The following is a 144,179-nucleotide window of genomic DNA, read 5'->3' as shown; positions in this document are numbered from 1 at the left end:
AGCTCTTTTAAATTTTGATTCTAACACTAGATCTAACTCTTATAAATCGACTCCCTTCTTCTATCACATCAGACAAATCTTCCTCCTGATAGAGGCTTTCAGTGTATTCTTTCCACCTACCCACTCTCTCCTCTGCATTTAGCAGTGGAATTCCCATTGCACTCTTAATGTTACCACCCTTGCTTTTTATGTGACCGAAGGTTGTCTTGACTTTCCTGTATGCTGAGTCTGTCAGTCATTTGTTTTCCGATGTCTTCACATTTTTCCTGCAGCCATTACGTCTAAGTTTTCCTGAATTTCCTATTTATTTCATTCCACGGTGACTTGTATTTCTGTATTCTTGAGTTTCCCGGGACATTTTTGTACCTTCTCCTGTCATCAGTCAACCGAAGTATTTCTTGTATTACCCATGGTTTCTTCGCAGTTAACTTCTCTGTACCTATGTTTTCCTTCCCAAAAAATGGCTCTGAGCACTATGGGACTTAACATCTATGGTCATCAGTCCCCTAGAACTTAGAACAACTTAAACCTAACTAACCTAAGGACAGCACACAACACCCAGTCATCGCGAGGCAGAGAAAATCCCTGACCCCGCCGGGAATCGAACTCGGGAACGGGAAGCGAGAACGCTACCGCACGACCACGAGCTGCGGACTTTCCTTCCCAACTTCTGTGATGGCCCTTTTTAGAGATGTCCATTCTTGTTCATCTGTACTGCCTACTGTATTCCTAATTGCTGTATCTATAGCCTTACAGAACTACAATCGTATCTCGTCATTCCTCAGTACTTCCGCATCCCATTCCTTTCCGCATTGATTCTTCCTGACTATTTTCTTAAACTTCAGCCTTCTGTTCATCACTACTATATTGTGATCTGAGTCTATGAATGCTCCTGGGTACGCCTAGCAATCCAGTATCCGATTTTGGAATATCTGTCTGACCATGGAGTAATCTAACTGAAATCTTCTCGTATCACCCTGCCTTTTCCAAATATAACTCCTCCTTTTGTGATTCTTGAACAGGGTATTCGCTATTATTAACTGAAACTTGTTACAGAACTCAATTGGTCTTTCTCCTCTCTCATTCCTTGTCCCAAGCCCATATTCTCCTGTAACCTTTACTGTTACTCCTTACCCTACGACTGCATTCCAGTCCCCCGTGACTATTAGTTCTATTCGTAGAACGATATTCTTCCGTTGACTATTCAATCTTTTTCTCACGGTAGCCTCCCACTTGGCAGTCCCCTCCCGGAGGTCCGAATGGGGGACTATTCCGAATTCTTTTGTCAATGGAGAGATCATCAAGACAGTTCTTCAATTATAGGCCACATGTCTTGTGGATACACGTTACGTGCATCTACATCTACATCTACACCTACGTGATTACTCTGCTATTCACAATAAAGTGCCTGGCAGAGGGTTCAATATACCACCTTCATGCTGTCTCTCTTCCGTTCCACTCTCGAAAGGCACGCGGAAAAAACGAGCACTTAAATTTTCCGTGCGAGCCCTGATTTCTCTTATTTGATTGTGGTGATCATTTCTCCGTATGTAGATGTGTGCCAACAGAATATTTTCGCAATCGGAGGAGAAAACTGGTGATCGAAATTTCATGAGAAGATCCCGTCGTAACGAAAAACGCCTCTGTTTTAATGATTGCCACTCGAATTCACGTATAATGTCTGTGACACTATCTCCCCTATTTCGCGATAATACAAAACGACCTGCCCTTCTTTGTACTTTTTCGCTGTCATCCGTCAGTCCCACCTGATGCGGATTTCACACCGCACAGCAGTACTCCAGAATAGGGCGGACAAGCGTAGTGTAAGCAGTCTCTTTGGTAGACCTTTTTGAACCTTCTAAGTGTTCTGCCAATGAATCGCAGTCTTTGGTTTGCTCTACCCACAATATTTTCTATGTGATCGTTCCAATTTAGGTTATTTGTAATTGTAAACCCTAAGTATTTAGTTGAATTTACAGCCTTCAGATTTCTGTAACTTATCACGTAATCGAAATTTAGCTGATTTCTTTTAGTACTCATGTGAATAACTTCACACTTATCGCACCATACAGATATGTAATCAAAATCATTTTGCAAGTCGTTTTGATCATCTGATGACTTTAAAAGACGGTAAATGACAGCATCATCTGCAAACAATATAAGACGGCTACTCAGATTGTCTCCTATGTCGTTAATATAGATCAGGAACAATAGAGGGCCTGTAACACTTTCTTGGAGAACGCCGGATTATACTTCTGTTTTTCTCGATGAGTTTCCGTCTATTACTACGAACCATGACCTTTCTGACAGGAAATAACGATTCCAGTCGCACAACTGAGACGATACTCCGTAGGCACGCAGTTTGGTTAGAAGACGCTTGTGAAGAACGGTGTCGAGAGCCTTCTGGAAATCTAAAAATATGGAATCAATTTGACATCCCCTGTCGATAGCAATTATTACTTCATGAGTATAAAGAGCTAGTTGTTTTTCAGAAGAACGATATTTTCTGAATACGTGCTTACTATTTGTCAATAAATCGTTTTCTTCGAGGTATTTCATAATGTTCGAATAGAGTATATGTTCTAAAACCCTACTGCAAATCGACGTTAGTGAAATAGGCCTCTAATTCAGCGGAATACTATTATTTCCCTTTTTGGGTATTGGTGTGACTTGAGCAATTTTCCAGTCTTCAGGTACGTATCTATCAGTGAGCGAGTGGTTGCATATAACTGGTAAATATGGAGCTATTTTATCAGCATACTCTGAGAGGAACCTGACTGGTATACAATCTGGACCGGAGGCGTTGCCTTTATTAAGTGATTTAAGCTGCTTTGTTACACCGAGGATATCTACTTGTATGTTTCTCATCTTTTCAGTTGTTCTTGATTGTAATTCAGGAATATTTACTTCGTCTTCTTTGGTGAAGGAGCTTCGGAAAACCGTGTTTAATAACTCTGCTTTAGTGGCACTGTCATCGGTGACTTCACCGTTGTTATCGCGTACTGACGGTAATGATTGTGTCTTTATGTATGACCAGAATCTCTTTGCAGGCGTTTCCATTGCTTTCTGCATCCTTATGCCGTTGATCAGAAAGTGAAAATAAATTTGAGTATTGCTCGAGTCTTTGGGATCCGTGCTAGGTCGTACTGAGGAAAGACACCGAAGCAATTTAAAAGAGGGCGGCTACATTTGTTACCAGTAGGTCGGAACAACACGAAACCGTTACGGAGATGCTTCTAAAACTCAGATGAGATTCCTGGAGGGAAAGTGACGTTCTCTTCGAGGAACAATATTGAGGGTATTTAGAGAACCGGCATTTGCAGCTGACGACAAAACTACTCTACTGCTGCCGACCTACGTTACACGTAAGGGCGACGATGATAAGATATGAGAAACTAGGGCTCATAAGGAGGCATACAGATAGTCGTTTTTCCCTCGCTCTATTTCAGAGTGGAACAGGAAAGAAAATGACAAGTAGTGGTACAGGGAACCTTCTGCCATACACAGTACGGTGGCTTGGAGGGTATCTATGTAGATCTAGATCTAGGTGTAGAATAAGCAAAAAAAAAAAAAAATAATAAATGAAACGACCAGATGACATTTTAGTTTTTGAGACCCCGTTCGTAGTAATTCGGCCGCCTGATGGAACTTTTTCTATTTCAATCCTCTTGCATGACTCACACGTCAATGAAGGTGAGGTGAAATGATGAGAACATTACAAACACCGAGACCCCAAGCGATGAAAATCTCAGACCCCGCGGGGATCGAGCCCGGGACCCCGAGATCTACATGCAGCGAAGCCAAGAAGCTTTTTTCTTTTGTTTGCTTTCTTTCGATCCGCTTCCTCATCATCTTTTTCGTCAGTGTATCTGTTGTTTATGATGTTTATGACATCTAACACATTCATATTCCATCGACGATGACGATAACTGCCCCCCCCCCCCCCGGACACCACACACACACACACACACACAAACCTCTCGGCCACCACAGCCGGCAATTGGCTTTAGGAAAAGGTTGGAAGTATTCCTGAAACGGCTGAGTTTGTAAACTACTCGCTTGCGTTGTGGTTGTTGTGGTTAATGCAAATCATCTGCATGAAAATGGCGCTACCCATAACCGACCTGTGTGTTGTTTGAGCAACTGAACCGACCAGATGAACGAATGGGGCACGAACAGTGTTTCCTAAACGACTGTTCAGTGAACGTTGTTGCATATGGAATCTGCAGCAGGCTCTTGGTTCATGAACCCTTGCAGACTGCTGCACATGGGTGACCAAGGCTGGAATTTTCTCGATGTTACCGCAGTTGGACGTCCAATGAGTTGCGACAGGTGGCATATTCAGATTAAATCACGTTTATGCTCCATTGGGCAGACGGCCGTTAGCGTGTACAGCATAGAATGTCTGAAAACAGACGCCCATCAATGGTAATTAATTACGCTGTAACCCAATTCAAAGGTGGCGCTTTTCAGATTTTAGAGATCTTGACTCAAACGCGAATATGCTGATACCGGTTGCACAAAACCCACACACGAAAACTACACTTACGTAAGAGATTATTTTGTTTCAATACCAAAAGACAACTAATTCGTGTCCGGGTGATTAAATTAACTCCACACAGAATTTATTACATATAGCCACGATACGTTAGAAAATCCGGTAATTATTCATTAGGTATTCTACAAGTCGATGGGTTCCAGTAAATTACAAGTCACAAGCAAGGTTTAACAGTACGCGGCGCCTACCTACCTTCATGGTGGTGGTGGTGGTGGTGGTTAGTGTTTAACGTCCCGTCGACAACGAGGTCATTAGAGACGGAGCGCAAGCTCGGGTTAGGGAAGGATTGGAAAGGAAATCGGCCGTGCCCTTTCAAAGGAACCATCCCGGCATTTGCCTGAAACGATTTAGGGAAATCACGGAAAACCAAAATCAGGATGGCTGGAGACGGGATTGAACCGTCGTCCTCCCGAATGCGAGTCCAGTGTGCTAACCACTGCGACCTACCTTCATATGCGGAAGTGATACTCCCCACACGAGATAAGGTTTGCTCATTATCTACTTGCCTCAGCAATTTGTCACCAGCAGAAACATACTTAAGGCACAGTCGCGAAGTTCATTAAAATGAATAAAATGGATCCAACTGTTATTTGACTATTTTTCTAGCCTATTTTCATAAAACATTTGACACAGAATCGAACAAAACGTAATTTTTTGAAGCTGTAGTAAACTGATAGAGTCAACAACTGCACTTTATTCCTTGTACAAATATTTATGTTGGTTTAAACATAATTAGTAGTTTAGTTGGATGTGCGACAGTGTGAGTGATTATTATGTATATTATGACTATCAGTTACTGTATCATCCAAATCGACATAAGCCGGCCGTGGTGGCCGTTCGGTTCTAGGCGCTTCATTCCGGAACCGCGAGACTGCTACGGTCGCAGGTTCGAATCCTGCCTCGGGAATGGATGCGTGTGATGTCCTTAGGTTATTAGGTTTAAGTAGTTCTACGTTCTAGGGGACTGATGACCTCAGATGTCAAGTCCCATAGTGCTCAGAGCCATTTTTGAACCATTGCATCGCTTATAATTTTAATTTAGGTTTAAGGAACTATGTTGAAATATATGATCGCAAATGTTTGTGGCTACGTGAAGTGTCAATAAATGCATCTGTAATCCCTAAAGGAGATGCTTTCGCTATTCTAAGAGAAAAAAATTAGTTAAACATGAGAAATGTCTTGACGTAATTTATGAAATTAATTATGGATGAATAACCTAAGGAAAGTTAGTATGCTCTTTCCTAACAAATCACTAACTTCTTTATGCATGAAATATATAACTATTCTATCAAATTTTGTGTGTGTTTACATATGAATATACGAAGTGCTGTGTGACAAACGCTGCACTTAAAAGAAGCCCACCACAATAACTATACTATACGCCTTACCAGCTGAACCAGTGACGAAACGATAGAGATAAATTGTCAGTTATGAACTTCAAGCTTGCTGGAGTTATCTGTAAGTACTGTGATTGCAAATTACAAATTTTGTTGACATCTTCGGAAATGTCATTTTCCACTTTGTTATGTTGATTTGAAAATGAGTCTCGGCCCGAAACTAGTCGTCGAATTAAAAATAAAATATTTGCAACTGGGACTGGTTTTTCATTCTATTAATTAGTCATTGTTTCAATTTTCCGGACAGGAAACTGGCAGTACTGGGGTCTCAGATAATTTTGATCAAAGTTTTCTTCATCGCACCGCTGGAATTTAAGCCTTCAGCTGGAAATTGTTAATGCCTTAAAACGCTGCGCAAATTATATTAACTCAGACTCAAGACATACTCATATACGGTTGTAGTGGGTAGCAAATGTTGCGTTGTCAACTGGCTGAAGTGTATAGTCCCATCTGTTCTAAAGCAGACGGTTAGACATAATGGGATTGGGAATTGGTAAACTGATGTATCTTGATTACGCAATAGCTTATTACAACTTAATGTATTACAAATAACGAGCTTTTGTAAACACGTCTTCGTGCTCGCGAACATCTACCAGGGCCAGCAAGGTCTTAGGGTGTCTCACCAACTGAGAACGTTTGGAGAATCACGGGTAGAGCCGTCCAACCTGGTCAGGATTTTGACGATCTGACGCCCCAGTTGGACAGACTTTCTCAGGGTATCGCTTAGGAGGACATCCAGTAACGCTGCCAGTCAGAGCGAAGACGAATAACTGCTTGCTAAGAGCCAGAGGTGAACCAAGCGTTACTGATTTGCACTATTTGTGAAGCTCTTTCTCTTCAATACATGAGCCAATTTTTCCGAAATTTTACTCATCTATTTTTTGTCTCATTTGGGTAATACTTTCATGCTGGGTCGGTTTCTTTCTCTTAGGGTGTATTTGTGTGTCAAACGTTTTTTCTTTGTTGCTTTTGAGTAGTTAGATTAACCTTTGGACATCGGTAAAAATCTGTAAAAATCTACGTATTTATTATTAACATGCTTACGTCTGGTTGTGGAATAATGCAGCTTGATGTAATTGTTGTAACAACTTCAGTAAATGTAACGATTATGATGAACTGTCGTACGAGAGTGAGAGAATGGGTGATGTATCGATAGTCAGAGAGTCGAGCAGTGAGTGTGCTGGTGAGAGCTCGCCTCAAAGCAGACATGGTAGCTAATCAGTGTCTTGTCGGAATGTAATGGATGCCAAATACTTACAAAGACTTCGTTTTAGAATAGTATATGGCATTAATAGTGCCATGAATACTGTGTGAAGAAATTAATAGACAAATTTAAATTTTGTGAGCCTGATGAAGTGCTGCAAGAAATATTAACAATGAGCCTGATGAAATGCTGCAGTAAATGTTAACAATTTATATGTGTGTAACCTGTGATTGTTGCTTTGTTGCAGAATTCGCTGTAGTGACGTAAGTGGCAAAAAAACGGTGTACTTTTCATCCTTTATTTGCTAGTTAAGCGGCTCTGCGTGCGTTAGGACACCAAATGTTGATATAAATACAGATGAACAGTTTCCTTTACGAGAACGTTAACCGACACACTGTGAATTTACGGTTGGGACAGGGGAGGCATACAAGGGAAGAACTGTATTTTCACATCACGCGATGTGACGTGACTTTTGAAGCTTCAAAATTAGTCAAACTCACCGTAGTTATTGTATTATGGGGCACAAATGATATCTTAGTGTACATACCACACCATGAAAAAGCGATCTCTGATAGCTCTCAGCACTGTTGCCAGCTCTGAACTGCGAAGCGCAAATGGCTTCAGGCGAAAACAGTTGTCGACTATAGAGATGCGACAACAGTGAGACGGTGTTGCAGAGCCATTTATGCTGGTATTGCACTATCATTTTTTGACAAAGTTCTTTTCTCAATTAAAATTTGATAGTACAATAAGGAACTATGTTAAAGTTAGACGTCGGTCAAATTTTCTTTGATCAAATTTTCTGTTCAGTGCATGGAGATAACCGCTTGGAGCGCTAGCATCACTGCAACTGCTTGACATCTAATGTACGCTACTGGGCATTAAAATTGCTACACTACGAGGATGACGTGCTACAGACGCGAAATTTAACCGACATGAAGAAGATGCTGTGATATGCAAATGATTAGCTTTTCAGAACATTCACACAAGGTTGGCGCCGGTGGTGACATCTACAGTGTGCTTACATAAGGAAAGTTTTCAACCGATTTCTCGTACACAAACAGCAATTGACCAGAGTTGCCCGGTGAAACGTTGTTGTGATGCGTCGTGTAAGGAGGAGAAATGCGTACCATCACATTTCCGACTTTGGTAAAGGTCGGGTTGTAGCCTATCGCGATTGCGCTTTATCGTATCGCGACATTGCTGCTCGCGTTGGTCGAGATCCAATGACTGGATCCCAACGGCCTCGTATCACTAGCAGTCGAGAAGACAGGCATCTTATCCGCATGACTGCTACGGATCGTGCAGTCACGTCTCGATCCCTGAGTCAACAGATGGGGACGTTTGCAAGACAACAACCATCTGCACGAACAGTTCGACGACGTTTGCAGCAGCATTGACAATCAGTTCGGAGACCATGGCTGCGGCTACCCTTGACGCTGCATGACAGACAGGAGCGCCTGCGATGGTGTACTCAACCACGAATTTGGGTGCACGAATGGCAAAACGTCATTTTTTCGTATGAATCCAGGTTCTGTTTACAGCATCATGATGGTCGCCTCCGTGTTTGGCAACATCGTGGTGAACGCACAGTGGAAACATGTATTCGTCATCGCCATACTGGCGTATCACCCGGCGTAATGGTATGGAGTGCCATTGGTGTCACGTCTCGGTCACCTCTTGTTCGCATTGACGGCACTTTGAGCAGTGGACGTTACATTTCAGATGCGTTACGATCCGTGGCTCTACCCTTCATTCGATCCATGCGAAACCCTTCATTCGAGCAGGATAATGCACGACCGCATGTTGCATATCCTGTACGGGCCTTTCTGGGTACAGAAAATATTCGACTGCTGCCCTGGCCAACACATTCTCCAGATCTCTCACCAATCGAAAACGTCTGGTCAATGGTGGCCGAGCAACTGGCTCGTCACAATATGCCAGTCACTACTCTTGATGAACTGTGGTATCGTATTGAAGCTGCATGGGCAGCTGTACCTGTACACGCCATCCAAGCTCTGTTTGACTCAATGCCCAGGCGTATCAAGGCCGTTATTACGGCCAGAGGTGGTTGTTCTGGGTATGCACCCAAATTGCGTGAAAACGTAATCAAATGTCAGTTGCAGTATAATATATTTGTCCAATGAATACCCGTTTATCATCTGCATTTCTTCTTGGTGTAGCAATTTTAATGACCAGTAGTGTATATCAACATGGCTTCGAAATTAACACGAAGACTGTCAGCTACAACGAAATTGATAGAAATGTATGACACAGGTGAAGGAAACATTTTATAGCATGCGGCACCCCGAATATAGAAATAGAATAAGAAGCGAGAGGCCATTAGCTGTGAAGTAGGGCCAGAGTGTACCGCCGAGTATACAAAAGAGAAAATCAGCAATTCTTGTAGAAATGAAAATATTTCTCCGTATGTCACGATAGTCGACGGAGGAATATTATCTACCCTCAATGGATTATGTACAAGGCAAGAGGACTAAACGCCATATTCTAACATAAACGGATCTGTTGTTGCCCCAGCTGCTACCTTGCTGCTAACGGCATCGGCTCAGATTTCCCATTGCCCATACATTAAGAAACTTATGACTTCGCTTAACCATAACACTCTTCCTCTGCAAACGGTTCAAATAATTTATATCTTGATTTAATATTCGCTGACTTAATCAAATGTTTTTTCAGTTAATGCAGATCTATAGTTATTAAATTCAAGTACTTTTTCTCATTGTTAGCCATACCATTTCCTTACTACTACCGTTGGTGACTTCGCGTCTTTGTTTTGCCATTTGATGTCTCTTTGCGGATTTTTATGTGATGTACTCTGGTATATGTGTCTTCAGTAGTGTTAGAAAATTCTGCATATTTGTATGTTAGGTAATGCAAAATTTGCATGTCCTTTCTCGCAGTGATCCATAGAAGTAAAGTAGGCTATTTCGAATTGTCGCATGGTCTCTATAAAGTGGGAATTTTAAAACTCTTTTGACAGCGAATAATGTTTACATTCTGAACGTGTAGTGTTGCAGCATTCTGAATGTCTTGATTGAACTTCCTTACTTTTTAGACTGCCTTTGGGCAATATTACCATCTGCTTGTCTCCTTTTACCAAATTGTTCACAGGATTTTCGTATTTATATTTTTTTGGGATTTGCTGTGTAGCAACAAATATGACTGCTACAGTAATTCTGGTATCGAAACAATTATTTCCAACAATCAGGCGGTTAAATGTCCCTTCAAATTTCGACAGTCCAATCTCATAGGAGCAAGTTTCGCTACAAAGCTGGACAAATAGAAAATTCCTCAAACTTTAGCCTTATACCATGCAACCTCAACAAGCATTGGAACCATAAATTACTCCATCGACCTGTGACTGGAGCGGATATGGGATTCTACACCACTGATGGGCGCTCTTATTAATGCAACCTTAAAGAAAAATGGGTAGTTTTGAAGATGACTGCTGTATATTCCCATGTTGAGCCAACGACTTCGTCGATTTCGATTACAGTGGACATGGAATCATCGAGATTGGATCTTGGATCAATGGAAATGTGATCACAGTCGGATGAATCACGTTTCTTCTTACACTAGGCAGCCAATCGTGTTCGCATAGGCTGTCATCCAGACTTCTCGAAACATACAAGAAGCAACAGACGCAGAGCAATAGAGCAATGGAGGCAGTATTATACTATAGGAGACCCTCACCTGGTATTCCATGAGGCTAGTGGTAGTAATCGAAAGTACCAAGGTGGTCACGGACCATGTAAACATTAATCTGGACCAAGTTCATATTCCACACATAATGACTTCTCCATAGACATGCAACTTTCCGACAAGATAATTGTCTACGATACAAAGCCATAATGGTGTAACAGCGATTTGAAGAGCATGCTAATGAACTAACGTTGATGTGATTGTCACCAAATTCGTCAGGTATGAAACAGATGGGATAGATCTGTTATGATCTCGAAAGCCAGCTTTGAACCCACAGATCACCACCTCGTAATTTACGGGAATTACGCCATCTGATAATTGACATTTTTTGCCATATACCTCTGAAAACCTACCGAGTACTTGCATAGTCCATGCCATGCAGAATCGCCTCATGTATAACGTTAGAAAATAGATCGAACAACCTATTAGGCAGGTGATTACAATGCTTTTGGCTCATCAATGTACGCATCCATCGTTCACTCGTGCCAATTAGTAACGATGGGAATGCTCACTCTGGAGATAAATCTTCGCCTAGCAATAGCCTCTTGAAAACATTAAAAAGGGAACAAACGTTAGCAATAGTGCATAGCACTTGCCATATTCCTTCAATGCCAGCTATGACTAAACGTATGAATAAAGTCATCTCCCATATCAGTGTCGTAGATACTTTTTCAGTCTCACCATCTGGAACACCCAGAACAGATGGATGTCAGTTAGACCGTCAGCGAGAGCGCATCGCTAGCTCCTGCTACTACTAAGGCGAGTACACCGTTTGCTTCTTACATATTTTACAAACAGCAGCGACTTATTTTCAGTTATCTGTGTAATTACTAGTTTATTTTTGTAATTTCTTGCGTGTTCGAGTGCTTACTAGGTAGAACCTTTTATTTCAATAACAGTGTTTTTGTACTTATTTGCTGCGCTTAGCTTTTAAATAGTTTTTCTGGGAAAACCTAGCGTAGTTTTCGCGTCTCGTATTTCAGTGAGTGTTTCTTGATTATCAGAGTAGCTCATCAGAAGATTATCTTGGGAATTTGTCACCGTATAGAGTAGGGTAAACATAGTCATGTGTAGGGACTGTGGTTGTTGTGAGCGGACGCAAGGAGAATTGGCCACTCTTCGGGGACAGGTGGAGGCTTTGTCTGTTAGGCTCATCGAGCTCGAGGCGCAGGCGTCGGCTCGTAGTGGCGTTGGGGCAACTGTGGTGAGACCTATGCCTACTTCGGTGGCCTTGGAATCACATGGAACCCCTGATGTCGCTGCGTCTTCCGGCAGTGAGCATCTTACCGGTCAGCCATCACTCCAGGGTGAATGGCGGACAGTGGTGGGCTCGCGCGTGCCTGGCCGAAAGGCGAAGGTGGGATCTGGCCGCGTGGCGGCTGCCTTACCCCTTTCCAACAGGTACGGGGTGCTTCCTAGTGGTGATGACATCGTTTCCGAGCCACCACAGGATGCCTCGCCTGTTGGGCCAGTGGCCGATTCTCCGGCAAGGTCCCGACAGTCACAGAGGGCGGGCCTATTAGTTATAGGGAGCTCCAACGTTAGGCGGGTTATGGAGCCCCTCAGGAAAATAGCGGGTAGGTCGGGGAAGAATGCCAGTGTGCACTCGGTGTGCTTGCCGGGGGGTCTCGTCCGTAATGTGGAGGAGGCCCTTCCGGCAGCTATTGAACGCACTGGGTGTGACCGGCTGCAGATAGTAGCACATGTCGGAACGAATGACGCCTGCCGCTTGGGTTCTGAGGCCATCCTTGGTTCCTTCCGGCGGCTGGCTGATTTGGTGAAGACAACCAGCATCGCACGCGGAGTGCAAGCTGAGCTTAATATCTGCAGCATAGTGCCCAGAGTCGATCGCGGTCCTCTGGTTTGGAGCCGTGTGGAGGGTCTAAACCAGAGGCTCAGACGACTCTGCGACTATAATGGTTGCAAATTCATCGACCTCCGTTATTGGGTGGAGAACTGTAGGGCCCCCCTAGACAGGTCAGGCGTGCACTACACACCGGAAGCAGCTACTAGGGTAGCAGAGTACGTGTGGCGTGCACACGGGGGTTTTTTAGGTTAGAGGGACCCCCCCTTGGGCGAAACGATAAAATACCTGACGGCTTACCAGAGAGAACATTATCATCGTTGATAAAGAACGTCCGTCCTCAGAGACCAAAAACAGGAAAAGTTAACGTAATATTGGTAAACTGCAGGAGTATCCAGGGCAAGGTTCCTGAATTAGTATCTCTTATTGAAGGAAATAGTGCGCATATAGTATTAGGAACGGAAAGTTGGTTAAAACCGGAAGTGAACAGTAACGAAATCCTAGACACAGAATGGAATATATACCGCAAGGATAGGATAAACGCCAATGGTGGAGGAGTATTTATAGCAGTAAAGAATTCAATAATATCCAGTGAAGTTATTAGCGAATGCGAATGTGAAATAATCTGGGTTAAGTATCAAAGGTGGGTCAGATATGATAGTCGGATGCTTCTATAGGCCACCTGCATCAGCAACCGTAGTAGTTGAGCGCCTCAGAGAGAACCTGCAGAACGTCGTGAAGAAGTTTCGTGATCATACTATTGTAATAGGGGGAGACTTCAATCTACCAGGTATAGAATGGGATAGTCACACAATCAGAACTGGAGCCAGGGACAGAGACTCTTGTGACATTATCCTGACTGCCTTGTCCGAGAATTACTTCGAGCAGATAGTTAGAGAACCAACTCGTGAAGCTAACGTTTTAGACCTCATAGCAACAAATAGACCGGAACTTTTCGACTCCGTGAATGTAGAAGAGGGTATCAGTGATCATAAGTCAGTGGTTGCATCAATGACTACAAGTGTAATAAGAAATGCCAAGAAAGGAAGGAAAATCTATTTGCTTAACAAGAGTGATAGGGCACAAATCGCAGAATATCTGAGTGACCACCATCAAACGTTCATTTCTGAGGAAGAGGATGTGGAACAAAAATGGAAAAAATTCAGAAACATCGTCCAGTACGCCTTAGATAAGTTCGTACCGACTAAGGTCCAAAGCGAGGGGAAAGATCCACCGTGGTATAACAATCATGTACGAAAGGTACTACGGAAACAAAGAAAGCTTCACCATAGGTTTAAGAGTAGTCGAATCATAGCTGATAAGGAAAAGCTGAACGAAGCGAAAAAGAGCGTAAAGAGAGCAATGAGAGAAGCATTCAACGAATTCGAACATAAAACATTGGCAAACAATCTAAACAAGAACCCTAAGAAGTTTTGGTCATATGTAAAATCGGTAAGCGGATCTAAATCCCCTATTCAGTCACTCGTTGACCACGATGGCACCGAAACAGAGGACGACCGAAGAAAGGCAGAAATACTGAATTCAGTGTTCCGAAACTGTTTCACTGCGGAAAATCGTAACACGGTCCCTGACTTCAGCCGTCGCACGGACGCCAAAATGGAAAATATTGAAATAAACGATATCGGAATTGAAAAACAACTGCTATCACTTAGTAGCGGAAAAGCATCCGGACCAGACGAGATACCCTTAAGATTCTACAGTGATTATGCTAAAGAACTTGCCCCCTTTCTATCAGCAATTTATCGTAGATCTCTGGAAGAACGTAAAGTACCTAGCGACTGGAAGAAAGCACAGGTCGTTCCCATTTTCAAGAAGGGTCATAAATCAGATGCGAATAATTATAGGCCTATTTCACTTACGTCAATCTGTTGTAGAATAATGGAACATGTTTTGTGTTCTCGTATTATGACGTTCTTAGATAATACAAATCTCCTTCATCATAACCAACATGGATTCCGCAAACAGAGATCATGTGAAACCCAGCTCGCCCTATTTGCCCAAGAAATTCACAGTGCCGTAGACACTGGCGAGCAGATTGATGCCGTATTCCTGGACTTCAGGAAGGCATTTGATACGGTTCCGCACTTACGTTTAGTGAAAAAAATACGTGCTTACGGAATATCGGACCAGGTTTGTGATTGGATTCAGGATTTCCTAGAAGAAAGAACACAACATGTCATTCTTAACGGTTCAAAATCTGCAGATGTAGAGGTAATTTCGGGAGTACCGCAAGGAAGCGTGATAGGACCTTTATTGTTTACAATATACATAAATGACTTAGTTGACAACATCGGTAGCTCCGTGAGGCTATTTGCAGATGACACGGTTGTCTACAAGAAAGTAGCAACATCAGAAGACTCGTACGTACTCCAGGAAGACCTGCAGAGGATTAATGAATGGTGCGACAGCTGGCAGCTTTCCCTAAACGTAGATAAATGTAATATAATGCGCATACATAGGGGCAGAAATCCATTCCAGTACGATTATGCCATAGGTGGTAAATCATTGGAAGCGGTAACGACCGTAAAATACTTAGGAGTTACTATCCGGAGCGATCTGAAGTGGAATGATCACATAAAACAAATAGTGGGAAAAGCAGGCGCCAGGTTGAGATTCATAGGAAGAATTCTAAGAAAATGTGACTCATCGACGAAAGAAGTAGCTTACAAAACGCTTGTTCGTCCGATTCTTGAGTATTGCTCATCAGTATGGGACCCTTACCAGGTTGGATTAATAGAAGAGATAGACATGATCCAGCGAAAAGCAGCGCGATTCGTCATGGGGACATTTAGTCAGCGCGAGAGCGTTACGGAGATGCTGAACAAGCTCCAGTGGCGGACACTTCAAGAAAGGCGTTACGCAATACGGAGAGGTTTATTATCGAAATTACGAGAGAGCACATTCCGGGAAGAGATGGGCAACATATTACTACCGCCCACATATATCTCGCGTAATGATCACAACGAAAAGATCCGAGAAATTAGAGCAAATACGGAGACTTACAAGCAGTCGTTCTTCCCACGCACAATTCGTGAATGGAACAGGGAAGGGGGGATCAGATAGTGGTACAATAAGTACCCTCCGCCACACACCGTAAGGTGGCTCGCGGAGTATAGATGTAGATGTAGATGTAGATATCGTAGCATGACGCCGTTGACTGGCACGTTAGATGGTGTGCTTTCTGTTGAAATTCCAGTAAGTCCCTACCCCACGTTCGTTAGTTCTACATTACTTATCCTAGGTTCCAGGCACGTAGACAGGACGAGTTTCTCCTTAATCGTGTTCGTATAGGCCACAGACCTACCACGCACGACCATTGGGAAGAGGACCCTCCGATTTTGTGTTTGTGGCGTGCACATCACTGTGAGCAACGTTTTATGAGAGTATGTTTTCTTTTCCGACCAGAGGGCAGTGGCAGATGTGCCCTGTCTTTAAAGAAACATTCAAACGAATGTGGTGATAGATTTAAGGTTCTGTGGTTTGTCCAACTAGGGTGACTGATTCTTTCATGTTTCTGCTAAGTGGTATGCTAGTCACATTTCCCTGTGTCTTTGTTTTACCTCGTCTGTGGTTTTACTTCTGTTTTAATCCCAGCTAGAGAACGTTTCACTCTTCTCCGTCATATTAAGGCTTGTAAGAGAGAGTGCTTGTGTTGGTCAACGTGAGTGAGGTGGAGTTTGTTAATTAGTGTCATTTTATATTTTTCTTCCTCGCTACGAGAAAATTTTAGTCATTTTATCCAAATCAGTTTCTTTTAATATGCGTAACGGTCGTAATAACCTTGGAGTTTGGCACCCTTAAGATTCAAGCAATCGAACGTGCGTGCACACACACACACACACACATTACTCACTAATAATACAAAGTGGAAGTACAGAAGGATGTCAAAAAGTGAAGACTTAATTTCGCTTATTGCATTCGCGGCAGTACTTGTCATTCACGTTTATGTCCTCACCCAGCAGAGCCTTCTGATTATTCTCGGCCCTGTAATTTCGCTTATTGCATTTGCAACAGTACTTGTCATTCAAGTTTATGTTCTCACCTTGCAGAACCCTCTGCTTATTCTCGGGCTCGTAATTGGAAAGGTTGATTTTATATGCAGAAATAATTCTCTCTAAGGAAATATGATCGAAGATGAAGATAATGTATGAATTAAGTCGCACAAATTACTTAAATGGTGTTATAGAACACGCAAACTGCTTCCTCTGTCAAAAAAGTGATATTAGTCGTACTGGACCTGACTTGAAGGTACCATGAAGCATAGCTTCGCCTTGAGAACAAGATTAACTAGCTCTGTGGGGCAATTAGTCTGAATGTGGGCGTGCCGTACGAGCAAGACTTCAAGTTTTCATATCATTTCTCCAACGATATATGTAACTTGGATTATTACTGGACTGGCACCAATGGAGAGAGAAATAAGATGTGAGACGTCCTGGGCTAAGCCATCGTGTCGTGGAAGGTGGAGGCCTGCATTCTGTTCGACCATCTGGCTCTTAATCAATGTGTTCATGATAGCTAACATCAGCTACATTCAGGACGATTGGAACTACTGTGAATGGGAACTCGCTATGGTAGCATATATGTTTCAGAAGTGGATGGGAAGGGTAAGTCTCCTGCTTACGTATGGGATATGCACCACAACTTGTTTACGCCATCTCCAATCTTTCATCACAGCATTGAGTTTCACTGATAAGTGGTTAAGAGGAAATGACAGGGAAAATTGGAAGAAGACGTTGGGCACTATCATCCTTGTGATCTACTGTGTAGTGACGACTAGCATACTCATGGTAGCGCTGAAAGGTTTTCACGACATTTATTCTAGGTCATTTCTTGTAGTCGTCTTCTTTCTCAAGACCATGGTATCGCTGCAGTTCGTCTTTCTAGTTCTGGAGTTGAGGGACAGGTTCTGGAGCGTCAACGCCATTCTACGGGACATGCTGCCACCACCGTGTGCGCCTGAGCTCTGTGCAGTGTTTGGGGATGGGTCGAGGAATGCCTCTTCTCTGTTCTTTCCTGGGCGGCTGCGCCAGCTGAGGGAGACGTACGTGGTGCTGGTCCATGCGGCGGAGACACTGCAGAGACACTTCGGCCTGCCTCTGGCCCTGAACATCGCCAGCAGCTTGGGTGGCACCGTATTCTATGCCCACGCGATGCTCAGATCGGAGGAGTCACGGTGGTCGGCCTTCCGGTGGGGACTGATGTCGGCACTGTGGCTGGTCCACCACTCGCTTCGCCTGGTCACAATGTCGCTGGCGTGTGCGGCCACTGCGGACGCGGCAGGTGACACTGGAACTCTGCTGCTCAGGGCGTCCACCATCTGCGACTGGCACGGTCCAGAGCTGGATGCCTTCGTGAGGCTCACACTGCAAGGGCCGCGGCTTTGCTTCTCTGCCGCCGGACTGGTCGTCGTGGACAGGCGCTTACTGGTCTCTGTACTCGCTGTGGTCGTCACCTACCTGCTCGTCCTCGGGCAGCAGTGAGGTCTGTGCTCTTGTGGTACTGTGCCACTGTCGACCTGGCAGCCGACACTGGGACTCTACTGCTCGGGGCGTCCACTGTCTACGACTGGCATGGTCTAGAGCTGGATGCCTTCGTGAGGCTGACACTGCAAGGGCCGTGGCTGTTCTTCACCGCCGCTGGACCGATCATCATTGACAGGTCCCTCCTGGCCTCCTAGCTCACTGTGGTCATCACCGATATGGTCGTCCTTGGTCATCAGTGAAGAGAGGCCTATGCTATTTTGGTACCAAGCGACTGCAGACACTGCAGGCTACTATGGGACTCTGCCTCTGAGGGCATCTACCGTCTGCGACTGGCGCAGTCCAGGGCTGGATGCATTTGTGAGGCTCACCCTGCTTCACTGCCGCTGAACTGTTCGTCGTGGAAAGGCGCCTACTGGTCCACATGCCCGCCGTGATCGTCACCTACCTGCTCGTCCTTGGGCAGCAGTGAGGAGACGCCTACACTCTTCTGGTACCAAGCTGAGCGCTGATGTGGATGCAATACTGAGCAACCCTAGCTTGTTTAGACACCTCACAAGGGAAACTCCCCATCACACCTCCCTCAGAGGGCCCAGTGGACAGCCTGTCAAAAACTGAACACAGATCAAGCATGAAAACAGGAAGATGGTGTACTCAAAAAAAGAAAAGCCAAATAGAATCACTGCATAGTCCAAGATTAACAAGTCCAACATTGCATGAAGCAGAGAAGTGATGGCGTCGTGGTTAAGTGGTCACGGTGTTGGACTGCCAAGCGGGCCAGACGAGTTCTGAACTGCCTTGTGCCTCTTTTTTCTATTTAATTAATTGTCTCTGTTCACTGTATTCAAATTTGTGTCTGTGTCATGGTGTGACGTCCGGTTGCATCAGCGAGGCGTAAGGAAGGGACCTACAATGAAAGTTGATTCTGCACAACTACTCTATTAGCAGCCAAAACGGAGAGGATTTAGAATGGGTAGCTCAAACCTCTGATGACAAGTCAGATCAACCCTCCACCTGAAAACACGTCTGGTGTGTCACACATGGCATTAGTGGCAGTAAGTGTGTCGTATAATTTGTACGCCTGGTGAGCAAGTGATATATGCCTCTTTGCCCACTTAGGTGTTCATGATCACTCCCAAGGAATTGATGAGAATGTATTAGTCTGCACATAAGCTTGCAACAAATGAACGCAACAGTTTCACAACATGCAGTTTTTTTGTGCTCTGTCAGAACATATGTTTTTAACGTTTTTGAAGTTCTGTTCCGTTTTGAAAATTTTGACAATTGAATTCCTTCGTTTTAACATATTTCACATCTGTTTATTTGTTGTTTTCATTCCTGTGAGACGTCTATGTGGTATCTCACCTGCTGTCAGCTGTTCATCACATTTACTTGTGACAGTAATGTATTGTTACCACATGACTTATATTGTATAACCAATGTGTTGTATTACAACTGCCAAGACTAAAGAAAGAGAACAAACATTACAGTGACTGGACAGTTCATAAAGTTGGGTAAGGAAATAAATAAAAGTCCGCTGCTCGTGGTAGTGCGGTAGCGTTCTCTCTTCCCACGCCCAGGTTCCCGGGTTCGATTCCCGGCGGGGTCAGGGATTTTCTCTGCCTCGCGATGACTGGGTGTTGTGTGAGGTCCTTAGGTTAGTTAGGTTTAAGTAGTTCTAAGTTCTAGGGGACTGATGACGATAGATGCTAAGTCCCATAAAGAAAAAAAATAAATAAAGAAATAAAGAAAAATAAATGGCGCGGCAGGGTTTAGTGGCCAATTCCCCCTCTTGTCAGTCTAACATCGTGACCACCTAACCACGACACCGTAGTTATTTTGTTTTACTCACTGTTGCACTTCTTACACATGGACCGTTTACCGTTTCTATTTTGCTTTTATTTCATAGTTCAGTACACCGTCTTCCTGTTTTCATGCTCGATGCGTGTTTAGTTTTTGACGGTCTATCCACTGAGCCATCTTACCATTAAATTTGACGGGGGTGCGACGAGAAGGTTCGCTTCTCAGTAGCAACAATGGATGAGGAGAAGAAAGCCTTCTCGTCCACTGCGTTATATTATGAGCTGTAAATTACTCTTGGCTGCAGTTTACACCCGTTTTAGTTTGAACACTCCACTGTAATTTTAAGTTTAGTGTGTGTTGCAATACAGAACAAATAAAGCTTTCACAGTACTTTATGTGATTTCACCCATGTGGTAAAGCACTATGGCAAGACAGCAGTGGATGATGTCACATATCCGTATATGGACAAGCACTGCCGAAAAAAACGCAGCACCAAAAAATAATTAACGTAGAATAATGAAATTTCGGGAATACATTTGTCTAGGTAACATATTTAAGTGATTAATATTGCCAGATTACAGTTTAATGTATGCACGAGATAAGTCACTGCAGATGTGAAATGCTGGCGCATTAATAACCGGTGTGGCCTCCAGAATGTTGAATGCAAGCATGTCTATTGTTGCACAGGTGTCACTTGTCAGTTTCTGCGATGGAGTTCCGTAGCTGTTGTACTTGGCTGTTTGTGATTACGCAGGAGTTGTTATATGATTATGTCCCATATGTGTTCAGTTGGAGACACAGCCGAGTGATCGAGCTGGCCACCACAACATGTCAACACACTGTAGAGCATGTAGGGTTATAGCAGTGGTATGTGGACGAGCGATATCCTGTTGGAAGACACACCCATGGAAAGCTGTTCATGAATGGCACCATAACAGGTTGAATCACCAGACTGACTCACAAGTTAGGGGGGTTTGCAGTTAGGGGGCGTGGGATAACCTCGAAAGAGCTCCTGATGTCATACGAAATCGCACCCAAGACCAACGCAGACAGGTTTGTTGCAGGCCCTCAATTGCCTTCCTTCTAACCAATACACGGCCATCACTGGCACCGGCGCAGAACCAGCCTTCATCAGAAAACCCTACAGGCCTTTTGCCCATCAATAAGCCCTCTCTTGACACCACTTGAGTCGCAAATGGTGGTGGTTTGGGGTCAGTGGAATGCACGCTACAGGGAGTCTGACTCAGAAATATCCTTGATTTAACCGATTTGTAACAGTTCGTTGTGTCACTTTGGTGCCAATTGATGCTCAGATTGCTGCTGCGGATGCGGTACGATGCACCAGAATCCTACGCCAGACACTACTGTCTTCCCCATAGCCCTATTGCACGACCTCGTTCAAACTCAGTGAGGTGCTGATAATGGTGTATTTGTCGCCTTAAACACATTCTTGCCCAACGTCAGCTCAACACGTCCATTCGCAAATGAAAATAACGCTGACAACCGTTACAGCTTATAATAAAGCAAACCTGATATTCATTCTCATAGTGGCGCTACTAGTGACACTGTTACGCGACTAGCGCTAAATGTGAAGAGACATCATTGTTCATATGTAGGAATACGCCTCCCAACTTTTCTTTACTTTTTACAACTCCTTCTCGATACTGCGATTGTTTTTCCGTCAGTGTATTTCACTCTATCGAGACTAATGCGATTGGTGTCCCATATATATCTGGTGATGGAGTTTTCCTTTCTTCAACCATTCTCATAACGTTTATACAAAATATATTTAAGATAATTCACATTTATTGTTCCAGCTTAGTTGTACGCGCTGAATGATTTTCAGATCTACACTCCTGGAAATTGAAATAAGAACACCGTGAATTCATTGTCCCAGGAAGGGGACACTTTACTGACGCATTCCTGGGGTCAGATACATCACATGATCACACTGACAGAACCACAGGCACATAGACACAGGCAACAGAGCATGCACAATGTCGGCACTAGTACAGTGTATATCCACCTTTCGCAGCAATGCAGGCTGCTATTCTCCCATGGAGACGATCGCAGAGATGCTGGATGTAGTCCTGTGGAACGGCTTGCCATGCCATTTCCACCTGGCGCCTCAGTTGGACCAGCGTTCGTGCTGGACGTGCAGACCGCGTGAGACGACGCTTCATCCAGTCCCAAACATGCTCAATGGGGGACAGATCCGGAGATCTTGCTGGCCAGGGTAGTTGACTTACACCTTCTAGAGCACGTTGGGTGGCACGGGATACATGCGGACGTGCATTGTCCTGTTGGAACAGCAAGTTCCCTTGCCGGTCTAGGAATGGTAGAACGATGGGTTCGATGACGGTTTGGATGTACCGTGCACTATTCAGTGTCCCCTCGACGATCACCAGTGGTGTACGGCCAGTGTAGGAGATCGCTCCCCACACCATGATGCCGGGTGTTGGCCCTGTGTGCCTCGGTCGTATGCAGTCCTGATTGTGGCGCTCACCTGCACGGCGCCAAACACGCATACGACCATCATTGGCACCAAGGCAGAAGCGACTCTCATCGCTGAAGACGACACGTCTCCATTCGTCCCTCCATTCACGCCTGTCGCGACACCACTGGAGGCGGGCTGCACGTTGTTGGGGCGTGAGCGGAAGACGGCCTAACGGTGTGCGGGACCGTAGCCCAGCTTCATGGAGACGGTTGCGAATGGTCCTCGCCGATACCCCAGGAGCAACAGTGTCCCTAATTTGCTGGGAAGTGGCGGTGCGGTCCCCTACGGCACTGCGTAGGATCCTACGGTCTTGGCGTGCATCCGTGCGTCGCTGCGGTCCGGTCCCAGGTCGACGGGCACGTGCACCTTCCGCCGACCACTGGCGACAACATCGATGTACTGTGGAGACCTCACGCCCCACGTGTTGAGCAATTCGGCGGTACGTCCACCCGGCCTCCCGCATGCCCTAGCTCAAAGTCCGTCAACTGCACATACGGTTCACGTCCACGCTGTCGCGGCATGCTACCAGTGTTAAAGACTGCGATGGAGCTCCGTATGCCACGGCAAACTGGCTGACACTGACGGCGGCGGTGCACAAATGCTGCGCAGCTAGCGCCATTCGACGGCCAACACCGCGGTTCCTGGTGTGTCCGCTGTGTCGTGCGTGTGATCATTGCTTGTACAGCCCTCTCGCAGTGTCCGGAGCAAGTATGGTGGGTCTGACACACCGGTGTCAATGTGTTCTTTTTTCCATTTCCAGGAGTGTATGTAATTGTATCAGCAGCTCGTTTTGTCTACTCAGAACAATATAGCAGAGTACTGTACTCTAATGTGTTGTTCTCATTTGACAAAACGGGCATCGTACTTTGATATGTTGTTCTGAGTAGACAAAACGGTTTTTTTTTTTTTTTTTTTTAATGGCTCTGAGCACTATGGGACTCAACTGCTGAGGTCATAAGTCCCCTAGAACTTAGAACTGCTTAAACCTAACTAACCTAAGGACATCACACACATCCATACCCGAGGCAGGATTCGAACCTGCGACCGTAGCGGTCGCGCGGTTCCAGACTGTAGCGCCAGAACCGCTCGGCCAAAAAACGGGTTGCTGCTGCACTTTATAAATTATACGTTGTCGTGTTGGGAATCAGACCTGGAAGCTGGAGACATCTGTAGAGATTGAATACCAGTCCCTAACCGCTCTTTCCTCCAACCAGTCGTCTTCTAAAGTTGTGTCCTGAGCGCATAAGAATGCTCGTCGGTCGTGCGATCTTCTTCGGCGGAGGCTGCTATGCCGTCATCTGTAACTTGAACCTGTGTTTTGGTTTTTTTGTGGAATTCCACTTGCCCAGGTTAGTCTCTGTATCTACAGAGGGCAAGATCTGTAGTACTGATAATGATGGTAGGTTACACCTCTCATTAATGTATCCTTTTTGTTTATATTTTTAAATATCACTTACACTGTCTTTTACAACACTCGACATAGCTTTCATAATAGTACAGTAAATTATATGACAACTTCCGATATAGAGTACGACATGTCCGTCCGAAGCAGAGGTACACGTCCGGCTCTGAAGAACACCTGAGACAGACTGACTAGCGCAGGCGAAGTACTTCGTCTCCCAGGCGCGGCAAAGCCACCCGAAGGTGTGCGAAGCACTCCCGGTGTAATATCATTATTCTTATGTTTCTCAACACTAGTGCAACTAAATAATCAAAACCGGTAGACTCTTATGGTAGCCATGAGAGATTTTCATACTGAAAACTGGATTAAATACAATGAAATATATAAATAATTAATAAAAGAAGTTACGCGTTTTGGCGCCTAACACCCAAAATGTGCCGACTAGTTGGCGGACTCTCCTATGGGAATAGTACATACTGTACCATCTGTTGCTTGTACCTCACTCCACTTTTGTACCATATGCTACTTCATGTGTATCAAGCTGCATCAAGGCGACCTTCTAGGAAGATAAATTACTGGCGGCCACAGTCAGCAATATCACAGCTTACTTAGATATGAAGATGATTTAGAGTGACTGAAACATGTAATCGAATTAAAAAATGTGTGCAACTTTGACGTAACAATAAATTACAATTATCTTAAATATGTACTTGTATAGATTTTCTGAATCCTCTCAAGACGATTATGCCAATTACAGTGTTTCTACAAAAATTAACATCTATCGTCCGTTTTATCATTAAAGTATATGCTCTCAGCTTCTCCCTCTTATGATACTTTCTCTTTCCATCTACTGCTCACTTCACGGTCCTTGTCCTATTTCGGCACTAATTGGGTTTAATCGAGATCTTCTCTTGTCCTTTACTGCTATCCCTCTTTGCTCACATCTACCACCCTGTAATTTGTTGCTATTGTGTATTTCCGTGCATAATTGTAAACTGTGTTCTCTTTCTGTACTATAGTAATTTCGAAATGTTATTTAATGTTGTGTATTAAGTATAACTTGTAAAATACTTATCGTAGTGTATGTAATGCAGAATATACGAATGTACGCTAATAGAGTGTTTGGTGGCATACGTCTAGCCATAGTTAATAAATCTATAAATAAAGAAATAAACATAATCTAGTCACTTCATTTCATTTACTTTTATGTGGAAGTTATGTGAACGAAAAGAACTAGGAAAAGCGACCGCTTACACATGGCACAGCTCCGTTGAATAAAAAAAAAGTACTGAGCTGCAGGAGTCTATAAATTTAAAGAATTCTTCACAGATTTTAGCTCTCTCATGACACATAACACGTTACACGAGTTGCGATTAATGTGGTACTGTTACAACTGGCACAAGTGTAAGAGTTTAGTTCACTTATTACCGGTGATGAATCAGTGTGCTATCCACTGACAGGTTAGTTCATGTAACAGTAAAAAATTGTACTGTTGTATAGACAAAAGATACTTTTTGTCAAAAACTGAACTGGAATTGTGTTGTATCACCAAAGTAGTGGCTCAACTCTCGTAACATCACATGCAAGAAATCTGTAGATATGATTTACTAGTACAAATAAACAAATCATTTCATTTTCAAATTAATTGGGTGATTTATTCAAGATAAGAAGCTTCACAAACTGAGCAACTCAATAACACTTTCATCCACATCTGGTCCTTAGAGTATTCGGCACTGATTATACAGTTGTTGAATGTCCTCCTGAGGGATATCGAGTCAAATTCCATCCAACTGGCCCGTTATATCGTCAAAATCGCGAGCTGGTTTGAGCGCCCTGCCCATAACGAAAAATGGTTCAATTGGTCTGAGCACTATGGGACTTAACATCTGAGGTCATCAGTCCCCTAGAACTTAGAACTACTTAAACATAACTAACCTAAGGACATCACACACATCCATGCCCGAGGCAGCATTCGAACCTGCACCCGTAGCGGTCGCGCGGTTCCAGACTGCAGCGCCTAGAACCGCTCGGCCACCAGCGGCCCGCTGCCCATAACGTTCGAAACCTCACTTGGGGAGATTCGGCGACCTTGCTGACGAAGATATGGTTCGGTAATCACGAAGACAAACAGTAGAAACCATCGCCACGTGCTAGTAAGTATTGTCTTGCGGAAATTTAAGCTCAGATGGCTTGAAATGAAGGGCAGTAAAATGATGAGCAGAAAAACATCGACGTACCGTTTTGCTGTAAGGGTGCAGCGGATGACAACCAAAGGGGTCCTGCTATGTAATGAAATCGCCGCTGAAACCTCAAGATGCAGGATGGGATAGGAAAAGAATCACAAGGAATGGTGGGTCCACAATATTAACATCATTTGTCTTTTGAATGATCACATTTGTTTACAACGCACGTGACAGCACCAAAGGAAATACAGTAATCACCAAATATCTCGGAACATTATAGGTTGTTAAATGAAAATAAGCCTTTTTAAATTTCAATCACTAATTGACACGACTAAACTTTCAACTCTTGCTACCGTAAAGAAGAAAAAAGTCTCAATAAAACCTCTCTTAAACAATAATTAAGTAGAAGAAAACTCTTACACACTCTTCTTAAACAGTTACATTTATTAATGTAAGTATTCGTAATTTAGAATAAACACCTAAGCATGGAAGATCTGACAAATTTTCTAACATCCTTAGAATGGATACAATGACAAATTCAGTCAGGCAGTCAGAACGGAAATTACACTAAAATTTTCCTGAGCGCACCAAGTATACAAGCATGTACGTATTTGAACAGGCAAAGAAACTACCTCAAAATTTAATTACAACATCTCTTACATATGCACCTCTAGGCAGAATATCTAAGAGTTAAAGCAAGAACACGAGAACCTTAAACAAGGAAAGAGGAAACTTAAGTGAAGGAAGGCATGCCGCGAAGGTGACCAGTTCCACTGCAGCAACAGCGGACGCGCCATAGAGCACAGCCGAGGAGCACGTGCAGGGGTTCAGAGTTCCGCGTTCGGCAACTGTCGAAATGTCGGGCTCATTTTTCACAAGGCTAAGAGGCGCAGCTAACAAACACCACACAGGTCAGATGTAGGCTACAGGAATACAAATTACATGAACCAACAATAGCCACCTTCGTAAGAGACAACGACTCCATGGAGTGCTGTGTGCAGAATGGCAATACACGTGAAATTACAAGGAAGGTCAGTGTTGGCCGTAATAATGTTATTTTATTGATAGCAAAATCGATTTTCAATCACATAGTGATTACCTTCAGTGCTGTGGTGTACAAATTAAACTCATAGGCACTCGTATCAAGTTACTATCAGTAACCAAAGCTAAGACGCTTTTGTTACTGATAATAACTCGATACCAGTGCCTATTTTATTATCAGTAACCAAAGCTTAGAAGCTTGATACCAGTGCCTATGAGTCTAATTTCTACAACACAGCACTGAAGATGATCACTATGTGACTGAAAAACGATTTTACTATCAATAAACCATCAATGTTACGGCCAACGCTGACCTTCCTTCTAATAAAATAAGGTAGCAAATAGTAGTCCCCAAAAAACTATCTAAAGGAAATAGATCTTAAATCACTGTAATGGGGTATGAAAATATAACAATTAACGTCCCCTCCAGACAGGTTATGAAACCTTTACACTAAAATTGCACGTACATGTTCCTACTTGAACCTAACACATAGAACAAATAAATGATTGAGCTTACCCTTCCAAGGGAATTCTTAGTGAATAGGAATTACAAACAGGTTTCCTTCACTCAGTCATCAGGTTTGACAACGATCTAAAATCTAGTTCAAAAACAAATATATTAATAAAGGGAATTCCCCTTAAAATAATTAATAATTAAAATTACAACCCTTACAAATGATAAAAAATGTCAAACTCAGTGAACAGGAATTATGGCACATGGTTCATGACCTTGACATTGTGTAAAGAACACTAAGGTTCAAACAGACAGTTGGCATACAAATGAGGCGAAAATTAAGGTTCACTATGTGCCATCCCAGGGACAAATATGTCGTAAAGACATTAAAAAAAAAAAACTTGTAACGAGAAGCATTCTACGACGAAATAAATATACACGAACCTTACGTGTTTCATTGATCGCATAGGCGGCGGAAAATATCCACGTTTTATAGTAAATATTAAATTTTAAGCTTTGTATCAAGGAGAAAACTATTTATGTAATAAATTCTATGATATTAATAAGGAGAAGAACGCTCCTAGACTGTTCTTCATGTGGGGCGGCTGGTTGGAAAATACTGTTGTATAAAAGTTTGAATGTAGAGACACTGCATTTCCTATTATTTAGAATGTTATTTATGCTGTCTTTCGCCGTTCTCAACACTGGCTCTCTAACTACAATATTGGCAACCAGAAAGTGATTAGAAAACGTGCAGCCTGCAATTAGAATTCCTAGTGCCCACTTCGTCTGAGAATACACTTATAGTTACAGCTTATAGCTCTGAGGAATTAGGAAATTGTCCGGGATTTATAATCAAAAACGGTCTTGAAAAAACGTTCTGTATTCTGAAAGTCACAGATGAAAACAAAAGAATCCACACCATCTAACTAACAGAGCAGTTCAGTCTAATGCGCTGATGCAACTATAAATGTCCAAATTAAATGTTTAAATGAATGCTCGCCATAATTTGATGTTAAGGTTCATCAAACGCCACGCTAAATAATTGGTAGAATGTCTGTCCCGCGGCGGCACGTGAAAATACGACATACGCAATCTGAAGATCGATAATTAAAATCATCCCAGAATTGACACTTCACTCGAAAATGATTTCATGGTTACACGTATCCCGAGTAACTTAATACGGCATCCGAGGCTGTTTGTAGCAATGATACCGACGCGACGCGACTCCCGACACAGATGGCGTGCTATTCAACGTTTGGAGAGAACTAGGGCCTTTCTTCCTCTCGCAGCGTTCTTATATATAAAGCCGCGGTGCGGACGGCTAAGGGAACGCCTGATCAAATCGGCTCTCCCGACTAGCCGCTGGGCTAGTAATGCACCACATTAAGTTATTGAATATATCATAGCTTCTTTTGCTGATGGCCGATGAAGCTCTCAATTTAAATGTGCATTCAACACACAGGTAAGTAATCACAATAAAATTTTAATGTGGCTAAGTTAAATATTTTGGGCGAGAGAATTAATTTAATTACACTGCACGCAGTAGACGAGCTCTGAACTGGCCCTTTGGAGATACGCTATGGCTATAGTTTTATAGGTATTCAAATGAATCTTCTCACATCCTTATGGTGATAGCGGATCTCCATTCCACTTAAATACACTCCTGGAAATGGAAAAAAGAACACATTGACACCGGTGTGTCAGACCCACCATACTTGCTCTGGACACTGCGAGAGGGCTGTACAAGCAATGATCACACGCACGGCACAGCGGACACACCAGGAACCGCGGTGTTGGCCGTCGAATGGCGCTAGCTGCGCAGCATTTGTACACCGCCGCCGTCAGTGTCAGCCAGTTTGCCGTGGCATACGGAGCTCCATCGCAGTCTTTAACACTGGTAGCATGCCGCGACAGCGTAGACGTGAACCGTATGTGCAGTTGACGGACTTTGAGCGAGGGCGTATAGTGGGCATGCGGGAGGCCGGGTGGACGTACCGCCGAATTGCTCAACACGTGGGGCATGAGGTCTCCACAGTACATCGATGTTGTCGCCAGTGGTCGGCGGAAGGTGCACGTGCCCGTCGACCTGGGACCGGACCGCAGCGACGCACGGATGCACGCCAAGACCGTAGGATCCTACGCAGTGCCGTAGGGGACTGCACCGCCACTTCCCAGCAAATTAGGGACACTATTGCTCCTGGGGTATCGGCGAGGACCATTCGCAACCGTCTCCATGAAGCTGGGCTACGGTCCCGCACACCGTTAGGCCGTCTTCCGCTCACGCCCCAACATCGTGCAGCCCGCCTCCAGTGGTGTCGCGACAGGCGTGAATGGAGGGACGAATGGAGACGTGTCGTCTTCAGCGATGAGAGTCGCTTCTGCCTTGGTGCCAATGATGGTCGTATGCGTGTTTGACGCCGTGCAGGTGAGCGCCACAATCAGGACTGCATACGACCGAGGTACACAGGGCCAACACCCGGCATCATGGTGTGGGGAGCGATCTCCTACGCTGGCCGTACACCACCGGTGATCGTCGAGGGGACACTGAATAGTGCACGGTACATCCAAACCGTCATCGAACCCATCGTTCTACCATTCCTAGACCGGCAAGGGAACTTGCTGTTCCAACAGGACAATGCACGTCCGCATGTATCCCGTGCCACCCAACATGCTCTAGAAGGTGTAAGTCAACTACCCTGGCCAGCAAGATCTCCGGATCTGTCCCCCATTGAGCATGTTTGGGACTGGATGAAGCGTCGTCTCACGCGGTCTGCAAGTCCAGCACGAACGCTGGTCCAACTGAGGCGCCAGGTGGGAAGGGCATGGCAAGCCGTTCCACAGGACTACATCCAGCATCTCTGCGATCGTCTCCATGGGAGAATAGCAGCCTGCATTGCTGCGAAAGGTGGATATACACTGTACTAGTGCCGACATTGTGCATGCTCTGTTGCCTGTGTCTATGTGCCTGTGGTTCTGTCAGTGTGATCATGTGATGTATCTGACCCCAGGAATGTGTCAATAAAGTTTCCCCTTCCTGGGACAATGAATTCACGGTGTTCTTATTTCAATTTCCAGGAGTGTATAAACATCCTAGCCTTATTTATTAGCCTACTTAATCTACCTTGCTTCCTTACGTTTTGAGACGAAAACCAGAAAATCTTAATTTGTGAGATCCAGAAGACTGTTTTTATTAAATAATTATGAAAAATGAATCTAATTATAAATTTTTAACTCTCTAGCTCTTTTCTGTTGCGCCAATGATTTTTACAGAAAAACTTCCAAATTTCGAAAATGGCTAAAGTTATCGAACTGATATTCAACACACATTAATTTAGTATTACTCCTGACATGCTAGAAATGTTTTAGGTTATTTGCTTGATTTTTAATGTATTGCGCAACATTTATGACGTCAGAGCTAGTTACAGCGGACTGGCTGGCACACAATGGAAAGACTGATGTGAATTTACTACAGCGTGAGTAGGCTGCTTCCCTACATTCTCTTCCTCTTTCTTCGCTTGTTTCTGGTGTGAAGAAGCAGACATCTTGTAGCACGAAAGTAATGTAAGCATTTATGCTGTTAACCTTGTTAATGTAGTACGTTAAAGTTTATATGTCTATTATTTCGATGTACAGTGAGCCGTCTGTCATGTTCCTTGCATTGAATTAATTTTCATGAGACGTTTACATCTTAACAATTTTAGCGGCCGCTGCTTCAACGGCCACCATTACGCGTCGATCTAAAAAACGAAACCATAGCGGAAGCGCAGAGATCGCCCGCTTCAACGATTAACAAAAACTTTTTCACAACAGTGAGGTGCAGTGGAGAGTAACAATAGTTTTAAGATTTTACTTTTCAGCTTACTCCGAGAGCCAAGATTCGACTACCACGGCCTGAATATAATGGTAAGAGGATTATTCTTCGAGTGTTGTGTGGGACCACAACAACTTCAATATTTGAGTCCATGCTCTTCAAATTACAATTACGCCGAGGCTAATTATCATACTGTAATATTTTCATTCTCACGTAATATTCTTGGAAGTAAAACTCAGTTAACAATTTTTTCATTTTAGACCACACAATTACATTTGTGCGTGTTTTTAAAGACACCAAATAAATAAATAAATAAATAAATATACTACTCCTCTAGAACAGCCACTTCATGTAGTAAACCACTGAATTTGGAAGAGCTGCACGGCTTATGGCAAAATTAATGAAAATGTGTAAAAAACTTGAGTAAGCACTAAAGTGTAAACAGCAAACTGCCATACACAGGAGGCGAAAGTTAAGTTTCTATAGTAAACCAGTGAATTTGAAAACGCTACACGGTTTACGGCTTGGTAATCCACAGCAAGTAAAGGTACACTTTACCAGCAATGCAGGGTCAGTCACAAATTTACACCGAAAGTTTCCACTAATTAAATAAACGAAAAGGTAAAACACGGTTGTGGCCAAGAGTACTCAAAATAAATTAATACATTCCAGCGATCCATAAGACACCAAAGCAGAGGTACAGGTATCAGGCAGCTAGCAATACTGACCACAAAATTTTCTAGTTGTGGTGCTTTCATACGCCAAAACGAAGAGGACAAAGCTACAAGCATCCAGGTCCGCACAGCTTGAATAAACCCGGAAGTGTTAATCAAAACATGGTTCAAATGGCTCTGAGCACTATGGGACTTAACATCTGTGGTCATCAGTCCCCTAGAACTTAGAACTACCTAAACCTAACTAACCTAAGGACATCACACACATCCATGTCCGAGGCAGGATTCGAACCTACGACCGTAGCGGTCACGCGGTCCCAAACTGAAGCTCCTAGAACCGCACTGCCACACCGACCGGCAGGTGTCAATCCACTGATGGCCGTAAGTGGATACCGTCGATACAGCAATGTGATCACCACTACCCAAAGGAGTGACAAGTGGATCTCGCCACAAACAGAAGTAACAGCCGAAAGAACCGCTGCTCACGAAAACCCACGGATGATACCCTGGCGCTCCACCCCTCTTGTCTGTTCTCACCACACAACCCACTGCCGGCCTATTTCAAAGTCCCTGAGCCAGCGATCATCTACGAAAACTGCAAGTTACATTTATGGATGTCCACTCTATTGTATGGACGATGGACTGCAGCTGGTGACATATAAGAGGAAAAGTAGCACCACAACTGTAACTTGAGAACGTCTTTATCGTCTCACACGACTAGTTTCAGTGGCACATTACCACCATACTCAGGCCCCACCATTGCCAAAAGAATATTAGATTTCTTAGGCGCGTTTATTGTGGAGACCTTGGTACTAGTACACGTGGGCTGGCTTTCCTACGGAGTCTCTACTGAAACCATCCGTCTGCTTAGCTGAGTGGGAACGTTTGTGCCTCTCTTGCAGCAGGCCTGGGTTCGATTGCCAGCTGGGTTGGAGATTTTTCTCCGCTCTTGGACTGGGTGTTGTGTTGTCCTCACCATCTCATCATCACCGACACGGAGGTTGCCCAGTGTGGCGTCATCTGATATAAGGTTTGCAGTCCAACTTCTTCGATGGGGCCACCCGGCCAACAATGCCACAAGATCATTTGATTTTTTCTGCACAATACCGTGTTGTCTCCACCATTGTTGGAGTCAACCCGGTGTCGAGTAGAGACTCCTGAGAAAAGCTAGCCCACATGTACTAGTAACAAGCTCTCCACAGTAAATGCGCCAAGGAAATCTAATACTCTTTTGGCAGTCGAGGGGCCTCAGGATGGCGTGTATTGTGACGCCGAAACTAGTCGTGTGAGACATTAAAGACAGTCTTAAGTTACAGCTGTGATATTATTTTTTCTCATATACTGCAAGATAAATTCGCGGCTCCTATCGGGGCGCCAGTGAAAGATGGCAATGGTAAGGCAGAGATGAAATGAACTGGGGCTGCCACGGCTCAGCACCCAACACAATCACTCCTGGTCTTAGGGCTGTGTGACAGGTTGATATCCTATCACTTATCGAGTGCCTCCTGACACGTCGCCGGCATAGAACATCGTTGACTGGAGTAGAATTGTCTACAGTGACGAGACGCGCTTCGAACTGAGGTCTGGCGACGTGTGTAGTGATGCCCTGGACAGCAATAGGATCCCAACCTGACTGTCGGCCCGACAACGATGGGTGGTGACCTGGGATGCCATTTTTTTTCGTAGCGCAATCATTTCGGTTGTCATCAGCGGCACCGTTACAGCACACCGATATGTCGACGCAATTATATGACCTGTGTTGGCGCCCTCCACGGCACTCCATCGTGGGCTAACTTTTCAGCAAGATAATGCCCGCCCTCACATGGCGACAGTTTTTACTGCTTGTCTTCGTACTTGCAAAACTCTGCCTTGGGCAGCGAGGTAGCCGGATCTGTCACCGATAGAGAACGTTTGAAATATTATAGGTAGGACCCTCCATCCATCTCGGGCTTTTCACTACCTAGCTCTCCAGTTGCATCCATTTTGGCACGATATCTCTCAGGAGGACATCCAACAACTGTGTCAATCAGTGACAAACCGAATAACTGCTTGTATAAGGGCAAGAGGAGGACCAACGTGTTATTAACCTGCTCAATTTGTGAGACCCTTTCTCTCGAATAAATCATTCAATTCTTCTGAAACTGCAATCATTTGTTTGTCTGTACATGTGTATCCTATGTAGCTATTTATGGCCCATTCGGATAATTTCTTCGTGGTGCGTCTTTGTATTTCTTTAATTTTTTTGTCTTCCACTTACTTATTCAAAAACTGTGAGGTGGATGGCAGATGGTACCTTTCTTTGTACTGTACATGAAATTATTGGCATATGAGGTTAAAAATAAATGTCATATTGTATTTACGAATTCGTTCATTATTCAGTGCAACGTGGTTTTTACGTGCAGACCGGTGACAAGTGAAACAATAAGTGCAGAGGACTCGCAAAATACAACTAATTTATTACTGATCAACAGTTTAACCCAAAGGGCACAGTATTTAGCCAAAATTTTGTACAAGTGTCTCTTATTCAAAAGTCAGAAAAATACATTACACAATACCTTCCTAATTGAATTAGGTGCAAACAAGAACTTCTTATAACTTCTCTACTAACCGTAAGCGCTTCAATAATAAAAGGTGAAATCTGTTTCATTTAACAAGGGCACTTGAATAATAAAGGTGAAATAAGTTTCTTTTGAACAGGATACACAAGTCAAAAAAATACATTACACGAAACCTTTCTGATTGAATTACTTGCAAACAAGAACTTCTTATAACTTCTATACTAACTGTAACCACTTCAATAATAAAAGGTAAAATCAGTTTCATTTAACAAAGGGCACTTGAATAATAAAGGTGAAATAAGTTTCTTTTAAATAGGTCGCCTGGACAAGCGCAATAGGACAATTCACATAATTTCCAATTTCCGCTACCCATCAGGTATTTCTCTTTAACATGTAATTCAGAACACTAGTCTCCTTCCTTTATGATTTTGAAGGTAAATATATAAGCAGTATAGCAAACGGAACAGACGCCTTGTCGTCCCAATGCAGAGGAAACTTAACTTAATGCAAGATCCCCACTGCAAGAACTCAGTGGCCGCCGTATCGATTGACATTTTGCCCGCTTTCAAAAGAGCCTCCGTTCCCTCTGGTACTGGCCGGCCAAGGCGTCGTACTCCGGACATCGATTTAGACATGGACTAGGTGCCCGCTGCAGTGCTGCAACAGAAAGCGAAAATACACAGCCACGGCCAAAAGAAACAATGTTAACAGCCCCAGAATATAGTAAGATAAAATTCTGCAAAGATAGATTAAATCAAGACGAAGGCAAATTAAAAATGGTTAAAAGCATTAATTGTAGACTTCAAATTTCAAAATATGTGAAACTGACCCAGCACAAACAGACTAGCTTTAAAAGGGCAACGATAATACAAAGTATAATATTATTACACCAGTACGTCGCAGTTCCAATACAATATTGACACTCATAAGAAAAGGTAGAAGCTAGTGGTAACACAGGTAGTCCCGATTGCAAAACTAGAAAGCTTGAATGTCTACTTCTTCAATAGACAGCTGCGTGGCACATAGTTCAATTCCACTTGCCAAAATGAATAACACATTCCTCAGCGTCCTGTGTAGAAGACTATGGCCCAGTCACGCCTCAAGAACTTGCAATAACAGGCCCGCTCCCGCACTCCGAGCCACATACACGGGTCAAATCTAGCTAACTCCACGCAGACACAAGTTTCACTCTCCGAGCAGCGACACGTACCGGGCGTCCCGAAGCCAAAATCCAATCTGCCCGCCAATCCACCTGCACCACGACCAGCCAACGAGGCAAAGATAACCGACGCCAGAGGGAATCAATCGATCCGGGTGAATCTAACTGAGAAAGGAACTGGCGCGGCGCGGCGCCTCCCCACGTATCATTGAGTATTACACAAATGTTGATATAAGTTAAGTCCTTGCATTCAGATGCACAATATGCTGTATAATTAAGACTCTACAATCATACACGCCGTTTAGAAACACAGACAAACATATGCTCACAAACACACACACACACACACACACACACACACACACACACATACAGACACACACATACGCGCGCGCGCGCGGGGGGGGATTACATATGCACTCGGTGGTCATCGATTACTGCTGCTAACAGAAAACCTTCTTGGTTATAGAAGAAAACCATCAAATCGATTTATGCTCATCTCCATCTCAAACTGCAACACCTGTAGGGCTTACTCACCTGTCTCGCATATATACTATTGAACGAATAAAAGGATCACGCAGTGCCAGTTTCAGGCTGCGTATCTAACGGATTGTAATTATTACAAAAATTTGGTTTTCAGTATTTCATAGAATGATTAACCAAATTTAAAAATTTAAAATGTTAGAATAATATGCTTTTGATGAGGCACAATCTTAAGTTGAAAGTTTAACACAATAAGAGATGTATTTTAGTTAGAAACTGTGTGTATGCCTTGAAGCAACGAAACTCATAGCGCGTAAATTACGCAGACGATATTCATCCAGCATTTATGTACACACAATTTCAAACTGTATAACGTATTTTCACATTACTAACGCAGTTTTACATCAGCGGCATAGCTTACTATAAACACAACAAAATTTGTGTCTGAGCGGGACTCGACACCCCCTTATCACCAGCGTCCACGTTAATTACTTCGGCTATCTGCTCATGCCTCTAGGGCCGACTCAAAGTTCCATGTGTCGCAGTCTATAGTAAACCATAAAATTGACGTAATATCGTATTCACAATTCGCGAATACATTTCATGACGTAACATGACTGTAAATCGTCAACAGTGTTTGTTCCTTCAGACATGAATGCATGTGTGATGTAGATTTGCATCGAACTATAAATATACTGACAAAGACAGACGCTGCATTAACTGCAAAACTTGGAATCCCTTCAGAGTTTTTCTCTCGCTGACGCCCCCAAGAAAATAATGAAAGGAAGAAGTGTATTCCTTACCACGCGTCCGCTGCTCATGCAGTATAACTTCAGCATCAAGCATGACGTTTGAATTTATAACTTCTTTAACTACTACATTCGCAACGCATTTTGCGGTAAGTAATCACATACACCACTGAATGTATGAGGGCGTGCTGAATAGTAATAATTCTAATTTTTTTAAGTGAAAACTCTTAAAGCTATCTGAATAAAACGTTGTTAACATTGTACATCTTTCTTCTTAATCTCTACTTATTTGAAACCCTCTGCCGCCAAATTGTCGCGTGTGACATGGTGGTGTGTAACGCAAATACAATGAAGCGCCAAAGAATCTGGTATAAGCATGCGTATTCAAATACAGAGATATGTATGTATGCAGAATACGGAGCTGCAGTCGGCAATGCCTATATAAGACAACAAGTGTCCAGTGCAGTTGTTACATCGGTTACTGCTGCTACAGTGGCACGTTATCAAGATGTGAGCTAGCTTGAATATTACAGTCGGCGCATGAGCGACGGGAAGCAGCATCTCAGAGGTAGCGATGAAGTGGGTATCTTCCCGGACGACCATTTCACAAGGGTACTGTGAATCTCCGACATTGCTGCGGCCGGAAAAAGACCCAGCAAGAACGGGACCAACGACGACTGAAGAGAATCGTTCAACGTGACAGAAGTACAACCCTTCCGCAAATTGCTGCTGATTTCAATGCTGGACCATCAACAAGTGTCAGCGTGCGAACCATTCAACGTAATATCATCTATAAGGGCTTTCAGAGCCAAAGGCCCACTCGTTTACCCTTGATGACTGCACGAGATGAAGAGTTACGCCTCAACTTGGCCCATCAAAACCGACATTGAACTGTTGATGACGGGAAACATGTTGCCTGGTCAGACGACTCTCGTTTCAAATTGTATTGAACGCATGGACGTGTGTGGGTATGGAGACAACCTCATGAATCCATGGATCCTGCATGTCAGTGGGGGACTGTTCAAGTTGGTGGAGACTCTGTAATGGTGTTCGGCGTGTGTAGTTGGAATGATATGGGACCCATGATACGTCTAGATGCGACTCTGACAGGTGACACGTACGTAAGCATCCTCTCTGGTGACCTGCATCCATTCATGTTTATTGTGCATTCTGACGGACTTGGGCAGTTTCAGCAGGACAATGCGACACTTCACACGTCAAGAATTGCTACAGAGTGGCTCCAGGAACAATCTTCTGAGTTTAAAAGCTTCCGCTGGCCACCAAACCCCCCCAGAAACACTCTTTATTGAGCATATCTTGGATGCCTTGCAACGTGTTGTTCAGAAGAGACCTCCACCCCCTCGCACTCTTACGGATTTTTGGACATCCCTCCAGGATCATAGTATCAATTCCCTCCAGCACTATTTCAGACATTAGTCGGGTCCATGCCTCATTGTGTTGCCTTACTTATGCGTGCTCGCTGGGACCCTACATGATATTAGGCAGGTGTAAAAGTTTCTTTGGCTATTCAGTGTATGTCGGAGCGTGAGAATCATCGTGCTGTAATCGGGTTCAGAATCCGAAGAGTCTGTCCACACTTGGAGCGCCATCTCCTTCAGTATGGAAATGTCAGACAACACACGAGTGTTACACCTGCAACAATCAGACGCCTTGGATTCACTGTCATCGATCATTCTTTACACAGTCCCGACTTGGCCTCATCCAATTTTCATCTGTTTCCAGAACTTAAAGTAGACCTCCGAAGTCTTCACTTTGATAGTGCTAAAGTAGTCTAAGTAGAGGTGAGGTTGGGGCTATGTGAAAAAAATTAAAAACTGTATAGTGTCATCATACTGGTGTCTCATTGGGAGAAATGTGTTCGTCGCAAGGGTGAATGAACATGTTGAGGAACAACTTTGTAGACATGGGGAATGGAGATGTACATTTTAATACAGTGTTTTTTATTTGAAAAGCTTTAACATCGATAATTCTGAGGCGTTACTTCCAGCACGCCCTCGAACCTGCAACACTATGTCAATGCATGATACATGGTCTTCTGAATGCTTTGATGAAGCCCTCCACATATTCACCTCCTGTGCCAACCATTTCATCTCGGAGTAGCCCTTGCAACCTGACTTATTTGTTAATCGTATTCCAATCTCTGTATCCCTCTGCAGTTTTTACCCTCTACAGCTTCCTCTAGCACCCTCGAAGTTATTTTCTAGTTTTTTAAGAAATTTCCTACCGTCCTGTCCCGTCTTCTTGTCAGTGTTTTCCATATGTTAAGTTCCTAGCCGATACTGCGGAGAACCTGTCAAGTTCTTATCAGTCCAGGAGATATGACGTCATCATTACGATGAGTGAAAAACTAGCTTAACCCATTATTTCGTTTGTGAAGTAATCAGACGTTTGAAGCTGTTTTGTACATGGAAGATCGCTTGTTTATAGAATCTCACCGGGTGGTTGGTTAATAGTGTTTTCCTACCTCATTTTCACGCTCCTGTAATATTTGCAGTTGAACTAAAAAAAAAAGAAACACTTCCTGATGTTCCGCAAAATTATATTTATTTGGATACGAACCGGCTTTCGCCTTCTCAGGCCATCTTCAGGTAACAACTGAACGTCGCAAATAGAGATAAATATGATGTGCGACTCAACACAGCTACTATTTGTACAGAAGATACAAAAATGAGAGAGTGTTTCTGTACTACAACGTAACATTTTTATCACATATAAATAACTGCACAAACTAAGAAAGTGGGAGGCGACATATCTATGTGGATATACCTTTAACAACTGATGACAAATAAGATGAATTTACGGTTTTAATCTAATATTTGCGACAACTTAATTTAAGAAAGAGGAAAATGGAAATTGTGTCTCATCATTTAATACTAAGTTGCCATTCTGTGAGATGCGTTCGCTGATTTTTATTATTTTCAGCGCCGTCATCTTTATGCTTTTCTTGAGAGAATGTAACACTTCACACTCTGCATCATATGAATGGTTTTCTGCAAAAGATGATCAGAAAAGGTTGCATTTTTCTTCCTTAATGACCAGCTCCTCTCATGTTCACGTAGCTTAATTGCCACAGCTTTGCCCGACTGACAAATACACACTTTTTCTCATTGTTTATAAATGATCTTATATACACCACTCATTGCTAAGGGTTGCTCTCTGTCTTTTAATAGTGAATAAAATGTTTGTTATGCTATTGGTTTTGTTAAGCCAACGGCCTTGACGAACTGTTAACACCAGTTCCCGTCCTGTCACTGAAGGTAAGCGCCGTCAGGCTCGGCTAGAGCTTGGATGGGTCATTGTCCAGGTCTGTAGAGTGCTGTTGGCAAGCATGGTTCACTCAGCCTTTGTGAATCCAATTGAGGAGCTACTTGATTGAGAAGTAGAGACACCGGTCACGAAAACTGACAACACCCGGGAGAGGGTGTGCTGACCACATGCCCCTCCGTATCTGCATACAGTGACACCTAAGGGTTCAGGATGTGCGAGTTAAAATCCCAAAGATGTTCGAGCTCATATACGGTTACTTGGCTCAAACTCGTCTATGGGCTGAACCGCACGTGCCGCATTACACGTCCTAAATTAGACACTTGTAACCCTTTGGTTAAATTACCTGGCTGATGGCAAGTATGTGATATACAAGGTTAATATAACAAATAATAACAGTAATAATAATATCGGGAGGTAAATTAACGACCCATTAATGATGTAGGATACACAGTTGAGATTTGGTTTGAATAATGTTTAGTGGCCGGCCAGTGTGGCCGAGCGGTTCTAGGCCCTACAGTCTGGAACCGCGCCACCGCTACGGTCGCAGATTCGAATCCTGCCTCGGACATGGATGTGTGAGATGTCCTTAGGTTAGTTAGGTTTAAGTAGTTTTAGTTCTAGCGGACTGATGACCTCAGAAGTTAAGTCCCATACTGCTCAGAGCCATTTGAACTATTTAATGTTTAGTCAGAAAGCAAACTAACAGCGAAATCAGTCGTATGTAGAGATACTGTTACATTCGAGCGCATATCCATTTGACACAGTTCGATCATACACATCTTATCGTGAAACTCCGTTAGCTACGTGAAAAGTTGGAGTTCACACCAGGCGCGTGGCTGTTTACCACTGAGAGACCGTCCTGCGATACCACACAACGCGAAATTTTCTAAGTCATTCACTTCCTTTCGTGTCTCCACCAGCACTGTCAACTTTCGTGTTTTCAGCCGAACTGTCCCTCTGCCCGTCTCCGACCACGTCTCCCGTGTGCTGAACATCGTCGCTCAACTGACTAGGGCAGTTCCCTACCCTGAAGCCATCCATCTGATTGGCTACACCTTATTGTACATTATTTTACATTTTAACATATTTAAATATTCGAAGCTTGACCACTTTCACGTTCTAATTAAAGTAACAATAATATTCATTACATAATAACTGTTAGATTGTTTTACATAAACGAATACAGTTTCCTTTCTTAACTTTGAATGTCACGGACAGTAGCCTTGCACCAAAGTGCTTTCTGATAAATAAATAAAGAACAAAAGTAACTATTATGCACTAAATTTTACAACAAATATTCTGTTACCTAATGATTCAATAAGGTTTCATGCTGTCATTGTTCAATGTGTTTTGTGTGGAGGGAATGACGATCTGATGCTTAACAGAAAATACTGATAATTTAAAAAGTTACAGAGTTGATATTTAGTACATTTCTCATTTTAATGATTCGCTTTTATATGAAATGACTATCGTAAAGATCTACAAAAGCGTTCAGATTTTAACGTTCAGGTCTTTGTTAGGAAACTTGTTAATTTCACTTTAACAGTAAATCCTAAACTATTATAGATATGATCAATATTCAAGTTTTATTGGGATCACCATGAAAATTTAAGAAAGATGGTAGTCAAAATTACTGTGGCTTCATTCCCTGAATTACTACAGAATTTAACAGTTTTCAGAAACGTTTCCCTTTGTGGCCAACCTTAGGTCCCCCATAGTTAACCCTACTACGCCTCCCTGGGCACGAATAGCTACTACGGGGTTTGCCTATGATGTAGGTTCTCGTCTGTCTCACACACTATAGCGCTTTGGCCTTATCAGCCTGGCCCCATTCAGCACAATAGACGCGGTGAATTTTCCCATCTCGTGACGAAACTGCGCTCTTTGTGGCAAACGGTCCTGGACGACAGGATTCGCGTCACAATTCCTGGAAGGCTGTCTCTTTAGGCCATATACTTAAATGAGAGCATAATGCTCATTAACTCACAGATGAAATGACGACTGGTCGGTACTGTTGGGCCTTCAAGTCCTGTTCAGATGGTAGTTCTTTTTTTACTCGGTGTTATAAAACGCAGGTCTGTAGTTGCAAGAATATAACTTTTTTGCAAGGTTGTCTGAGACGTTGACACTACGAAGAATTTCGCTCTAGGAATTGTAAATACCGAGTGACTGCTGTTCATCAGTGTACAGAAGTGATGTAATTTTAGTATTGTATCAGTTAGGGCAGAGCTATAGCCATTTATGGAAGCGATCTGTTTGATGGTTGATAGTTCTGTTTGAAAAGTTTACTCAGACAATATAACTGATATGAGGCAATCCACCACTGAACCGTGAGCTGCATGTTTATGGCTCTGTGTATGTTGCGAGCCAGCATAGATTACCATATCAGTATCATTTTCTTATATTGTGAGTTCGTGTGCTGTAGTGATGTATCTAGTTGTATAGTGGTACCACTCCACAAATGCAGTGCATCAATTACTACACGATTTTGCATTTCAGTGGCTCTTTCTGAAAGAAATTTTATTCGAAATTAACCATAAAAATTTCAGATAGTATATGACTGAGAGGTGAACTCATAGCTAGGTCATGAGACTATACTTCAAAAAAGTTTTCTTTTAACTGATTTTGTTTTATAGGATTTGTCCGACTTTTTGTGCTTCATTATTATTAATTTTATTTGTTGAGTATGTAAGTAACAGTGTCTAGAAACAACTTATGTCCGTGATATGGAATGATTTATGGTATTATAAGTTGAAAATTTTGGTGCAGGTGGACGGTGATAGTGGAATGTTGCTGGGTATTGTGTGGGTGTAGACTTGTAACTAACTACAATTGAGTGCTGTTAAATATAATGCACGATGTAATTAATCAGAGCATGAGAAGCATAAACCAGGGACCATTGCTCAGTTAATCAAATATGCTTGATACCTAGTACAATAAAATAGTATTCTACCATGATCCATTGAAAATAATCAACTTTACAGAAGGGACTCAAACAAACGTACAGAATACTTTTACCAAATGCATGGCATCACTAATCAATATTTCGGTCCTCTCAGATCGAAATGTTACAATAAATGGGGTGTACATTATAACAAAAAGTAGCAACATATATATTAACAGAAGACAAGGACAACCAGTCTGATCATAAAATGTACCCAACTAAAGCCAACACCTTAAGCAAACACCAGACAGTCAACACAAACGGACAAACGTATTCTACAGTAACACGTTAATCAAATGATCTTCCTATAGCAAGGTTTAAAAATTGTTCTAAGCACTATGGCACTTAATATCTTGGGTCGTAATTCCCCTACACTTAGAACTACTTAAACCCAACTAACCTAAGGACAGCACACACATCCGTACCGGATGCAAGATTCGAACCTGCGACCGTAGCAGCAGCGTGGTTCCAGAGTGAAGTGGCTAGAACCGCTTGGCCACAGGATGCAGTGATTATTGTACTGCTGTGGTGTAATGGTTAGCATTTCTGCCTATCGAACAAGAAGACCCGGGTTCGAGTACCGGCCGCAGCATGAATTTTAATCAATTTCTTCTGCTTCGATCATTACCGTAGATTTTGCTGGGAGTTGCTAGTATTGGATTCCTCACCAGATAGAAGTGTGTCCAGGGAGCTCGGCAGTTGTGTATAGGCATCTATACGCCGCAGGGCGAAAAATCGGTCGTACACCCCCCACCCCCCTCCCTCGACCAAGGCAATCTGCCTCTGTGTGGATGATTTTATAGTGGTTGGGCCTGTGGTCCATGGATGTCAATTTGACAGCGAACCGCTACCTGCCAGCCCTGACCGTTCGTTACCTGGCAGCCCACACTCCCTCAGTGCAGCAGGCAGGTGGGGTCCGCTAAGGAATCGCAGTATTCCACGCTGTCAGACAGGTCTGCAAGCGAGTCATTGCACCAGTCAGGCTGTGAATGGGTGGCTTAAGCTCGACACAAGGCTTTTCATAGTGTCATAGTATCAGGGAAACAGTGCTTCTTGCATGATAGCCAGTTTTCGCGGAAATGGTCCTGTTTCATGAAATGCTTATTGTGGACAGTTGCTGGCGCTAGTCTCCTTATGATGGGCATTGACGTCGCTGGTTGTCACAGGTTACCCCTGAGGGTGCTTGAGGGGGTGAAATATATCTTTCTGCCTGTACATCAAACAGGGGTCCACTTACTGGCGTTTCCCTGGCCGAGGGGGGGGAGGGGGATGAGAAAGGTCGTTACTCCCACAACCAGACCCGGTATGGTTGGTGCTGATCTTTGGAGAGATTGTTCCAAATCAGTAGCAGCTTAATTAATCGTACTGGTGCTTTTTGCAAGGTGAGAGTGGAAAGTTTCTTCCTGCTGTCCCTTGTTTCTCCATAGCAAAAGGAATCACATCCATTCGTCAGACTGGCAGCAGCAATCGGTCTACCCTCCAAGTGGAGGTTGGGGAGTGGTGGAGCTCAGGAGAAAACTTTCTGAAAGGCACCCTCTCTCTGCACTTGAAGAATGTAATTTTCGCACAAGTGGCAGCGTAATTCATCTTCTGAGCAGCTCGCATTTACCACATTTTGTCCTGCGTCATGAATGCATAGTTATCTACATTAAAAAATTTTCTCAATTTTCTTGCTTCTGAGAGCTGCCCAAATACGGAAGTGTGATTCAGTTTTGCTTCCTGCAGTTTTCAAATGAAATGAAAATCTTGCAGGGTTTAGAGCCGTTTTATTTTAATTTGCTACAATTTTCAGAACATTTCCCTGGATTATTCATTGTCAGTTTTTCGCTTGATTAGACTTAACAAAATTTTCTTAGTCTCGATCTAATTTACATTCTGAGAACCCTTATGTTGCACAGTTTCCCTTTGATTAGGGGGCCTGTAAATGGTAAGTTTAACCAGTTTCATAGTTACGAAAAGCTTCTATTGTACATAGTGACTAAGTATTATTTTAAAGACGTAAGAAAAACATAGATGGTAACGAGTGTCAGACAGAGTTTCTATTGGAGACTTTTAATTGTGCCACAGTTCATGTGAATTGTGTTATGCATCTCGTGTAGGAATATTTTGCATTGTTTTCGTTTAATTTCTCTACTTCCTGGGGGAGAAGTTGGGGTTGGGGGGTGGGGGGACAGCCCTGCAGCTGTCACCAAATCTAACATATCTGTCACAATCCATTTCTATCTTCCCTGTCTTCTCCTACTTCTTTGAAGAAGGTAGATCAAGAACTTAAAATTGAAATAGTATTGATGGCGATAGAGCATTTCCTAAAAAAAGGTGGCTGAATTCGGTCAAATGGCAACCATATTCGGACCATATTCACTGAAAAGTAAGTACATGGTAGATTTAGAGGAAATCTAATAGCGACAGTTAAGACAGAGAAGAAAAAAAAGATCAAAATATAAGTTACACTCATTACGGACAGTAACTCTTAATGGAACAAGTGTGATGTATGCCAAAATGTCAGCCGCTGGTGATTATAGCGGGATTGTGGGATAACTACTGGATGTTCCACATACTGCTTGTTGTATTACATCAGTAATAGCCAATCAAACATACAGAATGTGAAAGTGTTATTAAAATAATGTACACATAAACCTGTTTTACAAAAATTAATAAGGAAGGTACATAACATCACATAAATAGCAACTATATGAACTAGTCTGTCAAAATGCATTTAAATAAATACACGAGAATATACAGAGAATAACCACTTGCGATCAGCTATGAGTACGTAGATGGTCCTCTATGCATATGGTCTGTAGATCGTCGCCGTTTGAACGGAAGTAGCTGCCATTTGCTAATAAATGTTCTATTACGATCAAGACAACTTTAATTTTAAAACAGTCCATTAAGATCGCTGATTTATTCTGCACAAAAGTACTTTCAAAAATTGCAGATCCAGAATCTCTTTGCCTGTCTGACATTTGCCATTCTCGTTGTATGTCCATACCAGGCGAGGTGTCGTTCTTCTATTCTATTTGTGATTCGTGGTATTTCTTACGAGATCTTGTCGAGATACTCTGCATAATCTTCTGAGACAATCCATTTCTACAGCACTCGCATCTATTGGTCATTACAGGCTCTGCAATACTTCTATACAGCATCTCCTTTACTTTCCAACTTTTCTTAGATGACCATTAAACGAGATTTTGCTTATGGATTATTACTTTCCCATGGGCTGTCGGATGATGTATGTTTCGTTTTCTGATGGGATGCTATGCAAATTTTTAATTAATTATTTATTTATTTGTAATGCCTTGATCAGCTGGCCCTCTACTATTGTTTCCTACATTTTCTCCACTATTTAGGTATTCAGTGTTTCTAAAATTTACCTTCAAGCCGACTTATCACATTATTCTAATAATTTTTTCCAGCATAAAGCAGATATCGTCCTCCTCACTTACCACCACTACACGATCGTCTGTGAAGAACCACGTGAACAAACATTGATGCTTTTTTATTGGAAGCCCCATTCTTGAACATTTCCAGCTCTAAGACTTTCTGGATGTATATTTTTAACACTTTAGGATAGAAGGCAGCATTTCTATTTTAATGTCTTTGTAATTTTGATAGGCTGTAGAGAAATGTTATTGCCCACTTCGATTACACACTCTGCAAACTTGTGTTGTTTATATATACATACGTCACAATTTATATTTATTTATTTATTTCAAGCTAATCCCCACTCAGGACTTCAAATAGTTTCTTCACTGGCACTGCGCTATACACCTTCTCGAGATCTCTGAAAACTAAATGGCTTCACAGATCCTCTTTTGCAGTCTCCTTGTCATTAGTTGTCTTAATGTAAAATTCTCAAAGAGTAGTCCACTTTGCTTTCCAACATCCATCAACATTGTGGTTCTCGTGTTGTCGTGAAGTTAAGATAAGTTTCACATACGTTTTTACTGCCTTTTTTATAAATTGGATTTAGATATGCCAAATTCCATTCTTTGGGTTATTATTTTCCGTCTGACGTGCATGAATCCAACAAAGCACTCGAACACTGCCATACAAGGTAACTTCACAAACCAAGATCTCTAAAAAAAAGCGTTTTATTGGATGAGATTTATCTTTCCATGTCTCATTTTCCTTTTTTAACCCCCACGTCACGTTCCACAAACGTTTTTCTGTCTTTCGGATCTGTTGTCTCAGCCAACTGTTATACATTTTCTTCTTCACTTTTATCTTTTCCCCACGTTCTTTGTCCACCACTCGTAGCTCTGTTTTCCATCTTCTCCTCGTTGACCCAGCGCTTCACATGCTGTGTCATGAATCGTCTTTTAGTTTACTGATATTTCTATTCGGCTTGTATTCAGGGAAGACGTTTGCTCAAAGTACAAATTGAACAAAACCTTAGACAATTTGTGACACTGTCTAAATGCCTTCTCCACTATTTCTATCCTTTCATGGTCATCGGCTCTTACAGACACATCCTTGCTTCCGTATAAATTATTTAGTCGTACAGATAACCTTTTGTGCAAGTAATAAATAACCGTTTGTTCCCTATACACCATCCGTGGCAGTAGTCACTGTATACCTTCTAATATCGGTCTGAATCTCCTTTTGCCAACGTAGTGCAGCAACTCAACATGGCAGGGACTCAACAAACTGATGGAAGTCCCCTGCAGAAATATTGAGCCATGCTGCCTCTACATCCGTCCATAATTACGAAAGTGTTGCTTGTGCAGAATTTAATGCACTAACTGGCTTATCGAATATGTCTCATAAATGTTCGATGGCATTCATGTCGCGCGATCTGCGTGGCCATACCATTCGCTCCAGTTGTCAGAGTATTCTCCAAAACAATCGCGAACAATTGTGGGTCACTGACATGGAGCATCATTGTGTGGTAAAATAATGGCCACGAATAGTAGTAAATGATCTCCAAGATGCCAAACGTAACCAATTACCGTCCATGATCGATTCAGCTGGACCATAGGACACAGCCCTTTACCTCTAAACAAAACTCACACCAGCTTGAAGAGTGCCTTGTTGACAACTAAGGTCCATGAAGTTGTCGGTCTGCGACATACTCGAACCGTACCATCAGCTCTTATTAGGTGAAATCGGGCTCATCTGACCATCCACGGTTTTCTAGTCGTCCAGGGTCTAGCCGACAGGCTTACGAGCCCAGGAGAGGTGCTGCAGGCGATCTCGTACTGTTACCAAAGGAAGGTCTTCTGCTGCCATAGCCCATAAACGCCAAACTTCGCCGCTCTGTCCTTGCAGATACGTACGTCGTACGTCCCACTATGATTTCAGCGGTTAGGACTAACGACTCTACGCAAACCCAAGAACTCTTAGTCATTAGGTGAGGTCCATCGGCACTTTGTTGCCCGTAGTCAAAGGTAATTCCTAAAATTTGCTATTCTCTGCACACTTTTGACGCTGTGGATTTCGGACAATAGAATTTTCCAACGATTTCCGAAATGGAATGTCCCACGCATCTAGCTCCAACTACTATTCCGCGTTCAAAGTCTATTACTTCCAGTCATGGGGCCATAATCGTATCGGAAACGTTTTCATATAATGTACGTAATATTACCTCCGAATATATATATATATATATATATATATATATATATATATATATATATGTATATATATCGTTGTCCCATGACTTTTGTCACCTGAGGATATTTTATTCCTGATACCTTCAGAAATTCAAAGAGTGTCGTCTACTCAGAAATGTTAAAAGCGTTCTCCAAATCTAAAAATGCCGAATAATTGGTTTATCATTATCAACCTGTCATCTGAAGTACGTTCACAGCGTGAGTGTTGCCTCATGCACACTGAAGAGCCAAATAAACTGATACACCGGCGTAATATCGTGGAGAGCCCCCTCGGGCAAGCAGAAGTACCGCAACACGTCGTGGCATTGACACAACTAATGTCTGAAGTACTGCAGGGCTGTCCATAAATGGTAAGAGTACGAGGGGGTGGAGATCTCTTCTGAACAGCACGTTGCAAGGCATACCATATATGCTCAATAATGTGCGTATCTGGGGTTTGGTGGGATTTGGTCGCCAATGGAAGTTTTTAAAGTCGGAGGAGTGTTTCTGGAGCCACTCTGTAGCAATTCTGGACGTGTGGGGTGTCGGTCGCACTGTCCTGCCGGAATTGCCCAACTCCGTCGAAATGAGTAATGGACATGGATGGATGCATATTTGAAGATGGTATCCACACCATTTGCTGCTTATAGGCGTTGATAAATATCAACTGGAACTATGCAGGTTTTCAGACAGGATGCTAAAGTACGTCTCACCCGTCAGATTCGTATCTAAACGTATCATGGGTCCCATATCACTCCCACTGCAGACGCCCCACACCATTACAGAGCCCCCACGAACTTTAATAGTACCCTGATGATATGCAGCGTCCATGGATTCATAAGCTTGTCTCCATACCCGTACACGTGCATTCGCTCGATACAATTTGAAACGAGACTCGTCTGACCAGGCAACTGTTTCCAGTCATCAACAATCCAATGTCGGTGTCGAAGGGCCCAGGCGAGGCGTAAAGCTTTGTGTCGTGCAATCATCAAGGGTAGGCGAGTCTGCCTTTGGCTCCGAAAGCCCATATCGATGATGTTCCGTTGAATGGTTCGAACGCAGACCCGTGTTGATGTCTCAGCATTGAAATCTGCAGAAATTTGTGAAAGGGTTGCACTTCTGTCACGCTGAACGATTCTCTTCATTCGTCGATGGTCCCGTTCTCGCAGGATCTGTTTCCAGTTACAGCGATGTCGGAGATTTGTTAGTTTACCGGATTGCTGATATTTGCTGCACACTCGTGAAATGGTCGTACGGGAAATTCCGCTCTTCATCGCCAACTCGGAGATGTTGTGCCCCATCGCTCGTGCGCCTACTATAACACCACATTCAAACTCACTTAAATCTTGATCACCCGTGATTGTAGCAGCAGTAACCGATCTAACAACTGCGCCAGACAATTTTTGTCTTATATAGGCGTTGCGGACTGCAGCGCAGTATTCTACCTGTTTACATATCTCTCTATTTGAATAAGCATACCTATATCAGTTTCTTCGGCGTTTGAGTGCATATCTACATTTATACTTGGACTTATATTTTTCGAGTTTGGCTTGATGGTAAATTTCCCACGGTTCGGTGGGACTGGAATATTTGAAGGCTGATAGTATTTCATCTGTCTCACATATCTTCTGTACCAGGAAGAATACTTTTGTCTTGGACAGTTGCCTATACGATCACTAGTGTTACCATTACGGCTTACGTTCTTTCTGTTATAGGTAATGTTGACAGTCTTTCAGCTTTCATCGTATGTTTATCCGTATTGTGGACCACTTGTTGCGGTGCCTCTTGGGCCGCGTGTGCAGCGGCGGTTCGGGTATTTTTCAGAATCGACGGGACAGCTGTCACCACATTTCGCAGGGGATGCAACACACGCCAGTACAGCTGACAGACTTCGGATGCGGCCGGCTCTCTGGACCAGACCGGAGTCCGTCTGTGAGAGGACTCTACAGCGCCGTCGTCTTCACGGTGGGTCCCACTGCGCTGCTTCCGTCCCAACGCAGCTACACCGAGTGTGCGACCTGCACACGTTCCACCTTGTCATGAGTATATTTCACGTCGCTTGTCTGTGTTGAATTTCCATCGCTATAACAGTGAGAAAGCTGTGATGTACTGCGTAACACATTTTTATTCTCTTCTGATTTACTGCCGTACACAGCTTCACAGCTTCACTGTCTCCTCTTAATCCGTCTCCATATTCACCCACGTTTTTCAGTCCCCTGCTGCACGAGTGTCTCAGATAATGAGATACGGCAGTGAAAGATTTACTGCTATGCAAGGTGTGACTATAAACTAACGGAGCAGGTGCAGTCTCAGAGTAGGTACTCATGCGTCACAGCTGAACGGCCAATAGCTGTGAAGTGTGAAGCTTTCTCTGTCGAAGGCAGCATCTCTCGTGTCTCTAGACAAATGACAGTGAAACTCGCCTTCCTTTGTGTAAGAGCTTTTACTGTGTTTTGTTCGGAAAATTGTAATAACAGAGCAACTTCAAGGAGTGCTAGTTCTGCAGGTTTCTCAGGAGAACTTCTGTGAAGTTCGGAAGGTAGGAGACGAGTTCATGGTGGAAGTGGAGCTGTGAGGACGGGTCGTGAGTCGTGCTTGGGTAGCTCAGTCGTTAGAGAACTTGCCCGCGAAAGGGAGTTCGAACCTCGGTTCAGCACACAGTTCAATTCTGCCAGGAAGTTTCAATTGTTGTGTAGTTTCACATAAAACGTGGAAAACTTTGAGAACCGTTGAAAATTATCCTAATTTCTTGGAAAGAGTGATAACATGTGAAGAATATTGGTACTTCACTTGTGATCCGGGAATTAAGCGCCAATCCACGTACTAAGAGGGTTCTACTTCACCGAGAGCGGAAAAAGCTGCAATGAGCAGATCAAGATTCGAAGGCATACTGATTTATTTTCGATATTCATAAAAATGTGTATCTTCATTGGGTTCATCAAGGTCAAACTATCAATCGACATTACTGTCTTGAGGTTATTGCCCAGTTTAGTGAGAAAATAAGAAAACCTCAATCCGATGTCGGATCATACCACGTTGTCTATTAAAAGATTTCTAGCCCATTGTTAGACCGCCCGCATCATTCGTCAGATTTAGCACCGTGTGACCTATCTATTCTCCAACGTCAAATACGCACCAAAAGGAACAAAATTTAAGTCCACTGAAACAATGAAAGAAAAAGCGGCACGTGTCACAGAAGAGTTCACAGAGGAAACCTTCCAGCACTGTTTCCATCAATGGAAAATTGGTAGGGAGCGTTGCATGGATAGAAGAGGGGTGTGCACTCACAGCGACAATAACTAAATACATACGTTTTTGAATTGAAATGATTTACAGCCGTAGTCTCGTTATTTTAAACCACACCTCGTATATCCTTTTGCTACGGAGTGGAACACTTTGACTACGATCGCTGACTGAGGCACGTAGAGCAAAAATTATCGCTGTCGCACTCGTCACTGGTTATTGATGAGAAACAAAGGGTCGTATGACGTTATTGGAGGTACAGTTCTGGAGCCAGTAAGGCACGGTCTCCCATTCCGTACATAGGTTGCGATCATTTCTGCACGTTGTCGCCGACCAACGTGCGTTGCAACGGGTGCCCAGGTGGGCTGATATTGGCGTTACGAAGACACGAGTACCGGTCAATAAGTAACACAACATATTTTTTTCTCGGCCAATTTCGGTTCCAAAAGTGCAAAATCTGTTGTGCGACATCGTGATCCCAGTTCGTGAAGTTCCGATGGGTGGCGGCGATATCCGTAGTACACAGAATGGTATTACAAGGGGCGTTATAAGAGGTGAACAGTCATTGAGTTGCTTTTGGTGGAAAACCAGAGCATTGCAGATATTCATAGTCTCCTGCAGACTATTTACAGAGACGTGATCAAAAGCATGGTGAGTCGTTGAGCGTCTGTCATTATCGCAACAAGGTCGGGCATATGTGTCCCAACTCCTGCGTGCCGGCCAGCCGCACACAGCTGCTGCTCCTGTAATGTAGGAACGTGCGGACACTCTCAATCGAGATGAAGGGCGGATCACACTAGAACATCTGGCCTCACAGCTGGATGTCTCCGTTGGTAGTGCCGACACATTCACCAATCACCGGGAGTACTCTTACGTTTGTGCTCGCTGGATTTCTCGCAGCCTATGAGACAGCCTTTGGACAGGCAAGCCTAACAAAACTCTACCATTTAGTGAGCAAGATGTATGAGACAAACGAAATACCCTCAGAGTTGGTAGTTGGGTTGTTTGGGGAAGGAGACCGGACAGCGAAGTCATCGGTCTCATGGAAGGATGGGGAAGGAAGTCGGCCGTGCCCTTTCAAAGGAACCATCCCGGCATATGCCTGGAGCGATTTAGGGAAATCACGGAAAACCTAAATCAGGATGGCCGGACGCGGGATTGAACCGTCGTCCTCCCGAATGCGAGTCCAGTGTCTAACCACTGCGCCACCTCGCTCGGTGAAATACCCTCAGACTTCAAGAAGAATATAATAATTCCAATCCCAAAGAAATCAGGTGTTGACAGATGTGAAAATTACCGAACTATCAGTTTAATAAGCCATGGCTGCAAAATACTAACACAAATTCTTTACGGGCGAATGGAAAAACTGGAAGAAGCCAAGCTCGGGGAAGATCAGTTTGGATTCCGTACAAATGTTGGAACACGATGCAAAACTGAGCCTATGACTTATCTTAGAAAATAGATTAAGAAAAGGCAAACCTACGTTTCTAGCATTTATAGACTTAGAGAAAGCTTTTGACAATGTTTAGTGAAATACTGTCTTTCAAATTCTGAAGGCAGGGGTAAAATACAGAGAGCGAAAGGCTATTTACAATTCGTACAGAAACCAGATGGCTGTTATAAGAGTCGAGGGGCATGAAAGGGAAGCAGTGGTTGGGAAGGGAGTGAGACAGGGTTGTAGCCTATCCCCGATGTTATTTAATCGGTTTATTGAGCAAGCAGTAAAGTAAACAAAAGAAAAATTCGGAGTAGGAATTAAAATCCACGGAGAAGAAATAAAAACTTTGAGGTTCGCCGATGACATTGTAATTCTGTCAGAGGCAGCAAGGGACCTGGAAGAGCAGTTGAACGGAATGGACAGTGTCTTGAAAGGAGGGTATAAGCTGAACATTAACAACAGTAAAACGAGGATAATGGAATGTAGTCGAATTAAGTTCGGGTGATGCTGAGGGAATTAGATTAGGAAATGAGACACTTAAAGTAGTAAATGAGTTTTGCTATTTGGGGTGCAAAATAACTGATGATGGACGAAGCAGGGAGGATATAAAATGTAGACTGGCAATGGCAAGGAAAGCGTTTCTGAACAAGAGAAATTTGTTAACATCGAGTATAGATTTCAGTTTCTGAAAGTATTTGTATTGAGTGTAGCCATGTATGGAAGTGAAACGTGGGCGATAAATAGTTTAGACAGGATGAGAATAGAAGCTTTCGAAATGTGGTGCTACAGAAGAATGCTGTAGATTAGATGGGTAGATCACATAACTAATGAGGAGGTATTGAACAGAATTGGAGAGAAGAGAAATTTGTGGCACAACTTGACTAGAAAAAGGGATCGATTGGTAGGGCATATTCTGAGTTATCAAGGGATCACCAATTTAGAATTGCGGGGCAGCGTGGAGGGTAAAAATTGTGGAGGGAGACCAAGAGATGAATAGACTAAACAGATTCAGAATGATGTAGGTTGCAGTAGGTGCTGGGAGATGAAGCTTGCACAGGATAGAGTAGCATAGAGAGCTGCATCAAACCAGTCTCAGCACTGAAGACCACAACAATAACAACATCCGACCATAAAGAGGAAAGAAGGACCATCTGCGCGGAACTGATTGCGCGTTACGAGGTTGATCGTGGCAATTTTTTGTCGAACATCATCACAGGTCCTGGAACATGGGTTCATCACTTAGAACCGAAATAAAATGGTTCTCCGTGGAGTGGCACCACAACACCTACCTTTCGAAGAAGAGAATGACAGCAACGCCCTCAGCCAGTGAAGTTATGTCAGCGGTCTTCTGGAAGGAACAATGACCAACTCTGAAGTGTATTGTGCTATCCTCAGGAAGTGGTAGAAACGACTTCATTCTGTTGTCCGCCACAAAGATTCAAACACATTTCTCCAAGACCTTACACAAGTGTGCACAACCGAGAGATGCTCACGAAACTTCATTGGACTGTCCTTCCTGATCCTCGCTACAACCTGTATCTCGCACATTCCGAATTTCATGTATGGGCCAACGGAGTCTTCACTCCATGCGAAGTAATACACGGATGACGAGGAGGTTATTGATGGAGCAAGATGTTGGCTCCGACGTCGAACAGTTGTGCGGCACCATGCAGACATACAGGTAAGATGGCGTAAGGTGGCGCAAGGCCGTCGCATTGAACGGAGAGGAGTTTGATAAAAGAAAAAAAGGTTTCTTAGCAAAAATAGTTGGGTGCAATATGGTGTATTGAAGTCCTCAACAAAAAAACCTACCTGCAGCCAGACAAAAGTGTAGCATTGTAAGGGTACCGTCAAATCGTTGGCTTGATTGCAGAGTACCTTTGCGAGCGGCTGCTTTTTTTACACAGTCGAGCACGGGACAAGGAGCTGTTATATTACGCTGTGGGTAGTTCTACATGTGAAAGGTGTTATTATGGAAGTTGAAGTGTTGCCACAAGTGCTATTACAGTGAAGTAATGAGATATGGAAGTGGATTCAGAGAAAAGTGCATAAAGAAGTAATTAAATATGAGCAGTGCCGCCGATAACGTATTTGTGTATCCACTCATTGCGTGTCGTACTGTACAGCATCAATCACCCGCGCAGCGTTTGGCCTCCCAGAACGAACTAATGTCAATCAGCAATATAGTTTACCACAAAAGTGAGCATTCAAGTGCCAGTGTCTTGTAGCGAGCATGAGAACGTGCGTTCTGTCGTCGCGTTTCCGCACTATCAACAAGCAGCCGTGCCGTGGCGGTTACGAGCAGGCCCGTACAAGTGAGAACTGTGAACGGTAATTTAATCTTATGAACCGTGTTATATTATCATAAGTCCAAGGCGGACTGTTACCAGATATCTGTGTACACGTGAGGAGCAAAAGAACCTACGATCTTCCGGCTTCTGCTTCATCAACAATCACCTGCGTTGTGTCTGAAACGCATACGCTCGTCCAAGCGATATTGTGGAGAATAATCATCAAGATCATCAACAATGTTAATTGGCATAAACGCTTATGACTTAGAATGTAGACAGTGTAACCTGCGATTTTCTTATCGTCTCGGAATATAATTGTTCATACCAGACGTAGGACACTGTTGTGTTTAATTTTGAGTTGCTCCCATAAACCCGCTTGCAAATTTAGACACATAATTTCAGGCAAGCTAGCAGCAGAACAATACGACCGCCGCGAGAGTATTAAGTACACGGTCTGGACAGGGCGCACGGTCAAAAGCAAGATTCCAGTTTAAAGGTCACCCAGCAGTTGCACCCTCGTGTGTGTTACAGCATTACATACCGAACGTAGTTCGTATTACGATTTCGTGTCACTAGAGGCGATCTCCCTCTCTCTCTCTCTCTCTCTCTCCCTCTCTCCCTCTCTCCCTCCCTCTACTTTCGTCCCTCCATCCCACTTTGTCCCCCTAGTGCACTCTTTGCTGGAAGTCAGTCATATACATTACTCCCAGTGATTGCCACCACGTGTTCTGCGGTACCGCACCCACATTGGCTGTGTGCAAGCACAACTCTGTCAGATGTGGTGATTCTATTCGGCAGACTGCTACCTTCAAAGCGTGCAGCCAGCACTGTGTGCAGCGATTTAACTCCATCTACAGTCTGCTGCCTTTGATTATTGCCAACAGTTTTGGAACTGATCAAAGCATATTAGAAACTCGCTCCGTTGCACTCATAAAGGTGTGAGCATCGCATGTACTCGATGAACCAGTGTGTTAATAGTATAACTAATGGTTAATGCTTAGACCGAGCCAGATTCTGATAGATCCAATTGTTTTACGGTATTTCTTTAAAATGATTGTTCATGCAAGTTGTTATGAGGTAGTGCATTTTTCCAAACAGTGTACTGCAAAGTTACCACCTTTCACGTTACCTGTTGTGATCCCTCTTGTGCTACATACAAAAGAAAGGATTTATGAAACAGTTATGTACCATCGGATATCAGTTAGTTTTCCTAGTTGTGTTGCAAATGTTGTTAACAGTTCTGTCACATAACTGCAGTTCTAAGCTATTGCTTTGACGGTTTGCGGTGAATTACATCCTCATTATCACACTGTCCTTAACTCATCAGTTTAGTGTTAGTATGGTTTTGCTCCATGTTGCTTGCATTAATAAGTTATATCTTGTGACTTTTTAAAGTGTAATCTTTTCTCTCGTTTAGTTTCATTATCGAACTGCAGCTAATCATTTGTGCCCATCAGCGGAGGCGAAAACAAATGGCTTCCGAACTGCTGTCACGAAAGTTTTTTAATAGTTAAATTCAAGATTTTGCAAGATTCAAATTCTTCCCTGTCTAGCTTACTGATTTCATTTTTCCAAGACAGCTAGGTCAAGCTGGTTCCGATTGTGTAAATGATTGAAATGTTACCAAATTTTGCTATTACTAGTGAAGTTCCGCAAATTGCGAACTCAAATGAAGGTTTGTCAAATTTCTTTAAATTAACGATTATTCATCTTTCCTTTTTTTTTTCGCTCACCCAAATCCTATCTAGCAGATTCAGTTCTGCTCCTTTGTGTAAAGCGGGGCTTTTCATTCGCGAAGTGTGAGAGCTTCATCTTACCTGTTCTATAACGTTCCATCCCTATTATTTATCCACCTAAATAATGATTGTCCTTCCTCCGACACCGTTCTCTCTCCCCGTTACCCTAACGCTGCTAAGATTAATTGCCTCACCAGCATCACTATCAAATCCGGAGGTACGCATAAAACACCATCCGAAATTGTTCTAAACGCATTCCCTTAGTAGTTAGTTCATGACCTTACTCGATTAATAAACTGTTTTGAAAACGCACTTGAGATCTTAGCAACAAACATTCCTGAACTAATAAAGAGCATCAAAACGGATACAGGGATTAATGTAGAACGGTTGTAGAAGCGAGACTGAATTGCGTAACTCCCAAGTCCTCCAAAAATAAACGAAAAGTATGCCTATTCAGAAAAACGGATATAATTCGCTTGACGCATTTCTGGAGACAATCTCCTCTCTTTCGAAATTAACAGTATAGGTATAGACCAGATGTGGCTTGAATTCAAAGAAATAGTATCGACAGAAATTGAGAGATTTATACCAAATAATTTAATAAACAACGGAGCTGGTCCCTCTTAGTATATAAAAAGGGTCAAAACACTGTTGCAGAAGCAACGAATAAAGCATGCTAAATTAAAACGAACGCAGAATCCCCAAGATTGGCGACCTTTTACAGAAGCTCAAAATCTGCAACTTTCAGTTGTTAATCGGAGCGACCGGTTACAGTCCTTAAGGAACATCTTCAGACTCCAGAACGGCAGGTGGACTTCCATGGAGTAGGCTGCGCCGATCCACGACGCTGAAATAACTGAGTCTGAAGATGATCCTTAAGGTTTGAAACTGGTCACTCCGATTAAAAGAAATTTGCGGTCAAGACTGTTTTTTTAATTATTATACGAAAATAGTTTGTTGAGACCAACCTACATAGGGAGAAACGACCATTATAATAGAAGGGAAATGAGAGGTCGCAAGGAAAGATATAGGAGTTCGTTTTTTCCTTGCGTTGTACGCGAGTTGAATAATAGAGCATTATTGTGATATCAGTGTGAAGAACCCTTTGACAGGACTTAAGTGTGATTTGCGGAGAACCCATGTAGATGTAGATTAAATATTCACTCCGTCATACGAGAAAATGTTTCTAACCATGTGATCATCTCCTCATACTTCTTATTTATACGTCAATAGTGTAGATGAACGGCAGGCAGTAGCGTCGGAAGATCGAGAAAAACAATATCAAACGAATACCTTCTCCGTTAAATGCCACTGACGACACAAAACAATTAGACCAGTGCCCAGGTTGAAGACCGCCTGGTGGGTTGCGACCCTACAGCTTGGATACACAAGATAACCCAGAAGGTCAATATTCATGGAAACAACGGGAAAGCTTAATGTTCACGTATCACCTATTCACAATTTTTCCAAGATGCAGATTTAATGTACATTGCCACTTCTTTTTGGGTTAACAATTCATTATGACGTTTACACATGTACGGGTATACTATACTCAGCAAACAACACAACATGCTTTTTACAAATTATCCGTTGATAAATACGTATGTGTAAAACGTTCGCCACTGAACACTGTCGCAGATGTCACATTATACAATGAAGAATTTTGGTAAACATTTTTGGAATACAGTGATCAATAGATTATTATATTTTGACTAAAGTTCAGTCTTGATCACACCATTTGTGTTTCAATGATATAGGTAACCGGTTTCGGTTATTTTTACACAACCATCATCAGACCCATGGCTCCCTTAGGATGGTAGGCGGAGCTCTCTTCAGCTGCTACGAAGTTAACTTCGTAGCAGCTGAGAAGAGCTCCGCCTACCATCCTAAGGGAGCCATGGGTCTGATGATGGTTATGTAAAAATAACCGAAACCGGTTACCTATATCATTGAAACATAAATGGTGTGATCAAGACTGAACTTTAGTCAAAATATAATACAATGAAGAGCCAAAGAAACTGTTACACCTCAGTTATATCGCGTACGGCCCTCGCGAACACGCAGAAGTGCCGCAACACGACATGGCACGGACTCGACTAATGTCTGAAGTGGTACTGGACGGAACTGACGTCATTAATCCTGCAGAGCAGCCCATAAATCCGTAGGAGAAGGAAGGGTGCAGATCTCTTCTGAGCAGCACGTTGCAAGGCATCCCATATATGCTCAATAATGTGCATGTGTGGGGTTTGGTGGGATTTGGTGGCCAGCAGAAGTGTTTAAAGCCAGAAGAGTGTTTCTGAAGCCATTCTGTAGCAATTCTGGACGTGAGGGGTGTAGACATGAATGGATGCAGGTGATCAGACACGATGCTTGTCAGAGTCGTTTGTAGACGTATCAGGGGTCCCATATCACTGCAACTGCACACGCCCCACACCATTACAAGGCCTCCACCAGCTCGAACAGTTCCCTGTCTCCATACTCGTCCACAATTTGAAACCAGATTCGTCCGACCAGGCAACATGTTACCTGTCATCAACAGTCCAATGTCGGTGATGACTGGCCAAAGCGAGGCGTAAAGCTTTGTGTCGTGCAGTAATCAAGGGTACACCGACATTGGACTGTTGATGACTGGAAACATGTTGCCTGGTCGGACGAGTCTTGTATCTAATTGTATCGAGTGGATAGACGTGGACGGGTATGGAGACAGGGAACTGTTCGAGCTGGTGGAGGCTCTGTAATCGTGTGGGCCTTTGGCTCCGAAAGCTCATATCTATGATATTTCGATGAAGTGTTCGCACGCAGACACTTGTTGATGGCCCAGCGCTGATATCTGCAGCAATGTGCGGAAGGAGGGCACTTGAGTCACGTTGAACGATTCTCTTCAGTCCTCGTTGTCCCGTTATAGCAGGATCTTTTTCCGGCCCAACGATGTCGGAGATTTAATGTTTTACCGGAATCCTGATATTCAAGCTAGACTAGCGAAATGGTCGTTCTGGAAAATCCCCACTTCATCGCTACCTCAGAGATGCCATGTCCCATCATTCTTGCACCGACTATAACACGAAGTTGAAACTCACTCAAATCTTGATAACCTGCCATTGTAGCAGCAGTAGTCGATATAACAACTGCGCCAGACACTTGTTTTATATGGGCGTTGCCGGGCGCAGCGCCATTTCTGTCTGTTTACATATCTGTATTTGATTACGCATGCCCGTACCAGTTTCTTTGGCATTTCAGTGTGGCTGTTGTACAGCTCGCAATAAATATTTGAACAGCCGGCCGCTGTGGCCGAGCGGTTCTATGCGCTTCAGTCCGGAACCGCGCTCCTGCTTCTGTCGCAGGTTCGAATCCTACTCGGGAATTGATGTGTGTGATGTCCTTAGGTTAGTTAGGTTTAAGTAGTTCTTAGTCTATGGGACTGACGACCTCAGATTTTAAGTCCCATAGTGCTTAGAGCCTTTTGAACATCCTACTGTCGAAAATTCAGTGCATTTCTCCTCTCTCTGGGGAGAACAAGCTGCGTTACTTTCGTGAGCGCCTCTACACATTCCCTAATGAGGGCAGCAGAGTCCATGATGCGACAACGCAGTTCATGTCGCGTATTCAGTTTTCCTTTGTACACCGTGAGCTTCATCCAACCACATAAACAAAAGTCTAATGGCATAAGGTCTGACGAGCTAGGTGGCCAGTTAATTGTACTACCCTGACGAATCCATTAATCAGTAAGTGTGTCTGAGATGTACAGCCAAGAGGGAATAATGAGAGTGGACGACCACGAACAAAGTGCTCGTATCATAATGGGTGTAAGGTTCAAAATGGTTCAAATGGCTCTGAGCACTATGGGACTCAACTGCCAAGGTCATTAGTCCCCTAGAACTTAGAACTAGTTAAACCTAACTAACCTAAGGACTTCACAAACATCCATGCCCGAGGCAGGATTCGAACCTGCGACCGTAGCGGTCTCGCGGTTCCAGACTGCAGTGCCTTTAACCGCACGGCCACTTCGGCCGGCTAAATGGGTGTAAGACTAGGATGTAGTCTTCCCCTATTGTTCAGTCTGTACATCGAGGAAGCAATGATGGAAATAAAAGAAATGCTCAGGAGTGGAATTAAAATTCCAGGTGAAAGGATATAAATGATACGATTCGCTGATGACTATGCTATCCTGATTGAAAGTGGAGAAGAATTACATGATCTGCTGAATGGAATGAGCAGTCTAAGGAGTAGTGCGTATGGATTGACAGTAAATCGAAGAACGACGAAGGTAATGAGAAGTAGTAGAAATGAGAACAGCGAGAAACTTAACATCAGGATCGATGGTCACGAAGTAGATGAAGTTAAGGAATTCTGTTACCTAGGCAGTAAAAGCCTACCCGGTTAGCCGCGCGGTCTAACGCACGGCTTTCCGGGTGGGAAGGAGCGCATGGTCTCCGGCACGAATTCGCCGGCGGACTTGTGTGGAGGTACGGTGAGCCAGCAAGTCTGTGGATGGTTTTTAGGCGGTTTTCCATCTGCCACGGCGAATGCGGGCTGGTTCGTCTTATTCTGCCTCAGCTACACTATGTCGGCGATTGCTGCGCAAACAAGTTCTCTACGTACTCCTACACCACCATTACTCTACCACGCAAACATAGGGGTTACACTCGTCTGGTGTGCGACGTTCTCTGGGGGGGGGGGGGGGGGGTACTGGGAGTCGAACCGCACAATAACCCAGGGGTCCGAGTGGGGAGGCGGAGGGGTGAAGTGGACTGCGGTATTCGTCGTGGGGTTGTAGACCACTGCGGCTGCGGCGGGGACGGAGTCTCTCCGTCGTTTCTAGGCCTCCAGTTAACATACAATACAATAGGCAGTAAAATAATCAGTGGCGGACACAGCAAGGTGGATATCAAAAGCAGACTGGCAATGGCAAAAATGGCAGTCCTCGCCAAGAAAAGTCCACTAATATCAAATATCGGCCTTAATTTGAGGAAGAAATTTCTGAGAATGTACGTCTGGAGTACAGCTTTGTATGGCAGTGAAACCTGGACTGTGGGAAAATCGGAACAGTAGCGAATCGAAGCACTTGAGATGTGGTGCTACAGACGAATGTTGAAAATTACGTGGACAGATAAGGTAAGTAATGAGGAGGTTCTGTGCAGAATCGGAGAGGAAAGGAATATGTGAAAAACAGTGATAAGGAGAAGGGATAGGATGATAGGACATCTGTTAAGACATGAAGAAATGACTTTCATGGTACTAGAGGGAGCTGTAGAAGGCAAAAACTGTAGAGGAATAAAGAGGTTGGAATACATCCAGCAGGTGACGAAGGACGTAGGTTGCAAGTGCAGACTCTGAGATGAAGAGTGTGAGACGTGTGCTGTGCCCGCTGGCCTGGCCGCCAGTGTATTGTCGCTCTGGTTATCGATGGTCGTCCGTGGGTCAGTCTTCCGATCAGAGACGCTGGTCCGAGTGTCTCTGAATGGAATGATATTTAAGCGCGCGCGGCATGTCGGTTGCTCTCGAGTCCTTCAAGTTTGTTTCCACTGTGGTGCGAGGATACTCCGCGAGGTGGCTGGTCAACGCGGCCGCTGGCGGAGTGAGAGAGCGAGCGGCCGGTGCAGTGCGGGGCGTGTTGGCCGCTGTGGCTGCGGAGCCGCGTGGTCGCTCAGCACGAGTCCGATGAGAGTACTGTGCCCGAGTCTGAGGGACCAGTTTGCACCATTGTTCACAAACGGTGGGAGGTCCACTGGGGGCCCCGTACCGCACAATAACCTTGGGTTCGGTGTAAATAGTTTAAGTAGCGTGTAAACTTTATTTTTTGATCCTGTAGAATAATTAAATTCGCAACGGAATCAATGCAGTTACTTCGACACAAAGATGCGGGAACGATACGGGAACGGCATAACATGGATGTGATGAGGGGAAAATGCCTCGTATATTATAAAATAGTCCATTGTTAGAACACACTCTCAGAACTCATCATCCTTCAAGTAAAACGCTTCGTTAGTATGGTTTCTTAAGATATATGGGGTGATAATACTAAAGTCTTAAACATACCAAGAATGACATACCCATAGTAACTCTCAGGAATTAGCCACCTCAATTTCCCTACAGTATAAACTACTTCTGACATCTAACAGCAACAAACACGCCAATCCTTTCTGAACACAAGTAGGTCCTTGAAACTTCCTGGCAGATTAAAACTGTGTGCCCGACCGAGACTCGAACTCGGGACCTTTGCCTTTCGCGGGCAAGTGCTCTACCAACTGAGCTACCCAAGCACGACTCACGGTCCGTCCTCACAGCTTTACTTCTGCCAGTACCTCGTCTCCTGCCGAGGCACTGGCAGAAGTAAAGCTGTGAGGACGGGGCGTCAGTCGTGCTTGGGTAGCTCAGTTGGTAGAGCACGTCCCCGCGAAAGCAAAGGTCCCGAGTTCGAGTCTCGGTCCGGCACACAGTTTTAATCTCCCAGGAATTTTCATATCAGCGCACACTCCGCTGTACAGTGAAAATTTCATTCTATAATTAGGTCCTTCTCAAAAATTTTGACTGACCTTATCACGTGCTTTAGCCATTTTTCAGTGCCTATAATGACTTGAGCATCAGTGCTATCTATTGGCGCTCCGAGCTCTGGTATTTTCCTACCTCAGCTAAGACAATTTACAACGGTTATACCAATGGTCCCCCCCCCCCCCCCCCTATGAACCATGGACCTTGCCGTTGGTGGGGAGGCTTGCCTGCCTCAGCGATACAGATAGCCGTACAGTAGGTGCAACCACAACGCAGGGGTATCTGTTGAGAGGCCAGACAAATGCGTGGTTCCGGAAGAGGGGCAGCAGCCTTTTCAATAGTTGCAGGGGCAACAGTCTGGATAATTGACTGATGTGGCCTTGTAACAGTAACCAAAACGGCCTTTCTGTGCTGGTACTGCGAACGGTTGAAAGCAAGGGGAAACTACAGCCGTAATTTTTCCCGAGGGCATGCAGCTTTACTGTATGGTTAATGATGATGGCGTCCTCTTGGGTAAAATATCCGGAGGTAAAATAGTCCCCCATTCGGATCTCCGGACGGGGACTCCTCAAGAGGACGTCGTTATCAGGAGAAAGAAAACTGGCATTCTACGGATCGGAGCGGGGAATGTCAGATCCCTTAATCGGGCAGGTAGGTTAGAAAATTTAAAAAGGAAAGTGGATAGGTTAAAGTTATATATAGTGGGAATCAGTGGAGTTCGGTGGCAGGAGGAACAAGACTTTTGGTCCGGCGAATACAGGGTTATAAATATGAAGTCAAATAGGGGTAATGCCGGAGTAGGTTTAATAATGAATAAAAAAAATAGGAATGCGGGTAACTTACTACAAACAGCATAGTGAACGCATTATTGTGGCCAAGATAGACACGAAGCCCACGCCTACTACAGTAGTACAAGTTTATATGCCAACTAGCTCTGCAGATGACGAAGAAATTGAAGAAATGTATGATGAAATAAAAGAAATTATTCAGATTGTGAAGGGAGACGAAAATTTAATAGTCATGGGTGACTGGAATTCGGTAGTAGGAAAAGGGAGAGAAGGAAACGTAGTAGGTGAAAATGGACTGGGGGTAAGAAATGAAAGAGGAAGTCGCCTGGTAGAATTTTGCACAGAGCACAACTTAATCATAGCTAATACCTGGTTCAAGAATCATAAAAGAAGGTTGTATACATGGAAGAAGCCTGGAGATACTAAAAGGTATCAGATAGATTATATAATGGTAGGACAGAGATTTAGGAACCTGGTTTTAAATTGTAAGACATTTCCAGGGGCAGATGTGGACTTTGACCACAATCTATTGGTTATGAACTGTAGATTAAAACTGAAGAAACTGCAAAAAGGTGGGAATTTAAGGAGATGGGACCTGGATAAACTGACTAAACCAGAGGCTGGACAGAGTTTCAGGGAGAGCGTAAGGGAACAAATGGCAGGAATGAGGGAAAGAAATACAGTAGAAGAAGAATGGGTAACTCTGAGGGATGAAGTAGTGAAGGCAGCAGAGGATCAAGTAGGTAAAAAGACGAGGGCTAGTAGAAATCCTTGGGTAACAGAAGAAATATTGAATTCAATTGATGAAAGGAGAAAATATAAAAATGCAGTAAATGAGGCAGGCGAAAAGGAATACAAACGTCGCAAAAACGAGATCGACAGGAAGTGCAAAATGGCTAAGCAGGGATGGCAAGAGGATAAATGTAAGGATGTAGAGGCTTATCTCACTAGGGGTAAGATAGATACTGCCATCAGGAAAATTAAAGAGACCTTTGGAGAAAAGAAACCACTTGTATGAATATCAAGATCTCAGATGGAAACCCAGTTCTAAGCAAAGAAGGGAAAGGAAAAATGTGGAAGGAGTATATAGGGGGCCTATACAAGGGCGATATACTTGAGGACAATATTATGGAAATGGAAGAGGATGTAGATGAAGATGAAATGGGAGATATAATACTGCGTGAAGAGTTTGACAGAGTGCTGAAAGACCTGAGTCGAAACAAGGTCCGGGGAGTAGACAACATTCCATTAGAACTACTGACGGCCTTGAGAGAGCCAGTCCTGACAAAACTCTACCATCTGGTGAGGAAGATGTATGAGACAGGGGAAATACCCTCAGACTTCAAGAACAATATAATAATTCCAATCCCAAATAAAGCAAGTGTTGACAGATGTGAAAATTACCGTACTATCAGTTTAATAGGTCACAGCTGCAAAATACTAATGCAAATTCTTTACAGACGAATGGAAAAACTAGTAGAAGGGGACCTTGGGGAAGATCAGTTTGGATTCCATAGAAATATTGGAACACGTGAGGCAATACTGACCCTACGGCTTATCTTAGAAGCTAGATTAAGGAAAGGCAAACCTACGTTTCTAGCAATTATAGACTTAGAGAAAGCTTTTGACAATGTTGACTGGAATACGCTCTTTCAAATTCTAAAGCTGGCAGGGTAAAATACAGGGAGCGAAAGGCTATTTACAATTAGTACGGAAACCAGATGGCAGATATAAGAGTCGAGGGGCATGAAAGGGAAGCAGCGGTTGGGAAGGGAGTGAGACAGGGTTGTAGCCTCTCCCCGATGTTATTCAATCTGTATATTGAGCAAGCAGTAAAGGAAACAAAAGAAAAATTCGGAGTAGGTATTAAAATCCATGGGGAAGAATATATATTTAAGATTTAAGTGTCAGGAAGTCATTTCTGAAAGTATTTGTATGGAGTGTAGCCGTGTATGGAAGTGAAACATGGACGATGAATAGTTTAGATAAGAAGAGAATAGGAACTTTCGAAATGTGGTGCTACAGAAGAATGCTGAAGATTAGATGGGTAGATCACATAACTAATGAGGAGGTGCTGAATAGTATTGGGGAGAAGAAACGTTTGTGGCACAATTTGACTAGAAGAAGGGATCGGTTGGTAGGACATGTTCTAAGGCATCAAGGGATCACAAATTTAGCATTGGAGGGCAGCGTGGAGGGTATAAATCGTAGAGGGAGACCGAGAGATGAATACACTAAGCAGATTCAGAAGGATGTAGGTTGCAGTAGGTACTGGGAGATGAAGAAGCTTGCACAGGATAGAGTAGCATGGAGAGCCGCATCAAACCAGTCTCAGGACTGAAGACCACAAGATAACAACATAATACCAATGGTTCCTAGATCTACGTTCCTCCTGTGTTACACTTGCACCCTTTTAGACTGAAGCCCTTCCTGCGTTTGCCCGAGTACCTCTAACACAAGATACTGTTCAGACCATGCCACGCAGTCCCTGCTACTAGAGCAGCCGCCTCCTGCATGTAATGGACTTCTGACCTATTTAGCGGAACCTGCAACCCCGCCACCCCATGGTGTAAGTCCAGGAAATGTGGGATAAGGTGAAAGAACTGGTGCAGCGCTGTTGCCCAATGACGACGACCGCAGATGAACTGTGGAAGCAGGTAAATGCAGCGTGGATGGGTGCACCACGGGACGACATTCGAACCTTATACGCGTCGAGCCATCATGCATGGAGCAAGTTATTAGGGCCCATGGCAGACCCTTTGCCTATTAGGCAACAGGACACGTACTGAACCGAGGTGGGTGAAATGCTATTCATTTACGCAGAACATATAAATGTGCATGTCCTGCGAATATACGTACCTTTATTCATTCAAGGTGTTCTGCTTCTTCTGAACATCACTGTGGAAGTAGATCAATGCTCAGGAATTGCTTTACAGGTTGCCACACTCAAAGTACATTTGCGCACAAGACGGTGGATCACTTCAACCACAAAGCCCCCTGACAGCCGCCATCGGTTGCGAAGGCTCTTTTATAGAGCTGCTTATGATTTCTGTGCGTCCGGCTGGTTAAAGACATCAGCCACCCCGCTAGCTGGGTGTGCACACAGCAGCCACATCGAAACCGACCGTCATATCGTCCGGCAACCATCCCGCACTCACAGTTCTTGAGGCCCTCAGGTGCCACCAAGTGCCGCTGCCGTGTCTTCCCGTCCGTATAGTGTGCAGTCCCAGATTTCGCTCGCTATCCATCTCCAAGCCCAGCCCTTCGCACCCCGCTCTGACTGCTGAACAGGCACCATAATCTAGGGCTGCAGACATGGTGCGGCCTTCCTGGCGATATGCTTGTTCCAGTGCCTGCAGCTGACTGCCCACCACCCTCTTCCCCTGTTTCGGCACGAGCGCAACGCCCGATTTGAAAGGAATCTCTGGAGGTGGGGAAATCGACAGTGCCACTAGACATAAATATGCAATAAAGTATGTAAAGTCAGATACCTCAGATACCAGTAAATTTTAATGTGGATGTGGGGACTCATCCTACTCAGTAAATTGAGATTTGTTCGAATAATCAGCTCCTAGTGTTAATCCTCTACCCAAGCCCATATAGTGTTCGGCACCACACATAAATATACATTCGACCGAAATAGCCACATGGGAATCTGAATCCTGATTGGAATAATTGAAATGAAAAATAGAAATTACAGATATTTCGCTGAAAGCGATCAGTGAGTTGAAGGACTTGAGAATTGAGAGAATTGACATAATGCTCAGCCAGTACAAATACTGAACTCATTGATGACGCAAACAAGGATAATTTACTCGACATTCACCCTGCAGAATACAATTGTGCGCAGTTAATTAATAAATATGGAAGAAAGGTCTGTATCTGAGTAATGGCCACCCTGAAGGCACCTCCACAGCATCAGAGCCCTTCTTTCCTGAAGAAAACGTTACTGAGTCGAGTACAGTGGAATAGATATGTACATTGCTACCGAGCGCTTCACTAATCTCTTGGTTCTGCAACGGACTCTATCTATCGAATTTGTCTAATAACGCCCTGCAATGAAATACATGGTCGTTCAGAAATCTCCACCAAATGATTTCAGGTTCATAGAAAATAAATTAACGATGATACAAAATTTACAAAATAAACAAAAAATATGATTTAATGCTAATAACGTATTTCTTCTTGATGCACTTCAGTAGTGCTACCACTAGTGTCTTTTTCTGGTACTGGTTCTCTAAATATACGAAACTGTATTTGGTGATACGAACGTTTTCCAAGGGTTCTCAATTTAGTTTTTTCGAATATCTGTACACATTCTTGTACGAGCTTCTTCCGGTCTATTACGATTGCTTTAGGATTCTAAAAAATGCAGCGGCACTTTATAATTCGTTCCACTAACTTCTGTACGCCATTTCCGTTACAAATTGTCTCTGTTTTTCCCGAACCCGTTCAGTAACTTCATGTCCTCCATTCGCCTTCCGTAACACTTGTTTTACACGATCGTCCCTATTCAGGTCACTTCTTAGTATTGCCCCTAAAAACTTACACGATGCGAAATGCTAAAATTGTTCACGACTAATCTTCCAATTGGAGTCTTCCAAGCTCTTTTTACTTGTTACCTGAATTACTGTGCATTATGAATTACTGCGCATTTACCTACATTTAAAGAGAGGTGACACTCATTCCAACAAGTGAAAACTTCATTTCTTTCTGAATTTCATTTAGGTCATTTAGAGACGATTACTTTCCTGTAGACAACGTGTCTAAACATTATATATGAGAGTAAGAACCTTCAACGTCGTACCGCGTCAGCAATCGTTGGTTAATACATTAAAAAACTAGAAATCCGCCTCGATTGCGGAAAAAGCACCTAGTGTTAACCTAGGTTTCGGCGTAGGTAACTACACCTTCTTCAGAACAATGAAACCCACAAGTGCCTAAGAAGACCTTTGTCAATGATTAAAAGAACACCATAGCCATACATTTATAAACGAAAAAAAGGAAAACACAAACAGAACATATGTACAAAGTCTAAACCGTTACTTAACTTAATGGCATGAGGTGAAGGTTACGCCATTAAGTTAAGTAACGGTTCTGTTTGTGTTTTCCTTTTCTTCGTTTATAAATGTATAGCTATGGTGTTCTTTTAATCATTGACAAAGGTCTTCTTAGGCACGTATGGGTTTTATTGTTCTGAAGAAGTTAAAGTTATCTACGCCGAAACCTAGGTTAACACTAGGTGCTTTTTTCGCAGTCGAGGCGGGTTTCTAGTTTTTTAATATATATGAGAGTATTTTTATCTGTGATCGCGTATGATTTACGAGAAATGTACTAAGCTCGTCACAGGTGCAGGAAAGGCAGATTAGAGACACGAAATACTAACAGATTCGCGCTTATAGTTACGGTAAAAAACGCACTTACTTTGAAGCAGGGAATATATGTTGGTCGAAACTGAAGATATTAAATTCTGAAGATTGGGTGGATTTGAATTGCTACTAAAGCTTGATATCCTCAGAATGTAGCTACTACTTAGTATGCTAATGAAAGATTACATGGAGTCGGTGGCTGTGATATGGCGAAGACTGTTTGTGGGGCACTGCTGATGTAACGGCAGTGATGTAAAAATAAAACTTTGTCTAAGATGCACTTACGTTCATTTTATACGAAAGGAGATGAATTAAAAAAAAAAAAACCTCACATCGTATTTCTTCATTGTGGCCCAGACGAAAAGAATATGTAACCAACAGCGTGGAACTACCTGGGAGGTTAAAGCGGAGTGCCAAATCGGGATTGGAAACTGGAACCTTTGTCTTTCGCAGGCAAGTGCTCTACCATTTTTTTTCTTTTACCGATTCCACAGTCCAAATTTTACAGATCCCTCTCATACTTTGCGATACAAACACTCCTGCAAGAAATGATTCTGTGTAGACATGGCTTAACCACAGCCTACGGGGTTGCTTCCAGAATGATTTTTCATTTTGCAGTGGAGTGCCCCACTGCAGACTCCTAACTAAGGTACGAGCATATGGGATTGGTTCCCAAGTATGTGAGTGACTCGAAGACTTCTTAAGTAATAGAACCCAGTACGTTGTCCTCGATGGTGAGTGTTCATCGGAGGTGAGTGTATCATCTGGAGCGCCCCAGGTAAGTGTGGTAGGTCCGCTGTTGTTTTCTATCTACATAAATGATATTTTGGATAGGGTGGATAGCAATGTGCGGCTGTTTGCTGATGATGTTGTGGTGTAGGGGAAGGTGTCGTCGTTGAGCGACTGTAGGAGGATACAAGATGACTTGGACAGGATTTGTGATTGCTGTAAAGAACGGCAGCTAACTCTAAATATAGATAAATGCAAATTAATGCAGATGAATAGGAAAAAGAATCCTGTAAAGTTTGAATACTACATTAGTAGTGTAGCGCTTGAGACAGTCACGTCGATTAAATATTTGGCCGTAAAATTGCAGAGCGATATGAGGTGGGACAAGCATGTAATGGCAGTTGTGGGAAGGCGGATAGTCGTCTTCGGTTCATTGGTAGAATTTTGGGAAGATGCGGTTCATCTGTAAAGGAGACCGCTTATAAAACACTAATACGACCTATTCTTGAGTACTGCTCGAGCGTTTGGGATCCCTATCAGGTCGGATTGAGGGAGGACATAGAAGCAATTCATAGGCGGCCAGCTAAATTTGTTACTGGTAGGTTTTTTCATCACGCGAGTGTTACTGAAATGCTTCAAGAACTCGGGTGGGAGTCTCTAGAGGAAAGGAAGCGTTCGTTTCGTGAATCGCTACTGAGGAAATTTAGAGAACCAGCATTTGAGGCTGACTGCAGTACAGTTTTACTGCCGCCAACTTACATTTCGCGGAAAGACCACAAAGATAAGATAAGAGAGATTAGGGTTCGTACAGAGGCATATAGGGAGTCATTTTTGCCTCGTTCTGTTTGGGAGTGGAACAGGGAGAGAAGATGCTAGTCGTGTTACGAAGTACCCTCCGCTACGCACCGTATGGTGTATTGCGGAGTATGTATGTAGATGCAGATGTAGACGTAGTATGTGTTAATTTGAATCTTCCTGGCAGATCGAAACTGTGTCCCTGACCGGTACTCGATCCCTGATACACACGATAACTTCCATGAAATTTGCAATATCGGAGAAGACGTAGTGTTAGAAGGACAACTGTGAGCGTGGCGCATTAGTCGTGCTTAGATATCTCAGTCGGTAGAGCACTCACAATCCAGTTTTACTGTGCAGAAGGAAATCAGACAGAAATTTCGTCCTGGGGACAGCTTACAGTTCGTGACAGGAAATACATCACATGTTTCCAGAGTTGCCACATTACCAAGGTCTTATCGTCTGCTCTAAAACGCAAGATAATTCAAACGAAATGAGAAAGTTAGATTTTTTAGGTAAAGCTGAAATGATAATCGTATCTGATGTGTATCGCAGCTTCTAACTTTACTCTGCAACTGCTTTGGTCGCTCCTGTAAACATATTAACTGATTCATTTCGCCTGCTTACGCGAAACTAAAAGCACACCGATGCAGTAGGCACGGTCATTCGACTACAGAACTCTGTTTACGATGTTACTGTTACGAGGGACGTATAAAGCCTGCGATTCCCCTGGACATTTCTCGTAAGCTAAATTCGTGAGCCATTACACAAAGCAAGAGCGAGCGCACAGAAGCGAGGGATACGGCGGACGTAAAAACTTCTGGTACGTTTTCAAGTCTTTTATGGCAGCGCAGTCTAGCGCTCGCTCCCTGCAGTGCAGACTTTATAACACGCAGCCAAGAGCGCGTTAACCCCGGCCTGTAGTACCCTGCTGCCCTGCTGCTGAAGAGTTTATTCTTTCGCAGTCTCGGCAGGATCTTATAAATCGTAACGTAAAAATTAACCTTACTACAGTGAAGCATTTGAAATACGATTATCACTTCATCCATGGTTTACTGCTCGGACTGAGCTTAATTTCTGTCTCTTTGCGTGCCATGTGAATCCGAAAAAAAGAATTTCTTGCCAGAATTTTTAAGAATTTCTTGTTTTTTCATGTAATTTCTTTTCGATAGACTTATCAGATACCGTAGTTTTCTTTCGTTTTATTCCCAACTGGTTAAAAGTAGTCGTTACGTCAAAAAATATGCCACATGATCTGATAATAATTTTGCTGTACATGAATGATATATAGTGGTATCAGTTACTGTTGTAATTGGATCAATATCAGTGTTTTAAAGGTATCGCCAGGTCTACATCTACATATAGACTACTACTGCGCAATTCACACTGAAGTGTGTGGCAGAGGATTCATCGAACCATCTTCAAGCTATATTTCTACCGTTCCACTCTCGAACAGCGGCAAAACGAACACTTAAATATTTCTGTAGCCCTGATTTCTCTTATTTTATTGTGATGATCATTTCTCGCTATGTAGGTGGGCGCCAACGAAATATTACCACAGTCTCAGGAGAAAGTTGGTGATCGAAAGTTCATGAGAAGATGCTGCCGCAACGGTGAAAGCCGTTATTTCAATGATTCCCTTCCTAATTAGCGTATCCGTGGCAAATTCTTTCCTATTTCGCGATAATGCAAAACGAGCTGCTATTACTTGGACTTTCGAGAAGTCCTTCGTCACTCCTAACTGAATCGTTTCCCACACCGCACAGAAATATCCCAGAAGAGGGTGGACAAACGTAATGTACGCATTCACTTTAGTAGACCTGTTGCATTTTACAAGTGTTCTGCCAATAAATCACAGTCTTTGGTTTGCTTTAGCGCTGGCCGCTGTGGCCGAGCGGTTCTAGGTGCTTCAGTCCGGAACCGCGGTGCTGCTACGGTCACAGGTTGAAATCCTGCCTCGGGCATGGATGTGTGTGCTGTCCTTAGGTTAGTTAGGTTTAAGTAGTTCTAAGTCTAGGGGACTGATGACCTCAGATGTTAAGTCACACAGTGCTTTGAGCCATTTGAACCACTTTTGGTTTGCTTTATCGACTGTATTATCCGTGTGATCGTGCCAGTTTAAGTTATTCGTAATTACAATCTCTAAATATTTAGGTGAATTGACAACCATTAGATTTGTGTGATTCGTCGTTTAACCGAAAATTAGCGGATTCCTTTTGATATTCACGTGGATGACTTAACACTCTTTATTATTTAGAGTCAATTGTCACTAATCATCAACACTGATATCTTGTCTAAATCGTTTTGCAATTGGTATTAATTATCTGAGGACTTAACAATATCGTAAACTAGAGCATCATATGCAAAGAAGCTTAGAGGGCTGCTCAGAGTGTCTCCTAAATCATGTTTGTAGCATTAACAGTTTTATGATGCTGTTACTTTTTATTACACAGCACACAATGTGGAATGCGTCCTCGTTAACGTTTTTAACAACTATGATTTATGTAAAACAATGAATATATTTTTTTTTATTTTTTGAAACTTCAAGAAAAGATACCTTATTTTCTTTATTGTGCGACTAGCTGCTCTCGTATTATATATTATATTTGATACCGAGATGTCACAGCACAGCTACTAGCACTAGAAACAAAATTTGAAAATAGCCTACTATTTACTATCTTAAAATTTCTTTTTGTTTCGGCTTCTTTCTTTTCAGTTATGTTGTTAAAGTGTTTGTTTCGCCATGTTGTCACCTTCACTGAAGTTCGTCGAATTTTAAAATTAGCGTTTTGGCAAGACTCGGTACTTTTCCTATATAGAAATTAGGAACACGGTACCTTGGACCACGAGTAGAGTCACATCAAAACTTGTACGTTGAACTGCACGGTGTTGAGTTAGAACCATCTAATTACTCCATTACTTCTTTACTTTATCCAAACTAAGTTTCCTTCGTTAAATAAAACAAAAATCATTAAATCGTAAGTAGTCTTTCTTGGCACAGTGACAAAATCCTTTTCCTTGAGGCGCTGACGTACAACGTCCCCAGTATGATGTTATTCAATATTCTGTCATTCGTACTTGAACACCACGTCTAAACTGAGAATTAAAGTACGCTCGGTTTAATATCTTCCGGAGTAATAACATAGATGGATGCATTCCTATATAACACAGAATGGTCATTACTGCCTTCGACTTTGTATAGCAGATAAAAACAGAAATTTTTGGACGGGACAAAAGATCATCTGACGATCCATTACAGTAATTTTAATACTAACAAGCGTCGCTGTGAATGTCCGGAGCTTCTCTTTGCATCTGTGGCCCAGGTTCTCTCTTAAGAGGCTCCTCTGTCGCCATATCTCGCTCCGCAACGCGCAGTACTCGTTAGTTAATAATTAATGCTGTAATAATTAACATGCATGACAAGACATAAATTTATACTTTTCTTAAATTTTCAATAAATTTTAACAAATGACTCGACATTCCAAGTGGTGGAACTTTGTAGAGAGAAAACACTCACTGAAATCGGGACAGAGTGATGCCTTTTAGGTTGTCATTTTTACGACACTTTTAATCTTAGTAGTTAATTCAGCTTCTGTACTTTGAGACAAGATAACTAAATTTATTTCTCTCCTCGCTTCCCACGCCCGGGTTCCCGGGTTCGATTCCCGGCGGGGTCAGGGATTTTCTCTGCCTCGTGATGGCTGGGTGTTGTGTGCTGTCCTTAGGTTAGTTAGGTTTAAGTAGTTCTAAGTTCTAGGGGACTTATGACCACAGCAGTTGAGTCCCATAGTGCTCAGAGCCCATTTCTCTCCATCCCCAGAGGTTCAGGCAGTGTAAGACAGACAACCGGAGGTTTTCGAACCTGTGCAGTTCCCAGTACTGCGGAACAGCGTCTGTGAGCTGTGAAAGAGCTCGCTACTTAGTGGTCAACGGCAGTCGAAAGGACGAATAGTTTGCTACAACAGTGATACACTGAGCTACCAAAGTCATGGGATAGCGATACGCACATATGCAGATGTTGGTAATACTGAGTAAACAGTGTATAAAATGGCAGTGTATTGGTGGAGCTGTCATTTGTGCTCAGGTGATTCATGTGAAAAGGTTTGCGACATGGCTATGGCCGCACGACGGGGAGTAACAGACTTTGAACGCGGTAGTTGGAGCTAGACGCGTGGACGTTCCATTTCGCAAATCGCTAGGGAAGTCAATATTCCGAGATCCACTGTGTCGATAGAGGCCGAGAATACCATATTTCATACGTTACATATCACCACAGACAACGCAGTGGCCGACGGCCTTCACATGACGACCGAGAGCAGCGGAGTTTGTGTAGAGCTATCAGTGCTAACAGAGAAGCAACACTACATTAAAAAAAACGCATAAATCAATGTGGGACGTGCGACGGACGTATCCAGTAGGGCGCTGAGGCGAAATTTGGCGTTAATGTGCTATGGCAGTAGGGGACCAAAGGGAGTGCCTTTGCTAACAGCACGACATGGTCTGCAGCTCCTCTCCTCGGCTGGTGACCATATCGGTTGAACTCGAGACAACTGGAAAACCCTGGACTGGTCAGATGAGTCGCGATTTCAGTTGGTAACAGCTGGTGGTAGTGTTGGAGTGAGGCGCAGAGCCCACGAAGCCACGGACCCAAGTTGTCAACAAGGCAGTGTGTGAGCTTGTGGTTGATCCATAATGGTCTGGGCTGTGTTTACGAGGATCGTACTGTATCCTCTGGTTCAACTGAACCGACCATTGATTGTAAACGGATACGTTCGGCTGCTTGGAGACCGTTTGTAGCCATTCATGGACCTGATGTTCCCAAACATTGACGATATCTCCATGGATGAGAATACTCCGTGTCTGGACAATTTGAGCGAATGATTTGGGCACCCAGATCACGTGGCATGAATCCCATCGAACATTTATGGAATGTAATCGAGAGGTCAGTTCGTGCATAAAATTCAACAACGGTGTTTTGCAATTATGGACGGCTACAGAGGCAGCTGGGCTCAGTACTTCTGCAGGCGACTTCCAACGACTTGTCGAGTGCATGTCAGGTCGAGTTGCTGCACTAAGCCGGGAAGAAAGAGGTCCGACACGATATTAGGGGGTATTCCACAATTTATTAACTCAGTGTAGTTTACAAATTGAACAGGAATTTCAATGATTTATTTATTTCTTAATTTTTCATCCATTATGATGTCACGACCTGATACGATTAAAATATAAGATATAAATGAGGATAAAAAACTCCGAATAATATTAAGGACTGAATAAGGTTGAATATTACAGAGACTGCAACATACAGATTGTAAGCAAACTGCAGCGATTTGTTTTATATAGAGAATCTCCATAATATTCTCCAGCAGGGACTGGTGTTACAGTGGTAATGTCCATGCCTGGAAAACGAGAGGTCACGGGATTGATTCCTGGCAAGACTACGATAAGTTTCAGTCCGCCCTCAATCCAACCTTCGTCTCTTAACGATATGAGAAGCCACCGACAGACGCATGGTGGGGATTGGATGTTAAACTGTATGTATTCTTTCCCCAGTGGGATGACTGCTATACTCTAGAGACGTAAATGCTGAAGAAACGTCCAGTTTGAAAGACTGCGGACAGACGCAGAACCACTCAAAAATTACTTTTATTATGAAATTCTCCAATCGGTTACAATCAGCATTTTAGGAAGAAAGGGCGGAAAATAGAACAGAGTGCATGTCAGCTCATTTTCATTTCACGAACTATTTGAACTGGCAGAAGTATCATTGCGGGATAGAGATAAATCTTACTTCAAATGAAGTAGACGCCACTTGCTCTTTCTATAATATTTACTTAACGCTTTGGTACTACACTGTTTGACAACTGTTAATGAACAACTGAAACTTGCTAAGGAACAACTGAAACTTGCTAAGGAACAAGTGCCAATTGATACGGAACAACCGACAATTGCCACGGAACGCCCTACCAGTGATAGTAAGCCGGCCGAAGTGGCCGTGCGGTTAAAGGCGCTGCAGTCTGGAACCGCAAGACCGCTACGGTCGCAGGTTCGAATCCTGCCTCGGGCATGGATGTTTGTGATGTCCTTAGGTTAGTTAGGTTTAACTAGTTCTAAATTCTAGGGGACTAATGACCTCAGCAGTTGAGTCCCATAGTGCTCAGAGCCATTTGAACCATTTGAAGTGATAGTAAAACGAAATGTCGAGGGCGAGAAATGTTGACTGCAGCGAAGGCTGTGAATGAATGCCCTGTACGCTTTCGACCGTTCTAGCGGTATGGTTGATGTGGAACCCATTAGTGCGACATTCCGTGTGGTACAGCAACATGTCTGCAAAATATCATTCGAGAGCTTACGATCGTGGACGAGCAGCTGCACGGCTCGAAACCGCTCAAAGTGTCGCTACCGTGACCACAGTAAAGGGCGTGTCCAAAAGTGTCAGCTCGCGATTAAAAAAGGCCGCTGAAAGTGGAAGTGCTATGTGAAAGCTTGCCGGTGGACGTAGGAGGGCCACAACACCGTAAAACAGATACTTAATTGTAGTCGTAGCTGTGCATATTCATGAAAATTCCCACCACATATTGTGAATTGATGAGGGTTTCTCAATTTTGCATATACAAGATCTGGAATAACTGAATATTACTATACATAGTTTGGGAAATAATAATACTTTACGTGAACAGCTCACAGTTGAAAACAATAGCATTTATCAAAAACTACTTAGATCTTTTTCAATATCGGTTAATCATTGACTTCACAGCTTTCTTTTCAAGATGAGATTTAAATTTCTGGGATTTCTGACATTATAAATCTCTGTTTCTACGGTATTCGGCTTAGCATTCAGGTTTAGATTCACGAAGTGCTCACTCGCGTTAGTTCAACAATATGTGATCAAAAGTATACAGACACCCCCCAAAACATACGTTTTTCATATTAGGAGCATTTTCTGCCACTTACTACCAGGTACTGCAGATCAGCGATCTCAGTAGTCATTAGACATCGTGAGAGAGCAGAATGAGGCGATCCGCGGAACTCACGGATTTCGAACGTGGTCAGGTGACTGGGTGTCACTTATGTCATACGTCTGTAAGCGATATTTCCTCACGCCTAAGCATCCCCAGGTCTGCTGTTTCTGGTATGATAGTGAAGTGGAAACGCGAAGGGACACGTACAGCACTAAAGCGTACAGGCCGACTTCGTCTGCTGACTGAGAGAAAATGGTTCAAATGGCTCTGAGCACTATGGGACTTAACATCTGAGGTCATCAGTCCAATAAAACTTAGAATTACTTAAACCTAGCTAACCTTAGGACAGCACACGCATCCATGCCCGAGGCAGGATTCGAACCGGCGACTGACAGAGAGACCGCCGACAGTTGAAGAGGGACGTAATGTAATCTATCCAGGCAATCACACAGGAATTACAAACTGCATCAGTATCCACTGCAAGTACTATCACAGTTAGGCGGGAGGTGAGAAAACTTGGATTTCATGTTCCAGCGGCTACTCATAAGCTACACACAATGCCGGTGAATGCCAAACGACGCCTAGCTTGGTGTAAGGAGCGTAGACATTGAACGGTTGAACAGTGGAAAAACGTTGCGTGGAGTGACGAATCCCGGTACACAATATGGCGATCCGGCGGCAGGGTGTGGGTATGGTGAATGCCCAGCGAGCGTCATATGCCAGCGTGTGTAATGCCAACAGCAAATTTCAGAGGCGGTGGTATTATGGTGTGGTCGTGTTTTCCATGGAGGGACTTGTACTCCTTGTTGTTTTGCGTGGCACTATCACATCACAGGCCTACACTGATCTTTTAAGCACCTTCTTGCTTCCCACCGGTGAAGAGCAATTCGGGGATGACGACTGCATCTTTCAACACGATCGAACACATGTTCATAATGCATGGCCTGTGGTGGAGTGGTTACACGACAAAAACATCCCTGTGGCCTGCACAGAGTCCTGACCTGAATTCTATAGAACATTTTCGGGATGTTTTGGAATGCCGACTTCTTGCCAGGCCTGACCGACCGATATAGATATCTCTCGCTAGAACAGCAGTCCGTGAAGAATGGGCTGCCATTCCCCAAGAAACCTTGCAGCACCTGACTGGACGTATGCCTGGGAGAGTGGAAACTGTCATCAAGGCTAAGGATGGGCCAACGCCATATTGAATTCCAGCAATACCGATGGAGGGCGCCATGAACTTGTAAGTCATTTACAGCTATGTCTTCGGATATTTTTGATCACATGTACCTTTGCCTGCGGGATGTGCCGTCGTGCAGGTGGTGGTGGTTAGTGTTTAACGTCCCGTCGACAACGAGGTCATTAGAGACGGAGCGCAGGCTCGGGTTAGGGAAGGATTGGGAAGGAAATAGGCCGTGCCCTTTCAGAGGAACCATCCCGGCATTTGCCTGAAACGATTTAGGGAAATCACGGAAAACCTAAATCAGGATGTCCGGAGACGGGATTGAACCGTCGTCCTTCCGAATGCGAGTCCAGTGTGCTAACCACTGCGCCACCTCGCTCGGTCCGTCGTGCAGGAAAATACACTGGCCGTGTATGCATAATTATGGCTGCTGTTGTGACACTGCCAGTACCGTGACAACATACAGAATTCTACGGTAACCTACTTTATCAGCTGATGCTGATGTGGATATATATCTTACGCGGTCGCGGCTGCAAGGGAAGTATCGAGATTATTTTATTATTACTTTTATTGTCCATGTCTATGTTTAGAGATTCTTGTACGATAATTCTGATATGAAGGATTGAATTTCGAAACGGGTAAATTCTGATGATTTTAACTCAGTAAAGAAGTGGTTGAGCCAACATTTTAACACTACATGATGTAATGTTTACTAGCTGCTGTAAATGTGTAAACTGACAAGGTATTAAATAACACAGAAAATAAATAACAATGTACATTAAGTGTGTTTCATCTTGGAAATCGTTCGTAAGAGGGCTTTTGTCATAGCAGGTTACACTCTTCAGATGATCGTTCCTGTCATATTCCTGAAAATTTACAATTCTTCCTGGGACATACTGTATGGATATAGAGTACCATACTTGATGTGGACATCAAAGTTTTTCTGTGACTCAGCGAAACTTACGTATGGCTACAAATGAAACCTGGCAGTTGTCCGCTGCAAGTGCGGCAACAGCAGCGCCCCTGGCGGCGGACGGACAGCGCCCCTTCTGCTCTACTGACGCTAGTCCGGCATTCCGGCGCTGGCGCGTGCCGCACATTCATCACGCGGGCCGACCCGCCCCCGCGACAGACACGCAATTAACGCCTGCAGCCAAAGACCCCCGCGGCGGCGCCGCTGGCTGTGGTCTGATTCATGCGCCTCTTGGCAGCCGCCGTCCCAGTCTGCGGGGCCGCCACAGCGCGCCTGGAACGGGCTTATTGACCTGACGCGACAGCGAAAACAACAGGGCCGTGTGGGGCACACCCCGAGGTGGCAAGAGGCTGAATATCAGCCGATTCGTAACTCGCTGGTCATTCGACGCAAGAGACGTAAGTGTATTATACATGGTGATTTTCTTCCACGGTTTCCAAACTCAAGGGATTGATCGATGAGTAGAAATGGAACAAAAAATGTCTGACAAACCTATGTATGGCGATGCATGGTTTCCATGCTGGAGACCATTTATTCAAACATACGTTGCTACAGAGACTGAGGTCTAATGGAGCTATACCATACAGCCGCAGTTACAATATGTGTTTTAAATGGTTTCCATGTGCCAGCACACATGCATGTACGTGCCTTAGCGTGTCCTATCCCACACGTTCAGCGCAACCGAACAGTGTCGAAGTCAGCATGAATACGCTGCTCCAGTGTCTTCACATCTGGAATGGGCTCTGCATACGATACTTCTGAGATGGCCCCATAACCAGAAATCGCACTGGTTGAGATCCGGTGAACGAGCAGGCCATGCAACTGGACCCCTTCAACCAATCCATCAACCAGGGAAGACATGACTGAGATGCGTCTGGAAGTTAACGCCGAAGAGAACTGGAGCACCATCATGTAGCAGCCACTTAATCCTTCGAATCATCAATGGCACTTTTTCCAGCAGGGCAGGCAAATTCACTCGCAAGAAACACGGATAGTTCCGGCCTGGTAGGCGACGTGGAAGGGTGACTGGTCCCAAAATACAGTTGCCGAGTGTCCCGCCCCGCACATTCCGGCTGCACCGATGCTGATGATTCGCTGTTACCATACAATGGGGGTTCGGCATACTATCCCACACACGTAAGCTGAAGATACCACTCCGCATAGCATAGTCTCGTCTGTGAATAGGATGGACGACACGAATTGGTTCAAATGGTTCTGAGCACTATGGGACTTAACATCTTAGGTCATCAGTCCCCTAGAACTTACAAGGGAACCTCCCCATCGCACCCCCCTCAGATTTCGTTATAGGTTGGCACAGTAGATAGGCCTTGAAAAACTGAAAACAGATCAATCGAGAAAACAGGAAGAAGTTGTGTGGAACTATGAAAAAAATTAGTAAATATACAAACTGAGTAGTCCATGCCAAGATAGGCAACATCAAGGATAATGAGAGTCAAAGAGCTCTGTGGTCCCGTGGTTAGCGAGATCAGTTATGGAACGAGAGGTCCTACGTTCAAGTCTTGCCTCGCATGAGAAGTTTAATTTTTTATTTTCAGTTTATGTGACAAACTCTTATGTTTTCATCACTTTTTTTGGAGTGATTATCACATCCACAAGAAAACCTAAATCGGGCAAGGTAGAAGAATCTTTTTACCCATTCGCTAAGTGTACAAGTAAGGTCGGTCGACAACATATTCCTGTCATGTGACGCACATGCCGTCACCAGTGTCGTATAGAATATATCAGATGTGTTTTCCTGTGGAGGAATCGGTTGACCTATGACCTTGCGATCAAATGTTTTCGGTTCCCATTGGAGAGGTACGTCCTTTCGTCTACTAATCGCACGGTTTTGCGGTGCGGTCGCAAAACACAGACACTAAACTTATTACAGTGAACAGAGACGTCAATGAACGAACGGACAGATCATAACTTTGCGAAAATAAGGAATGCAAAATTTTCAATCGAGGGAAGACTTGAACCAAGGACCTCTCGTTACGCAGCTCTTCACGCTAACCACGGGACCACGGCGCTCCTGTGCTCACAGTCTCCTTGATGCATATGTTGCGCATGGACTGCTCAGTTTGTATATTTTACTAATTTTTTTCATAGTTCCACACAACTTCTTCCTGTTTTCTCGATTGATCTGTGTTCAATTTTGCAAGGCCTATCCACTGTGCCAACTTATAACTAAATCTGAGGGGGGGTGCGATGGGGAGGTTCCCTTGTTAGTACTACTTAAACCTAACTAACCTAAGGACATCACACACATCCATGCCCGAGGCAGGATTCGAACCTGCGTCCGTAGCAGTCCCGCGGTTCCGGACTGCAGCGCCTAGAACCGCACGGCCACCGCGGCCGGCTACGACACGAATTCCGGGATTATGATTGGCTGGTGAAGAAGCCAGAGACAAAACTGCTTCCGATGTGGAAAGTCTGTCGCTAATGAGCCCTGCACACGCTATAAGTGATCAGTATAGTAATAATTGGCAAGGGGAATGTTCCACACGGTCGTCTGTAGTGACATGCTGACTACCTGGTACTGACATGGTGGTCGCCTTCCACAGCATTAATCACATTTTCCTCCAAGTCTAGTGCCCGTACATTTCGGTTACATCCTTCATGATTTCCTGCTTCCTCAAAAGACCCTGTCCCAGAGAAACGGCGAAACACTGTTGCAAACATTGAATGCTGTGTTTGTTGTTTGCGGGGATAGGTCTCCTGATACAACCTTGCTGCCAGTTGCCATTTGTCTTTCCGTAAGTAAACACCATGTCGGCAAACTCTCGATCCGAAAACGGAAGCATTGTGTACAAAGCTGTATCGTATCCACAACTAGGTGAGTCAGCAGGAGAAGTAAATCCGACAAAACATTACCAACTGCTAAGGAAGCGCTAGGGCATGAGGTGTGAGGAACATTACCACCCTCTAGGAGGAAACCATGCATACTGTAACTGTGGCTACACGATGCACCTCGTGTAAGACCGTAGTCTTTGTAACAAAGTACGACTGAATAAATGGCCTCTAGCATGCAAACCATGTATTTCCGGACATAAGATCATTAGACCTTTTCCGTTCCGTCTCTTCTCATCTATGAAGATGGTAAAGAACCACCTACAGATTTGCTTAACAGCAAAACAGTAATAATCCCAAAAAAAGGAAATGCTCTGGACTGTGAGAACTATAGAACTATCTCCTTACCATCCCACACTTCCAAAGTAATGTTAAACATAATAAAAAATCCAATAAAAAATTGAGGCAAACCTAGCAGAAGACCAATTTGAAATCAGATCCGGAAAAGGAACTAGAGAGGCAATACTAGCTCTGAAGATGGTATTAGAAAGAGGAATTGGAGTTAATAGGAAAACGTATTTGACCTTTATAGATTTACAAACAGCATTTGTTATTCCGAACAATCAAGGAAATAAATGTTGATTGGAGGGACAGAAGATTAATCTGGAACCTGTATAAAAGGCAGATAGCAGAGATAGAAGTACATGGTGTGAAGAAGAAAGCAAAAATAAGGAGGGGAGTAAGGCAAGGATTCCCATTATCCCGGTATTTGTTCAACTTATTTATTGAAAAAAAACATTGAAAAATTGAAAAGAATAACCAAAGGGATTAAAATAACGGAGAACGGATACACTGTATCCGTTTTGCGGATATGGTAAGACTTGTTGACTCAGTAAAGGAAATGCAGTTTATGTTGCTGAAATTTGCCAAAATCCTAAGAGAATTTAATCTAAAAATAAATAAGAAGAAAACAAAAACTATGGTAGCAGGGAAGACAAAAGAAAACGGTAAAGTAAATATTAAACTAGAAGATGATGGGTTCTAGAGCAGGTTCAGAACTTCTGTTATTTGGGGAGCACAATCACTGACGACAATAAATATATCGCAGATATAAAGAGAAGAATAGCCTTGGCAAAGCAAGCTTTCCAAAATAAAAGGAATTTACTGATAGAAAATCATATAAGCTTAGGAAGTAGGAAAGGGTTTGAAAAAACTTTTGTCTGGAGTGTCTTAACGTACGGATGTGAAGCGTGGACTCTGGGAAAGGTAGAGTAAAAGTGACTGGAAGCAATGGAAATGTGGATATGGAGAAGAATGACGAAAATAAGCTGGGTAGATAGAAAAAGTAATGAACAGGTCTTAAGAGAAGAGAATGAGAACAGAACGCAGCTAAATTATATAGGAAGAAGAAAAACAAAAATGATAGGGCACATAATGAGACACAACCAGTTCCTGAAGAATGTATTTGAAGGAAAAGTTTTAGGGAAAAAAACCAAGAGGCAGGCCAAGAGTAACGTATTTTAATAACATCAAAGAAGATACGGGGATAAAATCGTATGAAGAATTGATGAGGATGACAGTGGAGAGAGGGACGTGGCTAAATCGACAAGGCATAGCCTTTAGTTTATGATAATGATCTTCTCATCGATCAATTCCTAGAGTTTGCACACAGTGGAAAAGATAACGGTCTACTTGCAGTAGACGTTTGGAACATACACGTATTCGAACATTATGGAATAGAGTGAAGTAAACGATCTATTGACACAAAGCGCTGAACCAGAAACTCTCGTTCTTGTGAAACTCAACTGGCTTCACACGAAGTAATCAGTACTATTGTGGGCCTCAAGTTGATTCCATATTTCTAGAGTTTCAGAAGAGTTTTGGCACCACTCTCCACAAGTGGCTTCTAATCAGATTACACGCATCTGGAGTTTCGTATTGGTTTTGCTTATGAATTTTTGATTCCCTGTCAGGAATGTCACAGTTCGTAGCTGCCGACGAGAAGTCATCGAGAGAAACAGAATTGATATTAGTAAATGAATCAAAAGCAGCCAACTCATATAAAATAGTTAAAGTCCACAAATAAAACCAGTCAAGTAAAATGTCAGATCATGATGTTTGATTGGTTTTATTTCTAGATTGTAACTGTTTTTACTTAACAAGCTCTGATCATACGGACCAGCATATTCTACAACATATTCAGTGATACGCACTGGCAGCAAATTTTCAGCGGACAAATGTCAGATCGCTTGATTATTTGTTCTTTTTCCAATGTGAAATTTTGTTATGAGTTTTTCTTCAGAATACGGGTTTACATCCGTTGAAAGAGTTAGACCACCTTTCGTTGCAAATGGTAGGCTGCTTTTGATTCATTTATGGATCTCTAATCGTTGCTGAAGCGCAGCCATGTTCAAAATACTAAAAAAATGTATAGAAGTGGTATTGGCCCTTTTCTGTCCGTAATCTATAAATACGATGTAGGATACAATTTGAGCAACCCTCTTAGATTGTTTGCAGATGATTCTGTTGGTTACCGTCTTGTGTCGTCACCAAAGATCAAATCCAGAATGATTTAGACTAGATATTTGTATGGTGCGAAAATACCCTAGTTACTGCAAACTATAAAGTATGAGGCTAAGCACATGCGTACTAAAGAAGCACGACGAATTTCTGTCAAACTATAACTCAAACAAATTTATAGTTTGTCGATTCAACTAAATACCTGGGGACTACATTGTCGAACATCTTAAACAGGAACAGTTACGTAGGAAATGTTGTATAGGGTAGAAGGCAAACAGAAGGCCTTGTTGTAGGGGCATAAAACATAGATGACGCCACAAATATACTAAGAACATTGCATACATTACGCTTGTCCACCTCCTTCTGGGGTATAGCTGTGCAGTATGGTATCTTTTGCAGTTAGAGTTGATGGAGATGGACAGAGTTCAAAACGGACAAGTCGTTTTGTAATATTGGAAAAAATGAAGAGAGTGTCATGTATAGGATACGCACATTGTGGTAGCAGTTGTTGAAACAAAAGAGTTTCTCGCCCAGCGTACATCTTTTCACGAAATTTTGAATTACTAACTTCCTCCTCTTAGTCACAAAATATGTTGTTGACTCCTACCAAAGTAGGTTTGCCTACATAGCCTCACGGGGTAGCCGCTCGGTCCAGGGCATCTTGTCACGGTCCGTGCGGCTGCCCCCGTCCTCCCTCGGGCATGGGCGTGTGTGTCGTCCTTAGCGTAAGTTAGTTTAAGTTATATTAAGTAGAGTGTAAGCTTAGGGACTGATGACCTCAGCAGTTTGGTCCCATAAGACCTTGCCACAAATTTCCAAATTTATGCCCCCATAGCTGAGCAGTCAGTAGATGGCTGCCACGCACAGGAGCCTAGTTCGATTTCCGGTACTGCCAATGAATTTTCCTTGGTAGGAGGACTGGTACAAGGTGGACTGAGCCTTTTGATGTCAACTGACGATCTACTTGACTGAGTGGTAGTGACTCCACGGTAAGGAAAGTTTGCAAAACGGCCGCCAGAGCTTGGTGCTGACTGGGCAGTACGCAGGGATGTGCCCCTGCGTATTCTGCAACCACACATATAAATCTGCTTTGCGGGCCGGCTACAGCCCCTGCCTCACCTCGGAGATCGTTCGTCAACAGAAGCGTCACTGAACTGCCATAGCGTCTGGGGGCGCTACCTCCGCCGCTCAGTGGGCCAACTCGCTTCAAAACCTGGATGGAAAAAAAAGTGGTGCATTCCGAATTCAGTCCCGCGAAATCTTGCCTAGATTGCATTGGCTCATACTCGCTCAATGCTGTGGTGTCATTGAGTCTCACATCCATATGATAGGTGCCGCGACAGTTGACGATGAACACTGAGGCGGACAACGACAAATTTTTCACGTATTTTGTGTGGCCTGTTTAATATATGATAACGAACCTACCCAGCTGTCAGGATAAAGATGGTGGCAACCCAGAAAGTATATTCACAACATTTTTAACCAGTGTAAAGAGGTTTATCGAACTAAAATTAAACTGCCGCCAGTATCATCCGGAATCATTGGTTGCAAAATTTCCTCTGCGTGGCTTCACTTTTATAAGTGCCTCTCCTACTATCTTGTTAGTATAGTTGACGAGTTGAAATGTATTTGCGTGAACATATTTGCACGTTTTTTAATGGATAGTAATTTTTCCACCATTCTGTAGGGAGATACGATAAAAAATGTGTTCCTTGTTATTGCAGTTATCTCTCAAAATATCATGTGCGCATGTATCGTAATTAATTCCGCAAACGCATACAGTTGAAAGTACGCGATACTAGACACTAGTGTCACTGCGGCTGGAGTGTAACACGTGTTAAGTTCGGCTCGCGAAATTTAGTTGAATTCGAAGGTGTTCTCGCAGGTGGTGTTGTCTAGTACAAGTGTAAATCGTGTAAACAACAGTGTTCTGTGCAGTAGTGCTATTTTTTTTCTGTGCTCCGCCAATATCTTCGAGAAAATGGTAAACAGAAGAGTCAACAGCAGCGCGTCCAGCAGCGGGGAAGCAGCAGGTGCGGCGGGCTCGCTCTTGGCGGAAGGTGTGGCCGCGGCTCCCGGTATAGCGGAGCTGGTCCGCTCTGAGGTAAACGCTGCGCTTCGCGATAAAAACAATCTCGATCTGATAGCGGGCACTATATCACTTACTGTAACGGCAGCAGTATTGGCCAAAATGCGTGAAACTGTTGAGGCCAATACTGCCGAAATTACAGCACTAAAAATGTCTGTGTCTGAATAAGAGAAAAAGGCACGAGAGTTGGAAGTGAAACTAAACAGTGCCATATCCCAATTCGGTCTTCAGAATGTGTGGACTCAGGATGGCAGAGTAATCATTAAGACAGCAGCTGGAAAGAAGACAGTCACAAACATGACAGAACTGAATAGTATTAAGTGAAGCTACTCGAGCCAAAAGTGCAAACTTAACACCATTTGCAAATTGTAGCAGCCCTATACTCAGATATAGTCTTGTAATTGTATTAACTTTTTAATTATACCCATATTTGTACCTTCAACTAATTGTTTTTGTAACTGTATTAACGTTTTACTATTTTTTTGTGTCTGTAGCTGTAACCATTACTTAATTTTAGTTACTGCTAATACTTTTTTCATTTTCTCAGTTTATTCTCTTCCATTCTGTAATAGTTCTATTGCAATTATTAGTCTCTCCTATAGTTCATTAATCACCCATCTCTTCGGTTTAAATTGTTCATAACAAACATCACTATCAGTATCACTTTATCAAATTTCAATCTAATTGTAGCTTCCTACGATAATCTCCACCATTATCACTTTAGTAAATTTCAATTTAATTCTAGCTTCCTACGATAATCTATTAATTATTAATCTTACTTCTCTCTGCTGGCAGCATCGGCCTCTTAAATCACTCCCCTTTCCCTTATTTCCACCCTAAGCCGTTTCAAATACGCTAATTACATTTCTCCTCTTACGACATAGGATACACAGTGACACACAGCCGTCACTATTTTGGTAATATTCTCCTTGCACCGAATACCACTAATCCATTTTCTATACTCCCGCAACCTCAAGAAATCTCTTGCAGTCGCCTTTCTTTCGGCACTCGCGGTGTCACAAACAGGGCGCGCAAAATCTGGGACACCCCTGTGTTATGTCACTTGGCGGAAGCAGCGGCCAGTGCCCCTCGCGGCAGGTAGTGCCTAACAAAGGGACAAACCAGTCTGCCACCCTACTCCAGGCTGCTCAGCGGAACGCGTCAGAGCTTTTAGCAGCTCACTGCAACATCCATTCTTTACCTGCACATTATGAAGAACTTAGCCTCCTCTTCAACCAAATAAACTACCACGTAATCCTCTTATCCGAAACGTGGTTGAAACCACACATATCCTCTGCATCTATTAATCTCCCAGGGTACACATTTCTTAGGGCAGACAGATCAAAAAAGTGAGGTGGCGGGGTCGGCGCGTATATACGAACAGATCTCAAAGCGAAAGTCTTATGTACGTCAAATCCTGCTGAAGAAAAAGAGGCTGAATTCATGTTCATTGAAATAAATATACAAAGTCGGAAATTCTTGACTGGCGTCGTGTACAAGCCGCCAAAAATAAGCTCAATGAGTTCCTTCCAGTCGGAATTACATTCACTTCAGTGTCAATACGAACATGTCATCGTAATGGGTGACTTGAACATAGACCTGCTAAGAGACACTCCCTCCGCAATAAACCTAAGAAGACTGTTTAGTTGCAATAGCATGAACATTCTTCCATTACAACCTACACACCATACGGCGCACAGTCATACTCTTATAGACGTAATCGCAACGAAACAGACTGACAAAGTAAGAGATGTTGGTCAAACATCGGCCCCTGGCCTCTCAGCACATGATGTAATGTTCCTGGCCTACTCTGTGCAGCCCCCAAGGATCAAATCGCGTTACATAACTTGTAGGAACATGAAACGTATTGACCTTGACACTCTAACAGCCGATTGCTCAGAAATCTCATGGCATCAAATAATCAGAGAACCTACAATCGACGGCAAAATTAATGAACTTGGTGATAAACTCACTGCCCTCTATGGCAAACATGCACCTGTGCGCAGAATCCGTGTAAGAAAATCTCCTGCTCCATGGCTGACAGCTGAATTACATCAAATGATGACTAATAGGGATGCTGCCCACAGGCGTTTCAAGGCAGATCGGAAACCCGAGCGTTTCGAAGAATATAGAAAGCTACGGAACAGAGTGAAACAATGCATTCGCAATGCTAAAATCAGGCACGCTCGCTCCCTTGTATGCAGCGATCTGACGCCTACGACTCTATGGAAGAATCTCCGTAGCTTGGGGGTCGGAAAGGCAAAATCGGAAACTACTTTTCATGTGTCAGCTAACGAATTAAATGATTTCTTCTCTGCACCTCTGAATACCCGCACGGCTGATAATTACCGTCCACAAGAATCCCCAAACAGGATAACTAACAACGATACCTTCCATCTAAAACATGTAACAACAAATACGGCAAGAAAAGCAATAATGAGAATCTCTTCTGATGCAATAGGCAACGACAGTATCGGTATAACCATGATTAAGAATGTTGTCGATATCTTAGTACCTGACTTAACTGACATATTTAATTTTTCCCTCGTGAACGGAATATACCCCACTGCATGGAAAAGAAGCATAATTCGACCCATCCCTAAGATCGAAAACCCGCAACTGCCTAGTGATTACCGACCAATTAGCGTACTGCCTGCTGTTTCCAAAGCACTTGAATCAAATCACTGAACACTTGCATGAATTCAGCCTATATGACAAATTTCAATCCGGTTTCTGTAAACATCACAGCACAAACACTGCTCTAATTAAAGTAACTTATGACCTGAAATATGCCATCGACAATCGAAAGGCAACAATATTGACGCTACTGGACTTCAGCAAAGCTTTTGACACTGTTAACTTTGACATATTGCTCAGAAAAATGCAACAGCTTAATTTCTCTGATAGTGCAATGAGATGGTTTGAAAGCTACTTAAAAGACAGACAGCAACGTGTTGTCTGCGTAAATGAAAAATCTTCCTGGAAACATGTTTCCTCGGGAGTGCCACAAGGATCAGTCTTAGGTCCACTTTTGTTTTCTTTATATGTCAACGATATTTCGTCGGTTCTGTCCTCCTGTAAATATCATTTCTATGCCGACGACCTCCAGCTCTACCTAAGCGTCAGACCTGAAGATGTAAACACTGCAATCGCTCAGATGAATGATGATCTGTCCTCAGTAGTGACATGGGCGAAAAACCTGGGGCTTAAACTAAATGCAAAACAGACGCAAGTGATCTTAATAGCCCATCAGAAATTGATAAGTTCAGATTTCCGCGAACGGCTACCTCCTATTCTGCTCGACGGTACTCCAATACCATATCGGAAAACAGTGAAGAACTTGGGTGTAACTTTGGATGAGCATCTCAACTGGGCGGAGAATACAGTCGCAGTGTGCCGAAAGACGTCAGCTTGTCTCTATGCTCTCAAAAAGTTTCGGAACATGTTTCCACAGGACTTGAAACGCCAGCTCGTGCAAGCACTCGTTCTACCGAACCTCCACTATTGTGACGTGATTCAACAAGGCATGAGTAGTGAAAACAAAAGACGGCTAGAGCTAACCATGAATTCCTGTGTGCGTTACACCTGCAACATTCGCCGATATGATCATGTGAGTGCTTCATACTCCGAGCTAGGGTGGCTGCGGCCGGACAAATTGCGTGACTACCACACTCTATGTCTACGTCACCGACTCCTCGTCGCGCAAGCACCCCAGTACCTTGCTTCAGAGATTAAAAACCTGTCATTCCATCATAATCGAAACACGAGGTCACTCTTATTTGGTATCCTAACTGTGCCCACTCACAAAACAAAAACTTTTGCAAACTCCTTCTCAGTTGCCGCTGTCCGCCTCTGGAACAAACTGCCCCTTACCTTGCGCAAAATTCAATCTCCTGCTGCTTTTAAGAAGAAGTTGAAGCATTTCCTACTATCATCCTCATAAAGTTCTCCACAAAATTAATGTACAAGGGCAATCCTCTCATCTGTCAAATAGCAAAGCTAGCATCTGCTATCTTGCTCCTGAGATGCCTTCCTCTTCATCTATCTCTATTAGCCACGCAATCTTCTTTTCCTTTATATTTCCTTAATTATGTTTCATCATGTCTCTCTATTCTTCTCCTCCCGTCACCATCAGTCTCCCTCATACTCCCTGCTGCCAGCACTCCTATATAAAATCTGTCTCTTCAATAATGTCTAATTATAACAGTACTTATGATCTACGAATATAAACTCTATATGTATGTACTGTATTTTTCCAGGTGTACCTTTCTAATTGTTTATTTCACTTTTTGTACTAGATGTAGTTTAACATGCCTACTAAAACATATGAATGTAAAATAAGTAGAATGGCTGGTTAGATGTAAGAGAGGGCCTCATGGCCCTAATCTTGCCAGGTTAAATAAATCAATAAATAAATAAATAAATACTAGAAGCAAAAAAGTCTCACTAAACATAGGGTCGAAAATGCATACCTAAAGAGCTACAAGAAATTTTTCATCTTCGATACAGTGAATCAGATCTCTTCTACTGCAAACTCTTTGCTTTCCACATTTTGGGAAGTAGCAGTATGGATGAAAACAAGAAAAAATGTCCAGTAGACATTTGCTCTAAAACGCATACCTTAAACGTTAGGAGCAATTGTTCATTAGGGACAATGAAGCAGATCTCTTCTACTGCAAGCTCTTTGCTTTCCACATTTTGGGAAGTAGCACTATGGATCAAAACAAGAAAAAATGTCCAGTAAACATTTGCTCAAAAGCGCATACCTTAAACGTTAGGAGCAATTGTTCATTAGAAGAGTTGTGTTTCGAAGTAGCTAAGATGAGCACGTGCTCATAGCAATTAATGTATGAATTTTAGAGCACATCTTAACTAGAAATTTTTTGCTTGTTTTGGTCCACATTACCATTTCCCAAAATACGTAAAACAAAGGGCTTGCAGTAGAAGAGATTTGCTTTACAGTATCTAAGATGAAAAATTACTGGTACCTCTTAAGGTATGCATCTTCGACCCTATGTTTACTAAGACTTTTCTGCTTCTAGTATCGCGTACTTTCAACTGTATGCGTTTATGCTATTAATGTTCGGCTATCTGAAGATACGCAGGAAGCCCGGAATAGGAATACCCGGTGTCAGCGAGAAGATTTTATGCGCAAATTTTCCCATGAGATACCAATGCATGTCGTATTTCATCGGCTGCTTTCATCTTCGGATCCCTCAATCTCGAGAGTCCAGAAAATGACAACTGAAGAAAATAAATAGACGCTAAGTGAAGTAAAAGATCTGTTCTTCGAACCATCTCACAGTGGGCAATCCGACAGCGACACTTCTTAAAGCAATAATGACACAAACGATAAATGTGATTCTGATTTCGACTTAAAAAGTAAAATATCGATTAAAATATTTCAATACGACAATTTAGACTTCTAATGCGTTATCTGCGACCTTCGAACACTTTGTACCTGAAGTTTTACTCGAATCCCCTAAATTTATAATTGTTCATCCGCCAACTTGCCCTCTCCATTTTGAATTTTATAATTCCGACATCTGATTCCCAGTCAGCGTCTCAAACACAGTTTTGCTGGATTTTATTTCCTTTTTTCTATTATGTCGAGGTTTCGAAGCGAATTGTCATACCATGAACAGGTATTTGAGGAATAGGACGTAGTACAGAACACTGCAGTCGCAGGAACCCACTCACGTCCGACCGACAACATGTCCACGCGACATTGTGCTTTAGGCTTCCATGTACGCGTACTTAACAAGCTCTTTGTACACGCACCAACCAACCGACCGACGGGCTGACAGTCCGACCGTGATATCGGACTTGTCTAAGTGTTTTGACAGACAGACTGACGAACTTCCCTTGTCGGGATGTCGGGCGGGTTGGACCATCCGACAGCAGAACAGCCCTTCTCATTTCCCCACCCCGTCCCAAACACTCCATCTTTGGTATTGGATGTAGCCCTGTCGTGCCAACCGCACGACAAAAGATCGTCTTTTGTCATCTCTGGGCGCTTGATTACATGCTGCTCTCACGCACACGACAGGGTGTGAAGCGAATGAAACGTAAGGAGCAAACATTCTAGAGAAATATAGAGACTGCAGATCTTTGTGGGACACGTCGCGTGAGAAGGTAGCAACGCAGATGTAAGAAATGTGGCACTTTTCTTATTTTTTAACGAATCCATAATGGTTTCGTGTGACACATCGAGGGAACATAGGTCCGTCGACCTTCCGTATTTCTGGTTTTAGGTTTTATGTCTGATACTCATGGGGAAATGAAACCTAAAAAACTACATATCGATATTCAGTTGCCGTTAGTTAATAAAACTACATGCTTCATTGTTGTAAGTGTAAAGAAGTCCAGCCAATGTCCAAGCACTCTGCCTTCAACAGCAAAGTGTGAGGCATATTTATAGTTCTAACAGCTGCTAAATTCTTAATTTCTTATTTATCCGTTTTTGTATTTATTAGATAATCTACACCATAAACAACTGCAGAATTTCTCCTCCGATTCTGAGATGAGTTTCTGAAGCTTACATGTCACCTTTTGTACTACATACATAAGTAAATTAATAACATTTGTATCAATACCATCTATTTTATTTGTTTTGTTTTACCGTGATGTACTTCCTCAGTCATCTCTAAATCACGTTTCAAGTTTAAAGTTAGTTAATAATTGTGGGAATACAGCAACACTTAATTTGAGGTCCTCTTAACTTCTGGCGCTGTCTAGAAACCGTAATACAGCTAACTTCTCGCAGCTTATAGAATCACGCATCACTGTATTCTTTTTCGTTAGAAATTGTTCTATGATTTTTTAGCAGCTCCGAAATGCTTCATTCATCCATCCTTAGATAATCACGAAATTGTTGGCTCCCAGCTGCTTAAGTAACAGAATACTGACAAGTTCCTTTTTTTTTTATTAGCCACTTTTTTCTCCACAACTTATCTCGGCCTTTTCGCGGATGGGTCGGGGAGGGGCGGGGGTTTGTTACCAGTAAAACACCCAAGGCAAGTCCTCGTTTTTACTTCTGTGTAAAACCAAGTGGGATCCCATAAACTCACCGAACTTAAGATAAACAAATCACGACAACAGGGCAGCGCTGTAATCGCTGAGTGCAGTCAGTCACAATACGCACTCATTGGAGACAATGATCTCTAATTTGTGTGCTCTACGGGAGATTCTACAAGTGATGAACCTGCTGTTCGTTGGCCAGAGTGTACCTGCGACGTTTGCTTTCACACACACTATCCAGAAACCCTGGTGCTCGCCCATGGAGCATCACAGTCAACGTTTCTATTTGCGATCGTACCAGCTTCTCACAACCATTGTTGTCGTATGACGTAAATTGTATGTGGCAGACTGAGGCGATCCGGAACACATTTTCGGTACATGGCTTGTGCAGGTGTACCTTCACATAGGTACCTTACCGTGAAGCGAGAGAGTTTAAACTGATCATATCATCATTCTTATTTTATATCCAAAAGATAAATTTCCAGGCATGTGTCCATTATCAAAACCTAACAATAATACGTTGTTTGAAACTAAAGTTATCAGAGACAAAATACAGGGACACGGCTAGCACAGAAACTGGACTGCACTTACACGAGTCAGAGGACCGGAAAGAGACAGTAGTTCAAGCTGTATATTGAGCGCGAGCAGTAAAAAAGAAAAAAAAAATTGGAAAGTAAACGTGAGGGAGAATAAACTAAATACATGCGACCTCGATCCAAGAATGTAACGGAATTGAAAGAACAGTTAATGGATGGGTTATATGTTCAAACTGGGGCGTATGATAAAGGTGAACAACATAAAGCAAAGATACTGGAACGTGGCAGAATTTAATCAGGAGTATGTTGAGAAAACTAGATTACGACATGTGATCGTGAAAGTAGCGGAGGAATTTAGTCGATGGCAGGATGAAAGCAACTCGAAGTGTTGGACGACGATAACAGCAAAAAAAAAAAAAAAAAAAAAAAAAAAAAAAAAAAAAAAAAAAAAACCTCGAAATGATAAATTTGCTAACAGGTAGTACAGTCAGTGTATTACGAAGTCATTTCTGCAGTATTCGTCTGGAGCGTAGCGATACTTGGAAGTGTAACGCGCACGATGGACAATGCGGACAAGATTGTTATAGAACTGTGGTGAAGTGAAGTTTAGTGGGAAAATCTAATAACTGATGAAGAGGTACTGGATCGCATTGGGGATAAAAGAGCATTATGCTGACTGAAAAACGCGGTCGCCTGATTGAATACACTCTGAGCCACAGGGGATTGTTAATTTGGTAATACCTACATCTGTAGAAATACTGGAAGAAGGCAGTTGAGTCTAATTACTAGGAAAATGAACATGATTCCTATTTACAGACGCTTTGTTCAGAATCATGTGGTGGAGCATGCCAGAAGCGCACGTTACTCTCCATATCCTGCACACCAGTACCTCTCCCGCTTTGTGTCCTAGCACATGCATGCTCTACATAGGAGAGGGAAGGAAAGCAATGGTTGCCACCACCTACACATTTGACGAGGGTAGGTGGCCATCTTGTGCCTCAGAGCATCCTCTCTGAACCTCCCTTAAGATTGAACGAAACTAGGCTGGCACCACAAGCCTACAGCACGACACTACTCTGCGGCTCAAGTGGACCGTATTTGAAAAATACTCGGAAATTAATTATTCAGTTCAGTCTCATACAGTAGGAAGTTGGAGGAAGACAGGCTGCAGAGGGTAAAGAAATAAAGGTAGACTTGAGCATTTTCCTTTACCATCGGCTGGGTGATGAAGCTACAGTGAAACGAAAATTTAAAAGCCTTTATCTGGTGGCAATATGTTGTGGCACAAATTGCACACCAAAAAAACAAGAAAGTGGAACACACTGTCAACTTTCACAGTATTTCTAGTATTTTTAAACAAAGACATAATTGGGTATAAATTGTTTAGTGAATAATCTGCATAAGGAGACCAAAACAAAGATTTCTTCACTTGCATACAAAAAAAAAGATAGTCGCCAGCGTAACAGGATTACTCTGTTATCCTAACAAACCATATTTTTATGTTATGACGTTTCGTTAACTTATTGTGTGCAAGATTGTCGTTTGAGAAAAATAGGACTGCAGCGCTAAAGTGAATAAATTTACCACCGTTGACTAGGTTCTTTGCAGTTCAGTTTGTTACGTATAAAATCGAATAAAGGAAGTGATTTTGCTCTGTCTAAAACTGAATAGTGTGATGTGAGGTTGCTAGTTAACCAAGAGTCTTTGTTATACACATTTAAAATATATAAATGCGATAATACGTCGTGTTCAAGTTGTAAGTCGCTGTTTCGACTAAGGCACTGGTTCCAACGTGCAAGTTTTTTGTTAGACAGGCGGATCAGATATCGGGCTAAAATGTTTTCATCGTGTTGATTCACAGTCGTGCCATACTTTTTAAAAGAGTAAACCGCCATTTGACAGTGTATTTCAATATTTATCTTCTGTACAATCTAGATTTTGGCTTTAATGCAATTATGAAGTACAATGCTAGAAGTTGTTATTCCATTATTATGTCATATCTGTTGAAGCAGTCCAAAGCAGTAAACGAGACTAGCACATGTGTTTAAGATGTAACTATCAAAGAATTCTTAAAGACATCTTAAAGACGTGTGTAGCCTTGTTACCTGCTTTGCACTGCCTTAACAGATATGACATAATAATGACCTAATAACTTTCAGGATTGTACTTGATAATGGCATAAAAGCCGAAATATAGGTAATACAGACAATAAATATAGTCAAACAGAGTGAAACAGCGGTCGACTCTTTTAAAAAGATATCGGGGTCTTTCATTTTCATCTTTTAATCGATCAGCTTGGTTTTGGTAAGGTTTCGTGCGACTGGAGAGCCACTTGGGCTTAAGTGTTATTCTGACAAATATTTTGGCACTACGAATGCTAGTGAACATGGACTAATAGTTGGGCTAACTACTACTGAATATTTCAACACAGATGATTTTGTTACTGTATAAAGACTTGTACGCAGTTTTCACTAAGTGAAGAAACCCCGATAGCTGTTGGACCAATAGCATTTTGTTGTTTACTAAAAGTTTCGGAATAAAATAAGTCAATCTTGTGACATCCGGTGTAACGACAGGAACAACGTGTTGTAATAAGCTTTAATTCGAAAATGAAAATGTGACAGGAAACTGACGACCAAATATTGCTCACATAAAAGTTTGATGATCTAATGTCGCCTTCCATCCTATATAATCAGTGGAACAATCGTTCCGTGTCTCACTTTATGAAACAGGGAAACACAGAATTATAAAATGAAAAATGCCGTTAAAAAAGGACACTGGATCAACAGAAACACGACACGCTTGAGACACATAAAAAATATTATAAAGAGGAAGCGGAACAGAATACGTGTGAGACACAGGAAAAAGGCACCAACCATCGTCTTTCTTGTCTGGCCGTACTAGCAGAAAAACGGTATATAAGTGAAGGCGTATAATATGGAAAGTGGGCGCGCATCACGCGATGCAAATACAGCTGTTGCGTGCATCTATGGTAATTAGAGGGTTTAAAAACCGGAGCGGAAAAATAAAATACAAGAGTATGGATAAACGCTAGGGTGGATAAGAACATGTACATCTATATATCAAACACAACGGTGTGTAACCACCACATTAAACAAGTTAAAAGAAAAAGCGAAACCAGTCAACAAAATTTGAGTTAAAAGTACATGGATTTCCTCTTAAAGTTTCATTTTTGTATTAGGCTTACTATAACATATAGTTTCCATCTTTATAGTGTATGCCAGACGATCGAACTCTATTATTCCAAAACCGGTCGTCAGCAATAAAATATTATTGGTTCAGCAACTTTTGTAGTTTCTTCCTTTCATGAAAATGGATATGCACAGTACTGATTTCTTTTGGATTTTCTTTAACTTAAAATATTTGTTTATAACTATTTTTTATATCTCTTATGTGTGAAATAATTGTTGAGATTGCCCAATGAAAAGAACTCTTTCTACACAGTTGTTGAATTGTGAGATTTCGCTGCAGTTTGTTTCTTCGTTCCTCTGCTCTAAGCCTTTAATTCACATACGTAACTGCCTGAGATTGCTCTTCTTTTACTGCGGAATTAATCATTTAATGCTATCTTGAATCCGTATTGTATTCTGTAATAACCTATGGAAAGCCACAATTTTAATAATTTTTTTGTGTATTGAATATACTAAATCTTTTGACTATAGCCAATACTGTTATCCTATGGGATTATATTCTTAATGTTTCTCTTTTATAATCACAATCAGTATATTAATTTGTTCAAATGTACCGCTATTTTGACAGTGGTATTGTAGGTGCTTCTTGAATTATCTACAAGGGCTTAAAGTTACAGTAAATGACAGAACCCCTTTCGATCAGGTTAGCGATTTTCGAATCTAAGGTCGTGAAATCGCCCTCTGGTGACTAGGCAGCAAGGGATTGATGCTGACTGGCGGTTGTTTTCTCCTTGTTATCACCGAGCCCTAAAGAAGTAGCTAAGAGAAGCACAGTTGAGGATATGGTAGTCATTTCCGCATTCTGAATAGTACAGTGTGTACTGTGGATTAGGGTTAAAATTGTTGAAACTGTTGGTATACCGTAGCTTATCTGAATAACGTGGTGAGGGGAGGGGGAGGGGATGGCTCGTGGCCGTTGAATATCACGTGACGCGTGGTCACGGCGAAGGGAGACGTTTGCAGCCTTTGTCATGTATCTCGCTGGGAGGAAAAATGTTTAAATTTGATGTGGGTTGTATCAGTGTAATAGTAGATGAGGCGTATGATGAAAATATTCGTTTGTTTCTACTCATGTGAAAGTGAAATGAAAATGAAACAGAAGTTAGACTCTGATCTGTGATGGAGTAATTTGCCTATCCTCGACACAGGAAAACGAAAATAATGTCCCTCTCCCTGTAGTGAAATTCGCTGACATCAGGAATATGGTAAGGAGCTTACAACAAGATACATTAGCGTTGAGTGCAGTGTAAAACCTGTTTTCGAACAGGGGACCTCAAACACAACAATATATTTTTGGTAACAATAGTAATTGTCGATAAAAATATTTTGTTCTCTCTGCGTACTTGTCAATAGCTACTGGTTGGGAAGACATTAGTGAAGATATTGTGAGAGACATACGTTCTTATTTCCTGAAAACATGTGTTCTTTTAAACGAAATAAAAGTATGCCAATATTTATAGCAGTGTATACACTACCAGAAAAATAGTTCTGTTGGAATCATAACGTCGATTTCGATCCAATGACGGCATATGCCATCTGGCAGATAGTATATGTACCGATAATGATTTTATAGACGTCTGCCAACAGACGGCGTTGTGGCATAGCTACCAGAGTGCCATCGGCGCGTACCTTTTTATAGGGAATGCTCACAGCCAGAAGGGTCAGTGTGGTGCAAACGTGAGAAGCAGACAGACAACCATGCCAAGGAGACGCACTCGTTCTTCCTACAGCCAAATGAGCGAATTGGATCACATAGTGCCCTTTCGCGTGGCGGGATGGTTCTTTTGGGGAACTGCCACACCAGCTGGTCCTGCTGCGTTAGCTGTGCGACGATGCTGGTATCGGTGGCCCCGTGAACATTCTCACACCCGTAGACGAGGTTCTGGAAGTCCACGCAGCACAGATGCCCGCCAGGATCGTCGTATTGTAACGGCAGCAGTGGCGGGTCGTACAGGTACCACAGCACAGGTAAGAGGACTTGCGAGCCCAGACATGTCAACACGGGCTGTTCCGAATGGGTTACTAACAGTGGGACTACGGGCACGCACAGCTCTAGCCCGTCTTCCAGTCACATCACAGCATCTACGTTTATGGCTTGACTGCTGTCGTCGAGGATCACTTAGGAACTGGGTGTTGTGTTGTCCTTATCATTTCATTCCCATCGACACGCAAGTCGCCGAAGTGGCGTCAACTCGAAAGACTTGCACCAGGCGACCGGTCTACGGCACGGGAGACCATAGCTACACGACATTTCCATTTACTTGGAAAGTCACGCCGTGGTCTTCAGCGATGAAAGCAGATTCTGTCTGTACGCAAGTGATGCTCGTTTTCCCCTATGAAGTAGACCTGATGAGCGATGTCTCGTAGAGTGCATTCGCTGAAGACATACTGGCCCCACCCCGGGCCTTGCGGTCAGGGCTGCGATAAGTTACAGATCTCGTTCACTTGGTGTTTCTGGAGGGGACGCTAACCAGCGCTCGGTACATGCAGAAAGTTGTCAGATGGGTTCTTTTGCAGTTCTTACAACAGGAAGGTGATAATGCTCGCTTACAAACTGCCCGTGAAACTCAACGTGCTCTGAAAGACGTGCAGCAAATTCCCTGGCCAGCACGATCTCTCGACTTGTTTCCAGTCGAGCACGTGTGGGATATGATGAGATGTGGGATGAGAAGTGGCTCGTCAGCTAACGACTTACTATGTGAACTGGACAAACAGGAGTGGCATAATGTATCCCATGACAGTATTCGCCATCTGTACGATCGACTGGATGCCAGAACCAGCGCCAGCGTTGCCGCCCGTGGAGACTACACCAAGCAATAATAAGGATATTTCAGCATGAGCCGATATCTAATACATCAGAAGCGCTTATGCGAGTGACCTGTAAATGCAATCATTTCATGTACTCCATATGCGCTGTTTCAACAATAAATCCTGAGTGAATTGGAAATCTCTCGGGGGTATGTACCAATTTTTTTGCGGCAGTGTATGCGATATCTTTTAAATCTAAAATAGTTGATATAAATAAAGAACACAGAGTGTAAAACACGTGAAAATCTTAAGGCTGTGTATAAAAGTTACAAATGACTTGCCGAAAAGTAGGAAATCCCTTTTATGTATAATAACAAGCACGTGCATCCACTATTTGCATGTTACTTGATAGAAAGTTAAACGTGAAGAGGAAGTAGTCAAAAATTGGTTCAAATGGCTCTGAGCACTATGGGACATAACATCTGAGGTCATCAGTCCCCTAGACTTAGAACTATTTAAACCTAACTAACCAAAGGACAGCATACACATCCATGACCGACGCAGGATTCGAACCTGCGACCGTGGCAGCAGCGCGGTTCCGGATTGAAGCGCCTAGAACCGCTCGGCAGACAGGTAGGAGTCATTAAGGCTCTTAAGTCAATGATAGCAAATGAAGTAATAGTGGCGTTTGATCCGAGAAAGTGACTAGCAAAAAGATTTATTCTTGGTCTAATTACTTGATATGTCAGAAACATAGACATCGAGGAAGAAGGATCATTGTATATCGAAAGCTTAGGAAATAGAATATGGAGAAGCCTGGAGGAAATTAAATGCATAAATATATAAAGGAATGGTAACGTGTTCACGGTAAATGATGAAAGCCAAAACAGTTGCAGGATAAAGATTTATTAAAATTCTTGACCACGGTTTCGGTATATATAAAAATACCTTCAACAGAAGTAAAATATCTAAAATTACATCCTGCAATGGAGATTAATAAAACAATAGTGCCAAAGGCGTCGTCAGTAGTTAAAACTGTTTTGCCTGTCATCATTTACCGTGAAGAATTTCAACAGTTGCTGTTTCAGCCATGTCTAAAATCTTGAATGGTAAAGTATTCGAATGATTAAATGAATTAAGAGATCTTTGGAGGGACCTCAGAAAATAAATAGCGACCTGGATTGTAAATAACCTAAGAAGAAACAGATTTAAAAAATGCCGTTGGGGGAGAAATGAACTAGATATTATTACATGCTGACACATTTGACGGAATATGTACCCCGCCAAGAACTAAAGCAAACAGCAATGAATCGGACATCGTGGAGGATGGAGTTCTACTGAGACACTCTTTTTGACAGATTTACACTGAGGCGACAAAGGTCATGGGATAGCGAGTTGCAAAATATCCAGTGGGCAGTAGTGTAGCATACAAAAGTTATAAAAGGACAGTGTACCGACGGATTCGTCATTTGAACTCAGGCGATTCGCGTGAGAAGTTTTCCGATGAGATTATAGGTGCTGGGAGTTAACAAACTTGGAGCGCGGAATGCCAGTTGAAGCTAGATGCATGGGACGTTCCATTTCGGAAATCGTTAGGGAACTCAGTATTCCGAGATCCGCGACGTCGAGAGTGTGGTGAAAAATAGCAAATTTCTGGCATTACCTCTCAGCATGGACAACGCAGTGCTGGCCGGGGTGGGCGAGCGGTTCTAGGCGCTACGGTCTGGAACCGCGCGACCGCTACTGTCGCAGGTTCGAATCCTGCCTCGGGCATGGATGTGTTTGATGTCCTTAGGTTAATTAGGTTTAAGTAGTTCTACCTTCTAGGGGACTGATGATCTCAGATGATAAATCCCATAGTGCTGAGAGCCATTCGACAATGCAGTCGCCGACGGCCTTCACTTCACGAACAAGAGCAGTGGCATTTGCGTAGTGTTGTGAGTGCTATTAGAAGCGCAACACTGCAGGAAATAGTCGCAGAAATCAGTGTGGGACGTTCGATGAACGCATCCGTTCCAGCAGTGCGGTGAAATTTGGTGTTAGCGGACTATGGTAGTGTACAACGACGTCAGTATCTTTACTGGCAGCACGACGTCGCCTGCAGCACCTCTCATGGACTCGTGACCAAATCGGTTGGATCCTAGACGACTGGAAAACCATGGCCTGGTCAGATGAGCCTAGATTTCATTTGGGATCGAGGGTGACGCAGACCCCACGAAGGCATGGTTTCAAGTTGTCAACAAGGCACTGCGCAAGCTGATGGTGGTTTCATGTAGGTGTGGGCTGAGTTTACATGGAATGGAGTGGGTCCTCTCATCGATCTGAACATCATTGACTGGAAATGGTTATGTTCGGTACTTGGAGACCATCTGCAGCCATTCATGTCCTCCGTGTTCCCAAACTACGACAGAATACTTGTCGGGGACAATGCACCATTTCAGTGGGCCACAAATGTTCGAGATTGGTTTGAAGCACATTCTGGACAATTCGAGCCACTGACTAGAGCACTCAGACCGCACGACGTGAATCCTATCGAGCATTTATGGGACAAAATCGAGAGGTCAGTTCATGCACAACATTCTCCACCGGCAACTCTTTCGAAGTTATGGACGACTATCGAGGCATCATGGCCCAGTATATCTGCAGGGGACTTCCAACTACTTTTGAGTCCATTCCATGTTGAGCTACTGCACTACTCCGAGCAAAAGGAAGTCCGACGTGATATTAGGAGGTACCCCATGGCATTTGTCACCTCGTTATATGTAGGACGGTGAATAACAGTTTCATGGTGTTCGCAACTACCACTGAAGGAACTCTCATAACATAACATCTAACGTATACTCTGCTAGGGCTATTAACGAAACCGTCGTCGCGTGCTTTTCTGCCAAGCAGTTTCCCACGGCGGACCCATTAATGTTTACTTCAAAGCCCTGACGCTTCGCTTTGGAGCGTACAGGCCCATTCGTGTCGAGCCTTTTGAAATTCCACATTTCTCCACCAGAGAGATAATTTGCATGCGAGTGTGTTTCAATAGCCGGCAATTTACATAGCATTTGGTAACAAAATTGTGCTTCCATCAGGCCGCAATCACGTGACTGCCTAGAGGCGAGCGTAACGCGTCGGGTAATCACAGGGCGAATGTATTCTGTCTAAACAAGGGAAAAGGAATCAAATTTGAATGCGCGTTGATCATGAAGCGAACACGATGGGACATATTTCCGTATTTTCACTCGAGTAGTGAGAGACAAAAATACTGTCGGTATTTAAAGGTGACGAACAGGTATGCTAGGGAAGAAATAACATGTGTAGGATGTTCCGTATTGATACATAATGTTCCTACATACACTTCACCTTTATATGTGGAATATTTCGGTGGTCCAATACAAAAAGAACATGGACACAGTCTCAGGTTACAGAAAAAGTCCACCAGAATAATACTAAAAGTTGTAACCGAGCTCACTGTAAATGTTTAAACATCTGGGTATTGTAACTACACTATCTGAGTACATTCACCAATTAGGTACGCACATCAAGAATAACAGCAGTAATTATCTCGCAAATAGCAGCGTTCGTAACCATGGAACAAGAGCTAGTTAAACTGACATTTACTAAGAGTAAACAAACAAAAGACATAAAACAGCCTCTTCTACAAGGGAATAAAACTGTACAATAAATTACTGGAGGAAACAACTAAAATGCCAATATTTAAGAAGTAAGTCAAGTCATACTACATATTCAGGGGTTATCAGATAACGCAAAGTAAGCAATGACAAAAATTAATATTGTTTAATAATAAGTAGCAGTCATTGTTCATTAAACTTTCACAGTTTAATGAATCTTACTGTAAAATCAACTGCCCAGGATCTCTGATGGAAACTTAAACCTCCCTGTGGTGAGGTGCTGTCTCAGGTTTCTGAGATGGTTCAAGGAGCAACGTGAAGAATTTTATAGAATGGGTGAAGTATTGTGCTGACTCCAGCTGAAAGAGTACGTGCTGTGGAGTGCTGGGTGTGTGAGTACCGTTGGCGGTGACCATGATGTGATGCAAATGAATAGTATAAAAGTATTTTTGTGATATTACCGAATCGAAGCATTAGATAATTTTTTTTTAAATCTTTCCTTTTCAATTAAGTTGACATGTCCAATATCTGTGGGTGAATAATCAACCAACTAATAACCAACCAACTACTAGAGTGAGTGTCAACTATGTCACTATTTCGTCGATAGCAATTTCTAGTACCTTCAGTACATCCAAAGGCATACATGGAAGTTAAACATAGTGCTTTTATCCCGTTATTTTCCATCGAACAGTAGGGGAGGGTATGTCATTTCACCGATCACTAACATCAGATGTTTGCGTACCACTACCACAATATTGTCTTAGAAAACCTAAGATTTTTTGGTAAATGTTGGTACAGCGAACCACAGATAACGTCATACCTAACCGAAACAATGCAAAAAGTAGTACTTAGTAATTCAACCAATGTAATCAGGGAAATTTCATCTGGCTGGAGAGAAATCACATATGGAGCTCTCCAAGGTTCAGTCTTAGTTTCACTAATGTTTTTCGTGTACATAAACGATATTCTGCCTAACATACACTAAGTAGAAATCCTTTTTGCGGATTTACTGCAATCAACCCAAACATGCATACAACAACAGAAGAAATAGTAAACTCTTTTCTTAAAAGTATCATTGACTGGTTTCCAGCGAATAGTCCCACTCTCAATTTCAAAAAGACAGAATATATAAAGTCCTACACACTCGGAGATACTAAATCAATGATAAGTGTAACAGATGGCGAGCAAATAACAAATGGGATGAAAAAATTCAAGTGTTCATATTGATGAGCATTTAAATTGGAGAAACTCATTTTTAAATTACTAAAATAACTCAGTTGAGCTACGTTTGCAAATCTTGGGGAGAGACAAATCAGTAAGTTGGGACACTTCGCATAATTTCATCCTTTAATGTCATGTAACATATGACAAGAGCGAGAATTATCACACAATCAGCTTAACAGCTCATGCATCCAAGTTGCCGACGAGAATAATACGCAGAAGAATGGAAAAGAAATTTGAGAATGTGTTAGATGACGATCAGTTTGGCTTCAGGAAAGATGAAGGCACTAGAGACGCAGTTTTGACGTTGCGGATGATAATGGAAGTAAGACTAAAGAAAAATCAAAGCACTTTCATAGGATTTGTCGACCTGGAAAAGGCAGTCGACAATGTAAAATGGTGAAAGATGTTCGAAACTCCGAGAAAAATGGGGGCACGCTATAGGAAGAGAAGGGTAATATAAAATATGTACAAGAGCAAAGAGATAATAATAAGAGTAGATGACCAAGAATGGAGTGCTCGGATTAAAAAGAGTGTAAGAAAGGGATGTAGTCTTCCGCCCCGACTGTTCAATCTGTACATCGAAAAAGTGATATTGAAAATAAAAGAAAGGTTCAGGAGAGGAATTAAAATTCAAGATGAAAGGGTGCCAATGATACGATTTGCTGATGACATTGTTATCCTGAGTGAAAGTGAAGGAGACTTACATGATCTCCTGAATGGAATTAACAGTCTACTGCGTTCAAAATATGGATTGAAAGTAAATCGAAGAAAAAACTAATGAGAAGTAGCAGAAATAAAAACAGCGAGAACTGATGGTCACGAAGTAGATAAAGTAATTGTACTACCTAGTGACGGACAGAGCGATGACGACATCAAAAGGAGACTAGGGCTGGCAAAAAAGGGCATTCCTGGCCAAAAAGAATCTGCTAGTATCAAACATACGCCTTAATTTGAGGAGGAAATTTCTCAGAACGCAATTTTGCAGCACAGCAAATATGGCAGTGGTTCAAATGGCTCTGAGCACTATGGGACTTAACATCTGTGGTCATCAGTCCCCTAGAACTTAGAACTACTTAAACCTAACTAACCTAAGGACATCACACACATCCATGCCCGAGGCAGGATTCGAACCTGCGACCGTAGCAGTCGCGCGGTTCTATGGCAGTGGAACATGGACTGTGGGAAAACCGGAACAGAAGACAGTCGAAGCATTTGACATGTGCTGCTACAGACGAATGCCGAAAATTAGGTGGCCTGAAAAGATAAGGAATGACGAGGTTTAACGCAGAATCGGAGAGGAATGGAATATGTGGAAAACACTGTAAAGGAGAAGTAACTGGATGATAAGGCATGTGTTAACACATAAGAGAATGACTACCACGGTACTAGAGGGAGCTGTAGAGGACAAATCTGTAGTGGAAGATAGAGACTGGAATAGATGAAGCAAATAGTTGAGGACGTAGGTAGGTTGCAAGTGCTCTGGGGTAAATCATCTTTATGAAAGAAAGTGTTCATGGCTCAAATACGAAGTGTAAGAATGTTATGTGGTGTTTATCCAGTAGGTATCTGTTTCAGAAGGCTACTGCTTTACAATATATTTATTCCTTCATGAATTTGGTTATAAACAATCGACTGCGGTTCAGAAGGAACAATATTGTACATAATTACAATACTAAAAGGAAAAGAAATGACTTTCATTACTCAACATTAAGGTTGTCTTTAGCACAAAAAAGCAGTGCATAACGCTTCAACCAAACTTTTGATCATTTATCCACCGATGTAAAATGTCTGACACAAAGCAAAGAACAGTTTGAAAACAAACGGAAAATGCCTGTCCTTGACACCTCCGATTATTTCGCAAAATAATTTATATTATTGTAAAAGGTGGTGAGTAGGAATTACTAACTCACATGCATAAATCTTTAAGAAATCCTCAGCATGTTGCCATATTTATAAATTAATTGGTGATGTGAGTGTAAAATGACTCGTTCCATATCATTACAATTTTTCATGCAAAATGCTTCAGGGAATATAAACTTACTTACTAACCAACAAGATGCAGAGTGGTCGCATTTGGAAAGCAATGACTTAACTAACTATTATAACGTAATTTTACAAGGTACATGAAGTCTCAGACGAAATTTAGCTAATTGATAAACGTCTGATTGACGGGTTACTTTATTTAAATTCAAGGAGCAGAACTGAGTTCCATTTCGGTCAGTGATCGTCTGATTGTAAGATAAGATGTCGCAGAGCTAATCTCTAAGGCGTGGAGCATTTCACGCCCATGTTGTCAACGTGGCTGTCTGGACTGAAGATCAAACTCCTTTCTAATTCCCTCATTTTATTACAAGTCCAAGCACAGAATTAGCTCTGACTGCCCACCAAACTCAAACCCTAACCACCTCTGTACATACAAGTATTTCAACGATCAAGAAAATTGTCTCACATTACAGTAATCTTTTATTTTTTTATACTCTGATTCACAGTGTATTTAACGAAACTCATAATCCGTTCAGTTAGAGACAAATGCTATTTTGACGGGCCTTGCTAATCTAGTGTGCATCTTAATACCGACTATTTCTCAGCACTAGTACAAGGAAAGAGCGTAAATTGAATCCGCTGTCACGGTTAACGACAGAAGATCAAATTACATCGGACAGTTCCCTGTTATTATGTATCGGTCCTTTGATGACGGTAACAGCAATGTTTCCACTTATCGTTTGGTACAGACAAGGTATTGGCCCAGTAACACAGACGGAAAATAAGTTGTTCAGTTTGGATACAGGTACAATAAGGTTCCTGAACCTCCCTAACATATCATACTATCATAAGCGGTAGACTAACGGTATACTCCAACTAATGAATCCTACAGATGAGTGTTCAAAACCCAGCGGGCTAAAAATAGCATGGAGCTTCAAACCAATCGGTCTTCAAACTAGATTAAGTAAATTTTTTTAGGTGCCATGTGTCCTCGTGTATGAGAACCGATGCATGATGGCAACTACAACCGTTTGATACCAAATTTCACACATGAGATGCTGTTGTAATTAGGTACATTACTATAACAGTAAAATATTCGGAGTTAAAAAAATTTAAATGTTTTTACGAACCAGATATCAATGAATTATGAGCCTATGCATGGCTGAAAAATTTTGGAGTTTCCATTAATAAGCGTTGGCAGTTCATTATTTTCCCTGTTCGCACGGGTGGCGGAAATGAATTGCCCCCTGTCTGTTTAGCAATAAACACGAGATAAACACGATTGACATTGTGCTCTTTGACATGAATCAGTATAATGTAAATTTTTGATTCACCGGTATTTCACTGACGTCAACTTAACAACATGATCTTCAAGTAACTGGCAGCCACGTTCTTTAGCACGCATACTGTGCAGGACAGTAAACGACTGATTTTTAGGTGTTCGGTTCAAAATGGTTCAAATGGCTCTGAGCACTATGGGACTTAATATCTGTGGTCATCAGTCCCATAGAACTTAGAACTACTTAAACCTAACTAACCTAAGGACATCACACACATCCATGCCCGAGGCAGGATTCAAACCTGCGACCGTAGCAGTTGCGCGGTTCCGGACTGCGCGCCTAGAACCGCTAGACCACCGCGGCCGGCTAGGTGTTCGGTTAGCGAGGCTCTATCGCAAGGCAAATAATATTTTGGTTAGTGGAATCTGAAGAATAATTAACTATGGAGTATATCATAGGAGACTGCGGACATCTGAACATTTCGTACCCCCACTGCTCATGTAAGGGACTTACAGCTCCATAGACGTTGACATCATGATTTTTTGTTGTAACTTCTTGACATACCTTCTGCCAATCAAGAGTCATAACCTGAATAACCTGGTGCACTTCGCTTTTATTATTAACGTTACATCACTGTATAGCAACTACAAGCTGCGTAAAATTTTATTTAATCAAACTTATATGTATGTACATTATAAGTAATTGCTAGTTTTCAAAAAAAGAATTACGTATTTCCGCACGTTGTATAAAATTTGTTTCTTGGCCCTCCTAGGGAAGTTCGTCCTTTCGATATTCTATCAAAATCTTGACAAATCTGTTTACTTGCGATCTCGGTACAAGATTGCTTCACTTAATATCTTTAGTTTTCAGTTTTGCAGCAGTGTCAGGTTCTGTACATGAGCGGACAGAATGAAAGTTTCACTTAGCAGCGGAGTGTGCGTTGATACGATTTAAATTCATCACAAAGTTCAAGGTTTTCTTCTGTTTTGCCGCTCTCCACTGACTGGATCCTTCACTAGCGCAAACGTTTTGCGTAGTGTTTTCCTCTGCAGTAGCCTTCGGATCAGCTGATCTTTTTCTTGGCAGAATCCAGTTTCGCATGTGCTACAGCTGTTGTTTTCTATTAAGTTTCTTAGAGCTAATATTTCTGCTCTTTCAGATACTTGGCAGGATATAAGGCGTTTTAATTTCTTCTTTTTTTTATTTTAAATTCAGCTAGATTTTTTGCTGTACTAAAGAATGCTGTTATTTAATATGATGGTAGGAGGACATGTTTAGTGGTGAATCTCGCTATATGTTGGTGGCAGTAACGAACACGTCAGCGGAGACGATGTGGTCAGTGAACTGTTGCGACATGGCACGGTCTACATTAGTCGTTTCGTTTACATATGCAGTATCCTTTAGTTTACACACATGGAAACATCTGCACTTACAATAGGCACTACTGGTAATGTGAAAATTGACACTGGTTGAAATAACTGGATGAACACCAACCTTCGCGTGTCACCGTATGGTGTATGCGTTTTAACAGTTGTCATTGGTCATTGTTTTATAGATGAGACTATAAACAGCCAGAAGTTACTAACATAAGTCCTGCTGCAATTACTGGAATACATCGAAACGAACTCAAGGCGACCTATGAAGGTAGCAACATCTCGGATGTCCCACCCATTCCACACAGATAATTACAGACTTTCTTAACAGAACATTTGGAAATCGTTGGACTGGTCGTTGGGAAATGGAAAATGCCCAGACCGCTCAGAGTTAGGGCCCCACGAACTTCTTTCTGTGTGGAAAATTGAAACAAGAGGTCTACAAGGAAACGCCGTCGACTGTGTCTTACTGGGGTCAGTGCTAGGACCACTACTGCTTCTTACACCCAGGGCGTTTCACTGGCTTTGCGACAAATGTCTAGTAATAGATCGGGCTACAGTTCCCAACATAAATGCTACTGCACTTACTGGAAAATGTGCAAACGAACTTAAGGCAATCTATATTTTCCACACAGAAAATTTGCAGGCTTTCTTAACAGATCATTTGGAGATTGTTCCACTAGTTGTTTGGAAAACGGAAAATGCGCATAATTCTCACTAGATTATGGACTTCGTTCTGTGAAGGAAGGTTTGCAGGGCACAGAACTAGTGGGATGGAAGTGCTGTTTCCAATTTGAGGATACACAGAATTAATATTTATTTATTCATAAGAACACGTGAAACAGTCCACAACTAGTAACAGCTTAGACATATTCTGACTTCCAAGTGCAGTTTTATAAAGAAATACTTTTACAGCCTTCCAGTGCCACTGTCACTAAGGCTAAGAAACAGACAAAAAGGGGAAAAACAAATACTTTTACAACAAAAGCAGCAATTTTAATTTGTAATTGCTTACCAAAACCTGGCAAAAATCTGACATGAATTCAGTAGCACGAAAATTTAGCTTCGAATGTTCGGTTTTAGCCGGTCGTTGTGACCGAGCGGTTCTAGGCCCGTCAGTCCGGAACCTCACTGCTGCTACGGTCGCAGGTTCGAATCCTGCCTCGGGCATGGATGTGTGTGATGTCCTTAGGTTATTTAGGTTTAAGTAGTTCTAAGTCTAGGAGACTGATGACCTCAAATGTTAAGTCTCATAGTACTTAGAGCCATTTGAAGCATTTGAACCATTTGTTCGGTTTTAATTTATTTAACATGTGATCTAAAAGCACTTAAATCATTTGTCAAATTTTCTGTAAATCACCAGGACTTGTTGGCAACATGTTACTTTAAAAATTACAATCGAAATGGATTATATAGTTTCTAAGTTTGGCAGGCCACAAACAGTATAGTCCGTTACTTAACTCGGTCGCACGGCCCGATGCAATGCCATAGGCAGTACAGCTAGACCAACAACAGCTTGATCTAAGCCACAGAAAATGATTCTAGGACAAGGTTCATATTCAGAAGATACCACAGCAGCTGTAATTTACTGTGTAGGACTGACATTTGAACACAAGCTTTACAATCTGTCATAAACAGATTGTCTATAAACAAATTCTACTGGTTAACTTACCCACACAAACACAAACAATTAGCAAATCTTTCAGATTCCCCCTTATATATATACTGTATATATATACAAACAATCACTAATAATATTAATATTCTAAAATAACTCCGATCCTTGAATTAATATCAAAACCTTTTTCCTTTAAAATATCAAACTCAGATACTTATGCTGTAGCTGCTTGTAAGGAATCAGCTCAACTAACTTCAGGGAGATCTCACAAACAAATACATTATTAAAAGCCTTTATCAAAACTGACAGATTTCTACCAAATGTGCGATGTCCCCACAAATCGTAACACAGTCAATAATTTTAAGCCATACAAGCACAATGCACAAATAACAACCAGGGCACTGCCAGAGGAAATCAACGAGGCCAGACGACGCACTAAGCCGAGAACAGAACTAGTCATTTCAACACCATAATCGGCACACAGCACAAACCCACTTGAAGTTCAGATCTGCAGTAGCGAGGCAGCTCACCATTTAACATAATCTGCAGTCGGCAAATGTAGATGCACAGGGAGGTAGCAAGCAATGCGCCATCTGCAGGACAGGCTACAATGAGCGCAGTCGGGCACAAACAGCCCACGAACAGTAGCTGCGTCTGCTTCGTGACCACTGCCAAACTCCAGTTCTGCTGCAAGGAATACCTCAGGAGGGGCTGCCCAATACAGCGGCGCCACCATTGTTCTTCCGCTTTGCTAACTCACGTCAGAAATGCCCTGTACCAGTTTACCCTCTCTCCCCCTCCGCTGCCCGTCACGCCTTCTCTTCAAGCCGTGGCTAACCAACCCCTGCGCTCCTCGCCAAACACCTCGTCACTCGGGAAGATGAACAAAAGGCGAGACAGCAACATCGCAAGATGTTGGGAATCACTGGGGCTACAAGTTGTCACTGAAGTAGCAGGCTCTACTAAACAGGTGGGCTGCATCTACGTGCTACCGTACCTTCACTAGGAACGTGATAGTGTGATTTTCAGCAAGAAAAATTTAAGACCAACTATAAATGCAAAAAAGGTATTTGAGGAGCTAGGCCTACCACGTAATTACTGGATTATAGACAACACACGCTGCACACGAACATTACGGCGTGCCTATGCCATCTGCCTCTCACGGACATGATCAGTTATTAAATACAACTAACATCGCCGTGAAGTGTCGCCAAATATTTTGTCTGTAACAAGAGCTGTTCCCTATGACACGATCTATAGCTTCTAGTTGTTTGTCGCACAGAGTTTGAAACAGCCTTTATACACTCCTGGAAATTGAAATAAGAACACCGTGAATTCATTGTCCCAGGAAGGGGAAACTTTATTGACACATTCCTGGGGTCAGATACATCACATGATCACACTGACAGAACCACAGGCACATAGACACAGGCAACAGAGCATGCACAATGTCGGCACTAGTACAGTGTATATCCACCTTTCGCAGCAATGCAGGCTCCTATTCTCCCATGGAGACGATCGTAGAGATGGCTGGATGTAGTCCTGTGGAACGGCTTGCCATGCCATTTCCACCTGGCGCCTCAGTTGGACCAGCGTTCGTGCTGGACGTGCAGACCGCGTGAGACGACGCTTCATCCAGTCCCAAACATGCTCAATGGGGGACAGATCCGGAGATCTTGCTAGCCAGGGTAGTTGACTTACACTTTCTAGAGCACGTTGGGTGGCACGGGATACATGCGGACGTGCATTGTCCTGTTGGAACAGCAAGTTCCCTTGCCGGTCAAGGAATGGTAGAACGATGGGTTCGATGACGGTTTGGATGTACCGTGCACTATTCAGTGTCCCCTCGACGATCACCAGTGGTGTACGGCCAGTGTAGGAGATCGCTCCCCACACCATGATGCCGGGTGTTGGCCCTGTGTGCCTCGGTCGTATACAGTCCTGATTGTGGCGCTCACCTGCACGGCGCCAAACACGCATACGACCATCATTGGCACCAAGGCAGAAGCGACTCTCATCGCTGAAGACGACACGTCTCCATTCGTCCCTCCATTCACGCCTGTCGCGACACCACTGGAGGCGGGCTGCACGATGTTGGGGCGTAAGCGGAAGACGGCCTAACGGTGTGCGGGACCGTAGCCCAGCTTCATGGAGACGGTTGCGAATGGTCCTCGCCGACACCCCAGGAGCAACAGTGTCCCTAATTTGCTGGGAAGTGGCGGTGCGGTCCCCTACGGCACTGCGTAGGATCCTACGGTCTTGGCGTGCATCCGTGCGTCGCTGCGGTCCGGTCCCAGGTCGACGGGCAGGTGCACCTTCCGCCGACCACTGGCGACAACATCGATGTACTGTGGAGACCTCACGCCCCACGTGTTGAGCAATTCGGCGGTACGTCCACCCGGCCTCCCGCATGCCCACTATACGCCCTCGCTCAAGGTCCGTCAACTGCACATACGGTTCACGTCCACGCTGTCGCGGCATGCTACCAGTGTTAAAGACTGCGATGGAGCTCCGTATGCCACGGCAAACTGGCTGACACTGACGGCGGCGGTGCACAAATGCTGCGCAGCTAGCGCCATTCGACGGCCAACACCGCGGTTCCTGGTGTGTCCGCTGTGCCGTGCGTGTGATCATTGCTTGTACAGCCCTCTCGCAGTGTCCGGAGCAAGTATGGTGGGTCTGACACACCGGTGTCAATGTGTTCTTTTTTCCATTTCCAGGAGTGTAGTTAGAGGAGAGTGTTTAAACGATTTTACTTAATCTGTGACTGTATTTTAACTGGAAACAGTTTTATTGCTACCCTCAACAACGATCCCATCTTTTCGTGTATCTAAGGCATGCCTGAGATTAGGGGATGCAGCATGGTTTGCAGACGTGTCAGGGACCTCATCGAATACTAAGGTTCGCTCTCTGTTACGTACCCTGCACGGAATTTGTAATAAGTATAGATCGTACAAAAATCGGTCCTAAGTGAATTCATTTCCACATACTATTCATGTTCGAAAGCTATGTGGCACAACTGGTAACCCATAAATGAACTTACATTAATGAAAGTCGCGCAAAGTCAGTCTCTCAATGCATTATTCGAATGTTGACATCCCTCTTATTCCACGTTCATGGTGTGTACTGGCCTTGCCATGTTGATAATGGCAGTGATAGTGGTACAAAATGGCGGGAATGGATTCATTCTATGATTTACTAATCAGATTACTGGACATCCTTTCATGTTGAGTACTTTCAACATTTATTTCCTCAGAGAAGCCACTCTTGGCGGGAAACAGATCACTCTCTCATTTTACGTCTAATAAAATCGTTAACTATTATTATTTTACCAAATACCACTCCTGACAGGGAACAGTAACTTTATTCACTTTCTCCATAAAACACCTTATACCTAACGCGATGTTTTTCTGCAGGAAAGGAGAAAGGGTGTCCCCTCAACTAAACATTCGCACATCCTCAGACACTACCGCTACTGAGGTCGTCTACATCCCAGAGATTTTAAAGGAGAAAGGAACAGCAGAACAGGTATATGGTCACTCGTAATATTCGAGCACGCTATTCCCAAATTTACTCGAGCTATTTCTCAAGCCGGGAAAATATTAGCACTTTGTCACAGTCCATAACGGGACAGTTTCTTTCACATGCAGATTTCCTGTTCTAGTCTAAATAAAATTAAATGAACAGTTCAATATCATATTTCCTTTCCATAATGAAAAATTCATGAGCTAGTTAATCAAACCACTCGCTTCGTAACAGAAGTTAAAGTTGGCGAGTGCAAACTCGGCTGAATTCCGATGAAACACGCTTCCTCCATAATTATTGTCTTTGCACCCAGCGGCCACGAGGTCGGCCACAGAGAATGAGAATTCAGCGTACTTCCCACGCATACGTGTTTGTCCACGCAAATAATTTCACATGCGAATAAACTCAGCTTAATTTTACGCTTCACACGTAAATAATCTCAACTTATAACTCACACTCGCTAACCTCATCTGAATTCGGATCGAGCACGCAGTATCTGTGCAGCCAGCGACCACGTGGTCCACTGGAGACAATCGGCGCCGGCCGAAGTGGCCGTGCGGTTAAAGGCGCTGCAGTCTGGAACCGCAAGACCGCTACGGTCGCAGGTTCGAATCCTGCCTCGGGCATGGATGTTTGTGATGTCCTTAGGTTAGTTAGGTTTAACTAGTTCTGAGTTCTAGGGGACTAATGACCTCAGCAGTTGAGTCCCATAGTGCTGAGAGCCATTTTTTTGAGACAATCGGCTCTCAGAGTACTCTCCTCCACATATTCGTTCTTGCTTGTTCAAAGGAAATCACACGCAAGTAAACTCAGCTTAATTATAAATCCCACACGCAAATGATCTCACCTTAAGACAAGCAAACGCACAAATCATTAGCAAGCCTCGATACAAAGCACGCCCCTTGTATAAGACAAGGGTGCCTGGTTAATTAAGATGTTGCTATTCAATCTTACTATGCAAGGAAATTTAAGAAGTCGGTCTCTCATTTACTCGTAATATTTCCTAAAGAGGAATGGATCAGTGTGTAACTGAACCTAAGTATTACATACGAAATACCCTCGTCGGCAGCAGAATCAGCGGAACACGTACTAGAGTCAACTGCTCATCTCCAGCGCTAGCATCCGAGTGCCTAGCATGGTGCACCAGGGACCATTCCCATTTTCGGTAAGTGGTGGAGGGATGGTTTTTTTACCAACCATCGTCTATCTCACCTGAAGAACCCTATAAATCTTTGACTCCTCATTTCAGCTTTGCTGTCCTATTAGAAATCACAAGTTGGCAACAACTTGGGACTGCACAGGCACCATCTACGAAAGCTTCCTGTGTCACCTGAGCAGACGGGACACTCCAAGCCATTCAACACCCAAACCAACCACCGGAAGTAAACAAAAAAGGAACACATGACTATAATCACCGAGACTATGACGACACGAATATTTGTGAGGGATGTACATAGAAAAATAAAATAAGACAGTTTGTCCATCCGTTCTGTAGAGCACACTGATGCTACTGTACCAAGATAAAATAAAATTATGTGCACAAATCACGACCTTCTGACCTGTCTAAAGCGGACGCAAGCCGAAGAGGGAAAGTGGTACTCTTTATAGTGGGAGAGATGACTCAAATACTTCAGTTTGCTGATGACACTGGCTTGATACTGATTGATGTTGAGTGCAACATATGCACGGTATAAAACAGTGAAGTTAGAGACATAAGTTCATGGTTTGTAGAAAATAATTTATGGTAAATCGCAGAATGACTCACAATTAAACTGGCCTGATTACTCAGAATGGGCATATGATTGGTGAGTCTGAAGAATCAAAATTCCTAGGTGTTGAGATAGAAGGTAATCTGTCATGGAAAGCCCATGCTCAGAATCTTGTTCAAAAACATAATGCTGCTGTATTTGCCATTAGAACTGTATCTGCAATAATTGAGAGTCCAACACGAAAATTAGACTACTTTGCTTATTTTCGTTTGCTTATGATGTACGGTATTATAATCTGGGGTAACTCTCCCCATTCACAAAGCGTATTTTATGCCCAGAAAAGGGCAGTTCGATCAATATGTGCTTGAAGTTCGCGATTCTCTCATCGACCTCTGGGAACTGTACTTTGTCCTCTCAACATACAGGATGAACCTGAACTCCGTCGACAAGCTTTCAGAAGTTGTTCAGGGATGCCTTCTGAGTATTACGGTATACAACACCCAAGGTCTACGCCGGTTCGTTACAGAGTAGTAATGAATTTACGATTTATGAAGTCTCTTACCCAAATTATCTTTGTCTCTGTGAAAATACCTTCATATTAGAGAAAGTGACTAATGTGGAATAATTCTACTACGGCAGGGTTAGGTATCTGGTAGGCGTCTATACAGAGTTACAGAAGTACTGTGGTGAGGTTGTCGTCTCTGCAGGAACAACTCGCCATCGCGTCACTGTGCAGCTCTTTCGCTGTATTCCGCAAATCGACTCATGATTCGTCACTACATATATCTCTACTGCTGAGTATCGCTGTTTACGTTCAACTAACCCTTGACATAACCGAGCAGTGCTCAATGCAAGCTGCAGGCCATAGACTAAAGTGGGCGTTGTTGACAACAACAAGTTCCGTGAATGAATTGAACAAGTTTTGTCTCCAGATAAGACAGGAATCACATACCGTCGGCATGTACACTGTTGTGCACTGTTTTCAGTGCAGTAGATATACGAAGCTAATTGTGGTAAGAAACCAAACGAAACGTAATAACGCAGTAACTAGCCACTTGATACCATGTATCCCTTACACCAAAATACTCAGAAGGTATTCCTGAACAATCGCTGAAAGTGGAGTGGAATTCTGGTTCACGCTATACATGTTCTCTCCTGTCCTAAAAATTATCAACTTCAATTCATTTAATCCAAATTTTTAATTTGGATTGACCTCTCTTGACTCCTAAGCAGAAAGCACAACAGTGCTACGCTCCATCCCTTTCAGTAAGTTACCCTAAGGATAGAAATAATCTTAGCAGTAATTATCGCACATTAAAGTCTAAAATGATGAATTTTCTCGTGGCTCCTATTGTGTCTATGAGTTCCTAAAAAATTCCTACGTTATGATGTTGGGTGGACAATTTTAATCCATAATGGGGAATAACTCGGGTTAAATAGACGATACATAAAACTACTTTAGAGAGAACGTGCAGGTGACCAAGAGGGTCATGCATCGCTACTAATGCCTGTGGCCTTGAACGTGATTTTCAAGATGATTAGGAGGTTACAGTGATTGTTTTAAATGAGGACCTTAATATTTTATTTAGGATTTGAATACATTGGCAAACTTTATGTATAAAATGATACATTATTCAAAGTCATGACAAGGGTCAAGGGCGGTCAAATAAGCAAGTCTGTTTCTAATTTTAGTACCGATTAACTCTGAACAGAGGAGGACTACAGCAAAACAAATATTAGACGCAAATATGAAGAGGCATCTCACGAAAATGAGAATTCAGTGAATGACTTATAAATCAATGATCTACGTTTAATAATTTTTGTTCTGTCTTGCTGATGCCAAAAAATAACATTTTCATCTTGTGATTGACGCGTCTTTCCTATCAACACATCGAAATTACACACATAATCAGCTTTTAGTTGCTTTTATTATACACACATGCTTTTAATGAAGCCAAGAGTAACCGATTATAATAAAAGGCACCTGGCCTACAGAACCAGCAGCAGTACTCAGATTGAAACATTAATGCATTAACTAAAACAATGTTCATAAAACTCCATTAATAAAATTTAACTGAGATAACTGAAGGCTTCATGACATACATAGGAACTGGCTTTCACACAACGTATGTCAAATTCTAAAACTGCTTCCATGGATTGATTTTAAGCTCTTGTAACAAATTAAAGGTATCATCAGATTAATGCACTCGACTAAGCTCCTTTTTAGTATTACTCACAGGTACGAGGTTCACACACATTTCATGGCCAGCACATAATTATAGCATGGAACGATTACAATTTTTACGTTGAAAATTAGTGAGGGGCGCGAGCAGACCAAAATATGGTATCAGATAGAGGAGATCCACGGACGAGAAGGTAAACTGGAGCTATACTCAACTTTGGGCTACAATTAAGCTTCCAGAAAACCACAACGCTCCCCAGAAAGATGGAATTGCAGAACACTAACAATATAACCATAGACACCGATCCAGGTCCTTAAATTTCCCTCTTCCCCCGTGATACCCCTATCGGAGTTTGCTCGCGTCGACCACTGCCAGTTATCTGAAACCAACACATCAGCGGCAGACAACATTCTGGCGCATCAGACAAACATATCTGCCCAACTGGTTATAAATAAATCTTTAATTATACACGGCGCCAATGAACCCAAGTCTGACTAACCTAAATGAGCACTTGCCCAGTAACGGCTCTTAAAATATGAACAGCCAATTCTCTAGAACATGAAATAGGAAAATTATTTCGGCCCGCTCTTGAACGTCAGGCACAGACTTACATACTATTTGGCATGACCTCTAGCTACGCATTAAGCACGGCTTGACGTCTATTTGCTGTGCGCACTCCCTTAAATAACATCAACATATCAGGCTCCCGGACTAAGAACAGTGACAAATTAGTGAAGAAACCAGGATAGTTTTCAATACAGTTAGGTATTCAATTAACATGAACAGAACCAACCAGGAAACAATTCGACGACCCCAGTTCGTTCACTGTCTGTAACAGGTAACAACGAGAAAGAAAAATCTCCAGGAAATCCGAGTCACCATCAGTAGCGGATCTGCATTCAAACGGCGAAACGCCGCAGAAGCTGCCCACGCTCCTCCGTCGTACACTCGGTCACTCGCCAGCGTCACACGTCACTGTCGCTCACACAGCTGATACCCGAACGCAAGCCCCTGCAGAACGCGAGCGGCGCAGTTAAGTAGCCATCCGACAAGGATGCGAAGAAAAAAATGGTTCAAATGGCTCTGAGCACTATGAGACTTAACATCTGAGGTCATCAGTCGCATAGAACTTAGCACTACTTCAACCTAACGACATCACACACATCCATGCCCGATGCAGGATTCTTACCTGCGACCAAAGAGGTCACGCGGTTCCAGACTGAAGCGCCTAGAACCGCTCGGCCACACCGGCCGGCATGCGAAGAAGATAAGCAAGCGTTGAAAATCGACTCACCACGATTGGGATGAGAATCGATGGAGTCTGGCGCCAGCAGCTCACCAGCTCAGTGATGTATATATTTTTGTCAATAAACACGTTAGTTAAAACCTACAGTGGAGATCTCTCTTGCCTGTTTCCAAATCCGACATCACAAATAGGGGTTTCCATGCAACATGAGTCATTCTTCGGATGGCCTTCGCTAATTATGTTACAGATTATGGTTATTGGTGAAGATATATAACCCTTCTTACCCCTTCCAATTTGCAACCAACACTGTATTTTGCTGTATCCCTCCTCGTCTCCGAATTAATCCCTGTTACAACTAAAAACGTATTTTTTTATTTGACCTTCATTGAACCTTGCAATGACTTTGAACAATATACCATTATATACGTGAAATTTTCCGCTCTTTTCTGATCTTGAGTCAAATATTAGGGTTCTGAATTTAGAAAATCACTTTAGGCTCTCACCTTGAAAGTCACGATCAAGGTCTCGGCCATTAGTAGAAATGCGTGACCGTCTTTGCCGTCTACAACTTTTACCTGAAACATTTTGCTGCATCTCATCTCCATCCCGAGTTACTTCTCATTATGGATTAAAATTGTCCACCCTGTGTGCTCAGTAGATACTCACCTGCTTCAAATACATGTATATTCCATTTTATTTATTAACTTTTCTTTGTTAATTTAATGTTCCCGACCCGTTCAATGACCATGAAGATATCCGCCTCAGTTTGGTTCTATGGAACTAAACGCGTAAAATAAAACAGAACAAAAAACTGCCTAAGACACGAACTGCTATAAACACTGGCCTGTGCTGCGTCTACATAAATTGAGCGTTCCGCTGTTTCTCTCCGAAATCACCTTAATGCATGCACCGGCGCTCGATGTGAACGTTTTGTGCACGTGGTATGATGGTGTTAAAGACACATGTATGCACCCCCACCGATTTATGGTACGGGTTGGATTATATTTAGCACAGTTGTTTGCAGCTGTTCTGTTGACGGTGCGACAGTTGTTGGGGGCACTTCAATGAGTGTTACGCCGTTGTAGACATTTACAAAGGCTCGTTCGTGTGCTACAGAAAAAAGTACACGATTCCACTAATAAACCAACTTCTGTGTCACAGTTCGGTAGCTATACACGTTGGAAATACGTAAGACGAATCGTCGTATTCTTTGCTATGACTTACTGACATGTTTTCTTGTTCTGTATGGCATGGAATGGCTTGTCTTAGCTACCTCGTCCTGAATAGCTTGTTGAAGTTGAAAGGGCACTGCGTTTGGGCTATGAAATTTTGCTATTGCACTGGTTGGTGTTTAGATTATCATTACTCTATAAGAGTCGAGATTGCAAAGTATATCCAACAGTGCTCTTCATATATGTCCGCCATGATGCTCAACGTTTTAAGCTGTCCATCGTGGTAGTGCTTCACACATATTTGCAGACCTCTGCCGTAAACATTGGCAAGGGACGAGTTGGTTCCCCTGAAAAGTTACGCACTAGAGCTTCAGTAACGCCTCATAAATGAGAGCTTTGAAGTACAGTTAAGTCTTTTCTTGAAAACATTGCTAGAGTAACGACTTATTTTTAAAATCGTAAATTATATCCAAAATTTTATTCTTAACTTACACCACTCGTGCCTTAAGATTATTTGCTTGCAAACTGAATGCATTTAACATAAGGTACAACTGAGTTACCGCATTTTACGTGCTAACTGAGTTTACGAAGCACTGCTGCGAAACCTCTCAAAGATACAAATTTAAAACGTCCTCAGTTTTAAGTTTATTATAGTAATTACGAATTTCTGGAATAATGAACAGTAACAATATAAAAAATTAAGTTATATTCAGCACATAAAAATTTAATTTATTGCCGCCTTGCTACAATATGTAAACATCATCAAGCCCTTAACATTTAGACCATCACACGTCAGGTAAATGCACATGTGCAAGTGTCAGGAACATTGTTTACTCGCTTAAACAATTATTCAGATCTACATGATTAGCAGGAACTATATTCACGGTCTTTACCAAAGCCATAGTTACCCACAACATCGTCAGATCTACACAAATTGTAACTGAAAAGCATTTTCCTGGCACGAACGATGCATTCGGTACTACATTCGAAACGTACCAGCAAATGTAGGATTACATAGTTCAGCTGAAGAAGCTAGAGACTATATTAAAGTGTCAATCCACAAAAGTTAAAAAAATTTCTTGATGCAGTAGTCTACCAACAGCTGTGGGTGATGTAGAAATTTATTTTATGAACTTCTTATGTGCTACCAGTTTCTGCATTACATTGATGCCATCTTCAGGCCCCACACATCATAGTTGTAAAATCACTATACACGGAAGGAGCCATATAACTGGATCCGTGAGTCAAATCGTTATGCAGCAGCTCTTGGTGGCCAGGCGACAATGACTGGGGCGGTTAGCATTATTGCATCAAGAAATACTTGCTAGCTGTTGTCCCACGGTCCATAATGGATCAATGAAGATGAAACTTTACCTTGGTCCAAGTTACAAAAAATTCTTAAGAAAACTAAAGGTCATGTGATGTTGATGGAATTTAAAATAGAATTATGAAAAGTTGTTCCATCTTAATAAGTAATGCCCTTAGTGTTATTTGCAATACATCACCGGCACAGGTAATTTTTGCAGACAGGTTAAAACAAACAGTTGTTAAACCACTTCGTAAATAATGTTGATAAGACAGACTTAAACCATTATGTCCAATTTCCTGACTGTTATCTTTTTAAAAATATTAGAAAATGTAATACACAAATGTGGAAACAATTTACTTAGCATATCAACGTTTGCTCGACTTATAATTTTATTTTTGTATTCATTCATCAAATAGTACAGGTGTTAAGTAATAATATACCGCCAGCTACAATTTTTTGTGATACTTCAAAGGTGTATGATTGTGTTACTCTCTTATAAGAACTCAAATTTTACAGAACTGATATATACAGCTTGTTTGAATCATATTTAACAAAAATGTTGGAAAAAGTTGTTCTGAATAATTGCGAAAATGTGAGAAAGGTAGAAAATTTTAGTAACTGGAGGAAAAATAGTCACAACAGGAGTCCCACAAGGTTCAATTTCAGGTCGAGTCCTGTGCCTTATATATGTGAATGACCCTCCACTCCACATTGAACAATCATAAATAGTACTTTTTGCAGATAATAGTAGTGTTACAATCAAGCTCATTAGCGATAAACGAACAGAAGAGTTGATAAGTTATTTTCTAAAGAATTTTTAAGTGTTTCTCTGAAAATGGACTCTGCCTGAATTTTGAAAAAGTACACATCATTAATTTCTTTACGAGAAGTATAGTCCTACCAGTAATTGAAGTATACAATGACCTTGAGTCAATAAATAAAGTCGAATGCTCAAAATTTTTGGGTGTACAGTCTGATGAAAATGTAGGCTGGAAGAAACATATTACTGAACTTCTCAGACCATTAAGTTCAGCTACTTTTGCTCTTCATATAATTGATAATCTTGGAAACAAACGTGTAAACTTCCTAGGATATTTTGCACATTTTTAATCAATAATCTCTTGCTGTATAATTTTCTAGAGTAACTCATCACTTACAAACTATGGACTGCAAACATCGAGCAGTATGAATAATATGTGGTTTTCACCTAAGGACATCACGTTCGTATCTCTTCATAGAGTTAGGCATTTTAACTGCACCATTATAATAAATATAATCGCTAATAAAGTTCATCATAAATAATCTCTCACAATTTGTGAAGAAAAGTAATGGGCATACCTACAACACTAAAGGGAGAATTGACCTATTGTTAAAGTTGTCTGTGGCTTATAAAGGAGATCAATATGCAGCAACAAACAGGTCAATAACATAAAATGTTAAAGGTTTAAATTTAATTGAAAATTATTTCTTCCTGGACTACTCCTTCTAAACTATAGGCGAATTTCTACTTACAAACTGACAGCCGGTACACAAATATTAAGTGTAATTGTATGAGTATAACTAAAAATAATAATTCATTAATGTTAATAGTAACCATACATATCCTGTATAGTGCGTCACCGCACATTATTTCAATATGGAACTTGTTCAAATGATGTATGGAACATGTGACTAACTCACTATTAACTATCTAGCTAATAGCAGCCATGTTTTTGCCACTTACCGCTGTTTAAATGCACACATAATAACAAAGATGCCAGTAGTGAGAATCAGAACTGAGACATTTCTCGGTATTTCAAAAGCTAGCAACTAATGTGCGTAAAGCAAATCACTTACCATGTTTTACATGAAATAACTTTATTTCTGATTGATCTGACATCACTGTTTGCAGCTGATGTCTTCATTTGCATCACTGTAGGACTGATTGGAGATAGATTCATCCAAAAACTGAGTTTTGTTACTTGTTACGTCACTTACGGCTTTCATGTAAAGATTGAATTGTGAGTCGTTCGTGGGTTCTGCTCACTGGAATCTGACAGAGTAGCTTGAACACCATAGTCCCTCCCTGTAGTAGACACCATGAAACGTCTACGTACTTATTTGAACCCTCACAGCAGCTCACGTCTATCTATATAATCTACTTGTCATAAATACAATAAGGTATTAAATGTCATTTGGATGAACAACGATAAAAGAGGAATAAAGTTATACCTAACACCGTAAAATGGAAACTAGCTCATCTCTATTGCCATTAAAATTACTATGTTTTCCAATATCTTAAATCAGCAAAAAGTAACCGCCAAAAGACAATCTCACATTCCCTACGTTATGCAGCTTACAGGATAAGGATGAAAAACAAACTTTATGTTTCTATTTTTCTGCTTATAACTGTGCGCCAATGCCAATAAATTCAAATATTCACCATTAGGAATGGAACTCGGTTCAAATTACTTAGTGAGGATAGAGATTGTATGTAATGTGAGCTACATTTTTGAGCAAGATTTCAGGTGTTTTTTGTTTTCAATAGAAATGTGTTGAGTTTAACGTCCATACAGTTTTCACAAGGTGTCTCTAGTAGTTACAATTGTTTGTCAGAGGACACTCAAATAATTGCAGTTTAATGTCTCCCCATTGTATGCGCTCAGAAGTAATATTTGACAGGCAAACTAAAACGGCAGTAATTAATTTTTGTATGTTCTGCTCGACTTCATTTCCATTATTCTGTTTACACATGTTCGTCCTCGTGCAAACGTGAGCAAACACAGCTGGTCAGAAAATAGGCCGCGATAACGCTGCTCGCGGCTGGCCGTTAATAAATGAAGCGTCATCCTCCACGTGTCAATGTTTGAAGGGCGTCATTATAGGGCCCGGCTAATTGGCACCGCTTCAGTGGTGGCGCCCCCGTCCGCACACTTGCGACCCACGTGTCCGGTTCGAGCACCGAACGAAGCAAGCTGCCGATGCACTGCGCTTCTCATATCAGCACAAACATGAAACTTCCTGGCAGATTAAAAACACCATGTAACAAACGCAGTCACGACACTCCTCATCATCGTTGTTATGCACTCCGACAACAGCGCTGCAAGCGGGCAATAAGCTACACTTTTTAATACAAAATAGGGTGGTTGTAAAAAGTGTAATTTATATTGATTATTCTGTAACATCGTTTTTACAAAACAAAGCGTATATAGTAGAATAAAGTTCCGAAATAACAAAAAAATTACACCAGATTTACATTTCTTTAGTTTCCTAAGTACCCTGGGAGGTGAGAAACTGCGCATTACAGAACAATTTCTTTACGATTCTCCTGTAAGCTACAGATATTTAATGAAGAACGTTTTCTTGTTTTAAAAATAGAAAAATGGCTGGTACATCTACATCATCTAAACCTACATGTTCATTCTGCAAATCACATTTAAGTGCCTGGCAGAGGGTTCATCGAACTACATTCACGATAATTCTTTAATATTCCGATCTTGAACAGCGCGCGGGAAAAACGAACACCTACCTTATTTTATTGTGGTGATCGTTTCTCCATATGTAACTTTGCGTCAGAAAAATATTATCACATTCGGAGGAGAAAGTTGGCGATTGAAATTTCGTGAGAAGATTCCGTACCAAAGAAAAATGCCTTTGCTTTAATGATGTCCGCCCAAAATCCTGCATCATGTAGGTGACACTCTCTCCCCTATTTCGAGATAATACAAAACGTGTTGCCCTTCTTTGAACTTCATCGATGTACTCCGTCAATCCTATCAGGTAAGGATCTCACACAGCGCAGCAGTATTCTAAAAGATGGTGGACAAGCGTAGTGTAGGCAGTCTGTTTATGTTAGCCGATCTTTTACATTTTCTACATATCTTGCCAACAAAACGCAGTCTTGGGTTTGCCTTCCCCACAATATTTTCTATCTGTTCCTTCCAATTCAAGTTGTTCTTAACTGCAATTACTAGGTCTTTAGTTGAATTTACGGCCTTTATGTTTGACTGATTTATCGTGTAACCGACGTTCAAAGGATTCCATTTAGCACTCATGTGTATGACCTCACGTTTTTAATTATTTAGGGATATTTTCCAATTTTCTCACCTTACAGATATCTTTTCTAAATAGTTTTGCAATATTTTTGTTCCTCTGGTAACTTTATACCAGTCTATAAACGACAGCGTAATCTGCAAACAACCGAAGACGGCTGCTCAGATTGTCTTCCAAATTGTTTATATAGGTGAGGAACAGTAAGGGGCCTATAACACTACCTTGGAGAACGCCAGAAATCATTTCTGTTGTATTCGATGACTTTCCACCAGTTACTATGGACTGTGACCTCCCTGACAGGAAATTTGGAAAATTGTGGGAGGGACTATGGGACCAAACTGCTGAGGTCATCGGGCCCTGTCTCTGGCAAGGAAACTACGAATCCAGTCACACGACTGAGACGATATTCCGTAGGCATGCATTTTCACTACAAGCCGCTTGTGTTGTACGGTGTCAAAAGGCTTCCAGAAATCCAAAAATACGGAATCAATTTGAAATCCCTTGTCAATAGTATTCAACACTTCGTGTGAGTAAAGAGCTAGCTGTGTTTCACAAGAACGATGTTTTCTAAATCCATGTTGACTGTGTGTCAATTGACCGTTTTCTTCGAGGTAGTTCACAACGTTCGAACGCAATATATGTTGCAAAAGCGTGCTGCATATCGACTTTAATGATAGTAAATAGGAGAAAACCTGACCTTTTGCAAAAATAAGTCGCGTCTGTACACAACAATGTGAAGTTTTATTCAATAAATTTCCCATCAAATCGATGAATATGGAACATAGGAAACCATTATTGAGTGCAATATTTACATTACAAATATTTAGCATACCAATTAAGAAACCATAACGGTAGCTGAAAAGAAAACCAAGCAGTTATGATGATAAAATATCAAAAGGAATGAAACAGCGGCTTCAGTTATACTCATATTTGAAAGTACTTCTTCATGAATCAGTTGTAGCTTATGTCACTGAATCAGTCATATTGGGTTGTTTTTAGATGTTTTTTACGGTCATTCATATCTCTAGATCATTTACAAAAGCTTTTATTCACAGCTGTTATTTTATCAGCAACTGTAGTATATACTTCAGAAAAAAAAATGTAGCCGTTAGTTGCAACTTTTTTTTTCCTTTATTGATTTTTAATTCCCCTCAAAGGGTACGGGCTGGCAGCAGCTTATTACGCTGCTCTACAGCCTACAGACTTTTATTTTAAAGAACGGAAGAAGAAATGAAACAAGAGAAACAGGCGATAAAACGGTGACGTCAAGTGTAAAATGGCGGAAAAATGCGGAAAGTTAAAACAGAAAGCAAAAGGGTTTGGGAACGTTAATAAAAGACACAGGAATCAGACAAGTAACATAGAACACACACAATTAAAAAACACGTGACAGTCTGGTTTCTGTTCGCAAGAGATAAAAGGCACACCCAGCGACAGTATGATGGCCGTTCGCAACACTTCCCAAAAAACACAACACAGAACACTCACTGTAAAACACGCACTGTAGAACACTCACTGTAGAACGCTGCACGAAAGTGGCGGCACAAAAATGATATTCCCGAGCCAAAGGCAGATGGGGGGGGGGGGGACCTGGACGAGGGGGAAGAACAAGGAGGGAGGAAGGAAAAAACGAAAAAGGGGGGGAAACCAAGGAGGGAGAGCACGAATAAAGGGGGAGAAGGGCAGTCGTGAGAGGGAATGAGAGGAGGCAGAGGAGGGAAATGTAAAAGGACTCGGGGGAGAGAAGGGGGAAAAGAGAGGGGAGGTGGGAAAGAAAGAGGATGGAAGGGGGGAGAGGGAGCCCGGGAAAAGGACAGAGGAAAGGAGGGGGAGTGAGGATCACAGTTGATAGGAGGGATAAATGGAGGGAGAGAGGGCATCATCTGGGAGGGGGAGTGGATGGAAGCCACCTTGGGAAAGGAGATGTAGGGTGTAGAGATGGAGGGTAGGGGGGACACAACAGTGAAGATGTGGCAGGGGGTGGGGATGGGAGAGGAGAGGAGCAACCAGGGGGTGAGGGGGTTCAAGGCGGCGGGAGGTGTAGAGGATGCGGATATGTTCGAGGAATAGGAGCAGATGGGGGAAAGTAATGAGATCATAGAGGATCCGCGTGGGGGATGGGAGGCGTATATGGAAGGCGAGGCGGAGTGAATGACGCTCAAGGATCTGGAGGGACTTATAGAATTTGGGGGGGGGGGCAGATATCCAGGCAGGACTGGCATAACAGAGGATGGGATGGTTAAGGATTTGTAGGTGTGGAGGATGGTAGAGGGGTGCAACCCCCATTTCCGGCCAGAGAGGAGTTGGAGGCGGTTGTGGGCTTTGGATTGGATGGAGCGGAGATGAGGGATCCAGGTGAGGTGACAGTCAATGGTGAGGCCAAGGTAGGTGAGGATGGGGGTGAGGTGGACAGGACGGGCGCAGACAGTAAGGGAGAAATCCAGGAGCCTGAAGGAGCAAGTGGTATGACCTACAATGATTGCCTGGGTCTTGGAAGGATTGATTTCAGGAGCCACTGGTTACTCCATGCAGCAAAAAGGTCAAGGTGATTCTGGAGAAGGCGTTGGGACCGTTGGAGGGTAGGAGCAAGGGCGAAGAATGCAGTGTCATTAACATATTGCAAGAGGTGTACTGGAGGGGGGGGGTTGGAGCATATCTGCCGTGTACAGGAGGTAGAGGAGAGGGGAGAGGACAGAACCCTGGGGCACACCTGCAGAGGGGTAGAAGGTGTGGGAATTGGCATTATGGATGGTAACATAGGAGGGGTGGTGGGAGAGGAAGGAAGCCATTAGACAGATGTAGTTGATAGGAAGGGCGTAGGTTTGGGGTTTAAACAGGAGACCGGGATGCCAGACACGGTCGTAGGCCTTTTCGTGGTCAAGGGAGACAAAAATGGCGGAGCGACGGAAGTTAAGCTGGAGGGAGAGGAGATGACTGAGGCGGAGGAGTTGGTCATCAGCAGAGAAGGAAGGTCGAAAGCCACATTGGGTGTTGGGGAGGAGGTGGTTTTGGCAGAGGTGGTGATGGATGCGCCGGGAAAGGATGGATTCCAAGAGCTTGCTGAGCACCGATGTGAGACAGATAGGATGACAGGAAGAGGCATCAGATGGAGGCTTGTTGGGTTTGGAGAACATCAGGATACGGGAGGTTTTCCACAGGTCGGGATAGAAGCCAGTGGCAAGGATGACATTGTAGAGGGTGGCAAGTATTGAAAGGAAGGGGGGAGGGCAGTGTTTGAGGTGGTGGTAGGTAATGCAGTCGTGGCCGGGAGCAGTGTTGCGTTTAGTGTGGAGTGTGAGGCTGATGTCCTGTGTAGTGATGGGAGTGTTAAGTTCAGATGGTGGTGTGTGGCCCAAGTACTGGTAGCTAGGAGCAAGGGGAGGAACAAAGGTATGCGTACAGTCCATGACGTCAGGGAAGACGGAATAATCAAAGTGGGGATCATCTGGGATGGAGAAAACATCAGAGAGGTGAGAGTCAAAGTGGTTGGCCTTACTGAGGTTGTCAGGAAAGGGACAGTCATTAAGGAGGAGAGGGTACTGGGGGGTGGGGCGGTTCCCAGTAAGGCGGTGGAAAGCAGACCAATACTTGGAAGAGTTTATGGGGAGTGTGGTGTTGAGTTGTGTACATGTCTGGCGCCAGGCACGGCGTTTCTTCGCAGTAAGCAGGTTGCGGATGTGTCGTTGTAATTGCCGGTGGTGGGTAAGTGTATCCCGGTCACGAGTGCTGAGAAAAGAGCGGTAAGGCGGCGGGACTCTCGAAGGAGAAGTACGGCCTGTGGAGGCAGAGCGGGGCGGTGAGGGTGGATGGCTTTGGTGGGGATATGGGTGGCGACGGCGTCAGACATGGTCTGGTGCAGGAAGGCAGCTGTGCGAGAGATGTCATCAGGCGATTGAAGGGTAAGGTCGTGGCCGTCAACCTGGGTGTGAATGGAGTCCCGGTAGGCATCCCAGTTGGCACGGGTGTAATCATGGACAAGTTTAGGAGGGACGTCGGGGCGAGGAGCGTTGCGGGGATTAGTTGCAACATACGGGGTGTTCATTTTAACTGAATATATTGAGATATCTCGAAAACTACACATCAGAGGAAAAAAGCTATAGTTGCAATTTGTTTGCCTTTCTGGCGGACATTCAACAATACCACACTCCATCCCCCACCCCACCCAGTACGTGGATCGCGGGAGCAACTTCGAAATTTTCAATGGGAACCCCCACTTTTTATTACAGATGACGACTCTATGGCGAAATCTACACACATTGTGTCTGAAGCATTTTTTTCGTTTCGCCACAGATGGCGCTGTAATCGAAAGATATGCGCACGCAGTAGTAATTTACGACAGGCTACTCAATGGTCCTTGAATACCCAATAGCATGTGGGACCCAATCGCCATGCTGCCAGGGTAGACCATGGCAGTATTTCATTGTAACACCTCAGACTGTGTAGAAGCTATTTGTAAACCATATGGTCGTAACATCTTTGTAGCTTGTTTTGTAAACAAACTGAGTAAATGATGATTTTCGTGTAACTTATGCTCTGTATAATGAAGGAAGAACGATACATGTAAATCAAGAAACAGAAATACCATTTCTAACACTAGCGTTTAAAAATATTCAAAGGCTCATTATGTCCTATTTTCCGATTGCAGTCTAAACGCGAAAAGACGCAAGAGAGGCAGAAAATTACACGTGCAAACGTCAAAAAGGTATTCTTGTAAACAAATGCACAAACGCATTTGAAAATAAAAATAAATTCTCGAAAGGCGTTGTGGTAAGCATCAAAACATGTTACTGGTGCAGTTTTCATAATTTAATGCATAAATGACACAGTTACGAATTTTCCTGGATCATCTAATATGCTGTACGAAATTAAGACCCAAATATTTATAGGCTGCAGGAGAAGATCGTAGCCGGCCGCGGTGGTCTCGCGGTTCTAGGCGCGCAGTCCGGAACCGTGCGACTGCTACGGTCGCAGGTTCGAATCCTGCCTCGGGCATGGATGTGTGTGATGTCCTTAGGTTAGTTAGGTTTAAGTAGTTCTAAGTTCTAGGGGACTAATGACCACAGCAGTTGAGTCCCATAGTGCTCAGAGCCATTTGAACCATTTTAGAAGATCGTAATCAATGAAAACTGAGACACGAGTATCAGCCGAAGACTACGACGACAAACATTTTAACGTTGCAAAAATGTGTGATACTTTACCCTATAACGTTGCATATACACCAGGTGATCAAAAAGTCAGTATAAATTTGAAAACTTAATAAACCACGGAAAAATGTAGATAGAGATGTAAAAATTGACACACATGCTTTGAATGACATGGGATTTTATTAGAACAAAAAAAAGCAGAGTTCGCAAAACGTCCGACAGATGGCGCTGGACAGCAAAATGTCAGTGACTGCGCATAACAATCGTGTTACAGAATCGCATCATCCCCAGCCTGACTGATAAACACCTGCTCGAAAGTACAATGTTTATGCAGGATGGCGCTCCATCCCATTTTGCTAGATGCGTGAAAGATCTCTTGCGTGTGTCGTTTGGTGGTGATTGTGTGCTCAGCGGCCACTTTCGTCATGCTCGGCCTCCCAGGTCCCCAGACCTCGGTCCATGCGATTATTGGCTTTGGGGTTACCTGAAGTCGCAAGTGTATGGTGATCGACCGACATCTCTAGGGATGCTGAAAGGCAACATCCGACGCCAATGCCTCACCATAACTCCGTACGTGCTTTACAGTGCTGTTCAAAACATTATTCCTCGACTACTGTTGAGGAATGATGGTGGACATATTGAGCATTTCCTGTAAAGAACATCATTTTTGCTTTGTCTCACTTTGTTATGCTAACTATTGCTATTCTTATCAGATGAAGCGCCATCAGTTGGACAGTTTTTGAACGTTAGTATTTTTTTGGTTCTAATAAAACCCCATGTCATTCCAAGCATGTGTGTCAATTTTTAACTCTCTATCTACAATATTCGGTGATTTATTCGTTTTCAAATTTATACTGACTTTTTGATCACCCAGTATGTTGCTGATGGTTGGACTGGTTACTCTTCCAACTGACAGAATCACAACCAAGGACGGTTCATGTTGAACTGAAATCAGCCATTTAAAAAAAATTAATGCAATGTAGATGCAAAAATTTAAAAAATGGTTTTCTTGGCCTTGTTGTCTATGGGATGTAAAAAATCGTCGTAGAGTCGTAAAGACAGAAAAGGCAACAAAACTTCAACATCAACGAAATGATTAAAGCTGTTTGGCGTAACTGAGGAGCTTGCATGTTGGTTCAACTGCTTAACGAATATGGGAGGCATGAAAATTGCTTTTGGAATTATTAAATAATGAATCTTTGTCGCAAGTATTTTTAGCGTCCGGATCCACTCTTTACTACTGTCGTTACCATAACATATAATCCAATGCGTGTGACACTGCTCGCCTATCTCACCGTGTTTCCAGATGGCTGGGAGATAACGGCGCTCCGAAGGCCCACGTGCTGCACGACCGCAGACTTCGGTGCTGCGCCTCATTTCCTCCCACGCGCAGCGGCGTAAATCTCCCGGCGGCCGCGTGGGGCTGGACTTTGCGCACGCAGCGGCGCCCCCGTAATTTGTCGCCGGCCGGGGCTTCCCCGGGCTCAGGGCGGCCAGCACGCCGCAGCGCAGTGCTGCCATCCGCCCCTCCGCTCATTACCGGGCCACGGCCGAACAATCGCGGGCCGGCCAGCCTGCTGCCCGCCTCTGGAAGGCTGCGGACACCGCCATTGTCTGCGCCGCCCGGCCGGCGCTCAATTGTTAACTCAGCGGGGGTGACACAGCGGTAGCTACCGAGCTGTCGAGCTAATATCCTGACCCGTTGTGGACCGCTGCCGGCGCGGAGAATATCAACACGCGTTGCAGATCACATGAATCTTTCCGAAAAGACTGTACACTCCTAAAATAAATCAGTAATATGTTTAGGTTTGAAAACCTAACACACTATATTTTCTTCTAGTTTTCCTGTATTCCTAACCAATTTTTGGCATATTGAGACATCGCCAGGAAACAGATGACTAGCATTCGCAGGGAACCCCAGTGCAGTGATTCACAATCTGTCGGTAATTACCCCTGAAGGGTCTAATGTAATTTTCTAAGGTATACGAAAAACTGTTCTTCATTGCTGTCATGAAACTAAACCATTGCTTTTATCACTATTTCGTAAGACTGTAATACTGATTACGCCATGTTATCGACGTTACAGCTTATACAACAAGTTTACAAACAACATCTAACTAACACAGTCTACACACTGTACACACTGCCATGCATCTTCGTCAGTAAAACACAGGCATACACACTGATTGGCCAGGACGTTGTGGCCATCGTCCTTCTACCAGGCGATACCAGTGTCAGCTGGTGAGGAATGACTGCTAGTCAGACGCAAAGAGGGTGCATGTAATATCAGTGAACGTTCTGTACTTGTGCAGAGTGGGTAAGGCGCGCTATCTATCTAAGTTCGACCGAGGGTAGATTGTGGTGGCCTGCAGGCTCGGAATGGGCATTTCGGAAAATACACGACTTGTCAGGTGTTAAAGGAGTACTGTGGTGAGTGTTTTCAACGTGTGGCGAAACTAAGGTGAACCCATATCCAGATTACATAGGGTTGGGCGGCCACCCCTCGTTACAGATGTCAGACGTCATGGGCTGTCTGGTAAAACAGGACAGGAGGTGAGCTGTGGCGGGACTAATATCAGACTTTAATGCTGGGCAGAGCACAAGTTTGTCTGAACAGGAAGTGCACCGAACACTCCTAACGATGGGCCTCCACAGCCAACGACCCACACATGTGCCAATGTTAATACCACGATATCGGCAACTACGACTGAAATGGGCACGTGACCATCAGCACTGGACGTTTGCACAGAGGCAGAGTGTTGCATTGTCTGATGAATCCCGATACCTTCTTCATCATGCAGAAGAATTCGCGTCCTCCAGGTGAACACTCTGTTGCCACATATACTGCGGGACGGAGACAAGCTAGCAGCGGCTTCATTATGCTCTGGGAAACGTTTACGTGGTCATAAATGGGTGCACTGGAACTCATGCAAGACACCATGACGTCCAAGAAGTCTCGTACATTCCTTGCAGACCACGTCCACCGTTTCATGATGATATTGTTTCCCAACATCAGTGGCATTTTTCAGTAAGTTAATGCCCTAGCTACGAGGCAGGAGTGTGCTGCAGAAGTTGGAGGAACACAATGGTGAGTTCCAATTGATTTGCTGGCCCCCAAACTCGACAGATCTTAACCCGATCAAACATGTCTGGAATGTGATAGAACGTATCTTCAGAGTTCATCGCCTCCTCCCCAGAATTTACGGGAATTAGGTGACTTGGGTGGGCATATGTGGTGCCAACTCCCCTGTAACGACCAACCAAGGCCTCATTGCTTGCATTCCACTATGTGCCACCGCTGTCATCTGTACCAGAGGTGGACATACCAGCTATTAGGCTGGTAGTTATAATGTTCAGGCTGCTAATTGTACATCACATATGCTTAAATATCTCACGAAAATGCCTTGTGCAAGCTGTAGGTACTCATTGTAATAAATCAGAAATTACCCCATTATCGTCTGCAGCTCATAGTCTAGAGCCACAAAGCGAAGGATGTGGCGTCAATATTCATTTGCATGGTATTGTAAGAAACCAAGGGACGTACTGCAAATTTTAGGCTTTTAAAGGTATTAAATGCGATTTATTTCTTTCAATTTTAAGTAAAATTCTGTTTGCTTATTCTTTAATTATTTAATACGAGCTCATAAGGGTTATGCCATCTATTTAGTCGAAACTGGTGTTGTACTTGAAACATCTTAAGTCAATTGTGTTATCACCTGTACCTGTGCACTAGCTACGCCATTATGGTGAGGGTTCATTGTAATACAGCATTTTTTTGTATGTGACTGTCTGTAATTGCCTTTCCCTAAAATTTCGGGGATTACTGAATATTTCACTTTCCTATTATTTTTATTGTCTTGTTCTGTCCGTCCCCGGTAGGTGAATGGTCAGCGTGACGGATTGTGAATACTCTGGGTCCGGGTTCGATCCCCGGCTGGCTCGGGGAACTTTCTCCGCCCAGGGACTGGGTGTTGTGCTTTCCTGGTCATCATCCTATCATCCTCATCGACTGCAGGTCGCCGAAGTGGCGTCAAATAGAAAGACCGGCACCCGGCGAACGGTCTGCCCGACGGGGGGCCCTAGCCATACGATTAAATAAAATTGTCTTTCTCTGATATTTTTTCCTGTTTGGAACAGCTTTTCCAACTCAATTGCCATTTTCGTTCGCCACCAAAGAACCCAGACATTGTCAGACAACAATACAGTAGTTCAGTTCAACAATACTGTTGTTATTCCATTCTGGACTTTATACCGTTTGAACTTTTCAGTTCAGTATTAGCACAGCCATGCTCTGCAGTAGCGCAGATATTGTGATTCCTGCACCAGTATTTCTATTACAGTATTGTTAAACTATTTTCTTCTGACATGGGTAAGTACATAGTACAAAGTGGTTTGACCTCAAGTGCAAAAAGTGAAACCACCTAGCTCGTAAAATGGAAACAGGAAGTAGTTCAAAGGCAACATGGTGAAAATTGTTTTTCTTACGTTGCATTTTTTTAGCGTTTTGACAAAACGAGCCCCGAGAGTGTTGTATGTGGTAAAAAAATTCAGTAATGCTGCTACGGTTCCCAGTAAATTGGAACTACTTTTGTCAACATAACATTCCTCTCTATTAAGTAAAGCTGTGAATTATTTTCGACGGTTGTTGGAACAAAATTTACATCTAAATGTACATCTAGGTGATTACTCTGCAATTCAAGAGTAAGTGCCTCGCAGAGGGTTCAATGACCCACCTTCAAGCTGTCTCTGTACCATTCCATTCCCGAACGGCACGCGGTAAAAACGAGCACTTAAATTTTTCTATGCGAGCCCTGATTTCTCTTATTTTATCGAGATGATCATTTCTCCCTATGTAGGTGGGTGCCAACAGAATGTTTTCGCAGTCGGAGGAGAAAACTGGTGATTGAAATTTCTTGAGAAGATCCCGTCGCAACGAAAAACGCCTTTGTTTTAAAGACTGTCACCCCAACTCACGTATCATGTCTGTGGCACTATCTCTCCTATTTCGCGCTAATACAAAACGAGCCGCCCTTCTTTGTACATTTTCGATGTCATCCGTCAGTCCTACCTCATGCGGTTCCCACTCCACACAACAGTACTCCAGAATAGGGTGGACAAGCTTGGTGTAAGCAGTCTCTTTAGTGGACCTGTTGAACCTTCTACGTGTTCTGCCTTTGGGTTGCTCTACACACAATATTATCTACGTGGTCTTTTCAATGTAGGGTATTTTTAATTGTAATCCCTAAGTATTTAGTTGAATTTACAGCCTTCAGATTTGTGAGACTTATCGCGTAATCGAAATTTAGTGGATTTCTTTTATTATTCATGTAAATAACTTTACACTTTTCCTTATTCAGGGTCAATTGCCACTTTTCGCACCATACACATATCTTATCTAAATCATTTTGCAATTCTTTCTGGTCATCTGATGACTTTGCAAGACGGTAAATGACAGCATCATCTGCGAACAATCTAAGACGGCTACTGAGATTGTCTCCTATGTCCTTAATATACAGATCAGGAACAATAGAGGGCCTATAACACTTCCTTGGGGAACGGCGGATATTATTTCTGTTGTACTCGATGACTTTCCGTCTATTACTAGGAACTGTGACCTTTCTGACAGGAAATCACGAATCCAGCCGCACAACTGAGTCGATACTCCATAGTCACGCAGTTTTGTTAGAAGACGCTTGTGAGGAACGGTGCAGGCCGCTGTGGCCGAGCGGTTCTAGGCGCTTCAGGCTGGAACCTAGCTGCTGCTACGGTCGCAGATTCGAATCCTGCCCCGGGCATGGGTGTGTGTCATGTCCTTAGGTTAGTTATGTTTAAGTAGTTCTAAGTCTAGGGGACTGATGACCTCAGACGTTAAGTCCTATAGTGCTTAGAGCCATGTTTTGAAGAACGGTGTCGAAACCGTTATGGAAATCTAAAAATATGGAATGAATTTGACACCCCCCGTCGATAGCACTCATCACTTCTTGATTATAAAGAGCTGGTTGTGTTTCGCAAGAACGGTATTTGAAGTACTTCATACTGTTCGAATACAGAATATGTTCCACAACCCTGCTGCAAATCGACGTTAGTGATATAGGCCTGCAATTCAATCACTTTTTGGGTATTGGTGTGACTTGAGCAATTTTCCAGTATTCAGGTACGGATGTTTCTGTGAGCGACTGGTTGTATACAGGTGAGGCAGCTAAGCCATAACACCCCTTCTATTACCTCAACCATAATAGTTACAGAGATTCCGTTTGGACAGTGAATTGCAGGGACAGGGGCTACTTGAATACATCACATTTGAAACCGTCTTTTTAAGCCCATCATGTTACGCTAAAATTTAACATAGGATTCCATTTAAAAAACCAAAGATGGTCTCATATCTCTGTAATAAAAAATAGCACAAACATGAAATGTAATGTATTCATGCAGTCCCTGTCCCTGCAATTCACTGTCAAAACGGCATCTTTGTATCTATTACGGTTGGGGAGCTACAAGTGATGTTATGACTTAGCTGCCTCACCCTGTACAATTGCTAAATATGGAGCTAATGTATCAGCATACTCTGAGAGGAAGCTGACTGGTATACAGTCTGGATCAGAAGCCTTGCCTTTATTAAGTGATTTAAGCTGCTTTGTGGTTCAAATTGCTCTGAGCACTATGGGACTTAACATCTATGGACATCAGTCCCCTAGAACTTAGAACTACTTAAACCTAACTAACCTAAGGACATCACACAACACTCAGTCATCACGAGGCAGAGAAAATCCCCGACCCCGCCGGGAATCGAACCCGGGAACCCGGGCGCGGGAAGCGAGACGCTACCGCACGACCACGAGCTGCGGACGCTGCTTTGTGACACCGAGGGTATCTACTTTTATGATTCTCATCTTCGCAGTTATTATTGATTGGAATTCAGGAATATTTACTTCGTCTTCGTTGGTGAAGGAGTTTCGGAAAACCGTGTTTAATAGCTCTGCGGTAGTGACACTGTCATCAGTGACTTCACCGTTGTTATCGCGCAGTGGAGGTACTGATTGCTTCTTGCCACTGGTGTGCTTTATGTATGACCAGAATCTCTCTGGGTTTTGTGGCAGCTTTCGAGACAGAGTTTCGTTTTGGAAATTATTAAAAGCATCTCGCATTGAAGTACGCGCTATATTTCGAACTTCCGTAAATCTTTGCCAGCCTTGGGGATTTTTCGTTCTATTAAATTTGGCATGCTTTTTTCGCTGCTTCTGCAACAGAGATCTGTCCCGTTTTGTGTATCATGGGGTATCAGTACCATCACTTATTAATTTATGTTTTATATATCAATTGCTGTCGGTACTATCTCTTTGAAATCATTCCACAACTTTTCTACGGTTACACGATCAGGTCGGAAGGAGTGAAGACTGCCTCCTAAAACGGCGCTAAGAGCATTTTTATCAGCTTCTTTAAAATATATATACATTCGTTTCTCTTTGATAGTTCTAGGTGTTACGGCATTCAGCCTAGCAGCAACTGCCTTGTGGTTGCTACTTCCTATATTCGCCATGATACTCACTATTTGTCTACGATTATTTGTTGCTAAGGGGACAAGTATGCTTTCGCAACCATTTACGCATTGAGTGGGCTCATGAACTAATTGTTCAAAATAATTTCCTGAGAAAGCATTCAGTAAAATTTCGGATGACGTTATATGCCTACCGCTGGCTTTAAACTTATAATTTTTTCAGCATGTCGAGGGCAGATTTGAGTCACCACCGAATATAATTGTATGACTGGGGTACCTATCTGAAATGTGACTTTGTTTTCTTTGAACTGTTCGACAACTATATCCTCTTGGTAGGGAGGTCAGTAAAATGATCCAAATAATAGTTTATTCCGATTGTCAGGTATAACCTCTACCCATACTATTTCGCAGGAACTATCTACTTCAATTTCACTACAACGCAAACTACTTCTGACAGCAATAAATACTCCACCACTTACTGTATCCGTCCTGAACACTGTTAGATCGTTTGAAAAAAAAAAAAAAAATTAGGCTGAAATTATTTCCGGCTTTAGCTAGCTTTCTGTATCCATAACTATTTTAGCTTCAGTGCTTTCTATTCTGGCTGGTTCTTTCCCAGCACAACTACGACAATTTACAACAACAATACCAATCATTTCTACAACTAACGTATTGGGTTTTACCTGCCGCTTTTAGACAGACGCCCTTTCTATGGTTCGCTGGGACCCTGTAACCTAAGGAACCACCTGGTCCCTTCCACACAGCCCTCATTACCCGTGTAGCCGCTTCCTGTGTGTAGTGGACTCCTGACCTATTAAGCGGAACCCGGAAACCAACACCCGTCAAGGAGTCTGCAGCTTACACGGTCACATAACCGCCTGAGACTCTGAATCAGACCCTCCACTCGGCTCTGCACCAAAGGACCACAGTCGGTTCCTTCGACGATCCTGCAGATGATGAGCTCTGCCTTGAGCTCGAAGATTGGCAGTCATTATCACTTCCGCTAACTGCCCAAAGCCAGAGAGAATCTCCTCCGATCCAAAGCGACACAGGTCATTTGTATCAACATGAGCCACCACCTGCAGGTGGCTGCACCCTGTACTCTGCATGGCGTCTGGAAGCACCCTTTCTACATCTAGGATGACTCCCCCACCAGTATACACATGAAGTGCACACTGGCTTCCTTCCCCTTGTTGGCAGCCATGTTCCAAAGGGACCCCGTTACGTGCCTAACATTGGAGCTCCCAAGTATCAGCTAACCCACCCTCTGTGAATGCCCAGACCTTGCACGCCGAGAACCTTCCTCTGGAAGAGGGTGGACGACAGCATCCGGCTCAGAGACATCGTCAGCCACAGACAACGCCCAAGACCTGTCCGTCAGAGGTCCTACAATCGGCCTCTCAGAAAGTTTTTCACTGCCAGCCAGACTTGGGAATGGTCTCCCACTCGACCACGGGTGAGGGGTCACCTCAGTGCAGGCATTACCCACAGCAGTGGACCAATCAGGAGACACGTGGGACGTGCTCACGTCCCTTGCATCCCCGCATCTGACCCCCACAGCAGCCCCTTGGAAGCAGTGTCAAGCTGTGTGACAGAAGCCAATGCAGCTTGGAGCTGTGAGCGAACTGTCGCCAACTCAGCTCGCATCTGTACACAGCAATAAAAGTTCATATCCATTACTGCAGTCTCTCCTGTCTGAAGCTCATAATGCTACACTAGCCAAAAAAACAAAAGCCTATATGATACGAGGGTCGATAACAACGGCGGTACTGTACGCTAGGCTGTTATTAAAATAAAATCTTGTGCCCGGTAAGCACTCGAACACGCAAGAAATTACAAAAATAATCTAGTAACTACACAGGTAACGCCATCCGGTGTGGCCGAGCGGATCTAGGAGCTTTAGTCTGGGACCGCGCAACAACTACGGTCGCAGGTTCGATTCCCGCCCCGGGCAGGGATGTGTGTTAGTTAGGTTTAAGTAGTTCGAAGTCTAGGAGACTGATGACCTCAGATGTTAAGTCCCATAGTGCTCAGATCCATTTGAACAATTTTTTTTTTTTTTACACAGATAACTGTATATAAGTCGCTCCTGTTGGAAGCTCGTAAAAATATGTAACATACGAATGGTGTACTCGCGCTATTAGCAGCAGGAACACGAGGAGCTCTGTCTCTGACGGTCTGTCCGACACTGAACTGTACTAACCAAAACAAACAAAAGCCTGTATGATACGTGGTTCGATATAAGGGTCAATAGCAATGGCGGTACTGTACGCTACGCTGTTATTAAAATAAAAGTTTGTGCCTAGTAAGCAATCGAACAAGCAAGAAATTATAAAAATAATCTAGTAACTACATAGGTAGCTGTAAATAAGTCGCTACTGTTGGAAGCTCAACAGACGAACCACTCTCGCCTTATTAGCAGCAGGAACACGGGTTGCTCTTCTCCTACGGGCTATCCGACACTGAGCTAAGAAACAAATGAAGCTCAGAACTACGTCGATATGTATTTCGGAAAAAAGTACTCGAAACTAACTATAAGGTAGCCGAAATTATCGTAATGTCCAAAAAAAACCACACACAATAGCAGAAACGTTGTTGATATTTGCGTGTAAAGAAACGGTGAAGACTGATATTCGATCAGAAGCCGTTACTGAAATTTCAGAAAGTCTTCTACCCGCTGACACAATCAGCCGACGAGTTGTGACATGTCCACTGAAATCGAATACATTTTGAGCGAGAAAATAATGAGCAGTCATAAGTTTTCATTTCAAAACGACAAGCCCACCGATATTTGTGGTCACGCACAACTTCTATCCTCCATACGCTGTGTTGATGTGAATGGAATTGCCAGTAATTTTTTTTGCTACGAAATGCCCGAATGAGCAACCAGTGAAGAAGTATTTCTGGCATGTGATGAATATTTGTTCCGTAATAAAATGACGTAGAAGGATTCAGTTAGGGTTTATATTCACGGAACCGCTTATAAGACAGGGCGAGTGAAAGCATTCTGGTCTAAAGTACGCGAAGTAGATCCTAATTTACGACCCAAGCATTGTTTCGCGAAGCCATAGTTGCTATCTCTTTGTCATCTCCTGCGAAAATTTTGATGGATGAAGTAGTAAAAGCCGTGAACTTCATTACATCGAGAATTGTGAGGTACTTGCATTTTTGACTATTGAGGGGCATGAAGAAGGGGATGTATTTGCAGATGATGAATGGGTATCTAAGTTGGCATATTTTCCCAACTAAACAGAAAAAAATATAAGGCAGAAACGAAAATGTTCTGAGTGGTGTGGGTAGTATTCAAGGATTTATCAGTAAGATAAATTTGTGGATACAGACAACTGACAATGGATTGTGCAAGATGTTCTCAATTTTATGGTAATAGTAACATGTTGATTGAGTTAGTTAAAGAAATTTATTACTCTTGCAGCAAAATTTAAAAAAAATTAGGGGATTGCTGAAGATTTTGACTGGGTTCATACATTCTTTGATTCGAAGTATATTCTGAATAATTTGGGTTTA

The sequence above is a fragment of the Schistocerca nitens genome, chromosome 1 (assembly GCF_023898315.1).
Source record: "Schistocerca nitens isolate TAMUIC-IGC-003100 chromosome 1, iqSchNite1.1, whole genome shotgun sequence".
Taxonomy (NCBI): Eukaryota; Metazoa; Arthropoda; class Insecta; order Orthoptera; family Acrididae; genus Schistocerca; species Schistocerca nitens.
This window is presented reverse-complemented; position numbering follows the sequence as displayed.